Here is a 104,261-nt window from a genome sequence, read left to right on the forward strand (position 1 = left end):
GGATGGGCTCTGACACGTGAGGCGGGGAGGCTGCGTTGCGGGCAGGTGGCCGTGCCGGTGAAAGGAACGGACGGTGGGGATTGGGTTGGACGTGTTTCGTGGACGGCGCGGATGGAGCCGTGGAGGAAGGTGCAGCGTCGGGATTCTTTTTACTGTGTGACCCCCTTTTTTGTCCCGTGGAAACGAGGCCGAGCTGAAGCTTTTTTTTTTTTACTGCTCCCTTTTGCCCCTTTCTCTCTCGCAGTAAGGGGCTGTTTGGCAGGACTCCTCTCCAAGAAAATAGCTCCATCTCCAAGTTTTTTTTTGCCAAACACGAGTAGTGGAGTAGCTCCGGCTCTTGAATCGCAGCTCCATCTCCAGGAATATTCTGGAGCTCCTCAAGGGGTACTCCACCAAAACCTGGAGTCATATGTCCTCATGGAGATGGTAAAAAATTACCCACCATTGCCATTGGTTACAAAAAAAACGATTCGCTTCTATTCCACAGTACCGTCCCGTTCCCGTTCCTCATTCGTGAAAAAAATGTTTCCACCAGAGCGCCGCCCGAGTCTGCAGGCAAATCGCCACCGCCGCCAACCCTAGAGCCGCCGCCACCGAGATGGCCGGATCCGCCTCTGTCCAAGATGGATCCGGCCTAGAGGAGGAAGTCCCGGCCGCCGAGATGACCATGGGCGCCGGACTGGAGCATGGCTATGGGCGCGGCTTCCCTCCTCCCGCAACCGGCCAGGGGCGCGGCTGCCCGCCTCCTGCTGCCGGCCAGTGGCGCGGCCAGGGGCGCGGCTGCCCGCCTCCCGCTGCCGGAGCCGCCCTGCACCCGCCTCCCGCTGCCGGAGCAGCCCTGGGGCACGGCTGCCCGCCTCCCGCTGTTGGAGCCGTCCTGGGGCACGGCAGCCCTGCCGCCGGAGCCGCCGTGGGGCGCGGCTGCTCACCCGCCGGCGCCGCACTGGGGCGCGGGTCCCAGCCGACCGGCGCTGCCCAGTAGCAAGCTCGTCCCCCGCGTACTGGATGATAGAAGAGCTTTTCCCCATTTCAAAGGTTGTATTGGTGCTCTTGATGAAACTCATATCCGTGTGTCATTGTCACCTGATGAGCAAATTAGATATATTGGAAAAACTGGAATTCCCACTCAAAATGTGCTTGCCGTTTGTGACTTTGACATGCGTTTTACTTATGTTGCAACGGGTCAACCGGGAGCTATGCATGACACAAGTGTTTTATACAATGCATTAAGAGTGGATGAAAAATTCTTCCCTCATCCTCCACAAGGTACCACACTTGTATTATGCTCTCTATTTGTGCTAACTGTGCATGTGTTACTAAAATGTATCAATAATCATACTATGCTATCTTTTGTAGGCAAATACTATGTTGTTGACGCAGGATATCCTAATCGTCCTGGTTATCTTGCTCCATACAAGGGTGAGAGATACCATTTACTAGAGTGGCACAGAGGTATGGAACCCAATACTCCAATGGAAAAATTCAATCGTGTGCACTCTTCCATCCGCAATGTTATTGAGCGATCATTTGGATTACTAAAAATGAAGTGGCAAATTCTGTACAAGATGCCGTGCTACCCCATGTACAAGCAAAAAATGATTGTTGAGGCTGCTATGGTCCTTCATAATTACATTCGTGAGCATGGAGGTGAGGATCCTGATTTTGCTAGGTTTGATCGTGACCCTAATTTTATTCCAACAATACCAGAACGGTACAACAAATACGCAGTTCCTCGAACGGCATCTGATGAGTCAACTCCCGAAAGAAGTACAGGAACTATGGATCTCTTCCGTGATGAACTAGCCACCGCTTTATCAATTTCTTGGCGCTAGATTTGTAAGACATAAGATGATAATGTATCTTTGTTGGACTTCAATTATGAACCTTTGATTAAAATGTGGTACCTTGTGCGGATTTTGCTATGTGCGGATTTTGCTCCCAACTCGTTTCTCAATTGTGGCAGATTTGCATGTGTTCCATTAAGATGTAAAATAAATATTACGATAAAAAAATTAGCTACTCGGAGGTGCAATTCCCTAGTACAGTAGCAGCATTGCCATGCGTGTTGCTTTGCACTCTGACTGTGCGCTCTCCGGTCTACTGTGTAGCTCGATCGTGGCCGTTTTGGCGTTTTGCTGCAACATTACCTCTCGCAGCAGGATTGAAATAGGTGCTTGCATCGTCTTGAAAAAAGTCTATTTTATAATTTTTTTTTTATTTTTTATTATAAAAAAATTAGCTATTCGAGCTAATTTTGTACCGTTCTTAAAATAGCTACTTGCATCGTCTTGCAACAAGTCTATTTTGTAATATATTTTATTTTTTATTATTGTTATGGCTGTGAGAAATATTAAACATCACTATATATTAGTAATCAACATCCATACAAGATCCATGGGCAAAACAGTCCTTTCACTCATCCTCCTACCAAATCTGGAGCTGGACCATATGTATTATTACCCAAACAGGTGCTAGCTCCAGGAGCTCCACGGTGGAGAAGATTTCCTGGAGAGGAGCTCATTTTTTTGTAGAGGAGCTCTCCCAAACAGCCCCTAAATAACTCCGTCGGCTTCCGCTTGACAGAAAGAGCCAAGCATTTTATTCTTCGCACTCGCAGTACACAATGGCATATTAACTGAATTGCAAAATATATTCATTTGGAGAATAAACTGTTGCATTTGGCATGTTGGGAATGAACTTAACAAGCAGACCAAATTAACACTAATGAGTCTGTCAGAACATATTTTCTACCACATCTGTAAATTGGCACGACTTACAGATATCACAGTTTAAAACTCAAATTTCAAACATGCTGCCAGAATGAAACAACATTACTATAAATATGAGCTTATTTGCCCTAACATTTCTCCTCTTTACTCCCTGGATCTAGTATTCCTGTTTAAAAAATACAATCAATAGCAATCATATTTCTAAGTTCTATAACATAACCATTAATTCATGCCAATCGATCTAAAATTGCCCCTAATAGAGGAACAGGAAGGAATTCATGATCTCAACCAAAAACTTGCCATTGAGGATGAAAATGAACTCATCGCTGCCCACATCTTCTGTATCTTAGACAAAATCCACTCCTTGAGCAGGGTACTCGTTAGTCTGGCTCCACCAAGTGTCCCGCCGCTTATCGTGGCGGCAAGCCTGCAACAGCGTGCGACACTGCTTCTCACAGCCCCACACTCCAACCCTGGGCTAAGCCATCGTACCTCAACACGTGCATTTGAGCCACATCCCTCTAACGCCGATATAGCCATCTAACTTGCAAGGACAACACCCTCCAAGCCCGCTGCCACCCTAGAATCACTTATTTCGACGGTTGCCATATGGTTCCGGAGAGGAAGGTTGAAAGGAAGGAGATGATGGATCCCTTCACGAGGAAGGGTGGCAGGAGGAGCGTCGCGCCGCATCAGCTTGGGAAGGGGAGGTGGTGAGGGGTATAGTGTTCGGGCACCGACAAAAGGGAGGGAAGAGGTATAGAGCACCGAGAGGCGTTGCCATTGGTGGAGAAAGGCAGAGCGGGCTGGAGAAGTCGGTGGCACGGCCACTACTAGGAGGGAGGAAGCGGATCTCAAGCGCCGCAACCACCGCTAGGAAGGAGGAGGAGGCTCTTGAATGGCACAGCCACCGCTAGGAGGGAGGAGTGAGGACCGGCATCGGCATCGCTGGTGCTGTGGTGTATGATACACAATAGGATAACAAGTGAGAGGCTGGGATTTTTTTTCCTCGTATATTTTTCCTTTTCGGATAAGGGGTGGTGGGGACTCTATATTTCTATATGTTTCTTTCCGCATACTACACGTGATTTTCTCTATGGTTCTTTTTTCAGATGGAAACGGGTGACTACTGATTTCTGCTGTACCATTGTCTCGGGATAATACTGATCTCTGTTGTACCATTCTCTTGGGATAACCAAAATCCCTTATAATATTGGACAAACCAAAGGGTCATTTATCCCCTGTAGTTGTGGACAGAGGGAGTACTTACATAAGCATTTTAAATTTGCAATGCACTCTTCGCCTAATCGGTGCGAGTAATAACCAAAGTTAACCAACTTAGCACGAGAGGTGACGTGTCATCCGACCAACCGCTTTGGCCTCTACCGCTAGTACTTCTCTTACCACTCCATTCATCACTGTTTCGGCCTTTCGAGCAAAGGCCCAGCTTGGAAAATTATGGTTAGACAAATAGGCCGCTGAACAAGAAAAATGTTCACTTTAGGTCTCTCTTCTAATAATTAGTTTTAAAAGATAAGGGATGTTTTATATCCGGTTTTATGATTAACGAACACAATTTAAACTCGATGCTTAGCTGAGGGATCTAAAATAAACTTTATCTGCCAAACAACCAACGGTTTGCTAATTGATGGCTAATCTTGTGGTATCTGGGCCGGGCCATTGGCTGATCCAACGTTGGCCCACTAATCACACTGCGCCGGCCTCAGCCTCGCCGCCGCCGGCGGCCACCGAAGATATCAGCCATGCTCCGGCGGTGAACTGATAAGTAGCCAGGTTTTGGCTCAAAGATGAAAATGTGTTCCTTGTCTGTAGCGTTTTTACCCCCCCTGAGAATATTCTTGAATCGCCAAACAATTTTCATTAATATTAATTAGCATTCGCACTGTCAAAACGTTTCAAGGGGCCTACGTTTAACCACACACCAATAGTTTTTTTTTCGCAAACGCGCAAAATAGATATTACACATCAGTATATTAGAAGAAAATAGAGTTGTTGTTACACAATGCAGCCGACCAGACTGGTCGTTGCCAGTTACAAGGAAAGGATTTCGAACCCAAAAAAGAGTAAAAACTAAAAGCTGTTGCTTCTATCTAGCGGGAGGGGGTGGCGGAGGAGGAGGAGCTTCCTAATCTCCAAATAGGTCCCCAATGAAGCGGATGGACCCCAGAACTATCGAGACCGATGAAACGGAAGAATCAAAAACCCTGGTGAAACGAAAGAATCGAAAACCCTAACGTTCCGCTCTTTCCAAAGCTACAGTAAACCATGAGGATTAGAGAGTCGAAACCTTACGAAGATGCGCAGGAAGACTAGCCCTAGCCGTCGGCCACCCGACCATTAGTTTTTGTTTTTGTTTTTACTAAGGGACCGCGAGTGTGCACCGTAGTTATATCATCTCGATATATAATTAACCAACTTTAATAGAAAATCATATATATTATCTTAAAACAAAACAGTTTTCGTTTTTAGCCGCCGGTTTGTTTCTACAGATCATGAGCATGCATATCACTGCCGATGCAGTATAAAATAGGGTTAATTTAATCCATGCCACTACAAATGTGGTAAATAAAAAAATGCCACTACTATTCGTGTTATCGACTGGGTGCCACTGAAAATTTTTAAAATTAAAATCATGCCACTCCCGTCATTATTTCCGTCCTCCTCTCTCACGCCGCCAACCTCACCGTGGTTGCCGCCGACGAGGTCGCGCGCCGAACGCCCATGGGACGAGGGGGCTCCGTGTAGGACGTTGCCCCGACCTCGCAGCCCTTTGCACCACCTTCCACACCCCACAACCGCAGCGAGGAGGATGGGCTTCCGGCGAGCACTAGGTTCCACACCGACGGCACCGCGGATGATGGGCTTCCGCCGCTGCTCCTCCCAATCCCCGTCTCCTCCTCCAGCTCCGTCGCCGCCAACCCCACCGACGAGGGCTGTCGCCGCTACTGCTCCCCTCGATCCCCATCTCCTCCTTTAGCTCAAGCGCCGCCGCCGCTCCTCCCGATCCCTGTCTCCTCCTCCAGCTCCGGTCGGCGAGGGCCGCCGCTACTTCTCCTCCCGCGCCTCGCGTGCACCATGCCACCGCCACCGCTACTCCCGCTCCCGCTGCTACTTCCACTGCTGCTGCTGGTGACGGTGAGGATGCTGACGTGAGGAAGGAGGATGGTAAAAGTGGCGGGAGTGGCATGGATCCAATTTTAAAAATTTTCAGTGGCACTTAGCCAATAACGCGAATAGTAGTGGTATTTTTTTATTTGCCATATTTAGAGTGGCATGGATCAAATTAACCCTATAAAATACCTTGTGCAATTCGCAACATGCATCGGATAAACAAGTAATCATCGACTAATCATACAAGCATATGACGGAAATACTCCCATAAAACTTAATCCTAACACAATGCCCCTACTATGTCCAAAGAATAAAATTATCCAGCAACCAACAATCCATGCAAAAAAAAAAAAGAATTAGAAAAGTTTCTTAGCATCAACACAGGAGCAGCAATCCAGCTGAGGCAGATGCAGCAAGAGCCAAGAAGTAGCCGGCAATGCCGGCGCCGCGGCGCGACGACGGCGGCGACGACGAGCTCTTCTTCTCGTCCGCCTTCGCCTTGGCGCTCGACGACTTCCCGGGGAGCGGGCTGGCGGCGTCGGAGGCCGGCTTGGCGTCCGGCGCCGGCGCCGGCGACGGCGCCATGGGCGGGTCGGTCCTGAAGATCTGCATCGGGAGGAGCACCCTGTCCACCTCGTAGACGGCGACGGGGCGGGTGGAGTAGACGCTGCTGCTGATCTTGGGGTTGGACCACATCGACCCGACATGGACGGTGCCCATGTCGTCGGTGACGTTGACCGTGTACTCGCCGCCGGCGAGCGTGGGCACCGGGCTGGCCGCGCCGCCCAGCCTGTTGAACTCGGCGAGGGAGTAGTACCTCGGCAGCGCGTGGTACAGCGCCAGCGACTTGAGCTGGTCGGAGGTGAGGTTCGCCGTCGCCGACCTCGCCAGCGACGCGAACGCCGCGTCCTTGGGGACGAACACCGTGATCCCGTCCTTGCTGCCGTTCGCCTGGCTCTGGAACGTCCTGAGCACGTCCGTCTTCTCCAGGAGGTCGAGGAACGTGTGGAACGGACCCGCCACGCTCAGGAGGTCGGCGAGGTCCACGTGGCGCGGCGCCGCCGGGGACGGCGCCGGCGACGGCGGGAGGCTCACGGCCGCCGCGGCGGGCGGACCCTTGTGCTTCTGCGCGAACGCCGGTGAGATGGAGGAGCAGCAGAGCAGGATGGTCACCATCATGGCTGCTTTGGATTCCATCATCCTCGAAGTCCCTGATGTCACGCAAGAACAGTGAAGTGAAGCATTCAGCACTGAATTTTTTTTGTCATGCGTTTCTGGAGCACAAGTCTGTAACTGCTGAATAGAATTACTCTTAATCTTGTGAATTCTACAGTGTTTACTGAACACATTTAGTAGAGTACTTAAGTTCAAATCAACATACAAGAGATCTGTAATGTTGTTCTGTATTCTGAAATGCCAGAAAACCAACTTCTTGTGCTTCAGATTACTACAGTTCGTGGTAATTCTGAACATTGAGAATTTTAACCAGGCTCATTATTGTTCAGATCTTTCTAGCTCCTAGAGCAGAGTTTTCAGATTACTGAAATTTAGCACAAATTAATGGCCCTTTCCCTGTCACCAAGAGAGACAAATGCACAAGATGGGGCACTTTCAAGACTCGATCTAGTCCGAATTGACAACTGCATTATACTACTACTTCAACTGTTAGGTGCCACCAACCAAATCAGGAGACCACATAATCTAACACAAGAACAAAAACAGTACTCCTACTACTACATCCTGCAGATCTCAGCACCACTGGAAGCATCCAAATCTCTGGAATTTGGGAGCCAAGAACAGTTAAGTGCTAAGCTTTGCATTAGCATTTCCCTTCAACCTGAAGGAACATAAACGCAGAGCACCAAGAAGAGACGCCAAGCTCAAGAGAGGCGCAAAGATCTGTTCTTTCCTCGGGCCAAGAACTGCGAGGAACAGATCCAAATGCGCCCTAAACAAATGGCTGCCTCCAAGACGACCAACCCATGAAACATCATACTGGAACTCATGGAAACCAAAAAATTAAGAGAAGAGATTCTGAGCATGGCATTGCAGCTGAAACAATGCTGAGGAGACTGACCTGAGCTGCTGAGCTGAGCAGGGAAGTGAAGGCAGTGAAGGAATGGAGGAGAGTAGGAGGGGAGTTAAGGAGGAGAGTGGCTATATAAAATGTGGGGAAAGTAAAAAGATAATGAAATCATGGGTGGCAGCTGTTGATGAGGATTGAGTAGAGGACAGAGAGGGCTCACTACTGTTTTCAGGCTTTCATCTGGAGAAAATAAAAAGATAGTAAATCCAAAAGAAGAACAGCTAAATAAAAGCTGGCCAGATAGGAGCTGCCCCTTTCTGTCCTGGCTCTCTGTTGTTTGTTTTCTGGGGGAGTAGGAGTAGATTGCATTTGCTTCTGGTGGATGATTAGTGATGGCATTAGCATCCATAAACTGCTGGTACTTTTCAGTGGCATTGCAATGCTTACAAGTAAGGAAGTTTCTTGCTTTTCCAAAAAAAAAAAACTGAATTGTTTGCTTCTTTGATCATCCTTTGCTTTAGTGTAAATAACAAAAGCAGGAGAGCTGGAATGTGGTGATCCAAAAAGGGTGATGTTGTAAAGATGAACAATGCTTGCTTAACTTATTGCTTTATCAAGTTATAAAGATGATCAATGCAACAAACCACCCAGTGACTCAGTGAGTTCATGTGATGTACTGACAAAAGCACTAATGTGCCTCTTTTGGCCTTCTTTATAAAATCTAGATAGCAGGATTCCTCAAACTTCCTCACCAGCTCTTTTGTTTGGTCATCGTGTTGTCAGCCGCAGCTAAAATTTATCTAATTTTAAACTTGATTGTTATGTTTTTATTGTAATTTATTTATAAGTAAAATGCACCAACGGTCTTTAAACTTTCCAGGAGGTTTCACTTAGGTCTACGAACTTGCAAAGCGCACATCGAAGTCTCTAAACTTGGTTTATTGTATCATCCAGTACCAAAGCCGCGTTTGACCGTGGTCTTGCCTACATGGCATGCCACATGGACGATGACATGTAATTTTTTTTATTTTTTTCTCACTCCTGTGCAACCGAGCCGCCGCCCTCTCCTCTCCTCTGTGGGCGCGCGTGCCACCGCCATCGCACGCCATGGGCGCCACCGCTACCGCGGTTTCGCCGAGCCACCATGTCGGAGGTGAGCACGCAGGGGCACCCTCCCCTCGGGCGCAGCCGGCGACACCTCCCCCCGCGTGCACCAAGCTCGCCGATGCCTCCCCCCGCGCCCGCCGCCGCCCTCTTCGCCCCACAACTCCGGCGCTGGCCCCCACGTGTCCGTTGTCGGCAACCCCTCCCCCTGGGCGCGGTCGGTTCAAGCTCGCCCTGCCGCCATCGAGCTCGCGCCCGCCCTGCTCGTGGCATCGCCGTCCTTTTTTTCTTTCCGCCGCACACCGCCGATCTCTGGCCACTCGTCGCCACGGGGGCGGCAACGTGACCAGCTGCCTCCCAAGGCCGACCGCGAACGCCTCCTTGCCGAGGAGGTCCTCTACCTCCACTCCCTCTGGTTCTGCGCCGCCCTTGCTCCCGCATCGACCGGCGGAGGCACGAGAGAGAAAAAAAAGGAAGAAGGGAGAAAAAAATAAAATTATTCCATGTCATCGTACACGTGGCATGCCATGTAGGCAAGACCACGGTCAAACGCGGCTTTGGACCGGGATGATACAATAAGCCAAGTTTAGAGACCTCGATGTGCGCTTTGCAAGTTCGTGGACCTAACTGAAACCTCCTGACAAGTTTAAGAACTGTTGATACATTTTACTCTTTATTTTTTATAGTGGCTTTTAAACTACTAAGGACACATATAAAAGTTTTATACATAAATAATTTTTTGATCGTTAATAAGTGTTATGACATAATATAATCTGTTGTAGGCGAAACATGTGCTGAACAGCAAAGCACTACTGAATTCATTCTATTTGTTTAGGGAAAGGAAGAGTGTGACAAACACACCATCGGCAATTTTCCTGAAACAGACCGGACACCACCATTAAAAAAATCGAGGGTAGAAGAAACCTGCTGCTTTTTCAGAGTTATTGTCTGGAGAATTTTAGTTCTGAATAGAACCTTCAGTCTTCTGAAGGATGCTCAACTGCACATGCTTAATACAGCCATATAAGTAACAGCTTATGCATTGCTGTATACCACTAGAAGTCATACAAGCAAAATGTAGTATAAGATTAACATGTCTTATGTCTCCTCTCTTTCTTGCCTTCTCTTCTCCTTTTCCTTTTTTTCTTTTTTTTTTTCTTTCCACACGATTGACAGTGCATGACAGTCTGAAACTCTAAACATTCCTGAATCTAAATTCTGAAGTTCTGAACTACTACCTCTAACTCTAATTCGACAAGCTCCATGTAATTAAGCTCTAAACTGGATGTGATTACGTGAGGTCGCAGCAGATTGTGTCGGTGGAGGACCAGCTGCCTGCCCTGACGGTGGCTCGTATCCGGTGTAGTTAAGTATAGTACTTAATCAGACAAAATTTGCAGAGTCATTAGCTGTTTCCGGCGGTAGGTGAGGAAGGCTTGATCATGAAAGGGGACTTAGCATGCATTTCTTGAGCTGTCATGCTCAGCTGGGCTCTCAATTCTCAAGCTTAAACCAAGCATTACTCCTATAACTTACTTTGCAATCGACATAATCAAATGGCTTGGAAATGAGGATCACATGGTGTACAAAAGCAGAATTAGTGAGAATGTAAAGCCCAGCATGCCGAAATTAAGCACAAGTTTTTTCTTCATGGACACAATCACATGCTGTATCATTCCACATTGTACTCCTACTCAACTCTTGTTTTGCTTTCCCTTCAGTTTGAAGAAACCAGAGCGGCATCTGTGTTACTGCACTTTAAGACTGCCATTAATGACCCACAGCAACTTTCAATTTCTTTAACCTCTCTCTTAATCTTGGAGTAGGAGTACTAGTACTAGTGTTCCAGGTTTTGATGCTCTCTTGGACCACTTGAAGAGCAGAGACCTTGGTCCTTGTTCTTGGCCTCTTGGGGCCTTTCAGTATGCCTCCTCTGCTTTTCACCAACTACCACAAGAGTACAAGGTTTACTTGATCTGCAAAATGCACACTTCTTTATCTTCATCTTTGGTGTTCTTTTCCAGATTAAGTTTTTTACGTGGGTGATATTAACGTATGATTGATTGAGTTTTAATTATTATAAACTTGAAAAATAGATTAATATGATATTTTAGAGCAATTTTCATATATAAAGTTTTCGCACGAAACACATCGTTTAGCAGTTTGAAAAGCGTGCCATAAAAATCTCAATCTTCATCCAACTTTTGTTGGAGAAGAGAATAGGATTGGTTGAATCTCCTGAAGATATAGATGAAGGTAAAGATTAAGTGTTTTACGTAAAACGATGTGGTAATAGCGTGTGATTAATTGAGTTTTAATATTACAAACTTAAAAATGGATTAATCTAATATTTTAGAACACCTTTCACATATAAAGTTTTCGCACAAAACATACCGTTTAGTAGTTTGAAAAGTGTGCCACGAATATGCAAAACTTTATCTTACTGGAAATGAACAGGACAGTCCTATCAAAATTATCGGTTTGTGTGCTACGAAAATTATCGGTTCTCCTATCAAAATCACACAGTTTCGGATGCATTGCAACTCTATCAAAACTTCCAGCAAATTGAACAAATTGTGAAGCACTGACTGCTCCTACCACTTCAGGCTTGTCGTAATAGTTGTAGCTCCCATCCATGTGATGCCTGAAGAGCATTCAAATGCGGGTTTGAGACGTCCCAAGCATAATTACCGGTTCAATTATTTGGCCGCTAATGAACTAGTAGCTCTGTCCCAAAATATTGCTGCATACTAATTGGACTATTGGTTCATATTCAGATTCATTATACTGTGATGTGTCACATCCAATACTATGTAACAACATTTTAAATCAGGTTAGTACTATTTCTGATTTTTTTTCTCTCTCTGTGTTTTTGCTCTCTTCCAAGCCATGCCAAATCGGCAATCAGCGGCGTCCGTTTCGTTTGTTGATCGCAACGTAGTAGTACTACAACTCTAGTACGTGTGGGTACGACGAGCTAATCCTGTGTTGCTTTTGGTACTGGACTGGACGCCGTCATACTGGATTGGATGCGCCGTAGATGAGGTAATGTGTTGTTCCTCACGGACCAAGCAAGAGCAACCAACTGAGCAAGAGTGTGTTCTAGACTTGGATTGGCCCATTTATTGGACAAAGTTTGCCTATGGGCCTACGTCAATCTGGCCCATCTGGATCAAAGCAAAACCTCCACAAATTCAGGATGCGTCTGCCATTATAAAGTCCAAAATTGTGGTACTGATGGAAACTTAGAGCAAAGTATAGGACGTATGTGGTAACTTCAATTTTAAGATAAAAATAAGGGTACGTTTAAAATAAAGTTAAGTTATAACTTTTCCTGACACTACTATAGAAAACCTAATAGATGTTGGGAATCTCACATAGATATCGGACTCTCCAACCGGTAACACGAAGACGGTACGATGAGGGGACTCATCGCAGCCGGATTGGGAATCGGCATCTATGGGGAGTTCATGACTAAAAAAGCATCGGGCCCGACTCGATTCATCAAGACGAGTTGATTGCTTCGAACCAAGATCAATATTCAGAAATTGAGCCTCAAAATCATCGCAAATCCAACTGCAATGAATCAGAATCATCCCAAACATTACAAACCCATACCATTCATACAAAACAAAATAACAAATCAATACATGGAAGCCTAATTGTCGTAGCCCACCAAAGGCCAAGGCCACCGCCGCCGCCGCATCTCACTGGAGGCTGAGGTCGTTACCGCCGCCCACCATCATCACTGCTCAAAAATCCAATAGGCCATGACCAAATCTAGTGGGTGGTGGGAGAGATCCGGGAGGGGGATTTTGGGGGATAGGACGAGGTGTATCTGTCGTTGTTGCTCGACCGCAATTACCACCATTAGATCGGGTCGGGGAACTATCGTTGTCGAGCTCACCGTATCGCTTCGATCTCACTGACCTCGAGCTTGTGGCAATTAGATCTAGCAACCCTGACCTTGTGGGGACGCAGGGCCAAGGGGAGGGCACCGTGTTGTGGATAGGTTGCCACAACCATCGTGATGAGGGTGCCACTGATGAGGCGCATTCGTGGTGAGACCATGAGAGTGGCGTTGCCCGAGAGGAGGGTGCCACCACCGTGGAGAGGTCTCCATCGCCTTGAGGATGGCGCCGCCGCCGAGGCGCCGTTGTGGGGAAGGTGCCTGCCGCTGAGGAGAGAATCACGCGTTGCTGATGACTCGGTAGAGAAAAGCGAGGAGAAGCTGAGGAGAAAAGAGCGAAGAGCTGAGAGAGAGTGTGGAGAGAAAAGCGAGGAGATGCCAAAACCGGAAATGAGGTGGGTGATAGATAAGTCAGGGCGAACGGACCATGGCTTAGCTCAGCTTGGTGATTTAATGTTTCGGGCTTTTTTTTTAAAAAAAACCCAACACATATAATATGACAACCTTATATATACAGGTTTTTAATACGAACCGGCACATATAGATACTTATATGTGCTGGTTTTAAATTTTAGCCTTATGTGAGATGTCGGATAGACGGGAAAAGCTTCATATGTGTCGGTTTTAAATGAACCGATACATATAAGGGTGTCCCTATTAGGGGTTTTGTAGTTGTGCGATCTTTCTTTCTTTTTTTTAATAAGGAACAAGGGCATCTTTTCTTTCAGAATTTCCCGTAATTATTTGGTTAATGTATATATTTTCATTTAGAAAAGAAATCCAACCATATGGGCCGAATCAAATGGCGGAATGCACAAGCAAGCAACCATGTACATACGCACATTACAGCTGACAGCGTACAGCATGCTCAATCGCGAACCCCTGGTGGTTTTCTTTCGGCCTAACATAAAACGCAGCGGCAGCCCATCGTTCTCGTTGCCTCGTCGGCCGAAAGTTCCATGCTTGTCGCCGGGGGCAACCCGGCAAAGCCACCGCATTTCGCTCCCACGCGGTCACACTGCCAAATGCACCGTGCCGACCTTGACACCTCTGCCCCGCTTTTTTTTGATTCCCAACCGCCGTCCACCACCTCCAAACTCCAAAGCCCTTTGCTCTAGCTATTTCTTTTTGTAATAATGAAATATAATCTAGGTCGTTACTCAAATAGTTACGATCAATTATTACACCAATTCAATCGAACACAAACATATCTTAACAAGTTATAAAAAATACACTCATTATTCTTGCATAATGACACTCAAAAATAAATAAATTATCCATATTTTCTTATTATTTTAAACTCTCGAGTTAAGCTGTTATGTGTTTATAACTCGACATGATATCAGAGTTCAATGTCTCGAGTTCAAATCCTGATTGTTTTTTAATAAAAGTTACAACCTATTTATATTCACTAAAACCTCGACATGATATCAGGCTTAAGGATTCTCGCGTGAGAAAGAATGTTGGAATATAAGTGAATTGCATGTCTTTTCACATCCGCTTAAATTTCTATTCATGGTAGAGGTTTTAGTGACCCACGCGTGAACAAAGGCAGTGTTTGTCAAATGGGAAAGGGAAATAATTTCCCACCCATTTTTAAATCCTAACCATTCATTCTCCCTTTTCCATTTAACCCAAACCCTTCATTCATTTTCCTATCTTAATCCCACCCCTCATTTCCCATTATCTAAACACACCCAAAAGTGTTAGAAACCATGACACCCCCAACTGACACTAACTCCGTGTCTCCGCACATCCTTCATTCGCCCACAAATCTCACGCCAAAAAAAAAAAAGAAAAAGAAAAACACGGCGAATCCCGTGAAATCTTCGCTTCAATTCGCTCCCAAGCACACACGCCCCGGCGGCGGCGCCCGTAGCATCTCTGATCTCTCTCAGCCTTTCAAAAACCATACGCGCGCACAAACGCGCCATCTCTCCATCTCGCCGGCGTCGCTATAAAACGCGGCGATCACGCTTGCATCTCACTCACACAACAAACCACCCCCAAGATCAAGAACAACAACAACAACAACAACATTTGTCAAGATGAGCGTGGAGATCGTGGACGGGAGCACGGTGCGGAGCTTCGTGGACGACGAGGCCGCCTTCAACGCGTCGGTGGACGGGCGCTTCGCGGCGCTGGACGCCGACCGCGACGGCGTCCTCTCCTACGCCGACATGTCCGGGGAGCTCATGGCGCTCCGCGTGCTGGACACCCACTTCGGCGTCGACGACGGCCACGGCGGCGCCGACGACGGGCTCTACCGCGGCCTCTTCGCCCGCTTCGACCGCGACGGCGACGGCAAGGTCGGCCTCCACGAGTTCCGCGCCGAGATGAAGGAGGTCATGCTCGTCGTCGCCAATGGCCTCGGCTTCCTCCCCGTCCAGATGGTCGTCGAGGATGGCAGCTTCCTCAAGGTGGCCGTCGACAGGGAGCTCGCCAAGGCCGCCTAATTCAATAACCTAGCTAGCTAATTAACCACATTGAACTAGCCCACGACGATTAATTTGAGTACTTTGTTTGGTAAATTTTATTGAATTTGGTGTTAATTTGGATTTGAACTACTGCATTGTTACAATCTTACGGAGCACTGCTCCCTCTGTTTCATATTATAAGTCGTTGACTTTTTTCTGAGTCAAATTTATTTAGGTTTAACCAAATTTATAAAAAAAATATATTAGCAGTATCTATAACACCAAGTTAATTTCACTAAATACAACATAAAATATATTTCGATAATATGTTTGTTTTGTATTAGAAATATTATTATATTTTTCTATAAATTTGATTAAATTTAAAAGGTTTGATTCTGAAAAAAATCGAAGCAACTACAGTATAAAATGGAGTAAGTACTTTTGTTATGAAGAAGAAGAAGAAAGAAACAGATCAGTCGATCGATCTATATATAGTTAAAATTAAGAGGCATTAGGGAATGATGATTAATTTAACTGTTCACTGTTGTATACATCGAGGTTCAAGATTAATTAAGTAAAAGCTGCAGTACCTTCACAAAATTATACTCCTTACTCCTTAGCATAGAGCTGATCGATGGAGCGTATAAAAATTTAACTTTACATACAGAGACCAAATTATATGCAATAGGATTAATTTGCCGCTGTTCCGTTCTGCCAAACTGCAGGCAGAACCATCGCTGCTGAGAATTGCTTTCCTTCCTTCGTTCGTTGTGCTTCAGATCCTGGACGGGATGAGCGGCGTCGAATTCGACAGGTACGCCGCCGCCGCCGCCACGCCGGAGCCGAGCTTCACCGGGTAGCCGATGTCCTTGAGCACCATCTCCACTCCACTCAGGGCACCCATCAATTGCAGCTGCAGAGTTATGGAGATCAATGAGATGAGTCAGATGTTGCTGCAATAATTTTCATCTGCAAATCGATCTGCAGAGTTGTGTGTGTACTGACCTCGTTGAGGTGGCCGAGGTGGCCGATCCTGAACACCTTGCCGGCGACCTTGTTGAGGCCGAGGCCGAGGCTGAGGTTGTACCGCTTCCAGGCGTGCTTCACGATCTCGGCGCTGTCGATGTACGGCGGCACGACGACGGCGGTGACGGTGTCGCTGAACCACTCCTCCTTCTGCGTGCAGTTCTTGAGCCCCCACGCCTCCACGGCCAGCCTATATATGCACATCACGCCGTCAGAATCTCACGTTCAAAAGTTTGACCGAATCTTGTTCTAAACGTCAAAATGTTCTTCCTCGGTGACCGACCTGGTGGCGGTGCCGAGGCGGTTGTGCCTCTTGATGACGTTCTCGAGGCCTTCCTCGAAGATGAGGTCGAGGGCGGTGCGGAGGCCGTAGAGGAGCTGGATGGATGGGGTGTAGGGCCAGTAGGTGCCCATCTTGTAGAACTTGAGGTAGTCCTTCCAGTCGAAGAAGACCCGCACCGACTTGGCCGTCTTGCTCGCCTCCAGCGCCTTGGGGCTCGCGCACACGATGCCCAGACCCGTCGGCAGCGAGAGCGCCTTCTGCGAACCCGTCAGCGCCACGTCCACTCCCCACTCATCCATGCGGAAGTCCAACGCACATATCGATGACACCCCGTCCACCAGTAGTAGCGCCGGGTGCCTGTGCTTGTCTGCGCGTATCGTCGTCCATCGTTGCCATGGATGAGCATGAGTAATTCATCAAGAGAAAGAAGACAAGAAAGTGATAAAAAGCTCAAGATGTTACCGAGGATTTTGCGGACGGCGGAAAGGTCGTTGGTGACTCCAGTGGCGGTCTCGTTGTGGACGATGCAGATGGCCTTGATGGAGTGGGAGGGGTCCTGGCGGAGCTTGTAGTCGAGGGCGGCGAGGTCGGCGCCGTAGCCCCAGTCGCTCTCCACCACGTCCACGTTGAAGTTGAGGCGTTGCTGCTGGTCGATCCACAGCAGGCTGAACTGCCCGATCAGGAACGACACGATCTTGTCCCCCGGCGACAGCGTGTTCGTCAGCGCGCTCTCCCACGCCCCCGTCCCTGCAAGCAAGCAATCAATCAATCTTCGGGCGCCACCATAGATAAAAGGTGTAAATGGTTAACCTACGATCCCACTTATAGATTAAAATAAACCGTAAACCCATTTATTGACCTGTAAGCGGGTTTGCGGGTTAGCCAGTTAAAACCCTTAGCTATGGACGTGGTCGATCGATGAAGCTAGGTAGGTAGGTTGGTTGGGTTACCGGTGGTGGGGAAGAGGAAGGGGGTGCCGGTGGTGGTCTTGAAGATCTGCTTGACGTCCTCGAGGAGGGTCTTGGTGAGGGCGGGCACCGCCGGCGAGCGGTAGTCCTCGTTCTGACGGCTCATGGCGCGGATCACCTGGTCCGGGATGTTCACCGGCCCAGGCACGAACAGGTGGTTCCGCCCCGGCCCATACACGTAGTCCGCCATCTCCCTGCCCACACACACACACACAAAGGCCCATCAGGCCCAAACAAAAAATAATTATTCGTCCCACAGCAATAAAAACTCCTGCCTAATATAACCTTCTGAAAGTGTTCTTTGAAAAATGACTAGTGATAATCTCATCTTACTATCTTAGTTGTACTATATACGGTTTGTTAATTGTTTTGCTCTAATTATCCGACTATATAACATAGCAAACATATAATTAATACATGGCTTTAGTTAGACATAACAGTACACTACTATCTCGAAAGAAAAACAAAGGCAGGAGTACTTGCTAGTACTAGTTGTCACTAATAACGCAGAAGACGTTATCAATTTGGACAGTTTCACTTATCCAAGGAAACCATTAGTCCTTTCTTCCTTTTTTTTAATTAAAGAAACGACTATTAGTGCGTGCTCTGATCCTACTTGGCAGATTAACTCGTGCTTATCCAGAAGAAATCAATTCATGCGGCTACTGGCTCTCTGTTTTGAAAATTCAAGTTGCTAGCTCTAGACAATAACAAAGCAAAATTTCTCTGAACTTAGTCTAAGTTTCAATTTCTTCTTGCACATACAAAATCCAACCATATGGCTAAACTGAATTTACTCATACACCTACGATCATTGAAGATCTAATAGAAGACGCTAATGGAGATGGATGTGTGTACCTTGTTCAGATAAAGCCTCCTCGATCTTGTGCTGATGATTTTTTTTTTCGCACGTAATACGTGCGAAGGAGGAGGCAGGGAGGATGGATAGGGTGCTGAAGAAGGCTATATAGGGAGCCATGGTGTCCTTTCGTGGGGCCCACACCCGTCCGACGTGGCAGATAAGGGGCCTTGCCGGTGCCTTCTGTTCGTGAGGCCCTCGTAGCTCGCCTCATGGAGTGGTGCTTAGCTGCTACTTAGCTCTGCTCTAGCTCTAGCTGCAGCCATCACTGGCATAGCATGCTAACAAAGCGCACGGATTTTGACAGTGTGTAACGACTACTCATACACAGTAATCTGGCTTCGTCAATCCCATGTATATGTCCTGTTTATCGTCCCAATTTTATCAGATGTCTGCTTAATTTCCCTGTATCTGATAAGGTGTTAGCTGCACCAGAAATTATTTTTCTTTTTTCTTTTTTGTTGAAAGCTTTGCATCAGAGATAATTAGTTAAGCAAGCTGCAGAGGTGATCCTACTGTTTGAGTAGAAATTGGAGCTAGAAAGGGGAGAGAAATAATAATAATCCGGTTTCGCTTTGCTTGCTGGCTGGCTGAGGCGATAGAGCTGTATGGCCTGTGAGTTAGTGAGTGAGTGAGAAAAATGACAGGTTTGGTTGAGTCCAAGCAGAGCCAATCTGCAAGCCAAGGGCGCAGGAGCGTCCACGTCGGATGTTATCCCCTACCATCTCGCTTTGCGGTGTCCGTGGAAACCCAGCAATTTTTTTTCCTTCTCCCTTCGTTTTTATTTTCAGAGGTGAGGTCAAGACAAAAGATGATGTTAAATTGTATCGCCATATGCTTGGAGAAGGTTGAGAGGGAGAGGATGACGGCGAGGCCACAAACGAACAGATGGGAGGAAGGTGATAGCTAGTGTAGGTGGAAATGGAATCGAGCTGTACCAACGAGATTTTATCGTGAGAAAAATCGGGTAATTCACTTTTTACTTTGATATTTATCGCTTTCGTATGAACTTTCTCCTTTAAAACCTGAAAAAAAATCAGGCGATTCACTTATACGCTTTGATGTTTTTCGCCTTTGTATGAACTATGTTGTGTCTAGGTTGGCTTTAGCATGTCCGTTGATGCAGTGACTTGAGTGAGGCTGTAGCTGTAGCTGAAGCCGAGAAAAGATTGAATTCTGAAATATGAACCTTTTGCTCGTTATTCTGATGAGTTCACGGTATCTGTTCCATATGTTACAGAACCTGGGCTGTGTATATCCATTGTGGATGTAGAGGCCGCATTTTAATCTATTTTCTAAAGAAAATGTTACATAACCTGAAAAGTGGGCTACTGGGCTTTTTTTCTTAATTAGACGCATAGCGCATGTTCAGACATACGAAGTCTGAATACTGATCATATGTACTCTCAAGGAAGAACCACATGCAAGTGATACCCAATTGGGTATTAAAGTTGTGTTTACAGCTAAAAGGCTTAAAGAAAGAAAAGTTCAATTTTTATGCCAGAACGAAAAAATGGAGACTTTCAAACTGTAGCCTTCAAAAATAAGCCCTCCCAACCGGGCATGAAGTTTCTTTCGGTTCTATCGGTCATTCGGTTGGCTAAGAGTTATTAGGGGAAGAAAAAAAAATTTGTGTGTAAAGACAATGTTAAAAAAGAAACACGTTGACAATATCGTAAAAATAATTCTAAAGTTAACTTTTCAAATTCAAATTTTGGGCTGATTCGTTGTAGAGAAAAAAACAATGAGGCCCTTTCTGTCTTAAAACTAGTCCTTTCTTTCCTCAGCCTCTCCATTTGGTAACCAAGAAAGCTACTACAACGGTCGGCCAGGGAGCAATTCATAGTCTCTGAATTTTGAACATGGACTAAAAACCTTGCTCCCCATGAACAAATTCTTCACCTTCAAATCCCAACCAGCTTCCAAGTTTGTTTCGTTGGACCCCAAAAAGGCAGAAACAAATTTCGTCTCCGACGGGTCCATTTTCGCAGGAGGAAACATCTGCATTTCTTTGTGGCTCAATGATTGCGTCGACAAATCCTACGCCCAAATTCCAGAACTGGTCACCTTGGAACATGCAAAAAAAGAGCAAGGGAGAGAGAAAGAAAGAAAGAAAGAACGAGAAAGCAAAAGGGTGGTATAGTGCAGAGTGCAGAGGAGACCGTGGACCAAGAAGATTCTGCATGCCATGCGGATATACGGATGTTCTCCTTTTCCTACATATAGACAACGTATTAGCAGCACTATCACTGCACATGAACAAATCCATCAAGAATTGAAACAGGATCAAGAACTGAATCAGGATCATGCCTTGATCATGCAGGATTCACCGGACTGAAAAAGATGGATTTTTTTTTGAATGCGACTTAACGAAAAACTCTCTAACTTTTCTTTCAATGATGGAAATGGTTTATATTTCTGGTCTCTGCTAACGGTCACGCGTCGAAGAAAACCTCTCAACATGACTATGTTTACATACTTCTATTAGGCTTCCTTGCAAACACATGATTGAAAAAAAAATCATATGAAGAAATGTAGGATTTTGGTAAGAACACAAGTGCAAAACAGATGATTGCAAAACATACATGGAAAAAAATAGAATGATCATTTGAATAGACCACGGGAAAAATATAAGAATCAGATGAGACATATAGACTTGAATGGAAATTTTCCAAAGAGATTAGAGCTCTTGCTAACCCTCTTTTAAAATCTCTATGGAATTGTTCATTTCATATGAATTTCAAATAAGAGATGTGATTCAATCATTTATTTCAAAAGCTTCCTTAGCATTTTGCCTTTGAAATCCCTGAAATTTCGTATGTTTTTACCGGGAGTACTGCAAATGAAAGGGGCCGATTTCAGCAGCAATGCTGCTGGCCTGCTGCGCGCGCGCAGCACTGAACCGAGCACACGCATCATTATGATCTCTTCTACTACAGATCAGGAGCACAACATCACAAATATATTCAGAACTGATAATCCAGCTTCTGCTGCTACTATGATCAAAAGGTGTTTGTGCTGTTGTTCTACTATGCTCGCTTGGCATCGGATGCCTGCCCTGCGGCCCCTGCCTGCCTCTCGTCGCGAGACAGACAGGCATGATGGCGCTGCAAGCTGCAAGCTTAGGGCTGGTTTAGTCCCCAAAAATTTTTCTTAAAAAATATCACATCAAATCTTTTAACACATACATAAAACATTAAATATAGATTAAAAATACTAATTGCGCAATTAGGAGGAAATCGCGAGATGAATCTTTTAAGCCTAATTAGTACTCCCTCCATTCCAAATTGATCTACATATAGTTTTTTTAGGTTATTCCTAAATGATCTACATATTTGTGTTCATTTATTAAGTCTACTCGTTATTTGTGCATTGGAGTAAATGGACATTGATGCATGCATCCATGCACACAAGTATTTATAACCCACATGCAATATCTTGATTTGCTATTGGCTGGAAAATATTAGGGATGGTGCATGTATCGAGTTTGTTGCTAGAGTAAATATAGTATGAGAGAGTTATTAGCCTTTCTTGGTCTTGGTGTATCTATAAAATATGTAGATCAATTTAGAATTGAGGGAGTACATGATTAGCCATAAGTGCTACAATAACCCACATGTGCTAATGACGGATTAATTAGGCTTAAAGGATTCGTCTCGCATTTTCCAAGCGAGTTATGAAATTAGTTTTTTCATTCGTGTCTGAAAACTCCTTCCGACATCCGGTCAAACATCCGATATAATACCTAAAAAATTTTCTTTTCGCGAACTAAACAGGCCCTGACTGATACTACCATACTACTCCTACACAAAAATATGGATTTTTTCTTTTTATTTTGTGAAATTTTTTATTTTTAATTTTAAAAATAAAATCTTCAAAAACTTATTTTGAGATTCTAAACTTATTTCGAGATCACATTAGTCCGTCTGACGTGAAAAAAAAATATTGACACTGCACACAATTCAGCTGACGTGGCCTAAAGATTCATGTCTTGAAAATAAGTTTTAAAAGAGTTTATTCTTAAAATTTAAAATTAAAAAGGTAAAAAAAATCCAACAGCATGGCCATGCAATGTAGGCAGGGAAAATATGTAATGCAAACCACGTATATAGTGAAAACTTAGAAACTACCGTTGGATCGAGAAATGGACGTCCGAGATCGTCCACGTCACCATGAGTTAAAATTTAACTCCCAATAAAATTTTAACTCATGAGTGAATCCACGAGTTAAATTTTAACTCATGGTGACGTGGACGAATCTCGGACGTCCATTTCTCGATCCAATGATAGTTTCCAAGTTTGCACTACATACGTGGTCTGGACTACATATTTTCGTAGCAGTAGAAACCAGAAACGGTAAACACTGCAGCTGCCTGCGAGCAGCGTGAGGCACTGTTCGGTTAACCTTAAAGAAAGTGGAAATAATTAAAGGGAGTTTATTTCGTACATATGATCGATGATGTAAAATTCTGCGTTCGTCCAACTCCTCTCTTTCGTTTTCCGCACGCACGTTTTTTTAACTACTCAACTGTGTGTTTTCGTAAAAAGATTGCTATACGAAAGTTATTTAAAAAAATCATATTGATCTATTTTTGAAAAGAATAATTAATACTTAATTAATTATGCGCTAATAGATCGCTCCATTTTTCGTGCGGAGGGAATGGTTTTCCATAGGGCCGGGGGTGGTGCACGGTGGACTGGGTGCAGGGGGGGTTGTGTACGGCGAGGAGGTCTGGGACTCTAGGAGACTGGGGTGGTGGTGCGCTTCTGCCAACTCGGGGCCGGGGTGGTTGCGTTTGCGTCTTGCGGTGCCAACGCCCTTGCGCCTTTTGCGGTTTGGACCCTCTCCGGCACTGTGGCTTCTGATGGGGTTTTACCCATTTTCTTTTTCTCCTCTTTCTAAAAGTTTCTCTTCTGTGTTGTGTATGTTTGGTAGGTTGACCTGTGTGAGTAGCAAGGTGTGATAGCTGACCTTTTCTTCTTTTTTTTGAGAACTCTGACCTGGGTTTTTCGGCTCATTTTCTAAGGCTTTGTGAAAGTTTGGAACATGCCAGCGTTTTTCACGTGTTTTTCAAAATTAATTTGGCCCAAATTCGTATTAAAAACACGCAGGTATATATATATATATATATATATATATATATATATATATATATATATATATATATATATATATATATATATATATATATATATATATATATATATATATATATATATATATATATATATATATATATATATATATATATATATATATATATATATATATTTGAAATGGAGGGAGGAAGTGATATCTCCTTGAGATGGTTGGCGATGTGTACATGTAAGTTTTGATTGTCAGATGTATATCGGTTTTTATGTATGGGTCGATAAAAATATTATGAAATATCGGTTAGCTCGATTAGTTATGTACAAAATCTTTCTCGGTGGTTAAATTTCTAGCAAATAGGGAATCAAAGGTGGTTTTTCTGTTAGCAGGACTAATTAGGCTTCAAAAAAGCCAGGTCCTCAAATTATTGGTGTTCATATTCATTTTTGTATGGATTTTTTTTTGCCAAAGTGAGAAATTTAATTAACAAGACCACCGTATCAACGAGTATCCACTTTCTACGCTAGGTAAGGTAACATGCTATTGTGATGAATTTAGCTGCTTCAAGGAATTAATGCTAAACGGCATTATCTTTGATATTAACTTATCAATGCAATCGGTACTGGAAGAGAGGATATCCTAGGATTTGTTTAGTGAATCAATTTGAGATGTTGAGTCTTCAATTGAAGTTATTAACTATAGTACGAAGCAGCACATTGTATATAGAACAACCAGGTGAAGATCCAGAAAGGAAAGGTTGAATAAACTATACAAAATTATATAACCTTTTTAATAGATGTATGACAGAAAATTTTAGCGGGACTTAAATAGAGACTTCCATGGTTAAAACGTTGGTAGTGAGGGGTCGGAGGCTCGAGACCCTGCCGCCCCATGGTAGATTCGCCACTGAGCACAACTACTATCTCCAAATATAGGACATGATAATTTTCGATCATTTCCAGTAAAACCATGGATCAAGATCCAATGAATAGGCTGTTAAAGCAGGAGATACTACCAATATAAACGACTCATTCCTCATTATTTCTATATTCCCTCACACTATTTATTGTATGCTTCACCACTTTACATGGCTTCTTTATCATGCGTAAAACATAACCTCATAACTAGCAACCAACTAATTGTGTAGTTCTCATTTTACCTTAGTTCAATTTAATAAACAACTGTAACTAACCCCCTTGTAACAATAGCTAGGTGGGCAGAGAATAACCTACAAAATCCAACACTTTGAAACCACCAACACTGAAGGTCAAAACTATTGTTTGTCTAACCATCCCATAGGTTACCCGAAAAGAATAAGCCAAAATCAAAATTTGAATTTTAGAACATTAAAATAGTTTTAAAACTTTAAGTTGAAAGTAAATACTTTCAACTTATTTTTTTTATATTAGCTTTTATGATAAAAAATATATAAATTTTTTACATATAATTTTTTTTATTCATTACTAAACCGTTACGACTTATAAATACTTTTGGGTAATTGATGAGTCCATAACTTTTCCCCCCTACTCCATCAGAGCCATTGTTTGGCTGATTTTAAGTATAAGCGAAACGGTATATATGCAAATAAAAACTAATTTGTAAATAAAACTTTTATATACGTGTTCTTAGCGATCTAAAAGGCTAAAAAATAAACTTCGATGAAAAACCTTAAAATCAGCTTCAAATTTAAGGTTAAAAATTTAAATTTTACCTGATAAGTATAAGTATAAGCGAAAATATAAGCCCGCATAAACCGGTAAGCAGGGAGTACTTGGAAAGTCAGGGGTACAGACGTAAGACCACAATAAAACGAGGGGCTAACCATCAAAACAACCCTTCCCCCCTCTCTCTCTCTCACACGGCCTCATCCATCCATCCCCACCTGAGCTCCCACCGGAGAAAACCACAAAACCACCCACCCAAAAAAACCAACCCCCTCCGCGATCCCCATTTCAAAATAACCCCGCCGCCTCCGCCGCCGCCGCCGACGAGGAGGGGTCACCGATGTTGTCCGACCAGGAGCTGGCCCGGTACGTGGAGTCGTTCGTGCGCCAGGCGGCGGCCGTCCCGGGCGCCGTGGCGGCGGCGGGGGGCATATCGGCGGAGTCCGTGGCGCGCCAGCTCGGCCCCCAGCTCGGCCTCGACCTCACCCCCAAGGCCCCCCTCATCCGCGACATCCTCCTCGCCCTCTTCTCCCCCCCGCCGCAGGGGGCCCCCTTCACCTCCTCCGCTCCCTCCCCCTCCGCCTCCGCCTCCGCCTCCGCCTCCGCCGCCGCTGCTGGCCACTTCTTCTCCCAGCAGCAGCAGCAGCAGCAGCTGCAGACGTTCCTGACGGCGTCGCAGCAGTACCAGCACCGCGGCGGCGCGGGGGCCGCGGCGGCGCCACCGTCGGCGTACGGCGTCGCGGCGGCGGCGGCGGGGTACAGGTACGGGCAGCCGTTCCCGCAGGACGAAGGGGCGCATCTGCAGAGGCTCGTCCAGATGCATCATCACCAGCAGCAGCAGCAGCAGCAGCAGCAGCAGCAGATGGCGGCGGCGGCGGCGGGGGTGGCCGCTGCGCCGCCCACGGCTGTGGAGAGCCCGCGCCCCGCGGCGGCATCGAAGAAAGAGAGGTGGTGCCTCCCACGCTTTGTTTTTCCTCTTCGATTTCCCATACCTTCGCTTCGAGTTAGGGCTTGGATTAGATGTTCTTTTAGGTTCTCGCTCCGATTTTTCAGATTTGGTTGGCGCATTGAGGTTAGGTCAAGACTAAAAACGCTACTACTAGTTTTTTTTTTCTCTTTAACGCTCACAAAGTTCTTGATGAGTTTAATCTTTATTACTACTGTGGATCGAGATATTTATCACGATGATTTAGTGGGGGTGGGGTAATCTGGAAGGAACTGGTTTCCGAGCGATTCAATTGGTTTGCCTGCTTGTACTACATCTTTAATGTCCACGGACGCTTGTGGAATCACTTCTAGTGTACTTGAGAAAATCTTTGAATACTGCCGTAGGGATGTCAACCATACCAGCATAATTAATGCCTCTGAACTTGTTGGGGGGCAATAATGGATCCCGTCATTCTCCTCAAAATGATTGCCATGCAAGCAACCTCCTTTGGCCTAGAAACTAAGAATCGTAACGATAAAGTTCATTGTGCTAAACAAATGGATTTTCCATATTATTTCATCTGGAAACTGGAATTTAACCTCCAGATCATATTTATCATGTTTGTTTACTCCACTTGATTAACTTCCAAATCATATTATTTGTGTTTACTTCATTTAGATTGACTTTCAAAAAAGGAACTTCTCTTAGATTTGCTATTTGGCATGTGCTTGTTCAGACATAATGTCCAAGAAGCATCAGTGTGTCTTTATGGAAGAATGTTCCTGATATGAAATCCGGTGTACAGACTATGAGAGAGATAAATGTGCCCTTATCTTGCTAAATGCTAGCATATTTTACTGCTCGGTCTATTCATTGAACCTTTTTTTTTTCCTTGGTCGTGTTTACGAACCAGTGCAAGTACTGGAGTAAAGAGAAGAGGTGGTCCAGGTGGGCTAAACAAAGTCTGTGGTGTTTCTCCTGAGCTGCAAGCTATTGTTGGTGAACCAACCATGGCTAGAACTGAGGTTTGTTCTGCTGGCTCACCTCTCTAGTGAATTATCTTGTATTAACTATTACATCATGTATGAAACCCTGACGTTGTGACTCAACTGCAGATCGTTAAGCAGCTTTGGGCATACATTCGCAGGAACAACTTGCAGGACCCAAACAATAAGAGAAAGATTATCTGCAATGATGAGCTGCGTCTAGTCTTTGAGACAGATAGCACTGATATGTTCAAGATGAACAAGCTTTTAGCTAAGCATATTAGACCACTTGAGGCAAAAAGTAGGTCTTCTTCACTCTCCAGCTATGTTCTGCAAAATAATCAAGCTTTTGTTTGTGGAATAAGTGCTCAAAATTCTTGCAGAAGATTCAAATCGAGATTCAAAGAAGTTGAAGCCTGTCGACAGCGAACCCATTTCTCCTGCTGAAACTGATGTTAACCAGCTTCCAATTATCTTGTCTGATGCTCTTGCGAGCTTTTTTGGGACTGGAGAGAAAGAGATGCCCTCGTCTGAGGCTGTTAAGCGTGTTTGGGACCACATCAAAAGCAATAATTTAGAGGTTAGTGATTATTACCAAACTTTTGTGTATTACATAGTTCTCATCATCTCATTTGAATTTGTTGTGCTATAATAAACTTGTGGTCATTTCAAATGTCCAAGCATGGAGAACTACAACAGGCAATGCATATTTCAGTTATAAACGAGTACCTAAATTGTGTTTTAGGATCAAAGCATATCAAGTTGATGTGAGGTAGTTAGAACTAAGAACTACTTACTAGGGAACAAATGTAAGTGCTAAGATAAGGATAATAGTGCTCTTTAATTTCGTATCAATGCTGTTATATGCCTGTAGATTTTTCTGATCTGTTTCATGAACTGAATTTTGTATACTGGATGCCCTTCTTGGTCTATTTTGATTTTCTTGGCAGATCTCTCACTTTCTATTCTCTCTTTTAGTTTTTCTTTTGTTTGTTGGTTGGTAGAATGGTTGTTGGTGGTTGAACAACTAGATGCATATGGTGGTTGTATCGGATATAAGTTGTTGGGTGTATATTCCCATGTGCTTTTCATTTTTGAACTCAGAACTGGTACATGGTGGTCAATATAATTTTGTATAGATTATCATACCTTATATAAAATCCAGTGTAGCCATTTGCGAGGATTTCGCAAGTTGCTTCTGTGTGCAAGTTGGTTTATTATATCTTTTGACCTTTGACAGGAGTGAAGCATAAGCAAAGCATGTCCCATTTAAGTCACTTTCCTCCTTACTTTAGTGTCCCATTCATAGCTAAATACTAGTGGTTTGCCACCTAAGAAGGTAATGAATGATAAATCATAGCATAAGCAAAATCTGAGTATACGTATTGGCTGCTCTTAGTTTGTGGTCTATTTTATCCATCATGCAAAAGAATTCGCCACTTCTAGTTTCTCCATATTAGTTTGTTTTGCTGTTCATGGAGATGGCCCAGTATGGTAGTTATTGAAAATCTGCCTGTTGGCATAGCTAGATGAAGACAAGAGGTTGCTGCTAGGCATTTATAGGTTGGATTTTTCAGTCATCTGGTTAGCAAGAGATTTTATATTATCCATCCAGGATTTCATTAACATAAACTATAATGTATAAATTGCTTTTGCTTATATTTGTGACTTCTCTTCCTCACTGAAGCCATTTTCAATGTTCTCTGTAAAGCACACAAGAGATCCTTGTATCTTGCTGTTCTAGTTCAATTAAACTACTGCGGATTCAGTCTTATATCTATCTTGCTTGATTTTGTTGCAGGATCCAGCAAATCCCACCATGATATTGTGCGACTCAAAACTTAAACAACTCTTTGGATGTGAAAGTCTAACTGCCGTGAGTGTTTCGGAGTTGCTGTCACAACACCTTTTCAAGCAACCTAACAAGCTCTAACTGGTTAGTTATTTCCTTTCAGAACAACATCATGTATTGAGACTTGCACTGGTTAGTGTTTGCTAGATGACATCCATCCCTGCTTGCAACTCCTAGTTAGTATAGGAAGATGTTGAACAATATCAGAATTTTTTAAAGTAACTGGATCTGCTCCTTCCCTGTTTGTTCCTTGCACCGAGTTCGCACCTTAATTTTATTATAATGGCTCTTAGGTGCTGGAAACTACTCAATCTATTTCATCTATAGCAAGGTGTTATCTTGCATATCTTATATGTTAAGGCAGAAGTTGATGGTGTTTTGTTTTGTTTTGCAGATGAATCGTCTTACTGGACTCTAGTTGGTCTAACACCCTGGTAGTAGGCGCTGATGAAACAACAGAAAATGCTGAAAGTGTTTATTCTATGCTTTGTATCCATCAAACTGATTTACTTATGAGAAAAAGGCTGTAGGCTAATCTCTTCACAGTAGCAAGGAAAAAGAATGATAGTTGTTGCATATTATGTAGTCTTGAGTCTTCTTGGAAGAGTCACATGTGGTAGGCTATCTTGAATTTCTAGCTTGTTAAATACTGAGTAGAAAGCAGCACCGAAGCAAAGTTAAAGCTGATGAACTTTGCTTGATGTAAAAATCAGCAAGCATAGGTGCGTTCTATGGTAAGTAGTTGCTTTCACCTTTGTTGCTTGAAAGCCTCTTACATTGTTAGTGCTCTTGTTAAAAGGACACCTGTGCTCTCCCTGTATTATGTTGTCGGTGATGCTTAATTTAAATTTACAGTTTTAGATTGTCATCAACACATTAATCATTTGCTCCTGTTCATCGTATTAATGAATGGTTGTTGCTCCTAACCATCATCAGACAGGCACTCTTTCAGCCTTTGCTTATACGCATCAGTTGAAGTGTTCTTGCATAGTGCTGTGGTGTTTCAGAATCTGTTGTCGCTTCACCTGCCACCAGTTCTACATCTGCTGCTGATTATTTACAACATGTTCTTGTAGCTCTACACAGTAGACCATGCTTATGATTTATGAAGTGTTATTGCTGTCCCAATAGACCTACAAGTTCTTGAACATATTGTAGAAAACTACCATGACCACCAGACCAATGATGGCACATGCGACTATTGTCCTCCTGTTACTCTCATCAAGAGTACCTTCTGGCAGAAGCTTATTCGCCAATGTCAAAATTACCGCATCCAAATTCTGCAGCGGTTAAAAAAAGGTTAAAATTTTAAGGTGTTTGGATTTTGGTCAAGAAAGTTTTATTGAATGCTAGCATGTTTCTGCACTGTAAATGCTTGCCTGGTGAATTATCTCAAGAATCCTCTGAAGTAGTGGCACATAAACCTTGTTCACTTCACTGCAACAACAAAACAAGAATACAATCCTATCAGTTTCTTCACCTCTTTTTTTTTTCTGCCGTAAATCCAACATTGTTAACTAATGTAAAAATGTTCACATGTATATTGCTAAATTGCTAATCATGGTTTATACTACTGGGTAAGCCAAATAGTAACAAGTTGACCCAAGGTTCAATTTAATCAGACTGAAAAATAATAATCTGAAATTAGTTTACTTAATGAGCAGCATGCCCCTGTAGACGTGATTGGTGGTGATGTTGCAGTCTAGGTCCCAAGGCAGCTTCTTGCCCTTCCATTCTGCAAGGCAAAACGCAGTTAAATGCAGTAATTTTTTCTTTCTGAAACTAATTTGTAATGCAGTAACAAAAGCCAATTCAGGTGAGGTTATTTCTGAACAAACCTAGAGACCATTTGACGCCTAGGTCGAAGCCTTCGTTTTCAGTCGGCTTGAGCACGAACGATACGTGGTGCCTAAGCATCATTGCGTGGAGGAGCAGAAACATGTTCTGTTAAAAGCAGGAAATGTGTAAAAAAATGCTGCCCTTTACTTGCTCCAAACTCGTTGGATGCTACCTCATATCTTCTATAAATCTAACCATATTGTTCTTTATTAAACTGATTAATTGAGAACTTTTGAAAATTTTGGTTAAAATTTGAACAATAGAGACAGCTAAATCAATTTCTTGACAGTGTGATTTTACGGTCCTAAAGGAGATAGAGGGAGATATCATAGTTTTAAACTGTTAAATTTGGTACTCCCTCCGTTTCACAATGTAATTTATTTTAGCATTTTCCACATTCATATTGATGTTATCATTAACATCAATATGAATGTGGAAAATGCTAAAATGACTTACATTGTGAAACGGAGGGAGTACTTCTTAGATATAAAAAAGTACTAAAGTTCATTCTAAAATAATTGGTATACTACCTCTTAAGAACCACATTTATTTTTCTAATTTCGAAACAGAGCAATCACTCACCTAAAAAGAACCCCATTTTTTTTTCTAGAGTTGAATATTGATTCCTTTTGTTTTGAAGAAAAAAAAATATAGCATTGGTTCCATATATATGTATAAAAACCAATTTAGTACTAGATGTGACATATTTTAATACAACGAATATGGACATATCTCTGTCCTAGGATGTGTCACGTCCAGTTCTGATTCGGTTTTTACGGGACGGAGGGAGTAGTTAATTTGTACCTTGCTCACTTGTGAAACGTCAATGGAGGAGATTCTACCGAAGAAGTAGAGGCACTCGTCGCCGGCGAGCTCGAGCAACTCCCTGACGCTCCTGTTCTGCACGGCGGAGTTGAGCTTCACCAGCCTCCTCACCGCCCGGAACCCGTCATCTCCGCCGCCGCCGTCGCCGAACAGGGAATTCACGCGCACTCGCCCCCTCACCCCCGCCGCCGCCGCGCTCTTGCTGCTCCGTGTCCCGGCACGCGGCGGCGCCGCCGATGGGAGAAGAAGAAGACGAAGATGACGACATGGCGCTGTCGTCGAAGCCGAGAGAAGAGCTGCATCCATGGCGTCTCGGATGTTTGGATTTTCTTGGGGATCGCGAGGTTGATCGGTTCGAGGGGTAGCTAGCTAGATATATGATCGAATTCCTCGCGGGTTTGGAATTCGATCCGTGGACTATTCCGGCGAAGAAAGCAAAGGATCGGATGGAATGGAATGGAATGGAATGCGATTGAAGGAGATGCCCGCAGTAGAAGAGGTTGCGAGGTTGGCAAGGCAGGGATGCTCTTCCAAACTTGGCTTGAGGTCCATTGCCCTACAAATGCTACATGCCATTTCATGGCTATAGCTGAAAATATGCTTCAGAAAGCTTCATCTCCAGGTTTAACATGGCACATGACAATGTTTATTGTCATCACTGGTTAGTGCATAGTGCTATTCAGATGGCTTCGTTCTTTTCTTTGATTCCCAACTCGCTCACCTCGTTTTCCGTGTGTACGCTTTTCAAACTGCTAAACAATGTGTTTTTTTGCCAAAATTTTTTTCTATACGAAATTTGCTTTTAGAAAATTATATTTATCCACTTTTCAAAAATATTAGCTAATACTGAATTAATCACGGACTAATGAACTGTTCCATTTTCGGTACGATGAGGTACACAACCTTAATGTGAATTATTTTACCCTATTATGGAGCCTGAATTGTTTTTACCATTTATCTTTTTTATATCACTAAAAGGCACTGATGAGATATAGTTATTCCCCGATGACCTAAATATACTTTTCCTTCTTTATACTCCATCCGTTTTATATTATAAGATTTTTTTTTGTCTTACTTAGATTCATCCATTGATTAATGTATATGTGTCTAGATTCATTAACATTTTTATGAATTTGGGTAATGCTAGAAAAACTTACATTGTGGAATGGAGGAAGTAGTACTTTACAATGCCTCAACACAACATATAGAGTGAAATAGTTTAGTTTTTTTTTTTTTACAATACCTCAACACAACATATAGAGTGAAATAGTATTTTTTTTTAATTGTCACTGGAGGGGAGAGGTTCCCACCTGAATCTTCCATTGAAAAAGCATTGTTTAGATTACATGGGGGGTACATGCATTAGCCCTAGGGCTAGCTATTATGGATGTAGAGAAGACAGACTATTTGAAAAAAATACTACACCAAGCATCAGCCTCTAATCTGTCGTTAACTTTAAGATGCTCTGCCCAGAGTGATAATTCTTCTTTGCAGCGCAGGATCAGCCGTTGGACTGACGGCTGAAGGTCGCGGAAGACGACATCGTGTCGGTGATTCCAGAGACGCCATAACCATAAGCAGAGTAGATAGAAGGTCTTGTAGTGTTTTGAAGGTATGTTTGGTGGCCGGGCTAAAAGATGAATGTTACTCACTTCGGCCACATTGGGTATAACTCCGATTGTCGTCCAAAAAGCTGATGCGAAGGGGCACATGAAGAAGAGATGATTCGACGTTTCGTCCCCTGTCTAGTAGATGGCACATACTCCCTCCGTCCAAAAAAAAAAAGTCAAACCCTATGTTTTCGTGTCCAACTTTGACTGTCCGTCTTATATGAAATTTTTTTATAATTCGTATTTTCATTGTTGTTAGATGATAAAACATGATTAATATTTTATGCGTGACTTGTCTTTTTAATATTTTTCATAATTTTCAAATAAGACGAACGGTCAAACGTTGAGCACGGAAACCAGGGTTTGTCTTTTTTTTTTGGGACGGAGGAAGTAGAGGTGACTGCAGGATTGTTTTTGTAAAAAGGTTTTTGGCAGTTGGCAATCGATCCTTTGAGAGCAACCATGCAAAGAATTGAACCTTTGGCGGTGAAGCATTCTTCCAGATGAAGGTGTGAACTGGATCCATTTCTGACGGAGGCAATAGGGCATGGTATATCCCCCTGGCAGTGAGATCACCTTGCTGTGAAAGCGTCGAGAATCTGAGGTCCTCCTCCTCAGAGAGGGAAATACTCCCTCCGTTTCGAAAGGTTTGACGCCGTTGACTTTTTACCACATGTTTGACCATTCGTCTTATTCTAAAAATTTAAGTAATTATTAATTCTTTTCCTATCATTTAATTCATTGCTAAATATATTTTTATGTAGGCATATAATTTTACATATTTCACAAAAGTTTTTGAATAAGACGAATGGTCAAACATGTGATAAAAAGTCAAGGGTGTCAAACATTTCGAAACGGAGGGAGTACCTTGCAATGTCATTGTAAGCTGGGATAGCTCCTGTGAAGCGGCTGTGGAAAGTCTTGGCGCCAGAGTAGAACAGATGGATCTTCAGGAAACCGACGCCGCTTGGAACAGATAGTGCGAGAAGAGAGCAGGGTACTGTAGACGGAAGCATTTGTCTGGGAGCCAGCAGTCATTCCAAAAGGATGTGCGAAGTCCATTGTTGTCCTGCGCCCTCGTTAGGATTTCCAGCTGGGGAATGAGCTTAGATATCTGGCTGTGTTTAGTTCAGCGCAAAGTTTAAATTTTAGTTGAAATTAGAGATGATGTGACTGAAAAGTTATGTGTGTATGACAGGTTGATGTGATGGAAAAGGACTGAAATTTGGATCCAAACTTTGGATCTAAACACAGCCTAGATATAGAATGCCAGTGAGGTCCAAGCTTGCCGAGTTCGACGAGAGATTTTGAATTCGAATTTGCTTCTGACCAGAGCCAATTGGACCAGGAGTTTACCCGGTAGAGGCTGAAAAGGCGCTTGAGTAGTAATGCATCATTTTGCATCTGAAGATTTTTGATCCCCAGGCCACCGAATTCCTTTGATTGACAGTGTACAAACGATAATGGAAATTATCTGAGCCATCAATCGCTTTAAGCGACTCCAAGAGCTTATAGAATTTTATGAAAGTAATATATATCGTTCTAATTTGAAACAATCCTCTTCAGATTAATAGCCTGGGTAAATCTTCCATGAGAAGGTCGTCCTTCTTCTGTTTTCTTTTTTTGGCGGTGGCTGGGTCACACTGCAAGAATCAAGATGCTGTAAATTATTGGTGAGTGAAGCTGTAGGGACAAAAGGGCGCATCTTTTTTTTTCTTATTTTCTAGGTGTGAGTGCAGTAGCTTTAGCGTTGTACTCCCTCCCCGAAAAACAAACCTACAACTGAATACGATATATTTTAGTACAATGAATCTGAATAAATATTATCTAAATTTATAGTATTAGGATGTGTCATATCCAGTAATAAATTGATTTTCTATGAGATGGAGGGACTACACACTTGCACTGCTGGCCAATAGCCCACTACTGAACTTGCCAAAAATTTTCCAAAATACTGAAATAGGTCTCAGAAAATAGAGAAAAAGAAAAGGGAAAAAAATGTTTCGAGTTTAAAAACAATGAAGATTTAGCACTGTACAACAAGAACGGTGTCGACATGCACAAGTAGCGGGTGCAATTCAAACTCGGCGCCGCCTCGTACATTATTATTGCCAGTCTAAAAATTTCGAAATGCCTGAAACTTCTGTAGAAGTTTATTGGAATTTGATGTGCTCTTCAGCTTCTCGGGATGACTATTGCCTCGTTTTTTCATGAGCACACTTCCTAAACTATTAAACTATATTAAGCTGTATATGTATTTTTTTATTGAATAGTTTCTTGAAAAATCAAATAAACTATGTTTATTGAATAGCCACTAAAAAGCTGGTCTCAACCCCTGATTCGAACCAACACCCAGTACCGTAAGTTGCAGCCCAGTACCGCACTATTGGTGCTTGGACAGGATAGCAAAGGAATATGCCTATTTTGCCTTCCTCATCTTTTACTCTAGATTGAGTTGTGTCACTTGCCACAAAACCGGGTATAATGTATCCCCCATCTTTAAAAACCAGTGCAAATAGACTCTGGTGGTTTGGAAGTAGTTTTTGCAGGTGGGGCTCACATGTCAGTGAGATATGGATAAACATATGTGGTGGGCCCTATCGGTTTCATCTCCGCCCATGTGATGTCTACCCCCACCCCCATGCTACTACACTGTGCGCGCATCGTTCCCCTTCTCCTCTTGCCTACATGGCACCCTCGGCGTCCCTGACCACCACCACTCTTTCCGACATGCTTAACCAGGACTGCCGCCGTGACGCCCAAGGCCACGGCACCTTCCTGCCGTGGAGGTTGTCGTTGCAACTCGTGCTCGATCTCCACCGCTTGGGTGCCGCTTGTGTCCCTAGGAGCGCCTTCCTGCACCCCAATCGTCGGTCCTAGGTCCGTGCCCCAGAAACCGCCACACCCAGAGGTGCCCCAATTGGTAAATATCGTCGTCGTTGAGAGGCCTTTGAGGGAGAGAGAGGAAGCCGCCGCCAAACACATCCACAACCACCACACACTGGCTGAGTTTACTCATGCAGAAGCGACGATGGTCGTCTTGGCGAGTTGACTCGCACGAGGAGGCGACGCTCGGTGGCAACGAGGCCTCGACACTGAAGGGAGTTAGCGGACACAGTGGTGGTGCCGCGGATTGGTTTTTTGACCGCCCCCGTTAAGGTGGTGGAGGACACAACGAGCTTCCCCCCATCCGCGCACGGCCGGCCGACGTCTCCTCCCCTCACATGCTGCCAGCCAGCAAGTCCTCCCTCCTAGCGCGACCGGCCAACAAGCTCCTCCCTGCGCAAGTTGCGGCTAGTGAAACCTCCCCTGTGCGTGCCCGACAGGCCAGGTCCTCCCCGCTTGTGTACTTGGTCGATGAGCTCCTCCTTCCGCGCGCAGCCGACTGGCAAGCTACTCCCCTACGAGCTACAAAGATTGGTACCGTCGCTGCCGCCCAGCCTTTGTTACTAATGGAAGGTGGGAGAGGAGTAAGAAAGGAAAGAAAGAGAGATGGAGAGGTGAGGAAGAAGATGGGATAAGGTGGAAGTCACTGACATGTGGGACCCACTTGCTGATTCAGCGAGTTAACCATGGGTAACCTACCACGTCAGGAGAAACTGCTTTCCAAATCGTCGAAGGAGTCTATTTGCACTGGTTTTTAAAGATGGGATATGTGTTATACAATTTGTTTTTGAGGGATGCGACTTAATCAGGATCAAGATAGAGGGAGGTAAAATAGACTTATCCGGTAGGAAATTGAAGTCTCGTCCAGACTGTCCCGAAGCCTGGAACAATTACACACCTCTATTGAGAAATATTTGATTCAAACTTTTGAAGCTTTATTCGTCGATATTCTATCAAATGCTAGCTAGGCTTAAAAAGAAAGAAATGACACGGGGGAGATTTGTCTTAAAAATACTATCATACTCTCTTGTTTTAAGTTATTTGTTACTCCAGTTTCCTTTTAAGTTAAATATTTCTATCTTTGATATCATTTATAGAAATTTATAGAGTTTAATAACATGCAAATTATATATTATGAAGTTTAGTTCACGCCAAGCTACTTCAAAATCTTTCTATATAGAAGTTTTTCAAAGTGATTTTATTTAAATTAAATCACTTTTCAAAATATTTAATAATTAATTGTTAATTAGTTATGAGTTAATGATTCATCTCGTATTACTAGCAAAAAAATCAAAACCTTTACGCTCAAACGAACGCCCAGTTGGATTATGTTACAACTTACTCCCTCCGTCTCATAATATAAGGGATTTTGAGTTTTTACTTGTATTGTTTGACCACTCGTTTTATTTAAAAAATTTTAGAATTTTTTTGATTTACTTTATTATCCCAAGTATTTTAAGCACAACTTTTATTTTTTTTATATTTGCACAGATTTTTTAAATAAGACGAGTGGTTAAACAGTATAAATAAAAACTTAAAATTTCTTATATTATGGGACGGAAACTTAAAATTTCTTATATTATGGGACGGATAGAATACAACTCAAGCTAGCTTGACAGATAAAACATTCGAAAGTAGATTTTCATGTTAGGAACGTGACTTGACTACCGATACTAAAGTGGTTTATGGTTTATCTAGCATACAAAATGAGCTGGATACACGCCTACTGCGACATGCCATGTTGGCACCATAGTACTCCGTGCAAAGGACTGTTCATTGTGAGGACGCATGTGGGGCCCTTCCACCGCCCTAGCTCTGTTGCCACGTCAGAGTTGGGTTGCCGTTTGGCTCCAATAATCTGCCTCCTTTGATCTCTGTGGCCTGCCATTCCATGGCCACATGTGTTGCCCTACCAAAATAAAACGATGCTTCAAAATGATTTTAAAAAATGCTTGTTTTGTGCTGTTTTGAAGATGAAAAATTCAATTATTTGTAGCATAATATCTAGCTAAGGCCGAAGGCTTCCAATCTGATATGAAGCTGGAGTTGTGGAGTTAGAAAAAATAGCTTCACCCTTTCTTAAACACTACATGCTCTTACGTTATAATAGGATAGAACCATAAATAAAAATAGACTGTAAGTGTGATTGTAAAATAAAACAGTGGATCCGGTGGTTACGTACATATGTTACTTCACGCGTGCAAGCTCGCTGCGCATGGTGGGGGAGGGGATGGAGGGAGAATGACTATGCTTTTAAAATAATAGAGATATTCATGCATGGATGAACTAGTTATCACTAGGCAAATATAGCTGACGCATTAAACATGTAGCTGCTACAATTGGTTGATCGCGTAACTGGTAGGCTGAAACATCATAGCCAACCTCATCAGGGCCGGCCTTGACTTTTGTGGCCCGGTGCAAAAAAAAAGAAGGCCCCCATTCACCATAAAAATACAAGATAATATTTAAAATCTAATTTGTCATTAACGAATTTCACACTAACAAGTTTAAAGTACAATCAAGCAGTCACGATATGCTCGATCACCGATTAGTCTTGTCTTTCCTCTAAGTCTATCAGACCTGATATCGTAATATACATATTTTGGAGGTCTCTAATTTTTGAAGGCCCAGTGTGGTCGCACCGTCCGCACTGCCTCAGGGCCGGCCCTGAACCTCATCCATTGCTACTTGTATAATAAATTTAAGCCCTTGAGGATTTGTTTATTTTGTTTTCTATTTCCTGTTTCTTTTTTGAAAATGATAGACAAGGCAAATTTTAAATAAACGTTAACCCAATTTAAACTAAAATCACCAGCATTCTAACTCAAACTACAACATGAATGTTTTCAGCTCCAACAACACGATTGCTCACAGAACAATTGATACAACAGAGTACTTGCCACGGTAGATCAAGCGAGGCAGTAGGCGTGTACGTGGCCGTGGGGCCAACGCTGATCACCGGCCATATCCATCACCAGCGAATTTGTACCAATTCTGTCAACCTATCCTACTCTGCACGTTGGACGTTTGGTTTAATTTGGACTCTCCCAAACAACGCTTTTTTCTCATTTTCTCTATTTCGCTATCGTCCTTTGGCCTCTCCTCATACGTACTAGTCTATGCTTTTAGAGCTTACAAATTCATTACAAAAAGTTGTCCAACCACGTTCATCTTCAAGATCGATGATGTAGATAGATACTATAGCTCTATAATTCTCCTGACTTTCTTCTCCAACCAAAAATTAAAATTCGATTCCAAACTGCATTTGTAGTTATAATGAATGAAAATCAAACCAAAATGCATCGTCAGAATTTCGCTTAAAACAATTCAGCTCTTTTCTACCATGGTTTTGTTTGAAGAGCTCGAAATTCCGAGAAGAAACTAATGAGAAATCAGCTCGTAAAAATATAAAAAACCTACAATTTTTTTCTACTTTTTAGCTTCTTATTTATTTTCTAAATTCTACAATTACAAATTCTTAAAATCTTAACATTTAGACCGTATGGGAAAACCGAAGACTTAGAAAAAAAAAGGGTGTAGTTATGAAAAGCTCCTCCAGCATGGTTCGATCAATCTGATGAACTGGCGGCGATCAATATCATTCATACAATGTGTCAATGTTGTATGATAAAATTTCCCCATCTTTTACAAAGGCACCCGGATCCATCCATCCATGCAGCTGCTTTTGGGAAAAGGTGCAAGAAAGTTTCAGTGCCGTAGTAGTATATTCAAAGCAGAGGAATGAAGAAGATCTCAGCTCCATATGCCGTAATTATTATTGTTGCCAACGGAGCCTCCCACATGACACATGCGACCACTTCACCCCCCAACCCTCGCTGTAAAACGCTCTACCTGTAGTATTTCATATTTTCATGGCAAATTAGGGCTAATCATCCCAAATTAATGAACTTCCATCCAATGACATGAAAAACAACTCATCAATCGATCAATATTGAATAAATCACAAGAATATATAATTAGTGTGATTGATACAGTCCAAATGGCCAATAATCTCATCTAATTAAGCTAGTCGCGAGAAAGGCCCTGGTCTTCCGGCTAGCTAGCACCGTAGTATAAATTGTGGGCTAGCCGACTCGAGTTCAAGCCTCAACCTTCTCTTAATTAATAAATTTTAATATCAGAGTTTTTTCTCTTATATCCAACATTTTAATTTACAGTCAACCAATTCTTCAGCCGTATTACGGAGTAGTTATATGTTGCTAGCTGCAACGTATAACACTCCTATCCTAAGCTACTTTACATATCATTATTGCATCCTGGAACAATTCTTGGCCTCTGATGTCAACTTCTCGATCATCAGTATAATCCACTCAACAAAATCTGTCCATGGATTATTTCTTTGTTTCTAACTCAAATCCCAACCATTATATTGCTGTAAATCAGTAATATGACACTAGATAATTAAGAAGAAGAAGCTGGGGCACATGCATCCAAAAGCTAGCTAGGGAATAATAAGCTCAGTAGATTAGCACATACACTAACCTCATCATTTTGGGGATGAAAAAGATGAGCTAATTTCCAAACACATCACAAGCTCGAATAAACTAGCTATGGCTGATGCGTAGCTCTAGGCGTTTGCACCCGTTTCAATTCAAATCACAGATCTGAATTCGAGCGCACATTCTTCGATCGGCTCAAGTTGCAATGTCTTCACGCTAGTGTCGATCGAGTGATGAAGATCGATCTCCCTGATCTCTCGATCGTGCGCACAAAAGAAAATGATTTGAGTAATGCCATAATTAAAGATCAATTGGTAGATGTTGGATATACTTCAACACACACACACACATGAAGTAAATTTACAAAGTTACATGAAAAAATTATTCAAACTGATAACAACAAAGTAAAGTCATATGTAATAACAAAACTACAGTTAGAAAGAAATAAAATTACACCCTGCATACATTAGAAATATATACTAAACAACATAGAATTACAATTATTTTGGGACGGAGGTAGTACAGCTTTAGATGATTGAAAACTTCCAAATTTTCAGACGTTTGAAATCCCAGAGATACCCTAAATTTCATAAATAATGTACCATGTATGTCAGGATATAGACGGTTACTTTTTTTTGTGTAGTGCTGGAGAAATCGAAAACCAAAGTGTAGCTGGCAAATTAAGAGGCTAGGATACAAGGGCTGGCACTATAGAACGTGCATGCAGATGCAGGAACAAACAAGTGGTCAGGTCAGGGCGGTGCGTGGCTGCATGCATTGCACTGTCATGAGCACGATGACCCAATCCTTACAACTCAAAAGCTCTGCTTCCCCTCATGGCCATGTCCAGCTTGATCTTGGCTTTTTCTTCACCCCATTTATGCCTCTTTGTTCTTTAACTATGCAAATAAATCAATTTCCATAGGAAAAAAATAAACAAGACTAATCAATTTTTGGATCCAATGTAAAATAGTAGTGCATCATGTAATCAATGTGAGCTTGTAGGAGTGTATGTACAGCTTTGTTCTCCAAGATTCCCAGCATAGATTAGAGACTCGTTTAATCATGCTCTAACTCGTAAATTTAACTTCAAAAGTTAGATATAGAGCTTTACTTCTCTAGATCATTTTATAAGAGCATGCCAGCTTATTCCGCTTTCTTTTTATGTGGAGCTGAAACGTTTTAATCGTACTTTAGCTTCAGAAGAAATGAAGCTTAAGTTGGCCTGAGCTGTGTCAAACAGGCCTAGCTAGCAAAAAGGCCGATCAGTTTTTGATTAGTGAATGGGAGCAGTATTTTTGATCCGGTCACGCAGGGCCACAAATTAAAGCTGGATTAATTGCTTTTAATTAATCGCAGTAGTTCATCTCGAAAATAATTGAATTAGTTGGGACCATTTTGGCCTCGAAACCCCTCTATAAATAGCCCCTCCACCTCAACACATCGCTTCACACACGAGATCTCATCGATCAGTCACAGTGACGCAGTGAGCACTAGCTTCCACTGCTCGCATCGCTTGTCATCATCATCAGTTCATCACCAATGGCCACCGTCGAGGCAAGTAGCTAGCTACTGATCATTCATTCATATTCATTCATCCTGTGACAAGACGAGGTTTGCATTTCGATTCGATCGAAATCGATCTCGTGATTTTGTTGTGCTGATGATGAGATGAATGCATGCATGGTTGCTTTGCTTAAGAGCAAGTTTAATAGTAAAACCAACTACCGACTCCAAATCATTTGAGTCAATTTAGTAACCAATTTATGTACTCCATCCGTCCCATAATGTTGCAACCTAAGATTGGATGAGACCCATCCTAAGACTACGAATCTGGACATGCCATCCTACGACTATGAGGCATGTCCAGATTCATAGTCCTGAGACCCATCCTAGGTTGTAACATTATAGGACGGAGGGAGTAATAGTTACCTATAAACATATACTACTACACAATTCATATTTGGCTATACATATCACAACACACATGTATCTTGGAGTTTGTGCTACAGCTGGCTATAAATCTATAGTCCACTATAGTCCACTGATCTTCTATCTTCTCGAAATGTGTTTATAGCTGGCTTATACCTGCTCAAATGCTGCAGGTCCAAGCAGTCGCCGCCGCGCCTAGTCTGGCGGCGGAGGAGGCTCCGGCCGTGGTGGAGGCTGTCCAGGACCAGGAGCCGGTCGTCGCCGCCGTTGAGGAAGAAGAAGCCACCGCCGCCGCCGCTGCGGCTGCGGCTGCGCAGGTCGAAGAGACAAAGCCGGCAGATGATCAGGCTGCGGCTGCTCCGGCGGAGACTGTGGCTGAGGCCGAGGCAGAGGCCAAAGAGGCAGAGCCTGCAGCCGCCGAGGAGGCCGAGCCGGAGGCGGAGACGGCGCCGCCGGCGGCGATCGCCGAGGCCGAGGCAGGTGAGGCGAAAGAACCGGAGCCAGAGGCAGAGGCAGAGGCGGCGGCCGCTCCCGTCGAAGAAGCTGCTGCGGCGCCCGTCGAGGTGGCGGAGGAGGCTGAGGCGGCGCCACCGGCCGCACCCGAGGTGGCTGCCGTCGAGGCCACCGAGTGAGCTGGCGAGAGATGGCGAGCCGGAGATGAAGCTGATGGCTGCCGGCGGCGGCGGCGGCGGCGGCGGCGTACGTGTGTGTTGTGTAATGAATTGGGCTCCAATAAAAATGTGTCAGGTTGGCTACCGGGCCCAGTGTCAGTAGGTGCTGACGTGGCAGGTCATCACTGGCCCTGGAGCTCGTGCCCGTGTATGTTCTCGGTCTGTGTTGTGGTTTCATCGTTAAAAATGCTAGTAATAATTTTCCGTATCTTTTTTTTTGTTAAGATTTTCTCTTTTTTTTTTCATTTTTGATGTCACGAACTCATGATACGAGACATATAAGACACGGTATTGAGGGAGCTAAAATAGACTTATTCTAAAAAAGGAGCACGGTGTGTCTGCTGTGCCGGCCCGACTGATCTCAGGCCATGCCTGATCATGCCTGGGCCGGGTTGGGCCGGCGGCCCATTTGGCTATCTATATGGGGATGAGCTTTTAATAATCACAATGCTTGATGCAGTACAGATAAACACATATAAGTAGTCACTACTATGACTGCACCGGATCCTTATCCATAGAAGTATGTGTGAGTGAACTACTTGGTGGAGAGCTTTTGTTTTTCTCATGTATAATTGGCCCGCAGATGGTACTGCCATTGCAAATTTTAAGCAGTGCAAATCTAATTCGAGTGGAATTTATGTAGCAGGCATATAATTAATTGAACACATTACGAGTTTGTTTGGAGGATGTAGTAGTAATGTGCAAAGCATTTTTCAGTTGACTGTTTTTTCTATGTATGTACAACAATAAATAGATTGTTGCAAACAGATCCTAATATTAACTTCAGTACTTCATGTCATGTTCAACATGTTTAAGAATACTGAAAGTTGACAACATATTTATCCTAGTGATGTGAACATATTCAAACTTAACAAAAAGTTGGCTGGAGTGCTACTGTGAAGAACGGAGGTTAACTTTTGATGCTATTAAAGTGAATTAGAATCTTTCGGTGCATATATCTGATGTCGGGAACTTTCAGTGTTATAGAACCAATTTCCCCTATAATAAATATTCATTCTGGTGATGTGAATATAATATTTTTCTCAGTAAATTATTTTCTTGTCTTAAGTGTTATTGTGAATATATATTAATCATGCATGATGGAGAATGATCATTTACAACTAACTTATATGCTATTTTTAGAAGAAAAAAAAACAGTTTTTGTTTGTGGCATTGCAAAAGGCTATTTGTTTAGTTGCATAAGTTCCTCAAAGTACTGTAGATTAAAGTTAATGGCATTTTGTGTATACTAATGTCACCATATAAATGCATGGGGGAATAGGAGCATGATTGCTTAATTTCGGAAAGATTGTTTTGACCATGGTTAAACTTCAGAAAATTGCTGCAAGTAGTTTGTATGGTCTTCCATGCAAACTATATTAGATAATGCTTAATTTCAGTTGTTATAGTTTACCTCTCTTTGGCGTTATCCACAAGCAGTTGTCAATTGCTAAAATTTCGAATTGCCACATTACATGATGTGCTATTTCTATATTATGGTCTTACACAATTTTTTTTTAAATTCTCCTGTGATGGCAGTTGGAGAAGATGAAGATAATGGTGTAAATCATGTAATGGAAGGCTGTAGGATCTTTTTGTAGGGGTGCTGAAGGATCAATTATGCGTCTGCAATGCATGGCCTATTTACGAAAATTTTGGTAGTATTTCTTATGTATTTACTAAATTCAGCAATAAACTACACGTAGACACCTTTTTTTATAACTTTACCAAAAAAAAAATTGTATGGTTGAAAATGGCAACAATCTGAATAGCCCCGCAGTTCTTTCACAGTGTCTAAAGTAGTAAGCATAGACTCCTAGGACTGTTGATATTCTAACTATATTAAATAATGCTATGTTTCAACTAATATGGCAAAAGTGATATTTGATCTTAATTGGAAATTACAGTTATTACTCCACTAAATGTATTTTGTTTGTACGATAAGATATTAATTGGAAATTACCGTTATTACTCCACGGATCTACTAGGTTTTATTGGAGGCCTACGTAAGCCCATAGCATTTTTAGATCAAGACCACCATTAGCTATACTCCTTTAAAAATAATCCAATGGTGTTGACAGTGAATATGTCACCCCACCTACCCCGTTGTAATTTTTACATATTACGCTTTAAACCTCTTAATATTACATACAACTAGATTTAAATGGATAGCCACATTTTCCTATAGGGAAAAAGTGGGCTACATATTTCATGGTAAATATGATTTATTGTAGTAAATATTGTGATATTTTTTTTCTTTTATATGTAGCAAAGCACATGGATTTAGCTAGTATGGTGAAACTTTGCTAGACCTAATGGGCTTCGTTTCCTGGCCTTGGGCCATGGCCTGGGTGGCCTAAGGCCATGACTTGAGGCCTACTCCCTTGATAGTAGTTTCCGTTGGGATTAAATCCCCAAACCGGACCTGATGAATAACAACTCCCTCAACCAAAAAAAAAAAACAAATTTGAGTTTGAGTTAAACTTTATTAAAAATATTATTTTTTTAGTTCACCGGTTTATCGAGGAGTTTTATGTTTGAGCATATGATACCACGTGCAATGATATGTCCGATAAACATGCTAGCAGAGCTGTTACCATCGATCGATATTTGAAATCGGCGTGCCCACTTGGCCCTGTGGTTGAATCTGATGGAGATATTAAGTATGGGCATGCGAAACGAGAAACCCTTTTAACATGTGATTTAATGAGTTTAAACATAAAATTAGATTTATGTAATATTGTAAAACAACTTTTATATAGAAAATTGTAAAACAACTTTTATATTGTGCCAAACGGTTTTTTCCTTTTTTGGAGCGGAGTTTGCAGAGCTGCTCCACAAATTTGTACTACGGGGGTGGAGCTGGGTTTTTCTGCTCCACAGCTCCACTCCATCCCAAAAGACCCACTAACCTTTAATTTTTTAGTGTATTTACACAAAAATGCCACTGAAATACCCCTTCCTACTTCTGTCCTCTCGTTCTCTCTCCTCTCCATCTTCTTCCCCATCCTCCTCCGACGGCCGGTTGTGGTGGTGGCAGCGGCGTCTACGTCGGCGGCGGCAGGCGGTGTCGGCAGCCGTGGGCGGTGGCGCGGCGGCCGCAACGGGCGGCTCACGGGTGACGGCGTCGACAGGCGGCGGCGCGTGCGCGGTAGCATGGGAGGCGGCACGCGAGCTACGGCGGCAGTGGCTCGCAAGCTGACCGATGCCGACGGCTCGCAGGCTGCCCGGCGGCGGCAACGGCAGGGTGACACCTACAAGATGTTCGACAAAATGGTGACGAGGGATATGGTAACATGGAGCTGAGTAATCTAGTCAAACACTTTCTATACATACCTCAGCTCCTAAAGGAGCCAACTTTTACTGGAGTTGAAGTTTAGAGTTTGGAGCTCTACCAACCGAGACCTTATAAGAGGGATGGTCTTATAATCTACAAGGCCTTCACCAGATCCTATTTAGCTTGTAGATCGATTATAACTCAAAAACCTGGGTCCTAAGCTAAAACACACACACACAAAAAAAACACTAAATTGGACTTTGACTAGGGGTTGAAGGTCTGACCGTTTGGACACTGGTCTGACCACATATTATTGTCCAGTCTGATTGCTCAAAGATTAGCGGTCAGGCCGGCCTGGCAGTAAAGTTTACAATCCTTTTTCTAAATTTAGACTAAAATTGATCTAGTGCTAAATTTAGCTGTCAACAGAAACATTAAAAATTTGAGAATGTTATGTTGTCGGCTCCTGAGATTGTAATCTATTTGGAGTTGATAATTGAGATACGGACAATTACATAATCAACCACTCAACACATATCATACTCGCTCAACCTCGATATAGAACACACGGGTCTTTCCATGCGTCTAGGAGACGACAATACCGTTTGTTTGTCTTCCATTCAACCGACGCTTCGAGAGAAGAGGGTTGGGGTACCCAAGTCCCTAGATAGCTAGGGCAGACATCATAGAATGCCATATTGGTGTCCTTGGTAGTAGGAGTCGTATCTACGAGACGAAAACCAATGGTGAGTATCTTAGGTGGACGTATTGAACTAAAATAAGATTTAAAATTGACAAGGAGGTCTCACTTTCCACGTAAGTGTATCGTGAGGGTGTTCACAATACGGGCTACGCACTCAAGAGGCCCAAGAGACCAACTATGCTCAAGATCGTTGTAAGTAACAAGCTTCACACTACATCGCTCGTGTACGCCTGGCAAAACCACGCCACGCTAGGATCCGCCCTCCACAACACGGCGGTGTGCCCATCTCTTTACGTCGCATGCTCTCCATGTAGACAGAGAACGCGTGTCTATCTTTAATTCCGTGTTCTTCGTTTGACTCCGCATATGGACGACATAGCGTTGAATATTTTTTTTTCCTTTTTTGCGCCATGGGTACGGAACAACACGTCGATTGCATTGCTAACGCCCTGAATGTCGTAAACGCTCACGCTACTGTCGCTGCTACTGCTGCTCGTAAACGCCGGAGGCATTTTGCATGGAACGGCTTGGACATATCTCTGGTCCTGGACTTGGTCAGTGACTGAGGTGAGACCTGTATATTTTGGCGTTGAATTAGAAAGGCTATCGCACACTGTATTTGTCATGGACTCGTTCAGAAAACATGGGCACCAAAATAGTAGTGCCAGCGCTCACACGGCAATACTAATAAGTACCCATAATAAGCACAGTTGTAGCTTTCAGTGTCAAATTTTGATCAACCGTCTTATTTAAAATATTTTTATGATTAGTATTTTTATTATTATTAGATGATAAAATATAAATAATACTTTATGCGTGACTTAACTTTTAAAAATTTTTCATAAATTTTTTAAATAAGACGAACGGTCAAAAGTTAGGCACAGAAACTTATGATTGTACTTATAATGGGACGGAGGGAGTAATAACTAGTGAACTGGCGCACACATATAAGTTACGTCGCATCATGCGTCCAACGAAAGGTACAAACCTATTTAGCACAGCTCTAGCTTTAACTTTAACTTTTCTAGAGCTGAAGTTCACTAAAAAAAGTTTCAGTTTCACCTAAAACGAAAGCGAAGTTAGGTAAAAGCAGTCTCATAAAATAATTTATACTGTTTTACAACCATATTCTAGACCCAATTTCTATACCAAAATTTTAAAGTTGAAACCCTACCGAGCATACCTCGATCGATCATGGGACCGTCACACGGCTTCGGCGTCGAAATCCGGGAGCAACAGCCGGTGTTTCTGCAAATTGCAACTGTTAGCTAGAGGGAAATTAATGATTGCGACCTGTTGGCCAAACTAATAATTCCATGAGGATCATGACAAGGCCTGCAACTACTGATAGTAATAGTAAATAGCAATCCCTTTCGTCATGGACCTACACTACTACACAAAATCCTTGGACAAAAACACATTTAGATTGCATACGGAGTATTACTGGTCGTGTTTAGAAAAAATAAGCCCATTTTCACGTACGGTCGCATTGAAAAATACCCACCCCTCTTTCCCTCCTACCCACTTTAAATTTTTCCCCCTTTCTCACCTCCCCTCTTTTTCTCCTCTCCTTCCCTCCTATCCACTTTCTCCACTTCCTTCCGTCCCGTCCTCTCCTCCCCTCCCCTCCCCTTCCCTCTCCTCCCCTCCCCTTCCTTCCCTCCCCGATGGTGGCAATGGGCGTAGGCTGCGGCTGCGGCAGCGGTGGCGCGGCGATCAATGACGCGCGGGATCCGGCAGGCGGTGGCCGTCCCCGCATGGATCCGTCGGCCGGGCGCCCTCCCCTACAGGATCCCGCTCTCCTCCCCTCACCTTCCTTTCCTCCCTAGATCCGGCAGAGGGGAGGGGCGTCAGCGGCGGTGCGGCCGAAGGGAAGCGCGGAGGCCGCCGCCGGGAGCAGCGTCCTCGGCCGCCGCGGGGAGGCCGGATCCGTCGCTGGCCGCTGTGGGGAGGCCAGATCCGTCACCGGCAACTGCAGGGAAGACGGCAGCGGGTCTCGGGCAAAGTGGCGACGACGATAGTGGTGACGGCGACGACGGTGGTGACGGCGTTTTTGATTTTTTTTTGATTTTTTATTTTCCCATGCAGGCAGTTTAAGCGCCCGCGTGCGGGTGTGTCACCCGCACGTGAAAATCGTGATTTTCACAGACACCTCGTTCCAGACGGGTGGAAGATCCACACGCAAAAACCGATTCCGACCACACGAAAAAAATCGTTAGTCTACTAGTGTTATTCCATTTTTAGTCTCTCTTGTTTACCACAAAATAAATTTAATTTAAATTTTAGCAATCATTATACCAAATTTTATAAAAGTAAGAGATAAATGCATTGACTGGGAGTAGATAAAGTGAGAGATAAGGATTCGATAGAGCAGAAGTAGTGTATGTGGAAGTGTGAAATATAAATTTATTTAGAACAGAGTAGTGTGTATATCTCTTTATAAAGAAATACTACTAGAAGTATACTAGTATATCTCTTTAGAGAAGAACTGCTAGTATAATACTTCCTCATTTTTTAATAGATGACGCCGTTGACTTTTTCTAACATATTTGACCATTCGTTTTATTCAAAAATTTTATGCAAATGTATAATATATAAATCACATTTAAAGTATTATAAGTGATAAAACAACTCATAACAAAATAAATTATAATTACGTAATATTTTTAATAAGATGAATGATCAAACATGTGAGAAAAAGTCAACAGCGTCATCTATTAAAAAACCGAAGATAGTATTGTTTTTCTCATGCTAGAAGCCGAAACGGTCGACCTTGACCGGCGACTTGCACACGTACATACTAGAGACTGACCAGATCCAAAGCTCAAAACAGAGCCCAAGTCGAAGGCCAAGTCTGCATTTCTTGGTGTAAAAAAAAAGTCTACATTTCTTCTCCACAACACTAATTTTCTTTTGTTCTTTTAGATAATATCTTGGAGTTTTATATACCCTTTGGGTGTTTGGAGGCATGCACGCTGTGACACGGACAGATCGCTGTCATCTTTTTCCCTCTCTTGTTTGGAATCTGCCGTGCGGACCTGGTCACATTCGTGGTTCGTTTTGCCCAATACAAACTTGCAATGTCGCAATCCGTCTTGACCGCTGAAGAAACCGTTTCCTTCTTTTTATCTCCCTTTTTTATCTTTTCGTTGTTGCCATGATCATTGTGGAGACTGTTTTATTGTGGGCGGTCAACATTCGGTCCATTTTACAATATTAAATACCCATGCATTGCAATCAGCTTATATTAAACCCTACAAAATAAAATAAAATTATTCCCTATCTAATCATCCTAATATATGTGGTAAAATTTTGTACGTGCATGTCGAGTTACACGGTTGCTGAACAATTGATATAAATATACATGTTGTATGAAATTCATATAGTGAACGCTCAAATATAAACCCACATGACAGTTGGTGGCAGCAGAACCACCACTACCACCAATATTTTAAAGTAGTATAGAAAATTACAATATGGATACAAAAGTGTAAATTCCAAGTGGCCACTCGCATTTTAAAGAAGGTGGTTGCATCCCTTTAGACCCGTTCCAAAGTCCGATCTGAAATGGATTAAAACGAGAAACATAATTAGCATGTGATTAGTTGAGTATTAACTATTAAAAATTTGGAATATATATATATATATATATATATATATATATATATATAAAATAAAGCAACTTCTACATAGAAAATTTTCGCAAGAAACATAGCGCTAACCAGTTTTAAAAGTATGCTAATGAAAATTTAGAAAATAACAACCCGAAGCGTAGTTTAGGACGCGCACTTCGTCTGATCAAACATTTATTCATTCCAAAGAGATCAAACATTCATGTATTGTCATAGGTTTCATTTTGCCCCTTCAATGTATCTTGACTTATTGTGCTTTAAGGTTAATGTTGTACCACAGTATTTTGTTTTTGCAGTACTGTAAGGAAGTGATAGCAAGCATTTCTCTATTAGGTGTGATATATTATTATCGTACCTCATATTATTTCCCAAAAAAGTATGGTGTAACATATTACTTTTCCGTATGCTGAATATATTTTAAATAGAGTGTCGCTAGCTAGATTTCAATGATCTAAATCCTCAAAAATTTGCTTATCCTAGGATCCATGTCAAGATTTGTGTCCAACGACAGCGTGATGATGGTGGTGGCGACTGCGACACTATGTTTAGGGTCTATGTTTGGAGGTGTGTATTGCGTGACCGTGTCCGCCCACTAGGCAAAGTCCAATTCTTCTTTTTAACAATTCGGCAGTGCGATGTTCATATTGATAGAGCAGAAAAATGTAAAGTTCAGTTCCAATTTCTAATTCCAAGACGTTGGCATGCCCTCCTCCCTCTCAAGATAGCCTCTACCTTCGGTTCAAAAATAATTTCACTTTAATTTGCTCCCTTCTAATATGAATGTTATTCATTCAATATGTTTTATTTATATCTTACCTACTCACGTAAAATTGATGTTGCTAGATTTATCGTTAAACAAACTATCATAATATGCAACTCTTTTTATTTATTTTTTTTATTTTTATAGATATTGTTGGTCAAAGTAGCATATTAAAAATTGTGTCGAAGTCAAAAGTACTTATATTTTGGGACGAATGGAGTATCATAGTACAATAAACTTATATTATTATATTATATCTAATTTATTTTTTTTAAAGGACGGATGGAGTATTCTGGTTTGCTGCCGTATCTGCCATGGCGATTGAGGTGATCGATCAGTTCAGACTTCAGAGCCTCCGTATGATTGACTGGATCACTGGATCCACTCCTCCACTTTTGCCCGAATCCGTCGCAGCTGATTGCGAAACAGAAGCGCACATCGCTTTACAAGTTTACAGCTGCTTGGCACTATCTCAGCTTCGTTCTTCATCTATAAATGATCAGCTTTAGGCTGTGTTTAGTTCAGTGCAAAGTTTAAATTTTGGTTGAAATTAGAGATGATGTGACTGAAAAGTTAAAATGTTGTGTGTATGACAGGTTGATGTGATGAAAAAAGACTGAAATTTGAATCCAAACTTTAAATCTAAATACAGCCTAGTTAGTTGGTTAATACAAAGTCAGAGGTATATACGCGTGTTTTCACCTGCCCAGATGCATGGTTTCTTCTCCTGAAAAAAAATTATATTCTAGCTCTATCTGCAGGTCGAACTAGCATGAAGCAATCAAGAGTAAGTTAAATCCCGTTTGTTTAAAAGTTTGAATGATCATTTGCAGTACTAAATGAGCAGAGGAATGGAAGCATGTACTACTATATAAGTAAAGGCCAAAAGACAAGCGGGAAATTAAAGAACAATAGTACTTTATAAACAAACAAGCACCTCTCTATCCCAAGACTTGACACCATTTACCAATAAAAATTATCATGACAATCTAAGTTGGGGTTATCAAATTCTTCGTTATACATTTAACAAGCGCAAGCAAATCCTGCCATTTTCTTTTCAACGTTGATATGTGAGCGCTATGTTGGAAGCGAATCATACTACAACTATGATTTAATTATTTTCGGCCATTCCCACAACTCTACGAGACATAAAACGAGGCAAATTAATTGATTATTAATTATTACAAACATGAACACGGGCGGTCTACTTATGTTTTAATGAAACCTCTATAGAAAAGTTTTTGAAAAAGAAAAGGAACATTCAGTAATTTAGGAAGCCCGCTAACGAAAAACGGAAAAGTTGCCACTGCTAATAGCCCAAACAAACGGTGCTAGCTGCAACATAACAGCTTATAAGTTGATCATAAGTTGGTCAAATACTATTTAAAGGCCAGTTCTTTTCGTTTATGTTTATGCTTATAAACTAAAATTTGAATTTTCAACCTACAATTTAAATGTGATCGTGAGGTTTTTCTCATTATAGTTTATTTTTCAACCTTTACTTTCAAATCGCTAATAACATGTATATAAAAGTTTTATTTACGAATTATTTTTCGTTTGTTAATATGCCGTTTGGACGATGGAGTTCTTAAAAATGAACTGCATCTCATATTTAAAAATAACAGAGGTAGCACGCGGTAAACGATAAAATAAATAAAGTACTCTCTCCGTCTTAAAAAGACTGAATTTTTAGGTTTACATGTCCAACGTTTGACCGTCCATCTTATATGAAATTTTTTTATGATTAGTATTTTCATTATTGTTAGATGATAAAACATGAATAATACTTTATGCATAGCTTATCTTTTTAAATTTTTTCATAATTTTTTTAAATAAGATGAACGGGTCAAATGTTAGACACGGAAATCGTTTTTTTTTTTACGGGGGAGTATACTGATAGCTAGGAGTAACAACCAAACAGTTGGAGACAAGCACGCGGTTCGAGCGAGCGTCGTCTTTGTGGTGCAATTTCTCGGGGGACGCCAAGCCCCGCTCGGTTCACGGGCGTCTCACTGTGCGGTGGGCCCATCCCCAGCCGTCCCCTCGCGGGCCACCACTCTCTGATGCTGACAGGTGGGTCCCACCCTCTCGCCCTCTTCTCCCCTATATATACATATAGTACAAAATCCCCGTGTGCCAAACTGCCAATATTCTCTCTGCCAAACAAAAAAAAAGGAAAAAAAACCACCGCTTTTCGCAGTGCGCTTCTTCTCTCTCCCTCTCTGCTCTGCTCTTCCTGAGCTCCGCGGCAAGGAAGCTTCTGGAAGGTTCTGCGGGATGACGACGAGCAGCTGGGGTGGTGGTGGTGGTGGTGGCGGTGGCGCCGTGCGGCTGTGGTGCTGCGGCCTCCTCCTGATGCTCCTTTCAGGCGGAGGCGGGGGCGGAGGCGCCGCCGCGCAGAGGCCCCCGGCCTACAAGACCCTCTCCGGTAAGCTCTGCTGCCTCCTTCCCCGGTGGCGTGCGGGGAGAGGAGGAGGGGGAAGGGGAGGGGGAGGAAGGTTCTGGCAATCGGCCTTTGAACCTTTCCTCTTGTTTTTGTTCTGTTTCCCTTTTCTCCACGGCATTCAACGACTCTGGTTTGAATGGGTTGGGGTTGGGGTTTTTGCTTTTGAGTTGATTCGTATTATATAGGATTTCTAAGGAGCAATTCCTTTTTCCATGGCTGGAAATCATGTGAGCAGAGCAGCAACTGAGCATATGACCTGGAAATTGTTAGGAGTTTCATAATAAGTTGAGAAATCGCTGCACCGCGCCGGGTTAATTAATTGTTTCTTGTCCTTTTTATCTGCTTAATTACCGATCATTACTTACAGCTCTGTAACTGATAATTATTACCAATTAAAATTATAGTTCTTGGTGTGTTTATGGGTTCTTGCTATTGATGTGTATAGCCTGAATTGAGCAAACCATTGGGCATTTGCTATTGCAGGTAACGCGCCCATCGTCATAGCTGAAGGTGGCTTTTCAGGAGTGTTTCCTGATTCCAGCAAAAATGCCTACGTTTTTGCCTTGTCTTCTACCTCGGGTGACACCGTTTTGTGGTGCAATGTGCAACTAACCAAGGATGGTGTCGGAATTTGCCTCCGGGATTTACTTATGGACAACTGCACCAGTATAAGCCAAGCTTACCGAGCGGGAAAGAAGGCATACCTTGTCAACGGCGAAGAAAAAAAAGGATGGTTTCCTATTGACTATACCATGTCTTCGCTGCAAAGTGTTATCTGTAAGTGTCAACCTATTATTTTTTCAACTCTTCTCCAGGGTTCACCGTTTAGGACCGAAATTTCGGGTTTACCCCTGGGTCCTGGTAGTATGTGCCTCTGATGTTCAAGTTTTTTTAAAAAGAAATTCCCTTTGATCACCAAAACACATGATGGTTTTGCCTCTTAGCTCTTCACATAGACATAGGCACTATATGCTTTGACCGAACTATCACACCATTATGATATTAAAACAGTATTCATGAAGCAATGCACTATTTGGCGTACCTATCATAAAACTGCATGTGTGATGATCTTCTGTTAACTAATGACTCTGATCAACCAAGAAAACCTGTAAATGACGCATGGTAATATTTTTTTTAGGGTGACATATGGTAATTTCTGATCATTGTGTCAATTAAGAAATCTCCCTGGTCTCTTCATTATAACAGCATGGCACAAAAGATACCGAAGTCATTTAGCTCCTCCAGCCACCTTAGCAGCATCAGCTTTCACGTCATACACTGATGTGTCCAGGCCACACTGTGCAGAAATTACCATTTGTAGTTAGGTGGGATCAGTTGGTTAGATTGTGTTAATGACGAGAACTTTTAAAATGTATTTCCGCAATAGGTATTCCACACAATGTGTATTTTGGCTAAAGCACGTGTAGAATTTACTCTGATTTTGATTGGATGATGAAATTCCTCTCTTGAAAGGTGTGATGTGTTGATGTGATTTGTTGCTAACCTGGTATACTTCTGTACTCTTTTTATGCCATTGAACAGTAACACAGGCAATTTGGTCTCGCACCGACAAGTTTGATTTTGCATTCCTTCCCATTCTTCCTGTTACCAATGTGATAGATTTGGCCAAGCCATCTTCTGTTTGGCTGAATATTGAGGTTGACCTACTGCTCTTGCAACTTGAACTTGCAAAAGTTGTTGTTGCTACTTGCTAGCTGTTCATGACTTTGAGTTCCATAGAAGCTAATTTATCTTTCATTCGTGCAGCACGATATTTTCTACAGACAGCATGGTTTGAATATGACAAAATACATCCTTTCAATTCCGAAGGGTGGTTCTGTGCAGTATATCTCATCACCTGAATTGGGTTTTCTCCAAAGTATATCAGGAAGAGTTAATCGCAAAACGAAGCTAGTGTTTCGTTTTCTTGATGCAACCAGTTCTGATCCTTCTTCAAACCAAACATATGGTTCTCTGTTGAGTAATTTGACATTTATTAAGACTGTTGCCTCTGGTATAATGGTTCCCAAGGAGTACATTTGGCCAGTGACAACTAATAACTATATTCAGCCTGCCAAATCAATTGTCAGAGATGCCCACAGTGCAGGTTTAGAAATATATGCTTCTGACTTTGCAAATGATAGAATTATTCCGTATAATTACAGCTATGATCCGTTGGAAGAATATTTGCATTTTGTTGGTAGTGATAACTTCTCTGTTGATGGAGTATTATCTGAGTTCCCACTCACTGCAGCAGCGGCTATTGGTAAGATTCTATCATTATTACTCTAATTACTTATCAAAGTTGGAAAGTTCATCAGTACTCCTCTCTGTAAAAAGTTAGTGAATCTGCAAGCAAAAAAAATTACTAAGAACAAAATTTGTCAATGGATGCTTGATATTTGTTTGATAAGGAACAACACTACTTTCATAGCTTTATACCTAATAATTGGTCACCACCAAAATACTGTGGTTCGTTTGCTCTACTGAAAACTACATAAGCCGATTGGTCAAAAAATGATCATTCAATCCTTTTTCTTTTGGAAAGGAGATGATCATCTGATTTAGTTCTTTCTTTTGTAGTTAGATACTTTACATAAGATCTTGACTGCAAGTAGAAGAAGAATCTAGGATTGTTGACTCAAGTGCTTGCACATGGGAAATTTCTTTTTATCCAGGGGTTGGGTCATTGTTAGCCCAATATAACCACCACAGTTACTGATTTTCCCCTTATCCTTAATGACCAACTTTTCTTTATTTTTTTTAAACATTCTTACAGAGGAGCACAAAGTACGTCATATTGAAGTTTCATCTACAGCATGTCAGTTTTACCATTATAAAATTAGATTCTATCCTCGATATGTTTTAATTTTGTGCTTTTTGGAGGAGCACTGAAGCATTTCCCTGATTTGTAATATAGAGGAATAAATTGTAAAGTTGAATGGGTGATCATAGATAACGATGATCATTGCATCACCAGCATATTTGGCACTGTCTATCATGTAATAATATCCATAAAGCATGTTTGGTTTGGATTCTATAATAATAAAAGGCTATACAAACTTACGTCCTAACTGATTGAAGATTGGATAATTTATGCCTTTTCTGCCCATATACTAACTGATTGCCTTGTACTTCCACCAATCACAATTATGATGCTTTCTTTAATTGTTTGGTGAAGTAGAGTAATAATTAATGCATTTTAATCTCTATGTCTGCAGGTTGTTTCACTAATTTGAATGTAAGCAGTAAGACAGATCATGGTATGTTTCATTTGGGTGCCAAACCTACTGTACAGTAAGACCCATGTTGCTTGATACCCAGAAGTTCTACTTGATCTAATTGCTGTAGTGTTTCTATACAGGGAGCCCATTAATTATCTCGCACAATGGTGCTAGTGGAGACTACCCAGACTGTACGGATTTGGCTTATCAGAAAGCGGTTGATGATGGCGCCGATGTCATTGATTGTTCCATTCAGATGACCAGTGATGGAGTTCCTGTATGCATGAGTTCAATTAATCTGTTTGAGACCACGAATGTTCAGAGAACCCCTTTCAGCAATCGTGCTTCTATCTTTAAAGATATTCAGCCTACTCCAGGAATCTTCACATTCAATCTCACTTGGGCTGATATTAGCAGTAGCGATTTGAGACGTTAGTTTCTTTACCTCACACTTGCTATTTTTTTTCTATTAGAATTTATCTACTCTATCTTGGCAATTAATGTGGATGGCACAATAAATGAAGAAAAATAATCATGCATTTGATCGTTGTCTACAGCCAAGATATCTTCCCCAGAGAGTATATATTATCTTGTAAGGAACCCAGTGCACAAAAATGCGGGAAATTTCTTCAGGTTATCTGACTTTCTAACATTTGCTAAGGATAAAGATTTGTCTGGCATCATGATCATCATAAAGGTGATGCTTCGTCTTGAAGTACTTCATATTCTTGTTAATCTGATCCTTTAGCTTCAAATTTTCTACCGCTTGAATTACATATGCACTATCATCTTCCTTCTGTGGGCAAAAGTTCTTCTGAAAGTTAGCTTTCAATATTTGTAAGACAAACATGAGTTATTAACACAGCCTGTTTTCGGAAGTCTGTGGTGCCTAGTAATAATATATTTTACATTACTACCATATATATCTATATATGTATATGTAAAATTATATTTTCCTCATTCTTGTCACATATTTGGACCAATTTAAAATATTTCCGTATCAGTGGAGCCTTTTACATTGATCAAACCTTTTGTACTGCAGAATGCTGTATTTATGGCAAATTCATTAGGATTTGATGTTGTTGATTCTGTAACCAAAGCCTTAAGTGATGCTGGCTATAATAATCAAACTACCAAAGCCAAGGAGGTTATGATCCAGTCAGAAGATAGTGCTGTTCTTGTCAACCTGAAGCAGCTGGAAACCAAATACAAGCTTGTCTACACTCTCCCATCAACTATCGGGGATGCTTCTGCTTCCTCACTGGTAGATGTGAAGAAATTTGCTGATGCTGTCATTGTTGACAGGGAATCTATTTTCCCCGAGAGCCAGGGCTTTATCATGAAGGAAACAAATCTTGTGAAAGATCTCCGTTCTGCTGGGCTAGCTATCTATGCACAGGTGTTCCGGAATGAGTTTGTATCACCACCTTGGGATTTCTTTTCAGATGTAACAGTGGAAATCAATAGCTATGTCCAGTCAGTTAATATTGATGGCATCATAACTGATTTTCCGAAAACAGTCAGAAGATACAAAAGTAAGTGTCATTTTCTGTATCCAATTATCCATAAGGTTCTATTATTTCAACTCTTGCATGTCTTAGATATGATGAAAATGAAATGTTCGTTCAGCTGATCACGCCTAGTATACATTAACTCTAATGGAGGAAACAAGTACAAAAGAATAAGGAAATATCAACTTTGCAGCTCCATTTAACCACCAGCAAATTGTGTACTGACATCTTGCTAATCTAACATGGTTTTTATCACCTAGACACAATTATCCTGTGTACTGCCATCTCGCTAATCTAACATATTTTAGATAAAGCAAATATTTGTCTTGTTACTTGAATTGTGTTATGTTTTGCACAGTAATTTATCCTGGCCATATTATGGTGTCACTCACTGTTGCTGCTTGCACGCATGCTGTCCTGTTGGCAGTGAACTCCTGTACCGGTCTGGGAGTTAACATGCCTTCATACATGAATCCTGCGGAAATTGGCGGCCTAGCGCAGCTACTCAACGGCAGCCAAGCCCAGCCACCAGCTCTGGCACCAATGCCGGTACTGAACTCATCAGACGTCACTGAACCGCCGTTCCCTTCTGCCGCGCCGAAGAATGCACCTGGCGGCGCTGCCAATGGGAGCACCCCTGCACCCGGTGCGTCGCCGTCAGGCTCTCAGGCCGCTGCTGTCATGAGAGCCGGCATTCTACCGATGGTGACGGCGCTCTTCGCGTCTCTGCTCATCTGAGCTGACATCCTCAGTTGAAGCTGTGTAATTGGTTGTTCAGAGTTCAGTTATCACACTTTCCATTGGATTGGGAAAGCTATTTATTGTCTGTCAATGCTGTGCTGCTAGGAATCCAGTAGCTGTTTTGGTAGGGAAACATCTGAATATCCGTTTCTTCCTGCTGTATAAATCTGTTTATAGGACAAAGGCTACAAATATATTCTAGCAAGCACTGAACTACTGAATGAATGAAGCCGTAAGTGTAACTAGTAGTGTACATTGCTGACTGAGCTGGAAGCTTCAGTGTAATGTTGTAATTAATCTCATCTCCTGTCTGAAGAGATGCATTTTGTATGTGTTCAGAGGTGCAGGATTTCCTTTGAACTTACTAGACGTGGCCCTAATTTTGTTTTAACTGAATAAATGTGGGTGAAATCTGTAGCATGAGATCACAATCTTGTCTCTCTCAAATTCTCTCTGAAATTATCTCAGGATTATTGGTTCTGAGCCAGATGGTGGGGGAAATAAAGGAGAAAACGTCCTCACCTCATCAGGGTCGTTTCGACGAGCATCAACAGCGAGCCTCTCGCCGGAGACGACGACGGCGCCGCCGCCGCCGCCGCCACAGGAGAATCTGGTCGAGAAGGCCAAGCGGGGCGGAAGCATCTGGAACATTCTAGAAGGCCGGCCTCCTCCTGCTTCACGCTCTAATAGTCTATAACCCCGTGATTCCGTGGTTTGGGCCTTCGCGCCCCTGGCTTCCGAGAGCGCCGCGGGGGAGGAAGTTTAATACCATACCAGAAACCGAGCGAGGGTTTCTTCAGCTTATATAAGCACAGGCTGTGGCGCTTCGGCCGTACCCGACGGGTTTTTACTTATTAGAAGCTAATAATGTTCTTACTCATCCTTAGCTCTTGCAGATATGCCTCTGGAGGCTTTTTTTTAGTGCCCTTGCACCTTCTGAAATCTTACGTTTAGGTCCTTATATCTAGAGATGGCAATGGGAACCCATAACCCGATACCCGACGGGTTTTTACTCTATTAGGAGCTAATCGTGTTCTAACTCTTATACTAATGGGTTTACTGATGGGCGAAAACTCTTAACCATTGGGTACGTGGATATGGGTCCGTTCTTTACCACCCGTACCCACCAACCCGTGGGTGAAAAAAACTCGTTGATTGAGCCTAAAACTATGAGGAATATAAGTCTCAATGACTACTAAATCATAGCATAAAACTCATTTCACATCTTAAATATTGTTCTAGTCTAGTTATATGACATTGTTATTAGATTTCTTGATTATGTAATATGGTTGTATAATTTTTTTTACTCGCCTTTGAACGGTAATGTTAATAGCATTGCTGCTAGAGAAAATATTGATGGTTTACAACTCTAATATGGCTAATTACAGTACAAAACTATAAATGCTACAAGTCAATTATATGGGTATGGATACCCGTTACCCGCATGGGTGTGAGTGTGGATATGGGGACGATTTTGTACCCGTGACGGGTGTGGGTATTTAAGTGGGGATATTTAGACATTACGAGTGTGGGTATGGGGCAAGGGAACCCGATGGGTATGCACCCGTTACCATCTCTACTTATATCTCTTGGTCCCTGGAGGTATTTTTTTACTAATTTACGTGCTGGTCCTTAGCTCTTGCAGATATGCCCTTGGAGGCATTTTTTTGTGCCCTTGCACCTTCTGAAATCTTACGTTTAGGTCCTTCTATCTCTTCCATTCTTTTAACATATACCATCTAGTTACCTTTTTAATCTTTTACTTGTAAGCTTTGGCCCCTCGCAACATTTTGTTCTTCACATATATCCTTCTGGCATCTAACAATCTTTCAAATAAACCCTTTCATCTTTTATATCTCAGGGTCGTAGCTACAACCGGTTTAACTTGTATGAATTAGTCCAGTTATTTGGCGATGGTTTGTGAACTAGCCACGAGGAGCATACAGCCTGTACGTATGGCCTTGATGACCAAAATATATCTGTAGAAAATGTAAAATTATAGTACAGTTGCACGCCATTCTTCCAGCCAAGCATTTAATAAAATATCACCGTTAATTGTCCTTCAATGGAAGCTGGGGATATCTCAATTTATCACAAAAATAATCAAATGCGAAAATATCCATATCAAATAGTATGAGGTAGGTGTTGACGCGAAAAACACGCACTGGCCTGAGAGATCTGCTTAACTCTGCTTAACTCTGCAGGTCCAAAGAATTGCCTTTGGGTTCTGAGCGTGCCAGCTGGTTTGATCCTGCAACCAACAAGATAGAAAAAAGGGCAAAGAGTTAAATCCATCAACGATAGGGGATTGACAGGATTGCCAATGACGTATCGTCAGAGGCCATGCCGATGTAACTTGCGTCAGATCGACAGAGGCAGATGAAAACTTGGAGATTGTTTGGTGTACTCGATCGGCTGTAGATGTTAGCGATACGTAATCCATACAATGGGATACGCTTAGATCGAGTGATTGGGATAGATCGGTAGCTGCACTGAGACAGTATAAATCACTCCATATCTAAATGTGCCCCAAAGCAAGGATTATGCATGCTCATAGCATAGCCGATAGGACAAACCTAACTTGCATCGGCTAATACTCCAATACTGCCTTATACCAAGATATCAGCACAGATGAAATATGTAAAACTGAAACCAATCTAGCAAGCAGGATGAACCTAGCAGATTAATAGGAAGCTTAATATACTTTAAATAGATGAGATCTTGATATAAGAGGCATATTTAGACTATCCAGAACCAGATAAGGAAGCAAGACGACTAAATCAGGTAAGGTCGGCTAAAACTCCGATGCTATCTCTATTAGCAATCAAAGAAGGAACTAGATAAAACGTTTCAAGACAGTACTTAACAGATCGAACCTAACCGATGTAGCATTAAGCGTGGAAAGAAACATAACGATGTAGCATTAAGCGTGGAAAGAAACATAAGATCTAATCAAATCGATGAAAACCCATTCAAGATTTTAGATACACCGCATAGTCTAGCTTGATATCGAAGCCTAAGCTTATCGGCCGTTTTCGATGATAGAGGCTAGCCGATGAAGCTTAAATGACGAGATCAATCTAGATTATGCGGTATATATGATAACTCGGTGGTTTACGTAGGCAGGATTAGAGTGTCATGAATATGTAAGCACTAATCCCGAGAACGCAAGCCGCCATAACAAGCTTTACCTCTTCGTCGGAGATCGAACCCGATGCAGCCCAACTCGAAAGCAAAAACTCGAAACAATAAAAATAGAAAAGGGTGGTGATGCGCTGAAGTATATTGAACTGTCGTCCTTTGATTATTTGGTGTCGGGTCATATTTATACCCAAAGTACATAATATGTCCTTACTGGACACAGCTCTTTATATCTAACACAATTTAAAATACGAATGAGTCCTTCAGGTGGACCCTTACCAAAATATCTCTAAGGAAACTAGAAAATGTCCTAATTAATAGATACAATTGCCCTTTCTAAGACTCCAATCCTTGCGTGGCAATAGCTATGAAGTGCTTCAACCAATCCGATGACGGACGTGGGACCATCTTTCCCGAGACTGGTTGCATTGGCTTACCTTCGTCGGATCTGGCGCTTTGCTGATATGTGGCAGTCGATACCGCCTATAGCCGATGCTGCTCGTAACCTATACGTATTCTGCTTTCTCGAACAGGATTTCTCCAAATGGGCTTCGTTTCTAACTTCGAATCCAGCTCATGGTATTACCAAATTTGGTCGTTAACAGTAGGTTAACTGGAAACGTATCTTATGCATAGAAGCCTTTGCGCGTACACACTGTGCACACCAACTACCAATTTTCATAAAAAAATTCTAATAAAAATTGGACATGTACTTTCAATAGTATTATATCTATGTGTAAAGTTTTATCTTCAAATTTACTATATATAAAGGGTAAAAAAAGAAAAAAAATTCTAACACATTTATACTCTTAAATCTATCAGAATTTTTATATTTTGTATTTTAACTGTAACAAGAAAAATAAAAATTCTGACATATAAGAGAAGATCATGGAGACACCAAGAATTCTACGGAATTCCTATGGAATGACTGGCCGAAGAAAAGAAGATATTGGAGGAAAATTAACACGCCGTAGGTTTAACCCGACGGAAACTTTCTTTGAGTCCTCCATGTCTCTGTACGTAAATTTATACTATGTCTTTCACGTGGCTAAAATATCCTTTCATTCAATTTTTCTTATATTTTTCAACCCCTGTTTTATATTCTCGTGTTTTCTCAACCCTGTAATTCAGAGAGAGCCTAAGGGCATCTACAATATAAGCCATATCAAGGGTGTCATTACTAACTGAAGCCACTCTTAGAGACACCCATCTCTCAATGAGGGATACTCGCAGCTGGGCTTTCAAAATATCAAGTAACCGAGAGGTACTCCAGCTTACGAGATACCCCAACCCACGTAACCACGATTATGTATTTCCTTCTCTATTCCTAGCCCACCGAGCACCCACCAGCTTCTCCCTTTCTCTTCTCTTTTCTTCGCCGCTTTGATCCCATCGCCGTGATCGCCGCTTCTTGATCCTCTGCCTCCTCGCCCTCCGCAGTAGTCGCAACCACCGCCTCCCTCCTCACCCTCCGCAGAAGTAGCCGTCGTCGCTGCCTCCCTCCTCGCCCTCCCGGGCACCACTGCTTCCTCCCTCCTCGTCCTCCCTAGTGGCTGACTCCATCTCTCTATCCCACTGTCGCCGCTCTCGCCCTCTCTCCCGGCAGCCGCCGCCGTTCTTACTCTCTCTCTCTCGTTGGCGCTCTGCCCCTCTCTATCCCGTCGGTCATTATCGCCTCTTTCTCCTGCCCTTTCCCTCTCTCTCCCACCGCCACCGCTCGCCTCTCTCTCGCTCTCTATCCCCTTGGCCGTTGCCGCTTTCTCCCGCTGCTCGTTGCTGTCCACCTAGCTAGCTAGCAGCCGGATCCACTCTCTCACGTCCTTCCTCTCCCGCCGCCTCTCTCCCTCTTTGCACGGCGAGCGGCACGCGGGGCGTGGTGGCGACGGCGCGATGGTTGCTGCATCCCCTCTCCCTCCGCCAGTCACCGCCTCACTCTCCCTCCGTGGCTGGTCAGGAGGCCAGATCCGGTCGGCCGTGCTGTCCCTAGGTCGTCGTCGTCGCGAATCCGTCTTTGCGGGGCTGCCAACGGCTCCTCCACCACCTCGCTGCCTCGCACCATCGCTGATGAGCAGGGGAGACGGAGAGAAGACGAGCGCGATGACACCAAGGAGGAGGGAGCAGCAGTGGAGATGAGGGTGGAACTGAAAAAACGGGGGGAGGGGAGAGCGGTGTCCACAGGCTCTTTACCCGGCCATGGCCGACCCAGCGTAGCTCCTCGCCTGGTCCCCTAGCCGAGGAGCTCGTAGAGCCGCGTCCCTTGTAGAGCAGACACGCGTCTCTGCCGAGGGACGGTGCGGCCAAGCTTGAAATTAGACGAGAGCCGAACGCCGTGAGCCAGAGCCACGCGCCGAGCTACCCATGGTACATGGCCTATCGGTTGCTAGCTAGCTTGATCACCTCAAACTCAAACCCGTCTTAATTGGCCCTCCGATCCTCAGGGCTCCACCACCTCAACAATATCCCCATGGACGGCCTTGCGTTGCGCAGGTACGGGCCTACCGATCGGCTGGGAGATTGTCTGCGCCTGTCTCCGGGTCCGAGGTCGTCGCGCGCGGTCGTTTTCGAGGTGGCCGAGGTTTCTCTCGCGGCGCGCGGGGTGCATTGCACAAACACGCGTACCCAAATACGCAATGGTGCTAGGTAAGCTGCATTATTGGTGGTTGGCGTGGTAGTGGTGGCCACTGCTGGTGAGGCCGACCGGCCTCCTTGTCATGAGCCAAAGGGAGGCACGAACGAACAGTTGGAACGTTCTGGAAGAACGTCGGCGTACGTGGACACGTCACACGTACAAGTGAGATTGAGCAGACGTACGGTAGTGTGTATACTTCTCCGTTTCATATTACTAGATGTTTTGGCTTCTCTACTCTTAGCTAGGGCCCTATTTAGTTATCGTATAAAAACTTTACACACTGTCACGTCGAACGTTTGAATACCTTTGTGAAGTATTAAATATATGCTAAAAAAATAACTAATTACACAGATTGCGATTAATTTGTGTCACGAATATTTTAAATCTAATTGCTCCATGATTTGATAATGTGGTACTATAGTAAACATTTACTAATGATGAATTAATTAGGCTTAATAAATTTGTCTTGTTGTTTATCGATGGATTCTGTAATTAGTTTTTCTATTAGTGCCCGAATACCGCATGCGACACCCTATATAATACTGATGTGACACGCCAAAATTTTACATCCCTGAATCTAAACACACCCTAGGTTAACTAACAAAAATTTTCACAATTTGACCCTTTGCAAAAACTATTTTTACAAATGAACCGTCACCAAAACTTATTTCAAAAATAACCCTTGGCGCTGAACTTAGACACCTCAGCACCAAATAGCGTGGCGCTGAATATGCGTTGGCACGCTGACTTAGTCTCCCATCCACGGTGGCACGGCATTCAGCGCTAGTTAACATGGCGCTGAGATGTCTAAGTTCAGCGCCAGGTGATTTGACGCTGACCAAAAGAGTCATTTTTAAAATAAGTTTTGGCAGCGGTTCATTTGTAAAAAAAAAGTTTTTGCAAAGGGTCAAATTGTGAAAATTTCAGGTTAACTAATATCCATGAGTTTGTACCCATATATATAACACATTCATTGATTTTTGCATGGATCCATTCAAAATCAGAACGTCTTATAGCGTGAAATAGAGAAAGTAACTTGGTAGAGGTTGTTTGGTTGACATACCCATATTGTCAAAGCTTGCCATACTTCATTTAGCTAACATGTGTAATATGTTGATAATAAAATTGAAGCCATACTTCAGCCATAGGAAAGCAAGCTTACCATACTTTTATTAGCCAATAACATATGGGATTCACATCATGGTGAAGGAATCTTGTCATAAGTATGACACGAACCTGGCTAAGTTAAGCTGTGGCATGGTAAGGTAAATTGTGGTAGTGAACCAAACAATTCCTACATATTCAGAGAAGATTGGTGATAGCTTCAGTATCAATAATGCATGCCAATGTTTAAGTGAAAAGATCTTTTATTTCCGCTGCGTTCGTTGTGTGGTGTATACCCCTACATGATAGTGGGGGAGTACTACTAGTACTAGCTTTTTGGTTTGCTATCATACTGAGAAATATGGGCAAGTTATAATTGGCAATGCTAATATTTTAGTAATACATGTGTCTAATAGATAAAATATTGATAGTAAACTAAATATTACCGATTTATTATTTTAAAATGCCAATATTCTCGTAGGTTACGATATTTCAGCTTCAAACCGGTTCTGAATATCCTTGTACGTGATATTTACTTCTTCCATTCCAAAAAGGCAAAATTTGCTACAGGACACTTAAAAAACGTGTAATTAGCCGTGGGACACCGCAAAAATATGAATTGGCTGTAAGACGTCGCAAAAGAGTGATAATTAGCAACTAGACACTAGAGACATTATTTTATTATTTTTAGTGGAAACGAAGAGAGAAACAATTAAAAAAGACCAGATTGCCCTACGTGCGCCCAGGATGTCAGTCTCTCCTCTATTTTCTTTCCTCTTCCTCCCGACGATTGTTCTTCCCGTCCGACGACGCATCCCCGGCGCAGCTCGCGCAGCTCGGCGTTCCCGGAGCAGTCGGGCGTCGCCGCGGCAGCCAGCGGCGTCGGCAGCGGCGTCGTTGGTGGCGAGCCGTGCCGGCCGGCCGCTCCCCACGGCTCTCAGGCAGAGCGGCGGTGACCCCCGCCACACGCCCTGCATCGCCAGCGTGGACACCGGCTGCGTGTATGCCCACGCATCTGTGTCCTCGCACCAGCCCAGCTCCAGCGTCCCCGCTGCCGTTGCCGCCGCCGCGTCATCTGCCGCCCGCCTCACCACGCAGCGCCCCGTCAGCGGGTGGAACAGCACGGTGTACGGTCTCGCGTCGTCGTAGCCAGGCCCTGCATGCATCGCATCGCCGGCGACCCCATCGGTTAGAAACGCGACGTTCGTGCACGACATTGAGCCGGTCACCGAAGAAGACATTGCCGTCATCGTCGGCGCAGCACCACCCGGGCTAGCTCACGCTGTTCTCCCCGAGGCTGTCTGGCCCTGAACGACTCGATCAGCATGAGGTCAAGGAACCCCGGGTTGTTCGCCTCGACGCCGGCGACCGCGTCGGCGAGGCCGTGGGCGAGTAGCGAGCGCCGCCGCGAACGTCGCAGGTGGGGGCGAACAGGACAACAGCAGCGTGCGACATGCCATTCTGGTTCTGCCGGGTGAGGCGGAGGGGGCCGGCGTACGCAGCGCCGACGGAGAGAGTGCGCAGCACAACGAGGAGGCTGGAGAGGGAGTGCTCGCGGCCAGGGGCATTTTAGTACTTTTAACGCTCTTTCTCTCTCCATTTTCACCGGAAATAATAAAATAATGTCTCCAGTGTCCAGTAGCCAATTACCACTCTTTTGCGATATCCTACAGCCAATTCACGTTTTTGCGGTGTCCCACGGCTAATTACATGTTTTTTGAGTGTCCTGTAGCAAATTTTGCCTTCCAAAAAAAACTCAATTCTTAGGTTTCTATGTCTAACGTTTGACCGTCCGTCTTATTTGAAAAAAAATATGAAAAAATTTAAAAAAATAAGTCATGCATAAAATATTATTTATGCTTTATCATCTAGCAATAATAAATATACTAATCATAAAAAAAATTTTATATAAAATAAACGGTCAAACATTGGACACGGAAATCTAAGAATTAATTCTTTTTGATCGGAGGGAGTAAGGTTGTGGTAGGCTACACACGTACGGCAAATTAATGAATGATTTTCTTTTCTTTTCAGGGAACAGTGCTACATTTAACATGGCCGTCGTCGTCGATGGTCGATCAACCGATGGACTGAAAGAGATAATTATTGACACACCAACAAATGTACGTTCATACTTTCTAAAAAAAATGTACGTATACGTTCATTAATTCGCTACTCCTAGCTGGTTAGCTGTTGATCATATCGAATAAGCGGTAATCTGCCAACCATATTTTTAATCCTGTTACGACCTGAGGCAGGCACATGTACATACTATAGTTTTCTTCCGTTCCAAAATATTCCACATAACACATTCTAATAATACTATAAAGTTAAAAATATCTTTTAAAATAAATAAACCTCCTGTTCATCGGCCTACCATGTAAAAACTCAAAATATTAACATGTTTACGTAATTTTGTAACTGGTGATCGAAAGCGGCTAGCTAGCAGCCTAGCTATCTAAACGAATCCAACCTCTTAATTACCATCTTAGTATTAATTAGCTTAGCTTGCACGCCTCCTTGAACACAGTGGCATTGCATTACATTATAGTACAGTGTTATTGTGTTAACAGTTCAATACTACTCCAATTAACAGAGGTGTCAGGTTAATTAGTTCGTCAACTACGGCATGGGGTGATATATTTCTCTTTGGATATGACAGCATTCAGTCTCGATTGGCTGAATCTGAACGAATTAATGTCCATCCAATTGTCAGCTTGATCTAGATCGACATGAGGCAGGGGTCCCAGCCAAGCGTACATGATTGCGCCCAGTCACCCTCATAGTCACCTCTGGCCATAAGCGGGAGAAGAATTAGTGGTGTATATTAAAGCATCAATCAAATAACAGTTAAGCAATCAAGGTTCAGAGGAGACAATGGCGACAGATACCCATCATTCTTCCCTGATCTTTGGGATTCTTATTAGGGAATTGCTGAATGGCACGCTACAAAAGATCAACGGAGATTTGAACCACATGATTTACGTAAAGATTCGTGTGCCCAAGTTCTTCTCCTCCAGCTCCCATGAAGCACCGGCTACTGGTGACGACCCGATGAACACTAGTGGAGTTAGGGTTTAGATGGGGGGGGGGGGGGAGGTGGGGATCAAGGGGGAAAGAGGGAAGAGATCACCGGGCTTAGAGAGATGATCGTAGGAGATGGTTGTCTGGCGATGAGCGGTGGACACGACAGGCAATGAGGCACCAAAGCCATGGGGATGGTGGAGGGCAGTCGGCCGGGGTTGGTGGCAAGGACAAAGTGAGCTTATGGTTAGGAGGAGATGGTCGGTTGTGGACGAATACAACGGTGGGGAGATAGGGAAGAGGTGGTGTAGGGGCATCTCTTAGCCGCCGCCTCGGGAAGGAGGAGGAGAGAGATGAAAGGGAAATGATACCGACTGGGGCCTTGCGCGGCGTTGTAGATGCCCTCTGTCCAACCCGTGAGGTTGAGTGACGGCACAGTCGGGTGGCAGCGGGGAGAATGCACATGCACAAGGAAGAGGTGGGGGAGGACGGGGGAAGGGAAACGAACTTGTGGGCTACTGTGGTTAGAGATGGGAATGAGCATAGAAGGAAGAGGGATTAAGGTTAGGTGTTGTTGAACGAATCTCAAAACAATCCAATAGTGCAAATTTTGCGAGATTTCGGAGGCGGTTTTTCTATCAAACGACATATAGATAGTCTCTATTTATTATCATTGTACAATTTTATGGTAGAAGCTATAGATGTTTAATTCTTTGAACGAAAATTGCAAAAATCTGAGGTTGTCCGAACTCTCAACTTTGCTAGTAGTTTTTAGACTCTAGCTTTGCGCTTACCACTTGGCAAATATCATCGTCACGGTGTCTGATCTTATCTGTTTTGTGCTGTGGTTCTGATCAAGGTACAGTTAGCTTTGTCTTTGCTGAAAAATAAATATCTCCACGTGTGCACGAACTCATCCGCCGCACAAATTAGGCCACAAATTAATCTCAAGTAGCTCAGCTCACGGCCGGCATCTTAAAGACCTAAACACATCGGAAATTATCTGTAGAAGCTCTAAGCATATATATATATCTATCATCTCTAGAACCTCTTTTCTGCTATATCCTATCTGAAAAGGATTCAGAAGCAAGTCAGTAGGTAGAAAGTCATTAACAAGTAATACAGGTTTTTAATTTTAATAACAAACCTTAAAAAGTGAATTTCAAAAAAACAAACTTTAGTTTTAATATATGTATTCTTCGCGCTTTAAAAAACCAATACTAATCGATAAGAAAACATCAAAATGAATTCTAAAACTATGTTTTTATATGTGCCTAATAAGACGAAGAGTAAACGATTGAGCTATTTGAATAGATTTTCTTTCGTAGAGTTTGAACAACTCTTCACTGAATTCAAACAAATTCTACTCCATGGCAAGACCGGAGGAAGCATTATATTGCATCTGAACTCTGAAGGGAAGACACCGCCTCCAAAAATATCAGGGAAGCTTAGCTAAAAATGCCACCATGCGACGTGGCGACAACTCATCACGCCCCTCGTTTCCCTGGCACGAGCCTTCCACGTGGCAACGATTCGCCATCATTTTAAATGTTTTTATCGTCTATTTTTGAAATTTTTGCGTATTTTTCCGGTGAATTTAAACTTGGCCAGATCACTTCTCCATCCATTTTAAGTGTCGCCCTAGCTGCTATAAAACCAGCCGAGACGAGGCGAGCTGAGGCCAACCACGGCGGCGGCGGCGAACGATCCATCAGTTCATCGGCATGGACAAGAACGGCAGCAGCTACGGCGAGAGCTCGTCGGACGACGTGGAGGCGCCGCTGCTGCTGCCGGCGGCGAGGGGCGGGACGATGGCGAAGGGTGATCGTCGACGTCCGGCGTCGTCGGCGGCGGCGGCGTGGGTGCGCGCTCTGCTCGCGCACAAGTACCCGGCGATCGCGGCGGGGCCGGCGGCGTGCGCGGCGGTGTGCGCCGCCGTGGACCTCGGGGACGGGCACGGCGAGGCGCGGAACATGCTGGGCGTGCTGGCGTGGGTGTTCCTCTGGTGGGTCACCGGCGCCGTGCCGCTCGCCGTCGCGTCCATGGCGCCGCTGTTCCTCTTCCCGGCCCTGGGGATCTCCTCCTCCGACGACGTCGCCAGGGCGTACATGGGCGACGTCATCTCCCTCGTCCTCGGCAGCTTCATCCTCGCCCTCGCCGTCGACCACCACCGCATCCACCGCCGCCTCGCCCTCAACGTGCTGTCCCTCTTCTGCGGCGATCCGGTGCGGCCGTCGCTGCTGCTCCTCGGCGTCACCGGCACGACCGCGCTCGTCAGCATGTGGATCCACAACACGGCGTGCACGGTCATGATGATGCCGGTGGCGACGGGGATCCTGCAGAGGTTCCCCCGCGGCGACATCGACGACGGCGGCGGGCAGGAGGTGCGGCGATTCTCCAAAGCGGTGGTGCTCGGCGTGGTGTACGCGTCGGCGATCGGCGGCATGGCGACGCTGACCGGCACCGGCGTGAACATCATCCTGGTGGGGATGTGGTCGTCCTACTTCCCGGAGCAGAGGCCCATCACCTTCAGCTCATGGATGTCCTTCGGCCTCCCCATGGCGATCATCCTCTTCCTCGCGCTCTGGCTCACCCTCTGCCTCATGTACTGCTCCAACAACACCGCCAAGGCCCTCTCCGCCTACCTCGACAGAAGCCATTTGAGACGAGAGCTCAGCTTGTTAGGTATACGTGACATCCCGTTTCTTGATACTATCTACTCCCTCCGTCCCTAAATATTTGACGCCGTTGACTTTTTTAAACATGTTTGACCGTTCGTCTTATTCAAAAAATTTAAGTAATTATTAATTTTTTCTCTATCATTTGATTAATTGTTAAATATATACTTTTATGTATACATATAGTTTTACATATTTCACAAAAGTTTTTAATAAGACGAATGGTCAAACACGTTTAAAAAAGTCAACAGCGTCAAATATTTAGGCACAGAGGGAGTATATCCGTTCCAAAATATTGCTACCTAGAACATAAAAAATGTGTTTACCTTTGGTTGTATATCACTGCTAAAAAGTTGACAATTGACCTGTGGTCATCACTTGGATAATTCTGATTGGGCTAAGTATTTTTCTGCCTCAACAGTTGATTAATAACAGCCACAAATTCAGTATCTAATTCTAAGTCCATGATTGTCTGATGAGGTGTCATGATCTATGACAGGTCCAATGGCTTTTGCAGAGAAGATGGTCTTGGCTGTGTTTGGGGTAAAATTCTATTTCTATTTTTTTTTTCTAATCCAACACTAGCTATGTTCTGATTTTATGACCATAAATTTCAATATGAAGAATATGCAGGGTTTGGTTTCTGTCATACAAATTGAAACTGATTATTTGTGCTATCTTGGTAAAACTAACTGAAATGGACCCTTTTTTTTTTCTTTTTTTTCTTTTTTTTTTTTGCAGGGCCTAGTTGTGCTGTGGATGAGTAGGAACATAACAGACAACATCCCTGGATGGGGAGTTCTTTTCCACAATAAAGTTGGGGATGGCACAGTTACTGTAAGTGCTAAAATAATCACAAAGACAAAAATTACTGGGCTAGCGAGCCAGTTGCATTTACCTGATCTTATACAGAAGCAAATCACTTTGCAATGCAGATCATGATGGCCACCCTTCTGTTCATAATCCCCAGCGGGAAGAGGGAGGGTGAGAAGCTGATGGACTGGAACAAGTGCAAGAAGATCCAGTGGAACATCATCCTTCTCCTCGGCGCAGGATTCGCCATTGCCGATGGCTTCAAGACGAGCGGCCTCACCGACATCCTCTCCAACGGCCTCAGGTTCCTGAAAGGGGCGCCGACGCTGGTGATCGTGCCTGTCGCCTGCGTTTTCAGCGGGATCATGACAGAGTTCACTTCTGACGACTCAACCACGACGCTGGTGCTGCCATTGTTCGCTGAACTTGCCAAATCCATTGAGGTGCACCCTGCCTTGCTCATGGTTTCCGGCGCAATCGGGGCCCAGTTGTCATACTTGTTGCCCACCGGATCGCCGTCAAACGTTGTCGGCTTCAGCACCGGCTACATTACCATCAAGGATCTGGTGGCCACTGGGTTGCCCCTGAAAATTGTTGCCATTGCAGCTCTGACAGTCTTACTGCCAACATTAGGTAACATTCCTGCACAGATCAACATTAAGGATTAGTCAGTAGTTAGTAACTTACTGTTGTTTTCTGACTTAATCTAATGCTTTTTTTTGTTAATTTGATCGTTCAGGATCAACGATTTTTGGCATGGACATCAAGTCATAGGAACATAAATATGAAGTTTTTGAGAATGTACAGTAGTTTCTGTTTCTGTATCTCATGCCTGAACTATTGTTGAGGGGTCAGATGGCATGGTTTGTATAAGAGTAACCATAGGGATTTCTCAGCCGTTCTGTATTACTGTATCTGAGACGTGCCCCGGGAGATCAGATTTCTTGTCAAGACAGAAGCAAGGAAGACAAGCAGACAATAGAAGAATGATCAAAATGAAACGTATTCAAACAATCCATATCCTTCAGATGAGCGTACAATATGCAGGTCTTATCCTCTAGAGGTGCTATAGCTTATTGTTCTTCACAAAATATGTAAAGTTAAAAGAGTGTCGGCATATATATTAAATTGAACAGAATATGTGGTACAAGAAAGCTGAAAGCCTGATATTGTCAAACTACTGGTTGATTGCTTATAAGATGGAGTACATCTCAAAAAGTTACTAGTGATAAGTACTCTCAATTATTAGTAGTTTGTTCATATGTAGCTGTCCATCTCAGAGAGTGCGAGTGACACACGTTCTAGGGAAGTGTAGTACACTAGAAAACAATCAAACATCAAAATTTGAATAAGTTGCAAAAACAAGTAAATGATTTAGTTATGGCTATGAATTGTTGAATGAGAAAAATCGCAATCCTATATTAACTGTATGAACATCAGCATCATTGTTACAGTACCATACCTGAGTACATTCTAATGGAACAGTTCACTTGCATAACGTGAGTTAGCATAATATTTAACTAACTTTCTAGAGTTCAGATGACTGTATTTTGTACAAACAGATTGCTTGCACTCAATCCTGAGATTGAAATAACAATACTATGATGTAAAATGCATCTAGAGTTCCAAAGAAACACTCTGACCCTTAGATCCTGATATCTTACTCTGAAAATCATTCAGAAGACTGTGACACAGAAGATTAAAAAACAAACAATTAACCTAATTGCTTCTGGAGAAGCCATAGGACAATAATTAATTCAACATATTAGTTGTCAGACCATCCTGTATTCCTGTTACTGCAAACTACAAGCATGTGTAACTTGTTAGGTAATCGTATCCCAAAAATTCAGACTTCATCCTGAAGAAAAAAGAAAGTTAGATAGTCAGGTAGTTACTTTGTGCTGACGATTACGTACCTGTGATCCTGAAATACGCTAATGTATCAGAAGGGAACATCTGAAATATCAGAAGTGAGCTGATCCCCTTTAATCTGATCGAGCTTGATCACTTCTCAAATCCTGTTCAATTATTCATTGTTAAGAACACCTCAAACTAGCCGTGCGATCCCGCACCTTTTCTGTTCGTCACACCGTGCAAGCAAACCGATAATCTTTTCTCTCTTTATCGAAGCAAGGAAATGGAAATTTCTAGGCAAGATTCACCAAGAACAAAAATAAAAAAAAAAGATTCTGGATAAAGTAGTTCTTCACCTTTGCTCTCGCTAGTCATGGCATACACCTGCGCCGCAACTGATCTCCGCCAAAGCTGGGTTGGTCAAGGTAGCTTGCAGTGGCGGCTCGCCGGTGATCTGAGCCCCATCGGAGGCGGCGATGCACGATTCCGGCCACCGCACACCGCCACGCGCCGCCGTCCTCGCGAGATCGACGATACTTCATCACCAGAAAAAGGGAAAAAAAAAGTAGAAAAGGCGAAATGGATCGCAGCCGTCCAAAAAACACCAAAAGCTCTCACCAAACACCATCGCGATGAATCTCAGCCGTCCGATCTGGTGGGCCCACACTTCCCCCGACTTTGTTCAGTTTGGAGTTGCGACACTGACATGTGGGCCCCACTTTTACTATGGCCCACACGTCAGTGACACAACGGCAAGCTGCACAAGGGTCAGGCGATCTCGTCTCCGCGAGTTCGCTCGCGACCGCTTCCGAGATCCGTTCAACCCCGATCTACGCCGCCGAGAACCTCGCCGGCGGCGACGACGACGAGCACCTCGCCGGCGGCGGAAGGCGATGATGCCTGTACGCACGTACCACCACCACCACCACCACAACAACAGCAACAACCATCGGCTACGCCGCATCATCCCCCGAGTCCTCCTCGCCGTCTTCGCCATCTACGCCGTCTCGTTCGCGGCGTACCTCCTCCGCCACCAGTCGCCGCACCCGCACCCGCACCCTGCCGCTGACCCCGAGCGCGACGCCGTGGACGCAGCCGGAGGAGGCGGAGGAGGAGGAGCCGTGGACCGTGTGCGGGTAGAAGCGCCGTCCTCGCAGAAGCCATGGCCTCGCCTCCCCTCCTTCCTCCCGTGGACGTCCGCCTCCGTTCGGCCGCCGCCGAAGCACTCCTGTGAGGGGTACTTCGGGAACGGGTTCTCCCGCCTCGTGGACGTGCTCCCCGCGCGGGGCGGCGGCGGCGGCGGGTGGTTCCGGTGCCACCACAGCGAGACGCTGCGCAGCTCGATCTGCGAGGGCGGGAGGGTGCGGCTCGACCCGGGGCTCATCGCGATGTCGCGCGGCGGCGAGCCGCTCGACCAGGTGATGGGCCGCGCCGAGGAGGAGGAGCTGCCCAAGTACGAGCCCGGCGCGCTGCAGGTGGAGGCGGCGGCGAAGAGGACGGGGCCGTTGGTGGAAGCGGGGTTCCTCGACGCCTACGTGCCCACCGGCGGGATCGGGATGCACACGATGAGGTCGCTGCTCGACTCGGGGCGCGTCGTGCCGCCCGGCGAGCTACACTGCTCGCAGGTACACACACTCTTTGCCTCAGTAACCAGTAGTAGTAGCTAAAATTGGAAGTGTAAATTTGGGAGAATTTATTGTTGTATGTTGGATCCGGTTCACATGAACACTGACTTGCTTAAACATTTCATATATCTATGAAGATTGCAACAATGATTTGAACTGTAGGAGTAATAATGAGTAGAGTCCATGGCAAAAGGTGGGAAGATGTTTATAGCATGTTTCCTGTAGTAATTGCGACTAAATTTAATTAATTAATCGATTGCGAGGAAATTTCAAGAAGGCCAGGGTGTAAAAGAATTTGATTGAGTTTGGGTCCTCAGTCCTTGCTCTTCTGCTCCTGCAACAGAGGACTGAGGACTAGCGGCGAGCAATTGAGTTTGAGTTAGTTTGGTTCAGCAAGATAACATCTGCTCTGGGTGGCACCCACTATTGGATCTGGCAAATTGGCAAATAGCAAGGCAGCAATGTTAGTGCTGGCCACAGGTTTATTGGGCTAGTATGGGAACTCCTAACAATGAGTCAATGAGCTCCTTTCTTTTTGTTTGGTGAGGGAGATGGGTGTGGGCAAGAAATCTTACAGGCTATAATTTCAGTCTTCAAAGTGGTTATAGTTGTTTCATTCCCTCCCTTTCTTTTTTGTTCTACTGTTGACTTGGCAGTTTGATGGAATTTTCTTTTTCTCTTGTTAATGAGAACCCCATGAGAACCAACTGGCTATATAATGAATAAATATTTTGATTCGGTTATTTGGTTTAGGGAGAAAAAAAAAGCTTTCGGTTATTTGATTAGTCAAGTTAATCGTGCCGACGCCTTGTGCAACTGTATTGCTGTAACATATTTGATGCCTTGATTGATGCACTGTACTCATGCTTTTGGTTATTTGATTTAGTTCTGATTGGTTGCAAATTTACCATATCAATACAGATGTAGTTGACTATTTAGCGAATTGCTTAAAATTTTGCTTGGATATGGGTAGTCTGTTTTGAGCTTTGAAGATGTATCTTTGTAGCCTTTATAACACTAGATTTTTTATGAAGAAACACATGAACCTCTCAAGAAGCAGAGCATTGAATTCATTCCATGACTCCTATTGTTATATTGCAGGATTCATTTCTTCACCAATGTATACATATCACAGTAATATTTTCGTAAAGCTCCCCTAGGATAAATTCCTTTCTAATGTTATTATATTTGTTGCAGTGGGTTGAAGAACCAACACTTCTAGTAACTCGTTTTGAATATGCAAACCTTTTCCACACAATTACGGACTGGTACAGTGCATATGTCAGTTCCAGAGTCACGGATTTACCTAACCGCCCTAATGTGGTCTTTGTGGATGGACATTGCAAGGTACGTTACACGTGATGCATTTTGAGTTGCTACATTCTTTGATTGTTGATGCACTGCAGTTTAGTTGGTCTATTTCATGAACTATATAGCCTGAGTTATGGACTTTATGGTAATTAGTCTGTTTCCCTTCCTCATTTCCCTGCCAGCCAGGCTGCCACATTTCCATTTCCCTTCGCTCCTTTATAATGTGATTCTCCTCTTTCCGGGTTATTACAATAGCTTAATTTGTAGTACATTGGAATACACTTCAGGAGAGTATCAACGTCATCTTAGAGAAGTACAGTTACAGACAGTTGTATTGAAATACTAGAAAGTGAAACAAGAAGCAGAACTTTGACTTTATTGGTCATAAAATCAGTCAACTGGGGTTAACCATTTTGCCATTTTAGAGCATGCCTCTTCACCCATCATCTCAAAACCTGCTCATAAATAGCAGAACAGTTTCATCACTTCATGACTGCACTGCATGCGATTCTTTCGACTTGTTACTGTGAAGTCAGGCCAGGACCAAGTAGAATAATGATAATTATATTCCTCTTCTATTTAATGATGCAACGGAAATATCTGAGTAGGGTTTCTTGTGCAATGATTTCCTTCATATTGCAAATCAGGAGCATGGTGGTTCAATTTTGCCATTCATATAGGTTTTATTCAACGAAACCTGAAAACATGCATGCAGATACTGTTTGATGAGTGCGGCAGCATATTGTGTGATTAATGCTAGTTAACAAGACGGCTCATTTTTTACTCAATAACAGTGTATATGCTTTTGTCTTTTAACAGTATGATCTGACATTCACAGGCACAACTGGAGCAAACATGGGAAGCACTTTTCTCAAATGTGACATATGTTAAGAATTTCTCTGGCCCTGTTTGTTTTCGACATGCAATTCTTTCACCATTGGGCTATGAGACTGCGCTATTTAAGGGCCTTAGTGAGAGCTTTAGCTGCGAAGGTGCTTCTGCGGAGTCCCTCAGAGAAAAGCCTGATCACCAGAAAACGGCAAGGTTGTCTGAATTTGGTGAGATGATTTTAGCTTCTTTTGATCTTCTGAGGGATGACATACTGTCATCCAAAACATCAAATGGGCTCAATGTTCTCTTTGTTCGGCGAGAGGACTACTTGGCCCATCCACGCCACAGTGGAAAGGTTGAATCTAGACTAAGCAATGAGAAGGAGGTATATGATGCAATTGAGGGCTGGGCAAAAGGTCAGAAATGCAAAATAAATGTCATCAATGGTCTTTTTGCCCACATGAACATGAAGGAGCAACTGCGTGCTATACAGGAAGCTTCAGTAGTAATAGGGGCACATGGGGCTGGTCTAACTCACTTGGTTTCAGCTACCCCAGATACAAAAGTCCTTGAAATCATCAGCAGCATGTATCGACGCCCACATTTTGCATTGATCTCACACTGGAAGAGCTTAGAGTATCATGCCATAAATCTCCCTGGATCATATGCAAGGGTAACAGATGTTATCAATGAGTTGAGTAATATACTGAAAGGTTTTGGATGCTGAGACAGAGCTAGGTATTCATCAGGAAAGTCACCATACTAACAACACAAATGCTTACAATTTCAATGGATGGGAAGGAGGTTATTTGCATCTGTGATCTGTGAACTGATGCATTACCAGGGCTCATCACTTCATCGGAGGAATTTTTATGCTGCCAAATGCAGAGAGAGATTGTGCTGACAAGTGACAATCTTTAATCTGCATATCGTGTGGAACAAGAAGGCAATCCTTCCCCCCTTCCTGACATCAGCCGACGACATGAAAACCAATCCATGCTGCGCACACTTTTCTACCATGAATTCATGGTCTTGAGGACCGATCCTCAAACTGTAATTGTAATTCATCATTTGGGACATTCGGCGACAATTCTTGTATGTTAATGCATAATGTTGAGTGCTTCTCCCCCACTGTTCATATATGTTGAAAAACTTGCCCAATGGGGCATGGCAATTGACCAAGTGTCATGCCCTTCCTACTCCCGTGTGCATGATGCATGACCAGCCTGGTTTTCTGCCATGGTGGCCTGGTGATTACTCTGGAAGATGAAATGGAGCCGTCAGGCTCATAACACCGGTGTACTTGCTTCACTTTGTTCCTTTTGCCTGCCATTACTGTACCCCTGTTTTATTGATGTGGGGGAAGAAGATATATTATTGATCTGTTGTTGTGGACTTGTGGGGGGTTCGACATGTTTTGAGTCGAAGCTTTGCTGCTGTTATTTGTGAGTATCATTTAATGTTTCACCTACTGTTTGTGCTGCATCTTGATCGATCTTTGTTGATTCTTGCAGGAGGAGGACAACACAAGCTAAGGGGAAGGAAAAGGGAGAGGAAGAAGAAGGAATGGGGAGGATGGCTGTGGGCACGGTGGTTTGCCTGCCTGCATGCATCCCGGAGGAGCACATGCCTTGTTGCTGCTGCCTGGGGCGTGAAATGGGCGTGGCTGATGATGGACGCTAGCTCGCTGGGAATCATGCCTGTTTCCTTCAGCATTTATGTGGGTCGGAGGATGGAGTTGGAATTGGCTCCGGTTTCTGCTTGGTTGGGTGGCCTGGATGCTGTGGCCTGGTCTGGACTCTGGACAGCGCCGAGGCCTTCGGATGCGGCGGTGCTGCCGGTGGTTACAGGGGTACTGCCACAGTACATGTACAGCCTTGGGCTCATGCCACTACCAATTGGCAAAGGTATGGTTTATTCTAGCTAGCAACGAATAAATTTGGCAGGTGGTCTATTTTTTGAACAGTTCTACGAAAGAATTATTATTCACTTTGTTTCAAATTACTTAGCATTCGCTTTATTATCCTAAGTTAAAAATTTTCTATCTTTAAACATCAATTTCTAAAATCAACATGCGAATTAGTTAAATATTATAAAAATGTTTCTCATGGTGGATCTAAAAACAAAACGATGTTAAACCATATAAATTTTTAGAAACCCGGTAGTCAAAGATACAAATATTTATCTCTTCATTTAAGCCTTCAATGCATAAAGACTACAAATAGGAACAACTTATTTGAAAAAACTCAAATGTGAAATAGGTGTAACTTTTATCGATGGAGGGAGTAATTTAGAAAAGAGAGTACTGGTATCTGACACTTGCTCAAATTTAGAATATGTAGGACTACTTAGGGCATGTTCATATGTAGAGCTCATAAAAACTTTTAGATAATGTATGTTTATTTAGAGACTATCCTTACAATAGTGGAGATAACAAAGATTCTAAACCTTTAATCTATAAAAGTGTCCTTTTATTACTATTCTTTCCTTTTTCACACTCTCATGCAGCAAAGGTTGTGTTTCAGCGCGAAGTTTGGATTTTGGTTGAAATTGGAGATGATGTGACTGAAAAGTTGTGTGTGTATGACAGGTTGATGTGATGGAAAAGGACTGAAGTTTGGATCTAAACTTTGGATCTAAACACAGCCAAAGTTTCTATTTTATACTATAGATTAAGAGTCGTTGCTAAGCCATTGTTAACCGTAGCAACGATGTTTCTCTCTCCTTGCTTCTCTCTCTTCCATATCATCAAACATCCCTAATTAATAAAGCTAAGAGATCCCTATTAATGATCATTGTATAGTATACCCTTAGATTGACTGACCGAATGAAATGGTATCTTCAAATAGATTAAACATGAATGGTACTTTCGTTGCACTCTCTGGTCCCTCCAATAAAAGATGATGTCGGTTTGACCTTTCACAGTCAGTGAGATATCTGTTACCATTAAATTTTATTGTCATTCGAATAACATTTGTACTAATTTAGTGTATTACTCCCTCCGTTTCAAAATGTTTGACACCGTTCACTTTTTAGTACGTGTTTGACCATTCGTCTTATTCAAAAAATTTAACTAATTATTTATTCTTTTCATATCATTTGATTCATTGTTAAATATACTTTCATTTACACATATAGTTTTACATATTTCATAATTTTTTTAATAAGACGAACGGTTAAACATGTGTTAAAAAGTCAACGGTGTCAAACATTTTGAAACGGAGGGAGTATCATTTTAGATAATTAGTATCCTTCGATAACTTAATTACAATGAACTCTGACCGGTCAGAGTATTAATGCGTCGGAAACTTTTCTAAGTATCCAGAATCGTATATGCGCTTGAACAAAATAGATTAGCAATATACAGGAGATCAATTTTGTAGAAACGGAAGCTTGAAAGGTATGTATATGTACTACGCCTTGTTTAAATAAGGCAGTGTAATGCTCCAATATTGCTTGTTCACACTTGTACTTCATCCGTTTCATAACGTAAGACTTTGTAGCATTGCTCACATTCATGTAAATGTTAATGAATCTAGATACACATATATGTCTAGATTCATTAACATCTATATGAATGTGGGCAATGCTAAAAAATCTTACATTATAAAACGGAGGGAATTAGCCAGATTAAGGCCCTGTTTGGGGGAGCTTGTCCCAGCTGCAGCTTTTCCCAAAAGCTGCTTCTACTAGAAGCTGCCCAAACAGTCCACAGCTTCTGAGAATATGTAGTTACAAATTCTGAAAAATGAACTAAGAAGCTGGAGAAGCTGGGTTTCAGAGCTTTTCCAGATTCTCAGAAGCTGGCTACCAAATAGCTACTTCTCAGAATCTAAAGCTCCCCCAAACAGACCCTAAACCAAGATAAATAGAGTTGGCTAGCTTTGGGAAATAAAATTATGGAGGCAATCCGATCCATACAAATCAAAGCCGTTACTGAACTTTGATCGAACAACTTCTTGAGAGACATGAACATGTGGACGAGTGATGATTACAGTACTAGTAAACACCATGCTTAAAAACACTACTAAGTCCCAAAATAAGTGCAACCATTACACAGCTGTACTTATTTTAGTACGGATAGAGTGTGCATATATGGATTGAAACATCGAGAATCAGGACTGCTAGGTTGAAATTTATGTGACCTGATGACGACCTAGCTAGACAAGGACATACTGATAGTCATATTTCCAAATCTGAAAAATTTATTTTTAATAGGCATATTTCAATCCAACAACTTATCATCTTAATGACTTTCTTGGATTTAATGCATGACTCTTCATTCTTCCATACATGATTGGCTACATGGGCATTGAGAAATGTAAATATTAATGAATCGCTTGTTTACGAGGAATGACTAGTAGCATATTTAAATGGATAATAAGTAGAATTAATTATCCTTGGTCTGTGTGCCAAGATGAAATATGACTATCAAAAGTAGATGGAGGGAGTACACATGCATGTACATCCCACTAGTCCGACAAGTAGCTAGCTACTCCATTTCCATTTAGACCGACCTTTGGATAGTTATATTTTAAAATGGAGGGATTACTTACACTATTGACAAGCGTTACTTTAATCCGATAGTCGATATAATATTTTGATGAACAAATATTGTGTAATCATATTTAACATACAACATACTTCAATAATATTTTCATGAACAAATATTGTATAATCATATTTAACATTACAACATAGTACTTCAATAATACCATGGTATATCTTCAAACATTTTACAGATTTATTACTCAAATAAGAGTAATCAGAGTTTGATTGTAAACAGTGTCTGGTGAGTATTTGGGAACGGAGATAATAACTACCAACTGATCGATCGACAGGTTCATCAAGTGACAACCTTTAATTTTCTGCACTAGAAATCAGCAGAAGCTCACCTCAGAACAGACTTATGTGGTACACCGGACCGTGAGGTGAGACAACGTACGAGCCCCACCAAGCTTGAAATACGGAGATATGTTTGCTGTTCCTTTTAAAGCTTCTATTCAGATAAGATATATGGAGACTACTAGAACTGATCGAGTAATTAAGGTACGGATTTTCCAGCCAATTCAAATGGAATAATTCACTCGATCCTCATCTATAGACATAATGGAAACTTCCCCACCCAATTAAATGAATACGAATTGAATAAATCTATCACACTCGGTCGCTAGGATATGATCAAACTGATTTGATACTCTCTTTGATTAATTTGGGGCATGCATGCAGAGCTAACAATCGAAAGGAAAGAAGGAGAAAACATGCATTGATTGACACGACTGATGGTGAGATTATACATATTGGATGCCTCCTTTAATTTTAATTACCATGCATGGTTTGAGTACCCTCCCTGTAGTACTATTCTCTCCCTGTTCTCACTCTCTCTTTCTCTCTCATAGATGGATGGATGGATGGACATAAATGCCATCGATATGATCCAGTCCGCCTCTTGTCCCGCCGTGCAACCACAACACTATGTATGCATCACACCAGCAGTCCCTTGTTCTCTGGCTACTATTTCCAATTAAATGGCCTCACTGTTTGGAGTTTATGGTTTATACCTTGAACCCACTCTGTCTGCCCGTCTGCCCGGATCATATATATCATGACATCTCGTACGTATCCTCTTCTACTACCTCATTGTCTCCACCCCCCCCCCCCCCACTGTCCTCTCTTGCCCTCCAAACATTGCATGGATATATACATCACTTAATTGATCGTCAAGACGTCAATGGTGAATGTTTTTCTATTAGTACATAATTCCACTATTCCATAAAAAAAAACTCAATCTAAAAGGGGATGTGGTTTCTCCTAGTACAATGAATTTCCAAAAAAAATTAATCCAGGAGGAATGTGACCCCTCCTAATACAATGAATTTGGATAGAGAGTTGAGTTTTTTTCTGGAACGAAGGGAGTATATATCTATGTGCTTGTTAATTGCTCTACACTTCCGTGGCACTGATAGGCGAGCCACTCCGTATTCTACGGGTAAATTTGATTTCTTTTTTTTTCTACATAGGGTTAGCGGAGGTCAACTAGTGGTCAACCGATGACGATAGATGGCAAAGAAAGAAAGAAAAAAACGCTTCATGGCATTTCGTATAACTCACGTTTCTCAATTCGTACAACTGATCATTTGTCAATTGCAAAACATAGAACTAATCTCTAGGCCATGTGATCAAGTTTTGCATATACATAATTTAGAAACTTTTATACTACTATGTAACTTGTATTTTTCACACAGGACTAATGGATCGATCTCCCTTGGTGCATTCGGGTGAGGCCGGATTATATATGTACAGGGGATCGCACCGATGGCTAATCAATTGGAACAGTAGCCGGCGGTTGGACAGGGCCACTACCTAGCTGACTGCTCGCTCTGCACGCAGAGAGAGAGAGGATACACTGTGATGCACAGCTCTCACACTTAATCTGACGCCTCCCCTCCATCACCCATATGCATCGATCGGAGATGGAATGGACCGCGACACTACGCTACACGACGACGCCAATGTACAAGCACAGTGTACGTATTCAATGCCAATCTAACTACTACAAACACCTGCAACTCCTCTTTCTTTTTTCTCACTATATCCTTCAGGTGGTGTCGATCCATGGATGAAATCAATGCATCATATGCATGGATAGATACTACTATATATCGATCGAAGACGACGACACTGAATGGCTTGCTCTCTGTCTCTCTCCATATGATGATGATGACCAATGCCGAGGTCGAGACATGTAAGACCAAACGCTGCACTGGAGAGCATTTGCATCCCATGTCGCTGCATCTGCGAGGCAAGTTTAATTTGCTACTAGTAGCTATAGCCTTCAGTTTGGTTTTGGCTCTGCATGCATGGATGGATTCGATTGATTGACAGAGAGAGTGTGGTGGTGGTAGTAGTATATAGTACTTGCTAGCGACAATGATCGTGCATGATGCATTCATGCGATATCGACCGGCAATATCGCATGCATGCAGTAGTTTTCATAGGCATGAGCACAGTGCGATGGCTTAGGTAATCACAGTGTCAAGCTGCAGGGGAGAGAGAGGTGTGTGCATCTTGCGTTTGCTATAGTGTTGCATCAATGAGCTAGCTAGCTGTATGCATGAGATGTATATCATGTGGTGCCTTTGATCATTGCTGCTGCTGCTGCTAGCTGCTAAGCAATTGAATCTTTCGATTTGGATTCTCAGAAGAATCGATCGATCGAGACCGAGAATATATACACGCTAGCTACTGTGTGGTTGTGCATACATATGCATGCATGCACCCTAGATTACAAAAAACCTGGCCGGCTTAATTTCATTTGCCAGGAGGCACTAGTACGTATCATGATTCATGACTGATGATGCAATCGTCGTCCTCGAATAATGTTATGGTATAGTAGAAGCTAGCAGTGTGTGCAGCGGCGTGCATGCAGCAAAATCGGTGGTTAATCATTAATGCATTTCTCTTCTATTTCAAGGGTAGGAAAGGTTGATGCGTGAGGAGGTACCACCTTTTCTATTATAAATTTGGTACTTTTTGATACCTACTCCCTCAGTCATAAAAAAAGGCAAACCCTAGGTTTCCGTGTGAACGTTTGACTGTCCGTCTTATATGAAATTTTTTTATAATTAGTATTTTCATTGTTGTTAGATGATAAAACATGATTAATACTTTGTGCGTGACTTATCTTTTTAATTTTGTTTCATAATTTTTTTAAATAAGATGGACGGTCAAATGTTGGACACGGAAACCAGGGTTTATCTTTTTTTTGGGACGGAGGAAGTAGGTACTATGAGGTATCAAATTTTACCCTAAATTTTTAATACCCCATGATATCTTCGTAAAGACCGTAAAATTGCTCGTATTTTTAAAGGCAGCTAAAATGCATTTGCAAAGGTGGTTCGGACGACAGCCTCTAACAAAAGGCGTGGAAAATGATGCATTTTCACACATGGAAAATGTAGGTGCTCGTGTTAGACAACCATATGTGTAAATGATTTTTCATTGGTGACGTCAACCCATTATGGTAGCTTCTTTAGAAAAAGAAGGTACGGCTTGATGCACATGCAGTTGCTCTCTGCAGTCTGCACTTGCGTTGCCCCCATTGTCAATTTCAAAAGTCAAATGAATTGGCATATCTTTACATACTCCTCCATAAAAAAAAACTCAATCTGGACAACGAATCAGGGCAAGAGGTTGCCTAGATTCGTTGTAGGTCACACCCTATCTAGATTGGATTTTTTTTTTTGAAGAGAGGGAGCACATAGGAAGAAAATCATTGCCCCCAACCCTATCGGTTCGAAATTCACATATAGAATATCATAAATTGAATAGCAAAAAGGGTTTCAAATATAAAATCTCACAAAATTGGACAGCTAAAAGGGGAAGAACATGGGTAAAAAAAACAACAAACGAGCTCAGCCTCGGTCTTCCCACCATCTCGAGACCTCGGCTACGCAGATGTTCCAGCAGCTCTCAAATCTGTGAGAAAAGAGGAGAATTGTGGGACAACAAAAAGAATAGAGAAAGGATGAATCGAGATTCATTCAGAGTCTCAGTCATGACAGCGAGGCAATGAGCAGGTGCGTATCTGTGGTTGTGGTTCGGCAACAAATAGGTATTGCATCAACTACATGACTGACGAGTGCTAATGCAGGTGATGGTGCCAACAGAGGAGTTGCAGGGGTCCATCGTCTAGTTTAGGATGATGGTGCCAACAAAGGAGTCAGCGATCTTCGCGCGTGCGCGTGTGAGGGAGAGAGAGAGAGGAAGTTGGAGGCTAGGGCTTGATGTCATGGTGGAGGTATGCAATCCCAGATAGTACCTGGAGCACAACACTAACGAGGAACTGCTCATCGACATTGTGCGGATCATCAAGGGACCCGTCGTAGAGGGAGAGACGTCCCCTCAAACATTTTTATAGAAGGGAGGAATCGAACCTAGGGTGGCTAGCTCACCAACCTTGCTGCTAGCCACTAGGCCCCAGTAGTTCCCTCGTCGTCAATATACTCAAGTAGTGTGGTAGGGAATGAGGAGACCCTCATGCGTCTCCATCTGAGCTCCCTATCGCACAAATCCTATAGTGGATGGTGTGGCTAGAGAGAGGGTTGCGGCATAGCTAGGGAAGGAAGCGGTCAATCCAACTTCCTAGAGGTGTAGGACGCGAGATCTAGCACCGCACCAATAGGGCGGTGAGGTTGAGGGGAAAGGTGGCATGGCAGAAAGGGAGAGATCAAGTTAGCTATGTGATGGCAGGAGTTGCGGCGACGATGATGGTAGCACGTGAGGAGGATAGGCGAGCGGAGCAAAGGGAGGAGGGACGAACAGATTGAGCCAGGGGTGGAGAGATTGAGCGGACCAATATATAAGGTGTTCCTTCTCATTGCCCACCGCTAGAAATACGGACTTAAGCAATCGCTTAAGTAAACCGCCACTAAATATGAGGCTATTTTTAGAGGTGGTCAGCTTAAGAGGCCACCTTAACTAAATATGGGTTAAGTTGGCCACCTTTGAATTTTCATTGGTGGTATGTGACATGGGTCCTATGTATCCATCACATGTAAATTTCCTTTATAGGCAGACTGTGGGTACAAGTAGTGTGTACAACAATATTCAAATGCAAATAGCCCTAAAAAACCAAACATATTATACAAAGATCAGTATAAATTCTTTTTTTTCCAACTAGAAAGGCACTAGGGTATATAGTCGCATGGAGTTATGGATGCATGACTCCACACCTATCCTAGGAATTAAAATTATGTATACGCAAACATGTTTCCCAAAAAAAAGATCATAAATTTTTCACTGATCCATTCTCTTTAGTTTGTGGTCCCCATCGGTTGGCCATGTGCTAATAATATGTGTGCTCTACAGCGTATTAGCAAAAACATAATAATTTGTGGGTAAAACTTTTATATATGTATCATCAGTGATTTAAAAGTAAATGTTGAAAAATAAATTTCGATGAAAGAACTTTAAATTCAACTTTTAAAATTCAAATGCTGGCAGCAGTTGGTTCTATACGTATATATAGGGCAAATGATTTGGGGTGGGGGAGTTGTAAATGTGTTGGTGTGTGCATGTGATGTGCTGGTATCGGCCCGAGCGTATTCTACGTATGTGATCATAGAAATATTATAATTTCCGTTAACACACGGAGTACTCTCAACGAAATTTGGGAAAATCCAAATGACCCCTGTACGTCACAAAGTCTTTTTACACCCCATCTACAACTCACTTTGATACAAAATATCCCTTACAAGTTCAATTTCTCTTTCAAGTTCATCGTTTGCTCAGATTCGCATGCCATGTGGGCGTCCAACATGGAGAAATGGAATTGCCCCATCCCATCATGACAAGGGTGGGTTCCTCAGGCCTTCCACAAGCGTTGCGGCAGTGATGGCAAACCTTGACACCCTGCCTTCCACGAGCACCGCGGTGGTGATGGCAAACCACGATACAAAACACAACATGGCTATTTGAAACATCTACAACTCAGTGTGATCCCTAGTTGACTAGGAGGTGCGTAGGCTTCCTTGTTGTATCGCGCATGAGGTAACTTCGCCTCATCATGCTGGAAGCCCAGATGACACAAGAAGTTAAGCTAAGAGCAGGTACAATAGCAGACTATTAGCTAGCTGCAAACATATTTTAATGAGATAAAAAATGAGAGAGAAGAGCAGCGGGCTACAGATCTATAGCCAGCTGCAGCACGGACTTTAAGACGCAATGTGTATATGACAGGTGGGACCATATATTAATAGTATAGTAAGCAACTATTGTATGGATTGACTATAAATGAATTGGAGCCAGTAGTGGGCTATACTATTAAATTTGCTCTAATAGTGATAGTACATCGTTGAAAGGTAGAGGGGGATCAGGAAATTAAAAGTGGCATTGAACTTGTAGGGTGAGACCAGGAAACTAAAAGAGGCATTGAACTTGCAGGGTGTCTAGTACGAAAGTGGCTTTTAGGGGGAAGATTAGAAAGGCTAGTGATTTATATAGGGATATTTAGATTTTCCCCAACGAAATTAAACCATGCAAAACACTAAAAAAACACTGGCTAGCTGCTTAGCTCCGCGAACTCTACTAGGACATACTACTGTAGTACATGCATCCAGTTGAAACGACAAAGATCAAATGTAATCTGACCACGCACGCGCGTGCGCATGCAGATACACACTAGACTAGCTTCTTCCCTCTCATCAGCGACAGGAATTGTACACCAGAGAGATTTCCGGAGGCAGCTGCCGGCAGAACAGATTAACCTTTACTAATTAAAACTAATTCAATTCCCTCGATCCTCCTCAGATTAAAATACTACTAATCCCCTTTTCCCAAACAAGCTGTAGCAGCAGCAGCAGCTTCTTGCTTGCTGCCGCGGTGTGAAAAGTGGACCGCCGGTTTTTTAGCAAGTTTAATATTATACTCCAAATAGACAATAGTTAATTCGTATCATAGTTATTTTGTAAATATATATTACACTATTAATATATGATCTCATCTCTCACATACATATTGTGTCTTATAATCCGTGCTGCATCTGGTTACCAATTTGTAGTCCGCTACTACTCTTCGATATATCTTCTTTTTTATCTTCTCGATATGTGTTTATAGATGGCTTATAGTCCACTATTGTGTACCGTACCTGCTCTTAGAGCAAGTTTAATATATAGTCCACTACTAGCTCCAAATCATTTATAGTCAATGTAATAGCCAATTCATACAATAGTTACTTACTATACTATTAATATCTGGTTCCACCTGTCTTACACTCATTGCGTCTTGGAGTCCGTGCTGCAGCTGGCTACAGATCCGTAGCCCGCTACTTTTCTCTCTCTTCCTTTATCTTTTTAAAATATATTTATAGGTAGTTTATAGCCTGCTATTGTACCTGCTGTAATTAGCAAGATTTACTATAGGAGTAATTTGCATGCATGGGATTAGCACGTCGCACACTCCGAGGCGGAATGGGGGTAGGCGGCAGATCGATCGATCACACAACATGCGGATCGATGTGTGTGATCGATCGGAAGCTAGGGCGCGCGCGCGGCACGCGATGCGAGGGTGCGCGTGCGCGTACGACGTCGTCGGCTCGACGGCGTACGTCGCGTTCCCCGGCAGCGCGGCCGCGCCACGGCCCGACCGCGCGCCGCGGCGTCCGAGGCGGGTGCCGGTGGAGGGCGCGGCCGACGCGCCACGCCCCGAAGCGGATTACGCCGCGGCTGTCGCTTGCAGCCCGCAGGCAGGGGCAGGGCAGGGCAGACGAGCGGCACGCACGGTGCAGGTGCAGGTGCAGGTGCGTAAATCGATCGATCATGCAAACCATGTAATGTCTGGAAGTGAAAAGCTTAGTTAGTCTCGTTGTTTGCGGAATTGTTTATTCATATGCCTGCGTTTCTTTTGCATGCTTTGTTTGGCTTTGTCCATTTCCGTTGAACCGTTTCTTGGTTGGTTCCTAGCTAGCTAATACTACACGGCTGGCTGGACAAACCGCTAGTAGGAGTAATATAATATAGTACAGGTGTTACTCTAACTATGGACTAAAACTAAATTAAATTAGTTCGAATTTAATTTGATTTAATTTCCCACACAAGCTTCATAGCAACATACTGAAACAAATTGTTGTTTGAAATAACTATTATGCATGTTCTGGGAAAACATTTGAAAAGCCAGTCGGGACCAGGGTTTCCCAAACCGTCGGGGCTGGGGTTACCGCACCCCGACGGTAAGCACGGTTACCGCGCGGTAACCATAAAAAACCGTGCAAAATTTATCAAAAATTCAAATAATTTTTTTAAATTTATTTGTATTTAAGGATATTACCGTGGTATTTATATTACCGTACCCCGCGGTATGCCGGTAACTGTGCGGTTACCGGCGGTAACATAAACCCTGGTCGGGACATCTTGAATTCGTTCATGCTATAAACAAAATGGTGATGGAAGCCATACATTTATAAAACAGAGAAAGTAGTTTATTGCCAAATCATTTTTCGGTGCTTGAAATAATTTGTTAAATACACAATGAAAATAATTTTTTGCAGACCTGGAAGGAAATTACAGGTACAAGTATCTCTAGAGTGTTAATTTTCCATGTTCCATCAATACATATATGCACTCGGAAAAGGCTCAAAAAAATATTCTCTGCCATAAATGGCGGGAAACAATGAAAAAACAACATTTCATCACAAATACATGTTTTTAGAGAATATTATTGATGTCCTCATCAGCATTTGATCAATATTTTAAAACATGGAGTACACGAATGTCTTCTTAAATATTAGAGCAATTTCAATTATATGATTTGGCTAAACTATCACAAAAAAGATATAGTTAGCCTTGAGCTTATCACAAAACTACCAGCGCAAAATTTAAGGCACGGTATCACAAAACTACAAATTTAGTGTTAATTTTAATTCAAAACTACAATATTTATATTTATATATATAGCTCTAAATTATGTTTTTTTTCTGATAACTTTATTACTAAATCTGTACATTTGTAATAAATCGACTTGAATATAAGTTTTTTTAACAGTTTAATGAAAGCAAATATACATAGTTTTGTTAAATTACTCTAGATATTAGTTCTCAGAAAGGATACATGAAATTACTTATATATGGCTAGGTTCATCTCTAAAATATTCCCATAATATTAGACATATAATTGTGTTATTTATAACTTACAATAGAAAAATGGATATATTGAAGCTGTATTTATTTGGAACATAACTAGCGCCGATGCCAAAATAAAACGACGTGTATTTTTTAATTGTATCAGATAAAGTAACTTTACTTATAGGATAATTTTAATATTCTTGAGAAAGTAAAGTAAAGTATACTTTTACCGTCCTTGAGAATATAGTAAAATATTATATTTTTATATAAAACTTAGTAAATATATACTTCGTACCTCCAAACACTTTCTCAATTGCCGTAAAATTTCAGTAAAGTGTAAGGTTTGCATTGCATGTACTGTATGATATATCTGGTCTCATGATGAAGATGGAGCCCCATATGGTGTGGTCATCAGCCTGCACATAATACTCTCCATACAACATCTCATCTGGTAAAGCTTAGGATTCCCCTTAGCAGAGTGCAACCGTCAGAAGAACAATACTACCACTCTTCCGGAGACGGATTCTAATAGCTCAAGTGGACGTCCACCCATTTATTGCATGTCAACTAAATGGTTAAAAAAAATTTTCAAAAAAAAATTGACAAGATAGATCAATGTGTAATATATCACTTCACAAACATGCAATTTCAAATTACACTTCTACAGGCTATAACAAAAATAACAAATTTAATTATAAATATACATATAGGAATTTGAGTTTTGTTTATTATTTTTGTTACAAATTTGTAGAAGTTAAATTTTAACTTGCATGTTTGTGGATTGATATATTGCATATTGATCTATCTTGTTCATATTTTTTTAATTGTTTTTATAACCATTTAGATGACATGCAATAAACGGGTGGACGTCCACTCGAGCTGTTAAAACAGTTTCCCCCACTCTTCCACATATTTTTTTCCCCTCTTGGCCTTCTCTCTCTATCTCTCTCCCTGCCCTACCTCCATCTCTCACTATAACTACCCCTTGCCAACCATGGCAGCTCACTCCCAATCCAGCAAGCAGCAGTAGTAGTAGCTAGCCAAGAACAGAAGCAAAAGCAGCAAGCAAGCAAGAGCAGCTGCAGAAGCAGCAGTAGAAACTGTAGAAGAAGCAGCAGCAGCAGCAGCAGTAGAGATCAGCTTGAGAAGTGAAGTGAAGCAGCCAAGCTTCCTCATGGAAGACCCCTACACTAGCTTCTTCAAGAACCCTTACTACTACTACTGCACCTCGGCTAGCTCCTTCCCCACCGCGCCCGCCGCCGCCGCCGCCGCCGCTCACCTCCCTCCGCCGCTGCCGCCGCCTTACGCTGCCCTGTATCCTACCGCCGGTGGCGTCGGCGTCGGCGTCGGCGCGCATCATCATCATCAGTACCCGCCGGCCGCATTCTTCCACCCGCCGCCGGTGCACCAGCAGCATCAGGCGCCGCCGTCGCCGCCGCTGCGGGAAGCGCTGCCGCTGCTGTCCCTGTCGCCCACGCCGGCGCGCCGCGGCGGCGTCGTCGACGCAGCGGCTGACTCGGACTCCGACGACGACGACGACGGCGACTGCTGCTACCACCACCTGCAGGATCAGGAGGGGGCGGCGGCCGGGTCGACGGCCACCCCCGCCGCCGCCGCCGCGCGCGCGCCGCTCTTCGCCGACCTCAACTGCATCCCCACCTGCTGCGGCGACGACAACGACGGCGGCGACCCGATGGACGTGGAGGTCGCCGGGACAACGGCGGACATCGACGCCGCGGTCGCCCTGCGCATCGGCCTGCCTGCCGGCGGCACGGAGGCCGATCTCCTCTCCGGGCTCACCGGCGCCGGCGTCGAACACGAGGAGGAGGAGGAGGACTGCAAGGTGGACGGCGGCGGCAGCGGCGGCGACGACGAGGTGGTGCCGCTAGGGTTCTCGTCGACGCCGATCGGGAAGCTGAACAAAGGGCAGTACTGGATTCCGACGCCATCGCAGATCCTCATCGGCCCAACCCAGTTCTCCTGCCCTGTCTGCTTCAAAACCTTCAACAGATACAATAACATGCAGGTCAGAGCTAATAATCATCTTAATTACATTCTTATTAGCTACTCATTTGAATATATGATTGATCTTATATTGCTGTTTAATTCTTGTTCTTGGACACACAATATGATTGTGATAACTTTGCAGGTCAGAGCTAATAATCATCTTAATCACATTCTTATTATAGCTAGTACTACTAGCTAGAAACATCTCATCTGAATAATTGATCTTAATTCTTGTTCTTGGACACACAATATGATTGTGATAACTTTGCAAGGATTGGTTGGTCATGATTTTGTTGATTGCAATTAAAGTAGAGAGGAGGTGGGTAGCAAGCTGCTAGCTTTGGAGAGCAGATGCATGCCATGAAATAGACTTGAGCTCACAGGAGCATGCAACAGTAGTGGTGTCTGCCTTTTGTGTGATTGAACTAGACTGGCATGCCAGGAGCAGCTATAGCTAGAGGTAGAGCTAGAGCTTACCATGCATGCAATCTTTATGCTTTTCTCTCCTTGAGTTGTTTGGCTTTTGGAGATGCATATGAGTGGCCAAGCTGCAGTGGAGATCCCAGTGAAGATTTTATCTTTGCTTCTCTCACTGTCTTAGTACACTTCCACTGATCTCATCAGATTACATATACTCCTTTCTGGAGGTGTAGTTTCTACTTGTACTAGTACTAGTACTACACTTGCTATCATGCACCTAGTAGTCCTGAATCCTGATCACTCAGGACTCAGGGCTCAAATAAGATTTGGGTAGATATATGCATGGGGGTTGTTTCAGGACAGGCTTTCATGGTTTGGAAAGCATAAGATTATGGAGCTGCTGCTGCTGCTGAACACATCTCCCAAGAACAGCAAGAGAGATCTGCAGTGTGCTTCCTGTAGGCATGCAGCCAACACAGTGCCACTCTGGCTGCACTCTTTAAAGGAACAACACCAACACATTGAACACAACAAACACACAAGCCAAGCTAGCAAAGGGGGCATAGCTGCCTGGAGTAGTAGAGCCCTCACTTTCAAAAGATCACACACTAGCTAGCAGCAGCTGCACTAATTGACATATGCATGCAGCAGCTTCAGTTCGAGTAGTTCTCTCAGGTTTGCCGCAGCTGAATATTGCTAGCAATGCAACTATAGCTGCAGTGGTGCATTAAATACCTGCAATATACTTACTCGAATCATATGCTGATGAACATTCATTTGAAATACATCACCTCCTTTTTGTTCCTTTTGTTTATACTAGTAGGAGTAAATGTGAAATAATGGTGCTAAATTTCCTGAAACAAAACGAACATAAACAAAAAGGTGATGCATTTGAAATGAATGCTCATCAGCATATGATTTTAGATAAAGTAAGAAACATTGAGCATGCAATGATACGATCGCTAGGGATCTAATTAAGTGTGTTCTCATACCTGGAGAGGACGATCGACATCCCATATATATACATGAAGCTTTATAAAAAAAAACTTCTGAATTTGTTTTTATTACATTGTATATACTACTCCCTCTGTCCCATAATATAAGGGATTTTGGATAGATGTGACACATTATAATGAATCTGGATAGACGGACCGCCTAGATTTATTTTACTAGATCAATATGTCAAATCCACCCAAAAATCCCTTATATTATGGGACATAGGGAGTATTGATTTGGTGAATATATACATTTTGATGTCGATCAGAAAAAAAAACGAGATGGAAATTAATGAAACTTGTTGAAAAAAAATGCATGGATGCAGATGCATATGTGGGGGCATGGGTCGCAGTACAGGAAGGGGCCGGAGTCGCTGCGCGGGGTGCAGCCGACGGCGATGCTGCGGCTGCCGTGCTACTGCTGCGCGGCGGGGTGCCGGAACAACATCGACCACCCGCGGGCGCGGCCGCTCAAGGACTTCCGCACGCTGCAGACGCACTACAAGCGCAAGCACGGCCTCAAGCCCTTCCTCTGCCGCAAGTGCGGCAAGGCCTTCGCCGTCAAGGGCGACTGGCGCACCCACGAGAAGAACTGCGGCAAGCTCTGGTACTGCCTCTGCGGCTCCGAGTTCAAGCACAAGCGCTCCCTCAAGGACCACGCCCGCGCCTTCGGCCACGCCCACACCGCCCTCGACGCCGACGACGACGACGGCGCCGTCTCCGACGCCGACGCCGTCGTCAGACCTTCGTCCTCCATGGCTGCCTCCTCCCTGCAGCCGCCGCCGCGCTAGCTAGCTACTAGCATACATATACACCCCTCCATCCAAAAAAAGTTCAATCCTGTCCAGGTTCATAGCTAGAGTTTATGATCACCCTATCGATCTATTAGTGATACTACTATCACTTATTAGTTGATGTTGCTGTTTTTGTTTTTGTTTGCTACGTTAATTAGGGTTATGGGAAAATGTAAGGTGTGATCTCGTGCTCTTAGTTTTTCTTGATCAATATAGCAGCTAGCAGCTGGCTGGTTGTTTATTAGCATGATTATATAGCACCGATCGATCATATGTATGATGATCAACTTATTAATTACGTGTTGGTGATGATTTTGATGTAATCATGCCGTTCTGCTATGTTAACCCATGGTGGAACAAGATCAACCAATGTTTTCTTCAGTTTCAGGTCATGAAGCAGTACGTAAATTAAATCTAGCTCCAGCCCTTGTTAATTACTCCAGTTAGGACTACCGATCGATTATCAATTGTGTCTGTGTTCGCAACTGTACATGTATAACGACGATCGATCTAGCGCTGCATATATACAGTGTTGACATTTATTGGTAATTCGGAGGATGACGATCGATTGCCGCCACCATTGGCATGCATGCATGCGGTACATCATTAATGTCAGTTCTGCATGTTGAAAAACTTTCACCCGTTTTGTTGTATGCGAGCTCCAGTCAAGTTTCTACCACTATTTATCGACGTACGTATCCCCTTATGTGCAAGCATACACTGCACATATACGGGCCGACCTAAACGCTTCCCAAGCTAAGCTAGTAATAATTCGTCGACACGATATTGCTCCAACTTTAACGGCCACTTTAAAACTCACGATTAAGAAAACAGATGAATAGAAAAAAAATACATGACTTTGTTGGCAATGCAAATCCAAAAAAGAGAATTACAAAACACGGAGAATACAGCAATGGAATGATCATTTGATTAAACTATAGAAAAAACGCATGAATTGAATAAGAGATGAACTCAGGAAAATTTGCAAGAGGTGCTAGAGCTCCTGTTAAATTTTTTTTCCAAAATAAGCTATTTCTTAGTAATTTCATAGGATATGGGAAGCTCCAATCCTTTGTTTTAAAGGACAATATAGGAAAATTTTCTATTGGATTATTTGAATCCTACAAAATTATTCCACAAATCCAATGGCGGAGCCAACGACATCATCAAGCCCGAACGACACTAATAGCGTTTTTCAATGATTGACTAATTTTTATAGGGGTTGACAACTATAGATAGGAGACGGCGACGGAGCCCTGGCAACTGCTCGACCTATCCAGGAGATGGCTCCGCCACATCACAAATCATTTGTTTGAAGGGGGCCTAAGATGAATCCTGATATGCATAACATACGTATACACATACTCGCATACACTTTATTTTAGCATGCAAAATTTTAGTGAGATCATATATTTATCAATAATCTCCATATATCGTCTAAATGCATGTTAAAAGTGACGCTCATGGATCTATATATATGCATGTGAATCGTCTAGGGTAAAAACAACCAAAATATACTCTTGTTGGCACTACTATAAAACAATTTTTGCAGACACCAGTGTTTTATTTTTTTTCAGATGGGGCAATAAAAATCCTTTTGTAATAATAGTGAGAAAGCTCTTGTGGTATATGTTCGTCTGCAAAAATCGATTTTCGTAAGTGGTCGCTTAACACGTCTACATGTGAAAATAAAACTATTTTCACATACGAATGTCTTAAGCGACTACTTACGGAAATCAATTTTCGCAGACGACTGCTAAAGAGCACTAGCCGTGAAAAACTTATCCAGCAAGCTAGTCTGGATATGTATCCTCCTCTACTAACCATAGAGTGGATAAGTCTCAACCACATCCTCTCCCAGTGCTCCTCCCTCACTCCCTCACAAGGGTTGGTAGTGGTAGGGCTTGACCGCTCGGTGCCCGCTGCGGCGGTGGGGCTCAACGCAACAGATCCAGTGTCATATCCCCCACCATCGCGCGCCGATCTGGTGGGAGCTGCGACAACGAATGCGGCGATGGGCCTCGGCAGGTGTGAATCCGACGGTTGGGAGGTCAGTGACGGTGGGTCCAGCGACAGCAGACGGCCGCTCTCGAGCTTGGGCTTTTACGATTTTTCTGTTTTTGATTTTTTTTTATTGTGCAAGAATTCTTTTTGAAGTCAGGCAGCATAACATGCCGCATGCGAAAATCCATTTTTTTGCGTGCAATTGTGTTGCCTGCCTAGAAAAATCCCTATTTTTACATACACCTGGGGCTATACGATTGCTATACCAGCATGTGAAAATGCATTTTAGCCGTTTGGGAAAATTGTTTTTTAGTAGTAAGGGACAGGTCCAGCACAAAAGCATAGAGCAGTTGCATGCATCTTCTTCTAACACTACTACAGAAATGATTTTTCTATACGAGGACCCCTATAGTTTGTAGACGGATAATAACTGGTCACACCAGCAAAAATCGACCAGTATTTTCGCATACAGCTCCTTAAGAGGCTCACATGCAAAAATTCGCACGCGAACCTCTTAACACATCCGCATGCAAAAATGAGTCTATTTTTACATGCGAAAACAGCATGCGAAAGTAGATTTTCGTATGCGGGCTACTTACAGAGCACATGGACCCTCACACTTTTTACCACAACATTTTTTGAACTCCCCTTCTTTCTCTACACCACACCATTTTCTCCTCTCCCACTCCTCCAGGCTAACTCCTCTCCCTCTCCCCTCTCCACATCTCTTCTCCTTCCCTCCCCCCTCTCCCCTCTCCCCTCTTCCCCCTCTTCTACGGCAAGCTACGACAGGAGCGGGCGGATCCGCCGCCCCTTTCCTCGGGAGCGACGGCTGCGGGCGGATTCACCACCCTGAGAAGGTGGCTGGTGGGCGGATCCGCCAAGCCCGCCCTCACGATAGAGACGACGGTGCGCGGATCCGTCCCACCACCCCTCCCCACCCCCCCCCCCACCCCCTCGGGAGTGGCGGCGATAGAAGGAGTGAACGGCCGGCGTCAGTGGTGGGAGCGAGCGGATCCACCGTCCCCGCCCGCGTGAGTGGCGGTGGCGCACGGATCCGTCGTCCCCATCCTCAGGAGCGACGGGCGACAAGCGATGGGAATGGATGGATCCACTGTCCCCACCCTAGGAAGCGATGGTGGCGCGTGGATCCGCCGTCCCCGCTCTAGCCAGGGGCGGAGCTAGAACGAAACGGAGGTATAGCTGATTCGGTTTTAACGCTTAATTTACTCTATTTTAGATCGAGTTTAAGCTGATTCGGGTGTCTATGTTTGTATTGAGGGGGGTGCACACATGATAAAAATAGGTGAGGTATAGCTAAATTTTTTTCTTGGCCGGTTTCCTAGACACTCCTCTAATATACTATGCCTCCGCCCCTAGCTCTCGGGAGCGATTGCGGTGGGTAGTGGCAGCGCAACGATGACGACTAGTGTTGACGGCTGCTCTGACGACGATGGCAGTGGCAGCTGCTCTGACGACGACGGCGGTAGCGGCTAGGGTTTCGGGTGATTTTGATTTTCTGGATTTCTTTTAACTGAAACTATTTTCGTGTGCGGTCGGTAAATGTGACCGCATGCGAAAATCACGTTTACGCATGCGGTTGCACTAACCGCATGGAAATTTAGCGATTTTAATTCACAGAAACCTAGGTGTAGATGGGCCAGAGGCCTGTTTGTGAAAATTTGTTTTGGCCGTCTGGAGAAATTATTTATGTACTAGTGTAGGCCTACTTTGGAACAAAGGACTTTTAGAGAATTTGTACAGAAATTAAATTGATTCCTATAAATTTCGTGTGGTCAATTGGAAAGGAGCCGGCCTTAAGCTAAGTTGATTTGTTTTTTTTTAATAAAAAAACTAAGTTGATTGGATATGTGCAGCACTGGAGCATTGACCTAGCTCCTGCAGGTAGAAACAAAGAAAACAAAACAAGGATGGATCGATGCTAGCCATCTTTCCCCTTCTCTTTTTACGAGGAAATCTACTTTTTGGGCGCACTTGAGAGATCGGAGGGATGGCCGACCAAAGTGTGTACTGCAGCCAAAGTTTGATGGATGGAACACCATACATACCATGAGATGTACGTATCAAATAATGCACTTTTTCTCACGTTTGGATAGAAAGAAAAGGGTGGGTATGGACAGTGTGCTGATGGGTACGATAAGTGCTCTTTTGTTTTTGTCAGAAAAAAAAATCCACCGAACGTCGAGAGTTTTTTGAGAAGTTAATAAATTAAAGGTTATGTGTGTGGTGTATATATATATGTGTGTAGTCATATATAGTGACGGCTGCATGCATTTGCAAAGCGCGGAAGGAGTAGCTTTTCAGTCAGGTGAGGTTCCAAAAGAAGATAGATATACGGTTCTTTTTACAATCTTGCATGAGAGTTACCGTTACCTCAGCGTCGTACTATCTCCGGTCACTAATATTTGATTATTTAATTTGATGTCAACCGGATTTTATTCCTACTAGTTACTTCCTCCCTCCCAGAAACAGTCCATTCCTAGCATCCCTAGGTGAAACTAGTGGAGAGTGAAAATGACTAAAATACCCTTAATCATTAAAAAAATAGTAAGAGTGATATGTAGGTAAAGAGTATTGAAGCAATAAAATTTCTCGTTTTACGTGCTGAGAGTAGGTAGAAGGGTAAAAGTTGGTTTTTTTGGAACAAAATTCAAACTCTAGAAGTTGAGTTTTTTTGGACGGAGGGAATAGGTGTTACCCGATCGACATCAAATATTAATGACTAGAGGAAGTATACAATATATCTTTGAGTTATGTCTTAATTATAAGCCGTGGCCATATTAATTCTTAACTTTTCAAATTAATTTACTTATTTTTATATTGTTTTTGCCACAATATGGATTTTGGACCATCATACTTTAAGATCATTTTTCATTGTATCGTGTGTCTTCAGCATATAAAGCGCAAAATGGAATGCCTTCGAAAGTAGGCCCATCATCACCTGCTTAGTACCTTCTAAATTCTAATAAAGAACAATAGAAATGGAGAACAGGGAATTGTGGATTTTGTCCATCAATAGCTACTACAAATGTTCGGCCATAAAATTCACGGATGTTATGTAGCAACCGGATGACCGGCGATGGTTGCCAATTGAGAGATCTCCTATTCGGTCTTTTTTTTATTTCATCCTTCGGTCAAGATTCAATGGTTCAAACCAACTCCTATAGACATATATAAAAAGAGATAACTATTACAGTCGTCAGTCGCATCACACCAATCTCATTGTCTGACTCCTCCTATGTGCCGGTCACTACTTAAAAAATGGTTTTTCCAAGCGGCCAAAACTGATCTTTGCATGCGGTTGACCACTCCCAGCAATTTCTCCTTCTCCCACAACTCACTATGCTGAATCCGTCATTGCAGCCTAACCACTCTGTGCCTTCTTCCCCATCTTCAACGATGTTCCTCTTAATACCGATCTCTCCGTCCCCTGTAATTCCTATTACTGGATCCACGGCCCCCGCTATCGTCGCTCATCATCCTCCTCCATCACTTTGGCTTTGGAAATGCCTCACTTCTATCTGTATCAGCTTATCGTCGAGCCATAGCTGCCTCGATCTTCCTCTAAACCCGAGGGAGTCCCCTCTTCCCTCTTCCCCAACCCTGATTCCTACTCCCTCCGTCCCATAATATAAGGGATTTTGAGTTTTTGCTTGCAACGTTTGACCACTCGTCTTATTAAAAAATTTTGAAATTATTATTTATTTTATTTGTGACTTACTTTATTATCTACAATACTTGCAAAAAAAATTGAATAAGACGAGTGGTCAAACGTTTCAAGCAAAATCTCAAAATCCCTTATATTGTAGGACGGAGGGAGTAACTATTAGGGGCCACCGCCACATTATGGGCCTATTCACTTTAATGTCATTTTCAACCTTACCAAATTTTGGTAAAGTTACCAAAAAAAATAGTTACATTTAGTTTGTTACCAAATTTTGATAACTATATAAGAAAGACTGCTAAAATTTTAGCATAGTTACCAAGCAACTTGCCAAAATTTTAGCAATGACAAAATTTGATAAGGTTTTTTTTTATCAAAGTGAACAGGCCCTATATTCTCGTGGTAGAAGGGTTGCCACTATACGAGTCGCTAGAGCTGGATCGAGGAGCCTGACGCACAAATCTTCAAGCCAATCAAACGGTCCGAAATTCTCCTTCGTTGAAACCATGCCACGCTCTACTCTCGACTGCTTTCCGTGTGGAACTCCTAGGTTGTCAGTCATAACTCCAGTACTGCAAATTTTGGCTGTTTGAAGGGTCATATCAAAGGAACAATCCATCCATTCAGTCAATCGATCCATGGCCTGTGTGTACCAGTAGGCGTGAAGCAGCTGGATAGCTAGGTGGCCATGTGTGTGAGTATCAGACAACCCAGCAACGTGACTCCACACTTGCCGATCCTGCACCGTCCTTTTCTCCATCTCCAACGCCTTCCCCCTTCTGTCCATGTCGCTGCCTCTCTCTAGATCTCTGACCGAGGCTAGAGTAGCTACTATCTCCGTCCCAAAATAAGTATAGCTGTGGATATCTGTACCTAACGTTTGACCGTCCGTCTTATTTGAAAAATTTGTGAAAAAATTAAAAATATTTAGTCACACATAAAGTACTATTCATATTTTATCATCTAATAGCAATGAAAATACTAATCATAAAAAAATTTTAAATAAGACGAACGGTCAATCGTTGAACACGTGAATAGTGCAAAACTGCACTTATTTTGGGACAGAGGGAGTACCTAGCTAGCCACCTGCACACATATTTCATGCAGGTCGGCCATAGATCGAACAGGAGAGAGAGAGAGATCGGGCGGGGAAGTTGTGATCCGGTTATGACATGTCTAATCGCCAGCTTCCAGGTCTTGTTGTGAAATGTTCGGCGAGGAAAGCTACGTGTATTTATAAAAGATCAATTTTAGTCAGGGTGTGTTTAGTTCACGTTAAAATTAAAAGTTTAGTTAAAATTGAAACGATGACGGAAAAGTTGAAAGTTTGTGTGTAGAAAAGTTTTAATGTGATGGAAAAGTTGAAAGTTTGAAGAAAAAATCTACAACTAAACACGGCCAAAGGTGTAAAGCATAAAAAGATTTCTTGTACAGTATATATGTCCTAAAATTTTAGCCGATCACTTCTATATGGCCCTACTATTTTCTCACTTCCTTTATATTACTACTGAATTTCGGTTTAATCCCTTACATGCCAATTCCGTTACTTGACAGTTGATCATTTAATGCTTATGATTTATGAAAATGTCTATTTTACCCTTAGACATAGAAGAAACATAAAATTTGTGTATAACATTATTGGAAGTGTAGAAAACTTACTACATGAAACTATTATATTGATGAGTTTGTGTGAGGTACGAGTATTATTCATGCCAATTTATTTTTAGATAATGATAAAATTTAGTAATATTTATTTTTATTAATTAAAAGAGTATATTAGCGTATTTCGGTGATGGTAGTATAACAAATTTGCCACCTGTTGTATGTATTATCTAAAAAAAGTTAAACTAAACTAATTATTATGTTTACTGTCTAAAGATACACTACACTTACTATTTTTAATATATATTAAATTTTGTATGTATAATACTTCCTCAAACAACTACTTTTTGGTAGACTCACAAATTTCTATGTTCCTTCCATATCCGAGGGTAAAACTAAATTTTTTACGGTCAACTAAATGGTCAATTAACAAAAAAAAGTATGTGTGTGTGTGTGTCTCTCTCTCTCTCTCTCTCTCTCTCTATATATATATATATATATATATATATATATATATATATATGCTTCGGACAAAAAACACTGTTCAAAAACACTATTTAGTTTACTGTTTAAATTACTGTTCAATACTGTTCACTTCGAGAGATATTTTAACTTTAGGATCTTTGCAGGGTGGC

General features: G+C 42.9%; 10 protein-coding genes and 3 long non-coding RNA genes across 16 annotated transcripts; 9 read left to right on the top strand and 4 right to left on the bottom strand.

The window, feature by feature from the left end:
- Positions 1-6,047: 6,047 nt before the first annotated feature.
- On the bottom strand, positions 6,048-7,992 carry LOC4345960 (fasciclin-like arabinogalactan protein 7). Its single transcript, XM_015793274.3, has 2 exons — positions 7,939-7,992; positions 6,048-7,072 (listed from the first exon to the last, which is right to left on the bottom strand). Exon 2 carries the CDS (start codon positions 7,059-7,061, stop codon positions 6,237-6,239), a length of 825 nt encoding a protein of 274 aa, XP_015648760.1. The 5' UTR covers positions 7,062-7,072; positions 7,939-7,992; the 3' UTR covers positions 6,048-6,236.
- A 6,898-nt stretch (positions 7,993-14,890) lies between these two features.
- On the top strand, positions 14,891-15,529 carry LOC4345961 (uncharacterized). The gene has a single exon (XM_015794124.3). It carries the CDS (start codon positions 14,949-14,951, stop codon positions 15,354-15,356), a length of 408 nt encoding a protein of 135 aa, XP_015649610.1. The 5' UTR covers positions 14,891-14,948; the 3' UTR covers positions 15,357-15,529.
- A 299-nt stretch (positions 15,530-15,828) lies between these two features.
- LOC4345962 (serine--glyoxylate aminotransferase) lies at positions 15,829-18,590 on the bottom strand. The gene is made up of 6 exons (XM_015795046.3): positions 18,453-18,590; positions 17,577-17,788; positions 17,089-17,373; positions 16,627-16,993; positions 16,323-16,533; positions 15,829-16,230 (listed from the first exon to the last, which is right to left on the bottom strand). The coding sequence occupies exons 2-6, from the start codon at positions 17,782-17,784 to the stop codon at positions 16,093-16,095; spliced, it is 1,209 nt and encodes a 402-aa protein (XP_015650532.1). The 5' UTR covers positions 17,785-17,788; positions 18,453-18,590; the 3' UTR covers positions 15,829-16,092.
- Positions 18,591-18,728: 138 nt separating this feature from the next.
- LOC136351439 (uncharacterized) lies at positions 18,729-19,939 on the top strand. Its single transcript, XR_010734542.1, has 2 exons — positions 18,729-19,420; positions 19,552-19,939. It is a non-coding gene; the product is annotated as an uncharacterized lncRNA (long non-coding RNA).
- A 5,461-nt stretch (positions 19,940-25,400) lies between these two features.
- Positions 25,401-29,846, top strand: LOC4345963 (uncharacterized). 2 transcript variants are annotated; one of them, XM_015795572.3, is made up of 6 exons: positions 25,401-26,156; positions 27,050-27,161; positions 27,252-27,423; positions 27,506-27,702; positions 28,924-29,058; positions 29,369-29,846. In XM_015795572.3, the coding sequence occupies exons 1-5, from the start codon at positions 25,549-25,551 to the stop codon at positions 29,053-29,055; spliced, it is 1,221 nt and encodes a 406-aa protein (XP_015651058.1). In that variant the 5' UTR covers positions 25,401-25,548; the 3' UTR covers positions 29,056-29,058; positions 29,369-29,846. The 2 variants fall into 2 exon arrangements, with proteins under 2 accessions (XP_015651058.1, XP_015651059.1); XM_015795573.3 differs by having other exon boundaries at positions 27,509-27,702.
- LOC107276284 (uncharacterized) lies at positions 29,592-32,088 on the bottom strand. Its single transcript, XM_015795574.3, has 5 exons — positions 31,618-32,088; positions 30,813-30,918; positions 30,628-30,709; positions 30,354-30,411; positions 29,592-30,254 (listed from the first exon to the last, which is right to left on the bottom strand). The coding sequence occupies exons 1-5, from the start codon at positions 31,942-31,944 to the stop codon at positions 30,108-30,110; spliced, it is 720 nt and encodes a 239-aa protein (XP_015651060.1). The 5' UTR covers positions 31,945-32,088; the 3' UTR covers positions 29,592-30,107.
- A 9,956-nt stretch (positions 32,089-42,044) lies between these two features.
- Positions 42,045-43,421, top strand: LOC4345964 (uncharacterized). Its single transcript, XM_015793377.3, has 2 exons — positions 42,045-42,151; positions 42,700-43,421. The coding sequence occupies exons 1-2, from the start codon at positions 42,137-42,139 to the stop codon at positions 43,156-43,158; spliced, it is 474 nt and encodes a 157-aa protein (XP_015648863.1). The 5' UTR covers positions 42,045-42,136; the 3' UTR covers positions 43,159-43,421.
- A 10,283-nt stretch (positions 43,422-53,704) lies between these two features.
- Positions 53,705-59,919, top strand: LOC4345965 (glycerophosphodiester phosphodiesterase GDPDL3). 2 transcript variants are annotated; one of them, XM_015794764.3, is made up of 9 exons: positions 53,705-53,997; positions 54,499-54,792; positions 55,558-55,673; positions 55,783-56,281; positions 57,237-57,278; positions 57,380-57,670; positions 57,797-57,936; positions 58,282-58,774; positions 59,109-59,919. In XM_015794764.3, exons 1-9 carry the CDS (start codon positions 53,847-53,849, stop codon positions 59,486-59,488), a joined length of 2,406 nt encoding a protein of 801 aa, XP_015650250.1. In that variant the 5' UTR covers positions 53,705-53,846; the 3' UTR covers positions 59,489-59,919. The 2 variants fall into 2 exon arrangements, with proteins under 2 accessions (XP_015650250.1, XP_015650251.1); XM_015794765.2 differs by having other exon boundaries at positions 59,178-59,919.
- Positions 59,920-70,688: 10,769 nt separating this feature from the next.
- Positions 70,689-74,076, top strand: LOC4345968 (tonoplast dicarboxylate transporter). Its single transcript, NM_001422618.1, has 5 exons — positions 70,689-72,074; positions 72,567-72,610; positions 72,809-72,904; positions 73,003-73,513; positions 73,620-74,076. Exons 1-5 carry the CDS (start codon positions 71,114-71,116, stop codon positions 73,652-73,654), a joined length of 1,647 nt encoding a protein of 548 aa, NP_001409547.1. The 5' UTR covers positions 70,689-71,113; the 3' UTR covers positions 73,655-74,076.
- Positions 73,078-75,446, bottom strand: LOC112939876 (uncharacterized). Its single transcript, XR_003243796.2, has 2 exons — positions 75,091-75,446; positions 73,078-74,898 (listed from the first exon to the last, which is right to left on the bottom strand). It is a non-coding gene; the product is annotated as an uncharacterized lncRNA (long non-coding RNA).
- An 88-nt stretch (positions 75,447-75,534) lies between these two features.
- On the top strand, positions 75,535-79,638 carry LOC4345969 (beta-(1,2)-xylosyltransferase). Its single transcript, NM_001422619.1, has 3 exons — positions 75,535-76,359; positions 77,557-77,706; positions 78,509-79,638. The coding sequence occupies exons 1-3, from the start codon at positions 75,628-75,630 to the stop codon at positions 79,226-79,228; spliced, it is 1,602 nt and encodes a 533-aa protein (NP_001409548.1). The 5' UTR covers positions 75,535-75,627; the 3' UTR covers positions 79,229-79,638.
- Positions 79,639-79,983: 345 nt separating this feature from the next.
- On the top strand, positions 79,984-81,429 carry LOC136351354 (uncharacterized). Its single transcript, XR_010734386.1, has 2 exons — positions 79,984-80,408; positions 81,092-81,429. It is a non-coding gene; the product is annotated as an uncharacterized lncRNA (long non-coding RNA).
- Positions 81,430-90,521: 9,092 nt separating this feature from the next.
- LOC9271702 (zinc finger protein WIP2) lies at positions 90,522-96,658 on the top strand. Of its 2 annotated transcripts, XM_066303351.1 has the most exons (3): positions 90,522-90,799; positions 93,121-94,145; positions 95,868-96,658. In XM_066303351.1, the coding sequence occupies exons 2-3, from the start codon at positions 93,294-93,296 to the stop codon at positions 96,330-96,332; spliced, it is 1,317 nt and encodes a 438-aa protein (XP_066159448.1). In that variant the 5' UTR covers positions 90,522-90,799; positions 93,121-93,293; the 3' UTR covers positions 96,333-96,658. The 2 variants fall into 2 exon arrangements, with proteins under 2 accessions (XP_066159448.1, XP_015649538.1); XM_015794052.3 differs by lacking the exon at positions 90,522-90,799 and having other exon boundaries at positions 92,587-94,145.
- Positions 96,659-104,261: the final 7,603 nt, after the last annotated feature.

Source organism: Oryza sativa, chromosome 8 (assembly GCF_034140825.1).
Source record: "Oryza sativa Japonica Group chromosome 8, ASM3414082v1".
NCBI lineage: Eukaryota > Viridiplantae > Streptophyta > Magnoliopsida > Poales > Poaceae > Oryza > Oryza sativa.

Excerpts from the sequence above, each read along its gene's own strand:
- LOC4345960 (XM_015793274.3), bottom strand. The coding sequence starts at position 7,061 with ATGATGGAATCCAAAGCAGCCATGATGGTGACCATCCTGCTCTGCTGC.
- LOC4345961 (XM_015794124.3), top strand. The coding sequence starts at position 14,949 with ATGAGCGTGGAGATCGTGGACGGGAGCACGGTGCGGAGCTTCGTGGAC.
- LOC4345962 (XM_015795046.3), bottom strand. The coding sequence starts at position 17,784 with ATGGCGGACTACGTGTATGGGCCGGGGCGGAACCACCTGTTCGTGCCT. Across the intron at positions 16,994-17,088 it reads CGCCGTCCGCAAAATCCTCG|ACAAGCACAGGCACCCGGCG; the intron begins GTAACATCTTGA and ends CGATACGCGCAG. Across the intron at positions 16,534-16,626 it reads CGCCTCGGCACCGCCACCAG|GCTGGCCGTGGAGGCGTGGG; the intron begins GTCGGTCACCGA and ends GTGCATATATAG.
- LOC4345963 (XM_015795572.3), top strand. The coding sequence starts at position 25,549 with ATGTTGTCCGACCAGGAGCTGGCCCGGTACGTGGAGTCGTTCGTGCGC. Across the intron at positions 26,157-27,049 it reads GCGGCATCGAAGAAAGAGAG|TGCAAGTACTGGAGTAAAGA; the intron begins GTGGTGCCTCCC and ends TTTACGAACCAG. Across the intron at positions 27,162-27,251 it reads CAACCATGGCTAGAACTGAG|ATCGTTAAGCAGCTTTGGGC; the intron begins GTTTGTTCTGCT and ends ACTCAACTGCAG.
- LOC107276284 (XM_015795574.3), bottom strand. The coding sequence starts at position 31,944 with ATGGATGCAGCTCTTCTCTCGGCTTCGACGACAGCGCCATGTCGTCAT. Across the intron at positions 30,412-30,627 it reads AGGGGCATGCTGCTCATTAA|TGAAGTGAACAAGGTTTATG; the intron begins GTAAACTAATTT and ends TTGTTGTTGCAG. Across the intron at positions 30,255-30,353 it reads TTCTTGAGATAATTCACCAG|AATTTGGATGCGGTAATTTT; the intron begins GCAAGCATTTAC and ends TAACCGCTGCAG.
- LOC4345965 (XM_015794764.3), top strand. The coding sequence starts at position 53,847 with ATGACGACGAGCAGCTGGGGTGGTGGTGGTGGTGGTGGCGGTGGCGCC. Across the intron at positions 57,937-58,281 it reads GCATCATGATCATCATAAAG|AATGCTGTATTTATGGCAAA; the intron begins GTGATGCTTCGT and ends TTTGTACTGCAG. Across the intron at positions 58,775-59,108 it reads AACAGTCAGAAGATACAAAA|TAATTTATCCTGGCCATATT; the intron begins GTAAGTGTCATT and ends TGTTTTGCACAG.
- LOC4345968 (NM_001422618.1), top strand. The coding sequence starts at position 71,114 with ATGGACAAGAACGGCAGCAGCTACGGCGAGAGCTCGTCGGACGACGTG. Across the intron at positions 72,905-73,002 it reads TTGGGGATGGCACAGTTACT|ATCATGATGGCCACCCTTCT; the intron begins GTAAGTGCTAAA and ends TTTGCAATGCAG. Across the intron at positions 73,514-73,619 it reads AGTCTTACTGCCAACATTAG|GATCAACGATTTTTGGCATG; the intron begins GTAACATTCCTG and ends TTGATCGTTCAG.
- LOC4345969 (NM_001422619.1), top strand. The coding sequence starts at position 75,628 with ATGATGCCTGTACGCACGTACCACCACCACCACCACCACAACAACAGC. Across the intron at positions 76,360-77,556 it reads GCGAGCTACACTGCTCGCAG|TGGGTTGAAGAACCAACACT; the intron begins GTACACACACTC and ends TATTTGTTGCAG. Across the intron at positions 77,707-78,508 it reads TTGTGGATGGACATTGCAAG|GCACAACTGGAGCAAACATG; the intron begins GTACGTTACACG and ends TGACATTCACAG.
- LOC9271702 (XM_066303351.1), top strand. The coding sequence starts at position 93,294 with ATGGAAGACCCCTACACTAGCTTCTTCAAGAACCCTTACTACTACTAC. Across the intron at positions 94,146-95,867 it reads ACAGATACAATAACATGCAG|ATGCATATGTGGGGGCATGG; the intron begins GTCAGAGCTAAT and ends GCATGGATGCAG.